This window comes from Juglans regia, chromosome 6 (assembly GCF_001411555.2).
Source record: "Juglans regia cultivar Chandler chromosome 6, Walnut 2.0, whole genome shotgun sequence".
Lineage (NCBI taxonomy): Eukaryota > Viridiplantae > Streptophyta > Magnoliopsida > Fagales > Juglandaceae > Juglans > Juglans regia.
Genome location: NC_049906.1, coordinates 6,368,584 through 6,512,388, shown reverse-complemented (window position 1 = coordinate 6,512,388; position 143,805 = coordinate 6,368,584). Strand labels below are relative to the sequence as shown.

Genomic DNA, 143,805 nt, shown 5'->3' with positions numbered 1-143,805 from the left:
TAACACCCCATATTTTAGTGTATTTTTACTGAATGATTATTTTTATTTATTCAAAAATTTATTCTCTTGTTTTAAAATTGTTGGATTTTTAGTTAGTTTATTTTTTATGATTTTTAATTTTGTGAAAATTATTTTGAAATGCTTTCTTAATATTATTTATTGTTATGCATTTAAATTTCTCTTAATTCTAAATTAACTTATTGTTGGGTTTAATTATTTATTTTCATTTTAATCATTACATTTGAATTATTTTATTTCACTTGCTGTTTTAAAATCGTTTCCGTTGGATTATTTTTGTGACCCAAGATGTGAGGATTGGACCTCATTTCTTTCCCTACATTTTCTCTTTCCTCTTTTCTTTTCTTCTTTTCTTCTTTTCCTTTCTTTCCTTTTTTTCTTTCTCCCATGGCTTCTCCCGAGCGCAACCTCCCTCTCTCCTCTCCCGTTCGTTTTTTCTTCTCCCCCAGCCAGCCACCATGCGCCGACGGTGACCGACACCGCCCCTCCCATCGGCTTCCCCACTAGCCGGCGACCACCTTCTCCATCGCCATCGTTAGCCACCACGAGCCTCTTCAAGCCGCGGCACTTTTTGCGCCACTGCACCGCCGTCGCACCACCATTGGCCACTATTTCTTCACCACATCATCCTCCACCTCCTAGCAACCCAATGGACCCAACCCCAGCTCCGATCCGTCACCGGTGAAGCACAACCAACCTCATTTCCGTTTTAGGCATTTTTGCACTTCAACCACCCTTTGCGCCACCACCCACGGCCAACCACAACCACCACTAGCTTCCCCGACATCCTTAGGCCATACCCTATCAATCTCAGGTCTTCGTTTTCACCCGTTTAAAAGTGGGTCTTTGAGACCCACGACCACAGTGCATTTGGCACTGTTTTGTTGCTGCGTTGCTGCTTCTTGCACCTCCGCGATCCTCCAGAAATTATTATATAGCACTGTAAATATTTTCCAAAGAACTTTCGTGATTTAAATGTATTTTTGAACTAACTCATTATAATGTGATTTGATTGGTTTTGCTAGACTGAATCCAAGGAGTACGGGGGTCGGATGGATTAGTGTAGGAAGTTTGATTGTGATTGGATTGTGTTGGCAATTGTTGGTTGGGATTTGTGTTGTTCATGTACATGCCATAGATGCACGCATGATCATGTCTGTAAAGGAAATTGGGTATTCATATGAAAGGATTTTTGGGTGCGTGTGTATCACGACCCCAAGCCAAGATGGGGCATTCTCTCGGTGAAGCTCCTCTGGTCACTCGGGAGCGTAATATACTGAGTGACGTCCCCTAAATTGTTGCCGGGCGACAATGGGATCGGACGAGATGGTCTCGTGCTGACTCCATGGTCCTTCTGCTGGCGGGACTAGAGGACGCTTGGCCACGTATGCGCTAAGCGCGGAACTGGGCGTCGCTCATTGCATAGAGGATGCTTGGCCACGTACGCGCCGGGTGCGGAACTGGGCATCGCTACGAAGCCAGGGTGTGCGGATGACCCATAGGGGAGATCATGGTGCATACGGTAAAATTGACTGTTTTCTGGAAAAATAGCGTGTGTTGGATTTGTAAATCGTGTGATCATTTTCTAGGAAAATGTGCTACGGATATTTTTAGGCAAACTGGGATTTTGGCGTGTGTTGAAAAATATTTATTTTCGAAAAAAATGATATTTGGGACATAATGCATATTTCATCATATGCATGCATTATTGTTGGTGGCATTAATGCATTTTTATCTCGTGGTTGTTTGGTTTATACTTACCTGCGGTATCTTTTTGGTAACGCAGATTTTGATGCAGATAAAAGTGAGGGTGAGCCTGGAGATTCGGCTCTGCCCGAGGAGTGATTTTGTATCACTTGTTTTATTGAGACTTAAAATATATTTATTTTGAATAACTGTATAACTTTTTAAACCATTTTTATTAATATTTAAATTGTCTTTAAATTCTAGTACTTAGTTGACTTAATTATCTGCTGCGTTTTTATTGTACACTGTTGCATGTACACACACTTGGCACTATCGTTGGGATGCATGACCGTGTTGTCATCATCCTAGCATCTCGATTCCCATGTTTCCTTATATGGGGGTCAGGGGCGCCACAATAATGGGAGAGGCGGTGTCGATCAAGGCGGCGCGCGGCAGTAGTGGGTGGTGAGCAACGAAACAGACGGGGGAGGGGTGCTGCGTGAGGGGGAGAAGAGAGAGAGAAGATAAAATAAATGGGGGGAAAAGAAAAAGAGGAAAAGAAAAAGAGGAGGAAAGAAATAAGGTCCAATCCTCACATCTTGGGTCATAAAAATGATCCAACGAAAAAAATTTCAAAATAGCAAGTTAAATAAAATAATTTAAACGTAGTGATTCAATGAAAATAAATTAATTAAATCCAACAATAAATTAATTTAAAATGAAGAGCAATTTAAATGCATACCAATAATTAAAATTAAGGAAACATATCAAATTAGTTTTCACAAATTAAAAATCCGACAAATTTAAAACAAGAGAATAAAATTTTCAATTAATAAAAATAATCTTTCAAATAAAAATACACTAAAATACGGGGTGTTACATAAGTGATGTGGATGTTCTACTCTACTCACCGGCTTGATAATAGAATAAGTCTTTTCGAATACCACCCTTTCGAAAGTGAGTAAAAAGATTTTTGTTTTAAGTAAGACAAAGCTTCTTATCACTCTATAAGAGAATTTAGTTAAAAATATTGTTTGTTAGACAATTTCCTTTCCAAAACCATAGGTCAATAATAATCATATATCATTGATATACATAATTAACAAGGCAAAATGTTATGATTAACTATAAGATCCCGTACCCGGAGAGTCACCGAGTTAGCTCCTATCACCTAAAGATGACATTCCAACAATAAAAGATACAAATCCAAATAACACAAGAAGCAGCTTTATAACATGTAAAACTCCTTTAATCAAGGTATACATTTTCCCACAAAGACATCCAAGAATTTCTCCAACATAGATAATAAAGAATATTCTCAAAGTCATCAAATCCCAAAATACTACTAAAAGAAAAATAGCAAATATTCTAAATAAGTCTCTCGACTAATCACTTGTACCCTTTGACACTTATTCCTTTATGCTCAACTAATCTCGCTCGTGCTTCCTATTCCTGGTCCCCTGCTAATTCTTAAAATCATCTGAAAAATAATAGAGACAATTGAGTGAGTTATCAACAACTTAGGAAGCAACATACCTATACTATTATGTAAAAACGAGTTAGTTACAAAATGCAGAAACAAACAATTCTAAAAAATATGGTAGTAATATTTTCAAAAGCATTTCATTATAATAATAATAATAACATATACAAAAGAACTTAGGCACGAGGAACTGAACAACATCAAAAACAGAAACAAAAGCCATGTTTGCCCCCATGGCAGGTTTGTGCAATCTACGGATAGGCAAGTAGAACGTAGATTACTTTGTCACCCAAATGGCTTGCACTCAAACAGAGGCCAATACTATTACCCATAACAGGACTAGAGGCCACTATTATCACCCATGGCTGGGTCGGAGGCCATTACTATTACCCGTGGCAGGGTCAAAGGCCACTACAATCACTCGTGGTTGGGCCAAAAGCCACTACTATTACCCGTGGCAAGGCCGGAGGCCATTACTATAATATGCAGTAGAGTCATAACCAAAGCATAACATAATCTTATGCCTCAAGATTTTTCATATACAATATCATATCATAACATTGTACTGAGCATATAATCAGATCAAATATTTCAAACTTCATATTCACATTTTATTTATGCAGTAAAGAAACATGAGTACAAAAATTACTCATTTCTACACTAGTCATGATAAAATTTCAAAATTCAAAATTCAAAATAGAGACTAGTGCAGAAAATAACTGAGGATGTTTTCATAACAGAATATGCAGGTTTTCTATAAAATCAACCGCAGTTAATTTTTGGCAAAGTCTAATATAGGAACACTGCTTACCTGACTTTCACAGAGTAAAATCTAAGACTAGAACGCGGACTGTAGGAAAATCACAACCTAATCCAAAAAGTTATCACTAACATATTAATAACTTATACACGTGACAAAACCAATCAACTAACGAAATTGTAAAACCCAAAACTAAAGCTCAAAGTGATCCCATAAATAGCCCATAAGCAAAATAGTCTATCATGGTGCCTTGGGTTTATAATGTTTCAAGTACAACATTCACAGACTACCTCGCAGAAAGATTAACCCAATCTCCTTGGATTCCCCTAAATCCCATTCCAACATACATCACGTTTACATTCATACTCCTGACACATCAAAATAGCAACTCGAATCTTCCAACATCAACCAAGCCATGAAAATACTCAAACCCCAATTCCAACCTCCAAGATATACAACCCAAATCTACCAGTATTGCCAAACAAAACAGTCATGACAACTACGTGTGATAGCATGAGCAGAGATCGAGTGTACCTTACTCAACTCGAAATGGCGATCGATCAGACTTGAGGGTGTAATGACTTTGTCTATTTGACATTCGGGGTGTACTGTGATATTGAAAACGCATCAAAAACTAAATTCGAGAATAATGAGGAGACACACGGTGTAAGAACAAAATCGGGCAGAGTGGATTAAGGGAAGAGAGTAAACGGGATAGAAAGACGGGCTTACCGACAATGGTGTCGTAGCGCGACAGACGTCGTTGTTGTGATGGAGTCATTATGGTTTGCGGTTTTGTGCACAAAGGAAAACAGTCTTTACATGGGTGGAGGGGTGACAATGTGCTCAGGGTGTGAGGGTGGCAGCATGTGACGCTCAACTGCCTGCTGCACACTGAGTGGGTCCTATTCGGAGACACCGACAGAGAGAGTTAGAGAGAGACAGAGATACAGACAGACGATTGGTGTTAGAGTTCTTATCGATGTGGAGGCAAAACTTTGAGAGGACAAAACAATGTGGGGTTAAGTTCCTATTGTGTAGAGTAGAGGGGTGTGAACATCAACGGCCTAAACGGGCGGCAACGGTTTGGCAACACAGATAGGGAGGGAGAGTCGAGCCAAGGGGGCCGGGGAGGAGGGGGGGGGGACGGTTGGTGGAAAAGGGAAGAAAAGAAAGAAAAAATAGGATTTTTTTTTTTTTTTTTGTGAGGTTCTTAGGCCTTGGCTGAAATTTGGACTTGAGTCTTAACACGGGCTGGGTTATTACACTAACGTTACTAACCATCTCTTTTATCATGATTCTCACACCATCGTATGAGATAGTATTAAATTATTGTTTTTTTTTTTTTGTTATATTTCACTTATGGGTCAATTATTTGATATCGAAAAAAATTAATTGTAAACGATTCTGCATATCAATTTAATATGATTAGTCAGAAAGTAGATTTTATTAAAAACAGTACTAATTTAAATTTAGAATATGAAGACAATAATATTAATACATAAATTTGTATGCAAAATTATTTGTACATAACAAAACTCTTTGATGTCACATGATCAAGATCTGATTTTGAGAGATTTATAATAAAAAGTACGATGGACAGGATTTTTCAAATTTCAATCTCAGTTGAGCCCTTCGTTTTTTTTTTTTTTTTATGGGTAAGTTGAGCCCTTCATTGTCATGGACTCCGAGTTCCTATTCAATCAAAATAGCTTATAAATATATATATTAATATTATTACTATACTTCTTAATTAGAGCCTGCATGCAAAATCTGTGAATGGATTGTATACGGACTGACGTATAATAATGCTGCGTGCATGCATGGTACTTAATTATGCTAGCATGGCATGCCATGTCAGGTTTAATGGGTCAATAATCAATCATTTTAACCGTTGACTAGTCCGATATGGCAGCCCGTGCACAATCCATACACACGCGTCTGGTGACCCTGTGCTTCCCAAGAGGCAAAGCTTCTTAGATTGGATTGAATTAGATAAAGTTAAAAGAATATTTTTTATGAATGTAAGGTAAATTTAATTTTTGATTATTTTATTCACATAAATTTTAATATTAGAATAGTTATTTTTATATTATATAATAATAAAATAATATAAAATAAATTTAATTTTAGTTATTCATATCAAATCTCTGCATTAGATTATATATTTATTCATTATATAATAATGAATAACTAATAATTTTAAAAATATTTAATTTTTTTAATTATTAATTTATTTTATTTTATCATATTTTACTATTCTACCTATTATATATTAATTAATAATTATATTTTTATTAAATTAATATATCACTAATTCAAATTAATATATCAATTGTGATAAAATATGTGATAGAAAGAAATGGAGAGATAAATAATTAATAAAATATGTATTTGATATGTATACAGTAACTTTTAAATTTAAAAAAACTTTTAAAAGTTATTGAAATATGGTTAATTCAATGTGAGTATATTTTGCTCTCTAATAATTAAATACTTATTGAATTTAAGTTTTAACTAATCAATCCAACGAGAGTGCCCTTATATATTGCTATATCTATATCTTGTGGGCATCCGTACGCGGTGGCATTTGCTGGCAGCTTATAACAGCCATTACAATTATATTGTCCTTGATTACGAGCTAAGACTGTTTCTCATCAATCAGCTCGTGAATGCGTCCCTTTTATGCTATTAGATACCCATAACTTTTTTTTACAACTATTTATATAATTATATTTTAAATGAGAGGCTTCTAAAATGATTTATAAAAGCAACATATCTTTATATAATTTATCTCAATTTAAAATATATAAATTATATAGAAGACCGTAAAAAGAGTTAATGTACCGTGTATTAATATTACATGATACACTTACCGTTTTTAGAGTACTACTTTCTCAGATCTTTTATCATTTCTGGTTTTAATATTATTTTCTATATATATAATATAATTGAAGAAAGATAGAGATGATTTATTAATTTAAACAAATTATAATCTGTACCAAGCTAAGCCACTCGTCGTCGAGGGCTGATTTGGTTATACAAAATCAAACTACCTAATCTCATATAATCATTATAATTTTTTTAAATTTTTACATAAAATATAATAAATTTTTTCAATTTTTTCAATTTTTAAAACAAAAATTATATTAAAAAATTATATTATAACAATATATATTTTATTTAACTTTCAACAAAACATATCATCTCATCTGCATAACTAAACGAGGCCTAAACCGGCAAATTACATTCTTTCGGAAAATGTCATTAATAGACTGAACAATGGTTGACGTCGCACTTACTATAATTCCCACATTAATTGTAAATTATAAATGCGGATTATTAATCCGAACCAGGAAAAAAAAAAAAAAAAGGTTGGACGTTAAATTGTTTTTTTTTTTTAAAAAAAAAAAAACAAGCTCTAAACCAGAAAAGAGAAACAAATGGATAGATAGATAGATATATTGCTGAATACGTTACTAGTAATGGAAGAAGAGGAAACGAGGGAAAAAGCGAAACTCCAGCACAAAAGTTATCAGAAATAATATAAGCAGCGTCCTACCTTGCTAGCTAGCTAGCTAAGCACTTGATTTAATTAATGCATGTTATCTTGGATGTTGATTGGGTGTCAAGATGGTTGATGGTGTACTGATCTGAGACAGGTAAAGTTCAAGAAGTGCTCGCGCTCCGGCTGGTACTGCAGCTGCCTGAAACTGGCCATTCCCTGTCACATGCATGCATTTATTTATAATTTTGAATGGAATTTTTAGTACTGATCATAGAAAAAATAAAAGAACTAATGGATCATCAGGTTCGGTAAATTTCTGATAAATGCAGTAATGGCCAGATAATCGTGGAAGATATATAATGATATGCAGTCACATTTCAATCTATCTGCATGTGACTGTTGCCGGCACAAGAAATCTATAGCAGCTGAGAGAGAGAGAGAGAGTTTGGGGTCCATATTGAAGAATCCTATATGTCCTTTTGATTCCGATGATAGAAGCTAGGAACCCAGCTATGCTCATGACGGCATCTTCGTTTCTCTCCTCTTTTCTATATCTTGATATGTATGCATATATATATATATATATATGTATATATACACACACAGAAACGACATATGTATGTATAGTTTATATATATCAGGAGTACTATATATATTTTGAATGTTACTGCATGCAAAATTAAGTACCTGTTTGACAAATTTCACTCCACGGGGACAGGTTGACGTCAATTGCTTGTACAAAATGATCAGGACGTTGCACATTATTGACGTCGACCACGCCAGTTCTTGAGCTGATGTGACAATCAAGATTCATATAATCTTGTCCATGAAGAAGAGCTGGAGGAGCCAGTGGCGCCGGTGCTGGTGCCAAGATTTCAACCTCATTTTGCAACTGACATGATCTGTAAAAAGCAAAAAAAAAAAATAAGTTTTTTGTATATGCAGAGATATTATTGAACAAGTTAAAGTACTAAGATTCTATCATTCTGCTACCAAAATCAAATATAAGCACCTCAGAGGAAGAAGGCCATTCGAATCCAAAAAATTCAGGATCTGGACTTGTGGGTCTCTTTCAGGAAGCCAACCCAGCATACCAGTTGGATTTTCTGGCATGATACCATTTACACTTGCGCTGTTTTGAGGCAGTTGTACCTAATCAAATTAGGAAGAAATTACCGTTTGTTTGGATATAGAAATACTTTCAATCTATCTCATGAGCTTTTTTCATCATTACAATTTTTTTAAATTTTCATACAAAATATAATAAATAATTCAATTTTTTCAAATTCAAAAATAGTAATAATATTAAAAAATAATATTCTAATAATATTTTATTCAACTCATCTAAAATCATCTCATCTTATATCGTAATTGTTATATCCAAATGAGCTATAAGTACTTCACTTTTTTCTTTTTCTCCAAGCTAGTTATTATATAAAATTACGTACTGCGGTATTTTAGTCCATTCTCATTCTAAATTGAAATATCCTTGCAGATAACTTTACATTTGCAACTTTCTTTCTTAATGACATGGTCTATGACAATGATCATCATGACTTAACATACCTCTGAAGTCGGAGGTGCAACAGAAGAATTGCTGTTTTGCTCCAAAACTTGCTGTTGCATTATACGTTTCATAGGATTTAGGATATATGATATAGATCAGGGCTTCAAATTGGAAGAAAAAATTAATAAGTTCCTTGTAGATCTTTTACCTTGCGCATATGCACACGTCTCAAAGTGTCTTTAAGGATTTGCTCTCGATACTCAGCCTCACACAATGATATGATTTCAGAAGGATCTCCTTCAAATACTCTACCAAAATTTAGATATAATTATCAGATGCTAGCTAATTCCCATCACATCCGACTGCAAAGATTAGGGTTTATGTAAACATGCATACCTTAGTCGGTTCTGCATATCTTCCAACTGAGACTTACAGCTTAGGATTTCTTGTTGAACCTCCTGTACGTGTATAGTGATTATTGAGAATAAAGATTGAAAATGACAATCAACAATCTGTTTAATAAAGATCAGCTCTCATGCTTAAAGTACCTCGAGTTTGGAATCAGTACTACTCATTGGGCTGCTTCACAGGACAGAAATAACAAATTATAGTGAATTACTCTATAACTTAAAAAACATTCAGAATAAGTCAAGAGTCAGGGGCTCTGCTGGGAAAAGGGAAAAAGCAAAAAACCTGGCTTCTTGACTGGTTCGAATATCTGCTTCACCCTTCAACTTAAGAAGAGCCCTTTGGAGAAACTGCAAATATACTTTAAAATTAATCATCTTAAGCAAATAATTCAAAAGAAGCCTTAAAACTAGGGTTGTGGCCGCCAACTCGGCCAATTGAAGATTTATATTTAGAGAGTGCTTACCTCTTGGTTTTGAAGTCTTTCGAAATTGCATGGCAACGAAGAAGCGGAACCATCGAATAAATTAAGGAAAAAAGAAAGAAAAACCTCCATTAATTACCACCGACGTAAGAACAAAAGTTGTATTTACTTAAAACTCGAAGAACCCAGATCTGCTTACCTTCCTCGTTCGTGCTCAGGAAGATTAACATACCGTGCCAGAATCTCTTCAATGCTTCAAGAAACCAAAAAAACAGATCGTTTTACTTGAACTGAGTGGACGACTATAATATAATTTAGCTTAGACATAACCAAAAGGTCGACCGAAGGATCCCAGGTTTTTTTATTCTCTATTATATATATAATATATGTACTTGGCGTGTTGCCGTGTCTGTTTGTATCTGTGATATGCAATATTATATAATCCTGAAAGAATCAAATTGCAGAAAGAACCCAAGAACAAACATTGACCAGCTGAGAAAATAAACATCAAGATCACTGATAGAGCTTATAATTAGGTATAAGGTAAACGGTGATATAAGCCATTATCTTAAGCACACCTTTTATTTCCAGCGAAGTGACTGACTCTTCCGGATGGGGAAAACATAATGAGAGCTACATCAACATCACAGAGAACGGAAAGTTCATAAGCTTTCTTGATAAGTCCATTTCTCCTTTTTGAGAAGGTGACCTGCCTATTTGTTGTGTTCTCGATCCTCTTGATCTGAAGCTTCACTCTCCCCATCTGGTCTGTCTCTTGAGGTTCTACTCTCTCTCTCTCTCTCTCTCTCTCCCCTTAGAGGAAGCGTTAAGCTTTATTGCTAGGATGATGAAGGAAAGTATTAAATATTTTAGAGAGGATCAAACCTGTCTCTCTCAAATATATATACCTGGACATATCCAATGGATCCCACATAAACACTTCTAATAACTAACAGAAATGAGGCTAAAAAGTAAGGAGAGCATTGCGAAGAGAAGGAGGGAGGAAGAAAAGAAGAGGCGATAAGTTTTGTCACTGTCAGGCCATTCATAGAAGATGACGAGAGCCAGCGAGGAGAGAGAGAGAAATAACAGAGTGTCTAGAGGTGACCGTAAAGCTTAGACGAGGGATCTGGAAAGCTGGTCGAATAAAAGCTCACACAATTTAATGACAAGTGTTTCGGGGATATTATTATAAGAGTTCCGATACTTATCATCCTTATACGCTGTATATTTAATACTATATTTTTTTATTTTTTTATTTTATAAAAAAAAATTATTTTATTTTTCTTAAACTTATAAAATTTTTCTACTCATTATCTATATATCATATATTTGTGAAAAAAATAAATAAATAAATAAATAAAAATATAATTTTTAAAAATGATTAATAGAATTTCTCTTATAAAACAAAGGTTTCCTCTCCATAAATAACATATCAAGTCTCATTTAATTTGACTCTTTGGGTTTCCGTATCCAAATCGGTTGTACAGCTTTGGGTTAGAGTATTTCTCTTTTAATAATTCTACTTACTAGTTCTTACTTATTAACATCATACTTCATTATATAAGAAAAATAATAATTGATTGTTAAGAACTATAATTACACATTGACGCCACATTAATACATTTTTACTAGTGGTGAATCGGTTTGGTTTGGTCTAGTTTTAGACATACTTTAAAACAGAACCGGTCTAAGTCGGTTTTAGAATTTTAAGAACCGAAACCGACCTGTTAATCTAGGGAATCAAAATTTTTAATTTTTTCAATTTCGATTCATTTCAATTTTATAGGTGTGATTCAGTTTTAGACTTTTTTGTTGGACTGGTTGGTTTTTCTAACCAAAATGAATAATTTTTTTAGCCCAAATATGATAGAGCAAAAATAATTATTTTCAACTCAAAACATCATGCATATAACCAATTAACCAAATAAATGTTAAAAACAATTAGCCAAAATACAGTAATTAGTTTAATTAAAACATGCATTTAATAATACTTCAAAACATTTTTTAAAAAAAATGCACATAACAATATTCTAAAAGCCTAAATCGTGCATATAAAATATAATTAGCCAACATAAACAAAATCTAAAAAAAAAAGTAATACGCTAAAATAGTTGCAAATGCAACCACCAAAGTAAAAGGTCCAACTCCAAAATATATATATAAAAAAAAAATTACAAAATAATTGCTTATCAACTACGTACTTAGCTTAAAAAAATGTACTTATCAGTACAATATATATCTTTTATTTATATCATGCTATATATGCATAAGTATATATGTAACTTAATACGTAAGGATAAATAGAAACATGTTAATAACTTTAGTAGTATTCAAGTTTAAGAGTTATTATAAGTTTATATTAAGGAAGTATAAATAATAAGATTAAGATAATTTCATGTTATATTAATTTTATAATATATATATATATATATATAGATAGATATATTTAAAATATATATTTCGGTTGTATTCAGTCCAATTCGGTCCTCAAATCATGAAAAGTAAGATAGGATCAATTTTTAATCGATTTTTGTTCCCAGGATCCGAAATTGAATGAACAGATTGATTCAGTTCAATTGATTTTTCGATTAATTTTTCTTACAGCCCTAATATTTACCAAATGAATGACAGAGATGGTCATTTTGTAAGACATTTTCAAAAGCACAATTATTAGGATTTTTTCAATAATTACTTGAATATTAATATTGAAGTGCACGAAAATGAAATTGGGGCAAGTTTGGGTCTGCAAAATATTTATGGAAGCTCATGAAATGTTCGATTCTTGTATTTTCAACGTTAGTCTTGAGTGATTTTTTTGGTTTTTTGCTACTTTACTTTTGAGACATTCTAAGATGCCAATTTCAAACAGAGATGATCCTTAACTAGTTTTGGGAATAAGTTCAGACTTAGGTTTGAAGGACCATCCAGATGGAACCACTTGAAAATGAGGTCAAGTCGTCAAGACCACTTATCATTTAGCATTATTAATGGTGGTTTAGGGACTTCAAGCTATTCAAATTATGTGGCAGTACTACTCAAGCAAGAAATGGCATATATAAAGAATATTTGTGGTGCAAATAGCTAGAGGGCTAAAAGAGAGATCAGAAACCAACAAAGAAGAAAGGACATCTTTCAGCTTTACCAATTACCACCTGATCGAGGTTAGATTGTGCAGGCCAGGGTTGTATATATGGGGTCCCAGGTAGCAGCACATAGCTAGCTAGAACGATCGATTACGTAAATGACTTTCAAGAGTCTCTGCATGCACTCACTCCCAGTCTCGGCCCAGGACCCCTGGCTACTTCGCAAGACCGCACGCATCATGAGAGCCTCGATTCACCGTTCTTTCGAGCCATATCATGTGCCACAGGCCCACCTAAAACTTTGTCCATGGCCATCAACATTCGGAAAGGCGTCCATACGTACGAGATATATACATGCATGTAAATCGTCACGTATGTTCGTTTAGCTCCAACTTTAAGTACAAAATTATGTTATATGATTATCCAGTACTAGTACCCTAAAAGCATGTGCCTAATCTGGAGGTTCAAAACTTGACTCCTAGACATAATCTACTCACAACCATATCCGTTCAGGAAGTTAAACAGTACTACTAAAGCGTTAGATTTCTCATAAACATTGACAACATTAATCAACTTCACACATAGTTATAGCCCATCCAATCTATGCTCTAGCATCAACAATATTATTAGTTTCCCTTCCGTATTACTAATTATGACGAGCCTATAACCAGCGCAATGCACGGACTGTTGTGTATGAGGAAGAGAGATATAGAGAGAGATTGGGTTTTAGAGAAATTCGAAACGGTTTATAGGGAGACGAAACAATATAAAGGTTGAAATACTATCTTTGAGTGGAGACTTGAATCGGTTTATATCTTTATATGTAAGAAAAAAAAATGAAATTTAAAAGTTACAGCAGTTCATAATGAAACATTGATTTTAAAAGGATTACCACTCCATAAACATAACACTTCAAGTTTAATGGGTAGAATCAATGTTTTGAATACTATACTAGAAGCCGTACCGGTCAAGGCACTGGAACGAAATATTTCGATACCGGTACCGTTTCGTGTACCGTTTCGGGATAGTCAATATATAAATAAATTATATATATATAAATTATATTACAAAATAATAGTCTATATATAAATAAATTATATATAAATACATATATATATAAATTATAAATAGTCTAGTCTGAATTGAGGGTCAAAAAATAAGCTTGTAATTTGAAAAAATGAAAAAAAAAAAGTTTGAAGGCCGAAATATCGACCGGTACTGGCCGAAATATAGGCCGGTACAGGTTGAAATTGAGGCTGGTACGGCTGGTATTTAGGTTTGTACGAAACATATACAGTACCTGTACCGGCCGGTACGGTACGAAATTGAAAACAGTGGATAGAATACCACATCGGAGTCATATGATTTTGCTTAAAATACAAAATAATATAAATGTTGAATTAGTATTTTTGGGTGGAGTCTTGAATCGGTTTATATCTTTATATGTAACAAAAGAAATAAAACTTAAAAGTTACAATAGTTCATAATAAAACATTGCTTTTAAAATACTTACCACTTCATAAACATAGCACTTCAAATTTAATGGGTAGAATGCCAACGTCAGAATACTAGGACTCTGCTTTTATATATAGTAATAGATAGGAGAAACCTGTAGTAATCGTTTTTAGCGTATTTGTTAATTTAGAGATATGTAAGACTAATTATATATATCATCCGAGTAAAACTTAATTAATTATTATGAAGATTAGTCTTGTGTGATTACCTTTCTTACTTAGAGCACTAGCATTAGTGTAGACAAATTAATGTAAATACAAACTAAGATTTAGCTAATAACCCTACTAAATTGTCTACATTGGAAGAGGCAAATGCATTTGTTTTCTTTTCTTACAAGCTACAATAAATCTACATATTTGAAGGGATACCATTTCCCCATCTATTGAATATTTTATGAGTTATTTGTCTCTCCTCCAAAATATAATTAGGTTGGCAAAAACTAATTTATTTATAAATTAAATTATTAATTAACATATGGTCAGTATAATTACAAAATATAAAAAATAAAAAATTAAGAAAAAAAAATTATTATTATTAAATTAATAATATTATTATTATTATTTTGACTAACATGTGGATAATTCAATGTGAAAATCTCTCTTGAATAGCCAAAAGACAAAACATGTGATTTCAGTCAAATTTTACTTTTATCTTTACCTACACCAATACTAATGCACGATTACATATGACCTTAATATTTTAAGAATACTATGATAATATTGTGTAGATGTTCTAGACCAGAATATTTTATAATTATGTATTTATTGAATCTTCTTTATTGATGCCATGAAGAAAAGTTAGACAAATAACCTTGTATATAATATGCGAGACATATACAAGCCTACTTATTGACTAGCTAGTAAATTATGAAAAAATCTAATGGCAAGCTTACTTAGGCTCCATTTGGATTCAGAAATTGTTTCATCTCATTTCATTTTATCATTACAATTTTTTTAAATTTCCACACAAAATATAATAAAAAATATAACTTTTTCAAATCTCAATTCAACTTTTTCAAATCTCAAAACAATAATAATATTAAAAAATATTATTCTAATAATATTTTTTTTAACTTTCATCTTTCATCTAAAACCATTTCATTTCATTTCTGAATCCAAACCAGTCATCGTGACATATCAAGACAAATATTGACGCGTAAAATGTGGAGGCTTTGCTCATCATCTTGCTAGTAAGTAGTGTTTTGACTTTTATTTATAACTCAATGTAAGAAAAACGAACATTTGTGACGATAATGATTATTTACGACGAAAACATATTCATTTTAACAAGAAATAATCATTTTCACATGAAATAACTGGCCACAAATAAATAATTTTCTTGTAGTGATTGTAATGAGTTCAATAACAATTAGTATTGTATATACAAACCAACTTGTAAATAACAAAATATCATGCCGTAGAATATCTATAGAATATTACCATAATGCTCCTAAAATATTTAAGGTAGCATGCTAATATAAGTAAGGAAAGTAAATATACCCTAAGTAACTAGTAGTCTATACTCCCCACATTCTTGTCTTCCTTTCGAACTTCACACTTCTAAAACCTATATAACCAAGAGCTGATAAATAGATGGCAGTATCGATCCCAAGCACTATCGGCCCCTTACTGACTTTTTGAGGATTTATCTAAAAAAACATTAGTTTGATTTAAAAAATAAAATACAGTTAAATCATGACTTTTTTATTTAGTAATTTGGCAATCATCTTCTTCATTTTTTGTTAGCAAAATGGGTTTGTTAACGCAACAAATTAAAACTTGAATAGTGTCTTTTTCACTAGTAGTAGTAGATCATTGTCGCTTTAATACACGTCCCACTTTCCTCGTTTTCGCTTCTCGGATTTGGAACTGAAAAGTGGGCCGCGGTCCCAAGGAACTTAATGGGCTAAACTAAAATACCCGACAAAAGATTACAAAACTTAATGAATGGTTGTTTTCCGTCGCACAAGTGGCCGTCAAAGTTATTTGTCAAGGGCTTGACAACTGTTGTTTAATAAGACTACGTTTGGATGTTAAGTTTAGTTCAGTTGAATTTAATTTTTTATAAATAGTAATAAGTTAAATAGTAAAAAGAGTTATATGGACTATCTAAACTGAGTTTAAAATGTGTTTTAATATTAAGATGAATTTAGTACTTTTTATGAGAAGTTGAAAAAGATTGTAGATCTCATGTATAAAGATTTGTTAAGTTGAAAAAGATTTTAAATCTCACGTATAAGAAAGTTTTGAATTGAAATGAATTTAACAATTTAAAAATTAGATATTTAAATGTTAGATTTAACTTAAAATTAGTAGCTCAAGTGTGCAACCAAACGGAGCATTAATAAGTTTTGTTTGCAAATTCTCAGAAAGTCCAAAAACCAGACAATAGGCCTAACGTAACTGACACCTAACATTCAAAAGCCAAAAAAATGTAATTCAGTTACCCGCCAATCACATTAACATAGGTAGTTGAACACTTGAACTGTCTGTAGTAAGCATAACTCCTCTAAACCTACTGGTCTTCCTCTCGCGCGTTGTTTAGTTCAATGGACCAGTAGCTCATCCTCTTGTCTCTCTCCCTCCCCACCAAAAAAAGAGCTATCTTTCTCCCAACAAACTTCTCCATTTTGGTTGAGAGTGAGTTTGCAATGTTCAGGCTGGTTATGACGCCGCCTCCGAGGCGGCTTTTTCAGCAGTGGCGGGAGGCGTGGGCTCGACTTCTGGCTCCTCTGACCATCTGGCTATGTGGCATGTAATTTGACATCTTTTTTTTCCGATTGCCTTTCCATCGAACACTTCTTATCTCATAAAGTTGCATTTCTTTTGGGCCTTTTCTTGCAGTTTCGGTGAGCCTGCGATATGGATTTTACGGGGATTGCCGCATGGTGCTTGGCCCCAGCTCTTCACGGTTAATGAAAGCTAGTTCTGTGTTTGTGGAACAAGTTGAAGTCAGAGACGAGGACAAGAAAGGGGCCTTTCTCTATGCTTTCTCCGAGAAGCCTGAACTGAGCTGCCAAGCTAATTGGAATGTCTCAAACTATGTAATTGTTAGATCCTACAGCCGCAAGGTATCAAATGAACCTTTTTCTTTTCTGGGTCTGAGTTTTCCAAGATCAAACTAATATGGGTACATTTCTTGGGAGGTTGGAAATTGAAATGCTCTCTGTTTTGCATGTTTTCTCTCTTACAGGGATTTTCTTTGTGGTTGAACAAGGGTTCGACGGTACGTATGAGATTGGAGGCTCCAACTAGTGCTTTAAACAAACTGGAAGTAATTATGATCAAAGGTTCTTTCAGCTCTAAGAACATTTTCCTCTACATTTCATCTAGAATGTTGAATTAATCATTAAACGTATAATGATTTCACAGGAGAGCAGACATTCAACAGATTATTGCCGAAAGTGACAAGTTTCCCTGATGCCCCTACCCCAAAGGAATCAATCAATGGTAACCAATCTGCTAAATCAAGATAAACTGAAGCCATTTTAGGTTAATCCAGTGTAAAACTCTGCTTAATGGAGACAAGTTTTGGTCTTGATCTTGTTGGTGCTTGAATTATCAAACACCAATGTCCAAGTGGAGATAGATAGGTATTCATTCGAAGAAAAGAAGTTGCATTTTGAGATTTTCTTGGTTTCCTGTTTTCTGTTGCATAATTGTGAGACCCATTAACTGAGAAAATAAAAGGATGTTGGAAAGGAGACAGATTTATGACAGATGAAATGCGTATTTGGCCAGGTAAAGAGGCAGAATTCAGCATTGAGGAAGATGACAGGTACTACCTTGGAATCATAAACACGAACCCTAGAAGCATAATCATGACCATGACTGTGAATGTTTTAGCTAAGATTTATGATACTTCTAAAGCTAAGAGCATGTGTTCCACAACATCGGGTTCGTGTCGGCTCAACCTTCTTTTTCCCGATACTCATTATGTCATACTCACCACACCCAACAATGTGAGAGGTCTCATCACTTTGGTATTCATACAACTTTCTCCAGTGATTACAAAATTTCCCAATAACTAAACCCATATACTCAATGCAGGGGGATCTGGGTGGATGGTACATCGAGCTTTCTTTTGTGGCACGCATGTTAACATACATTGCAATATTAGGTACAACGTCAGAGAAAAAACAAAAGAATGGGAGGAAAAAGATTTCATTGGATAAAGCTTACACTTTTCCAAGAAACTTCAACCTCTTCTCTGGTCTTACTTCTTTATTATTTTGCAGGATTTCTTGTGATTATAGTTTTTCTAATTCTGAAATACCTTGGAGCCTGTGATGGGGAGAATAATACCATCACAGGCGTAGCAGTACCAGAACAGCGGGAAGCAACCGAGACTGACCCTATAATGCCGGTGAAGCCATTGCCATACAAATATGGAACAGGTGAAGAAGGGGAAGATTCAGAAGCATCAAGTAACTCTTCAGAGGAATTATATGATTCAAAATTATGTGTAATTTGTTACGACGAGCAAAGGAACTGTTTCTTTGTTCCTTGTGGACACTGTGCCACCTGCTATGATTGTGCACAAAGGTAAAACATACATGCATTAGTCATTATTTACTCACACACCTCACATCTATAACTTTTTCATAGAGTATGAAGGCATTTTTCACATGGTGTTGAGCTGTTTTTCATAAGATATAGAGTATGGGATGATAAATAGTGACTGATAAGAAGAAATTTTCAAAACATATACATTGATGTGTTTTCAAAGCCTCTAAAGATGGAGATCATTTTGGAGGATTGATTAGATTTTTTTTTTTTTTTTTTTTCTCCAGGATTATGGAAGGGGAGAACAACAAGGTGTGTCCAATATGCAGACGGCTTATTCACAAATTGAGAAGATTATTTTACTCTTAGGCCTTGCTGAATATTTGAGCTTGTGAAGAATTTTTGTAAATGTTTGTGATGAGATTTTTTTTTATGCCTGGTAGATGGAAAGATGAGTTTGATTTTCGTGTGATGAATTCTTATTGATATAAAAGTTTGTTGGCTAGGATTAGATGATTAAGACTTATTTGAATTATTGGATGAATGTAATTTATTTTTATCTTTATCTATGAATATTTAAATTCAAAGATAAATAGATTAATAGATAAATGTTTGTCTTTATCTTTATCTATAAATATTTGAATTTTAAGATAAGTGGTTAAATAGATAAAAGGTTCAAAAGACTTTTGATCAAGATTGAATGTTCGAAAAGATAGTAGATATTAAGTAATCTAGATAGAAGATATCAAGCAGAAAGAATTCCAACTATCAAGAAGTTATCCAGAACAGAAGCTGAACAGAAATTAGTTACTGCAGAAAATAGTTATCGCGACATGTTAGCAATCCGTCAAGAGACACCTTCGCGACAGATTCTATCCGTCAGCAAAATCCTACTGAAACTGGAACTCTTTCCAGATTGTTTATTTAAATGATCCTATTGGTTAGAATCCATAGTGATTCAGATCTACATATTTTCTAGAATATTTTCTAATGCATTGTTTGGTGAGAAAATTACTTGGTAAATTTTCATATTTGTGATCTCTCTTTGAGTGTGATCGTGCTTCGTGCATGTTGGATCGTGTGATTGGATTTCAGCTCCTAGAGTTCTAGGAGGAAAGACAATATTTAAAGATCGCCAGAGGTTCTAGCTGCTACCTCGGTAGAAGACAAACGAGTCATTTTTCTGGACAAGTAAGAGAGTTAAGTTACAAAAGTTTTGCAATTGATAAGTATTTGTAATTGATTTTCAAATAATAAGATTGACTTTCCTGGATTTGGTTGCCCCATAGGGTTTTACATTTAAAGAGTTTTTTAAAGGATTTCATTTCGATACCAATCTTAGTGTTATGCAATTTATTTATTTTATGTTAATGTTTAATTATTAAATTAATTGCATGCTTAAATACTAACTAATTTGTTGAGTGAATTGGTAGATTTTTCCACTACATTACAGGGATACTTGAGTAATTTCAATTATAAAGTGTGCAAAATAGAGAAGAAGTTGTCGCATTAAGTTGCAATGAATTTGAATTGTATCCACTCTGATTTTGCTTTGGAGAATAGAATTATGCAGAGTCCTCTGTTTTGAACGATGCCTTGCCCCTAGCCCCCTAGTATGTCAAAGATATCAGAAGCATATCTTTTTTTTTTTAGAGAGCCGGTAACCACACACATAGCGGTCCTGTCCCAAATTTATTAATATGCCCTCATTTATGGTAGAGGAATAACGTGATTACAAGCGAAACATCTAGGAGATTACAAATAAGCAAATAAAACCATTTCAAATACAAACCAACAAACATAAAGCAGGTAAACAAATTAAACAAGCCTATAATAAGAGCAAGACTAAACATGCATATATAATAAAACAAATAACCTATAAACAAGTCTAAAAAACCACAATCAAAGAACATAAACAAAAAGAGCAACCAACCAAGATAAAATCGACCAAAATTAATGTCTAATAGCCGGCAATATCAGAGGCATCTCTTGCTCATGGTAAACCACGTGACGATCCATCAACAATGTAATAGGCATATTCAATATCTAGAGCTTTGTCTTAAATCAACATAATTTCCTAAATGCAAAACCTACAACATAATAAACTTAGATCTCGTTTGGAAGTTTAGCTGAGTTGAGTTGAGTTCTTTATTAATAGTAATGAGTTGAAATAATGGAGTGAGTTTAGTAGAGCTCACCTAAGATGAGAATATGTGTTTGGATGTTAAGATGAGTTTAGATATATTTATGAAAAATTAAAAAAAGTTGTGGGTCTCTGTGTAAATAGGTGTTGAGTTGAAAATGTTGTAGGTCCCACGTGTAAAGAGGTTTTGAGTTGATATGAGTTTAGTAATTTGAGAGTTAAATGTTTAGATGTTATAATCAGCTTAAAATTAGATTGAATTGAGTTGATATCAATTCAGTCCAAGTTCCAATCGGGGCCTAAGCTCTGATATAAAAAAAAAAAATCTTCTCTTTGTTTACCAACTCTTTCAATTTTTTTTTTTATCTATACGCGTTTTCTTTGTGATATAAAAATTACGTAACTCAATAAACTCACATGTTGATATAATTTCATATGATACATTAGATCTATTTTATAATAAAAATAATTTTACAATCTAACATATTATATCAAGACATATTAGTTGATAAATTTACTTTGTGAATCTCTTTGTGTCTAAAGTTTTTCTCAAATTATATATTATAGACCTTATAAAAATAAGAGAAATTATTTCTATATATTCTAAAAAGACAAGCCTAAGGTTGTGTTTGGATGTTGAAGTGAGTTGAGTTGAGATGATAAAATATTGTTAGAATATTATTTTTTAATATTATTATTATTTTAGGATTTGAAAAAATTGAATTGTTTATTATATTTTATGTTGAGATTTGAAAAAATTATAATGATGAGTTGAGATGAGTTGAGAGGATTTTTGAAACCAAACGAAGCATAAGTTCTTGTAAAAAAGGTAGACTCTACCTAAAAAAATTATTTATTTATCAATGAGATCTATTTCTTTTTACAAATACTTATATAAACTTGTAACTTATATTACTTTAAAAGTAAAATAATACGTTGTAAAAATTAGTAGCTTTGTCTCTGCGATATGGACAAAACATGTGATAGAAGTAATGGAAATAATCCAAGCAGGGTTTGAATAGGATCTAGTGGCAATAGTCCAATCGATGTCAACAAGCTGAAGTGACGTGTTAGTTCACGCCAGGGTGACCCCTCGATAATTTGTCAAATAGTGTACGTCCACCTCGTAATGCTTAGAACTTTCAGCTAGCCCATCGGTCGTACGTGCAAGATAACGATCTCCCGCTTTGGAAATTAAGATGCCATCTTGATGCACTGTTATCATCGCTGCGCCTGCCACTTTGGAAATTTGTAAACAAAAATTTCAAACATTTCACTTAAAAACCCAAACTTTCATAATTATTTGAAATCAAATGACGTATTAACTAGAAGATCATCCAAATGATCCCGCAGCAGCAGAACTAAATAGTTTGATTAGAGCGGTGACGTTTAATAATTATTATATAGGTTTCGGTGTCTCATCATCTTCCACAAACCATCGGTCCAATCCTCGCATGCAGGAGACCATTCAAACAGCGGAACCTTCATCAATTTCAGTGCTAGAGCCATTAATGGCGGTAGTGCCTTTCCCTGTGATGACAGATCAATTTCTTTAATGGTTTCTGAGATTGGCAAAAGCTATCGTCACCACAAACATCCATCGCTACGTTTTGCTTGTATATATACAGCCTGATCCAAGTCCATTGTATTCGAGTATCTTAATTACTAAGTATCCATCCATGGCAATCCCATTCTACTGCTATTTTCTGCTCTTTCTCTTCTTGTTTATCCTGACAAAACATCTGGTTTTGCCAAGCAAAGGACTCCCACCAAGCCCTGCTCTTTCCCTCCCTATTATTGGCCACCTCCATCTCTTTAAGAAACCCCTACACCGATCCTTTGCAAAACTTGCAGAACAATATGGTCCAGTTCTCTTCATTAGGATGGGCTCTCGCCCTGTCCTCCTTGTTTCTTCCCCCACTGCAGCCGAGGAATGCTTCACCAAAAATGACATTGTTTTTGCAAACCGCCCTCGCTTCCTCTCCGGAAAATACCTTGGTTACAACTACACTACCCTTGTTTGGGCCTCCTATGGCCACCACTGGCGTAACTTGAGGCGCATAGCCTCTCTCGAACTTCTGTCATCCAATCGCCTCCAAATGTTCTGTAGCATACGTGTTGACGAGGTTAGATCGTTAATTCACCGGCTTTTTCTGGACTCGGAAGGGGTTGAGTTTCGGACCGTGGACATGAAATCTACGTTTTTTGAGCTTGCACTTAATGTCATGATGAGGTTGATCGCAGGAAAGCGGTATTATGGAGAGAACGTGGAGGAGAAACTGGAGGAAACTAGAAAGTTTAAGAAAATTGCCGTGGAGACCTTTCAGCTCAGTGGGGCAACAAATATAGGAGATTTTCTGCCGGCTTTAAAGTGGGTTGGATCGAGAGGACTGGAGAAAAGGTTGGTGATACTGCAGGGGAAGAGGGATAAGTTCATGCAGGACTTAATTGAAGAACGTCGAAGAACAAGGGGTGATTCTGCACTTGAAAACAGGGGCAAGACCATGATTGACGTCCTATTGTCTCTGCAAGAAGCTGAACCAGAGTATTATACGGATGATATTATCAGAGGCATGATGCAAGTAAGCTTTAACATCTCTCTCTCTCTCTCTCAAAATTCATGTAGCTTGAAAGAAGAAGATCACTTGATTCTAATATATAGTTGCTCAAACACTCACACGGAAGAAAACTTTTTTTGAACGTAATAATGGATGAAAGCCTCCCTGCAAATTATGAAGCAAATTCCAATTTTTGTTTTCCAGGTCTTGTTGACAGCAGGGTCAGACACTTCAGCTGGAGCAATGGAGTGGGCATTGTCACTTCTGCTGAACAACCCAGAGTCCCTTATGAAAGCCCAGGCTGAAATTCACAATCACATTGGACAAAACTGCAGGCTGCTCGAGGAATCAGATTTTACAGAGCTTCCCTATCTCCGCAGCATCATAAACGAGACACTCCGGATGTACCCACCTGCCCCACTTCTTCCCGCCCACGAGTCATCCGAGGAATGCACTGTCGGGGGCTTTCACGTCCCGCGCGGCACAATGCTACTGGTAAATGCGTGGTTCATACAAAATGATCCAAAAATATGGGCAGAGCCTAGAAAATTTAAGCCAGAGAGGTTCCAAGGTCTGGAAGGGGAAAGGAAAGACGGCATGGTGTTCTTGCCGTTTGGAGCAGGAAGAAGAGGTTGTCCTGGGGAGGGCCTTGCGATCCGGATGGTGGGTCTGGCCTTAGGATCACTCATTCAATGCTTTGAGTGGAAAAGAATTGGAAAGGAAATGGTGGACATGACAGAAGGAGCAGGGCTCACTTTGCCAAAAGTGCAGCCCTTACTAGCCATGTGTAGGCCACACCCTGCAATGGAAAATTACTTCTCTAAACTCTGAGAAGACTAGAATCACCTCCAGGCTCCTCCATATGTTCTTTGCTCGCTTCAGTCTCATATTCCTATTTTCTAGCTGTTGCTTTCTGTTTTGGATTTCGAAGTTTAGCTTGCTTCACGACCCATTAAGAAAGTCAGAACAGTGCTGCTGTCAAGGTGTCTTTCAAACCAGCCCAATCTTGGGTTGGCAGCTTACTCCAAAAACTGGCATTTCTAATGCTCTTTAATTTGTTGGTCTTTTTTAATTTTATTTTTTGTGTGTGTACTTCCTGTTTTTTATGTCAGTAAAATAAAAAACAAGAAATTAAAGACAATGGCACTTGTATGGTGGCTTGCACATGAAAGACGTACGCAACTGTCGAAGCTGGGGACACAAATTTCGTTAACTAGTTGGAGGAAAAATACAGAACCCTGTAATTGATAACTACACTTCACCAATAAGAAAATACATGCATTTCTATACACAATAAAACACTGATTGGATGTTAAGCTGAGTTGAGATGAGTTGAGTTCGATCTAAAAAATACAAATTTAAGCATGAGATTTTTATCATATTTTTATTCAAACTCAATCTTGTATCGAAAACAAAGTCGATCCAAAAACGAGATATGATATAGATAAAAGTAATTCTTAATATTTAACTATGTAAGACTACATATATGTTATAAGCATTTTATATAATATATCCATTACAATTATATCTAACTAGTAATTATATTAATTATAATAGTATTCAGCATGGATGTGTGGATGATAAAATGGCCATGATTAAAAGAGTGATGAATATTATTCCTCTTAAATTTGTATTTAATCCTCTGTTTTATTTAATTTTGTAAGGAGCGTAACATGTACAGTCTATTTACGTCCAAAAAGGTGGCCCTTAACATTCCCACAAAGGTGGCAACTGACATATGTCCAAAAAACATGAAGAGTAATGCAACCAATACTTAAAAAGAATAAATCTATCTATAAGCTTATTTATTGACACCAAAATTCCAAACACATCGTTGATATTGAAGCCACATACTACCACATTAGTTTACATAAAAAAAAATGGTGCGCTGTACATGATCAACCTTGTAAATAACTAGCATGATTATTCTAAATTTTTTTTATGGTTTTTGTCAGAGGGTAAAATACATTAGGCTCAAAATAGTTTTCAAAGCCCAATCCAAAAAGAGTCATCATTAGAAAACAAAATAAGAGAGAGGGATAGGAGACAAGAAGGGACAATGATGTGAGGGTGTTAAAGGTAAATGGTGTTAGGAGAAAGTGGAAAAGTGAGAGACGGTTAGACACACAAACTTAACATCCATCACCACTACTAAGGTGCACGCGGAAAGAGATATCAGATAAAATGGGACTTCAAAGGGGGTTCTTCTTCTCCGACTTCATTTTTTTTTTTTTAACCTCACAACAGGGAGACTCTAGGAGAGGAGAGAAATCAGATCTTCATTGTACAGTGAGGACGAGAGACCATGAGAGATTGTAAACAAGTATATTATAGTGAAATCTCCCCCTCAAACCCCCGTGGACGTAAGTCTAGTACCAAACCATGTAAATTTGTGTGTGTATCTCTCTTTATTTTCTTTGAATTTAAATATTTTTCACTGCTATAGATGTACTCATGGATACCGTATAACCACACAGGACTAGCGTCAGGGGCTCCACAACACCGATTGAGGCCCAGCCCACTTCAGCATGTCCAGGAATAGATCTTTCTTCCCTTCCGAGCTGCACCATTTTTTGGAGTTAACAGTAGCGCTGTCTGTGGGATCGAGATTGTTTTTGTATCGGAAGCAGAACAAGGATGATTTCTCGGCGTGCTAAATAATCTTTGAAGGAGCAGATGAAAATCTTCCAGATAAATATTCTCAACTTTTCGAAATTTATTTTTATGGGCAACACTATTGGGGAAATTGGGCGAGTAAACCTTTTCTCCCCAAGTTGGGAATCCCCAGTTACTCGTCGCTTGAATTGCAATTGCTCAGTATTCTTTCAAGGTATTATGCAAAATAGGGGGGAGCATGGGATAGGTCGGGATACACTAGACACGCACGCCGGAAAAGACTAGGAATGCACTGTGCGCCTAAGTGCATAGTGCATTGGTACAACGTAGTGGCTGTGCATGGTGTCAACAGTGCCATGCATGTACCACCTAGGGTGCATGTTATTGTGCATCCAAAGGCTCGCGGCCTCCTGCCGCTAGCCCAAGTGACTCGTTGGCAGTTTCTGGAGACAACCGAAATGACCCTCGTCCACAGGGGAGCTCACTAGCGGTCACCTTGTGGCCTACCGGCATCGTCTATGCCTACGGCAGACGAACACTGTCCCACAGCCACGCATGACTTGGATTCATAGCGAACTCATGGCAAACTGTCGTGAGCCCTTTGTTCCCGTCGGCGATCACTGCTTGAACCACCGGTGTCTTCTGTTGGCTAAGGGGTGGTCTCTGACCACCACAGTTGAACCTAGTCTCCCCTCGACCGAGCACCCAGTGCACGAAACGTGAACTAAACTCCTTGGCCAAGCTCACGGCCGAGGTCTCCCCTTGCCCGTTGAAGGACCCCCACTCGGCAGCCAGCCCCTCCACGGGCAGGGACTCATTGACCACAGCTCCATGACTCCAAGGACTCCACAGCCACAACTACAGGGATTCCACGACCACGACTCTAACATATTCCATGGCTAGAGGACCTCCCCTCGTCGGTCGCACCTCTCCTCTACTCGACGGGCAGGGACCCCACGGCCACAACTCCAGCACACTCCACAACCCTTGACTCCTCGACCACGGCCTTGCACCATGCCAAGGTCACCCTTTGGCCCATCACTCATCACCCACTGCACTACGGCCATGCTGCTAGGTCTCATAGCCCACTGCACTGCGGCCATGCAACTGGGTCTCCTTGCCCAGATTCAGCCGTGCAAACGGCTCGACCAGTGAACATCCCAACTACAACTCGGCTGCATGCAATGCAGGTAGGAGCACATCGGCCACACGCATGGTGGGTAGGAACAGCTTGCCCAGATGCATGGCAGGCACGTGGCCCACCACTTCACTCAGCGGGTAACATCCTGATGAGAACAAGAAGTCACCTAGTGTTCCACTCACCCACAGTACACGACCCGAGAGAAAATGAACATATCTGAAAGACGGACAACTTCCCCAATAACGAGCTAACTTAAAAAAAAAACAAAAAAAAAAAAGAAAGAAAAGAGAGAGAACAAATGACAAACAGCAACGAGCAAAACATAGTCATAGCGACTAAGTATTTTGGTTTGTCTCATTCAAAACTTCTGTAGATTTTATTTTCACTAACATGATTGATCCCTGTAGCATTGAATCTCCATAAACTACTTACCTCCCCACGAGGCACCAAAGGGATGAGTGTAACGCCTAAAGCTGCTCTATCTCTATCGCGGAAGAGTTCGGCTCAGTGTTCGGCTACCCAAAGAAAAGTTCTCCACCAACGAAATCTCCATCAACTACTTATCTCCCTGAGAGGCACCAAAGGGATGAATGTAATGCTTAAGGCTGTTCTATTCCTTTAACAAAGGGGTGTGGATAAGCCTTTGGCTACTTGAAGACAAAATCTCCACCAACAAAATCTTCATCAACTACTTATCTCCCTGTGAAGCACCAAAATGGATGAGTGTAATGCCTAAGACTGCTCTATCCCTCTCACGAATGAGTGTGGGTCAGCCTCCGACTACCCAAAGATGGAATCTCCACCAACGCAATCTTCACCAATGGAATCTTCATCAACTACTTACCTCGACGCGAGGCACCCAAGGAATGAGTATAATGCCTAAGGTTGCTTTATCCCTATCACGGAGGAGTGTGGGTCAGCTTTCGGCTACCTAAAGACAGAATCTCCACCAATGAAATCTCCATCAACTACTTATCTCCCCACGAGGTACCAAAAGGATGAGTGTAATGTCTAAGGCTACTCTATCCCTCTCGCAGAAGAGTGCGAGTCAGCCTTTGGCTACCCGAAGATGGAATCTCTACTGACGGAATCTCCATCAACGAAGGGGTGGACCCCCATCGTTGGAGCAGCTCAGGTTTACAAATTTCGCAGTTGTGATTGGAAAATATTTGTATTAGCAGGTTTGACTTTTGCAGCATCTCCTACTTACCTTTCCTCTAAGGGTTAATAGGCGGGTCCAGTTTTAAGGCAACCCGACTTGCCTCACGGCGAAGTGCAAGATCAGTCTTTCGATTGTTTGGAGTTATTTTTGAGAAAACATCTCCTCCAGCAAGCGCCAAGCCTCCGGTCATCGCCACACTCACAGGTAACGCTTCAGGTTTGCGAATATCACATTCATGATTTGGAAATATTTGCATTAACAAGTTTGACTTTTACAGCATCTCCTACTTACCTTCTCGCTGAGGGTTAACAGGTGGGTCCAGCCTTAAGGCAACTCGACCTACCACACGGTGAAATGTGGGATCAATCTTTCGACTGCTCGATATTTATCTCGGGATAGCATCTCCATGAGCAAATGCCGGGTGTTCCCACACGTGCCATAATTGTTGCTAGCAAGTTACCTTCAGGAATCAGCTTTCAAGGTTAACGTGCCTCCGAGCTCCACAACTGCATTAGGTGGACCCAGAGAGCCAACGGGCTCCTTGACCACTTCGTGCGGGTTACAACAAGCATACTCCAACATTAACCGCAATTCACATCGGAAAAAGAAAGTTCACCATCACCATCGAAAATAAAGACACCGGAAGAAAATATGCCTTTCAACAAAGACTTAGGATGAGTCCAGTCTTACAAACTACTTGACCCTTTTTACCATTTTTATAAAAAGTCAACAGGAGGGAAAGTTCAGGGATTGCCCGACCTCCCATGTGCCTGGAGAGACGAGAAAGGTTAGGGACAGCCCCACCCGACCTCCCAACTGTTCGAATAGGTGGGCAAGTCACTTGACTGCCCGACCAACCTTCGTATGCATCTTATGTGGTCGATCATATCTCCCGCTTACCCCTCCAAGACGTCCTTCTCGATCGCGCTCTAAGCGGTCGAGCCTACCTCCCGCTCACCTCGCCAAGAGAAACTTCGCACTCGCGCTCTGAGCGGTCGAGCCTACCTCCCTCTCACCTCGCCAGGACGGGCTTTGTGCTTGCACTCTAAGTGGTCGAGCCTACCTCCCACTCACCTTGCCAAGGTAGGCTTCGCGCTCGCACTCTACGCAGTCGACCCATCTCCCGCCTAATCTCGTGCTTGAAAATCCTTACTGCTTAACGCAAGAGGAACAAATGACCAAGGACGAGCTCTCTAATTTATTTCTCTATGGACTAGGGCTAATCAATTCGATTGCATATTTTACATTTGGAGATTCTCAAGGTTTGTTTTGGATCAAATTGTCCTTAAGAATCGAGGGCAACTGTGATGGGGTAAAATATACCAGACCCAAAATGATTATCAATGCTCATCCTATCAAAGGACCATCATTAGAAGATAAAATAAGAGAGAGGGAGAGGGGACAAGAAGGGACAAGGGAGTGAGGGTGTTAGGAGAAAAATGGAAAGAGAGAGACAGTTAGACACGCAAAGCAAACATCCATCATCACTACCAAGGAGCACGCGGAAAGAGATGTCAAATAAAATGGTACATCCAGACGACTTCAAAGGTGGTTCTTCTTCTTCTTCGACTTTATTGTTTTTTCAACCTCACAACAAAGAGACTCCAGGAAAGGAGAGAAATTAGATGTCCATTGTATAGTGAGGATAAGAGACCATGAGAGAGTGTAAACAAGCATATTATAGTGAAATCTCCCCTTCCCAAACCCCCGTAGACAGACTTAGTACCGAACCATGTAAATCTGTGTGTCAATCTCTCTTTATTTTCTCTACATTTAAATATTGTTCACCGTCATGAATGTACGCATGGATACCGTACAACCACACCGGATCATCCATCCCAGGGGCTTCACACAATACTGATCGAGACTCAGCCTACTTCAGCGCGTCCAGGAATGGATCTTTCTTCCTTTATGTACTGTGCCATTTTTAGACATTAACATTTTCCAAAGTGAAAGAAATATAAGTTGAATACAACATTGAGATTTTTTACTAAAACGTACTGGTTTGGGATTAGGAAAATTTCTGGAAATGGTTGTGGTATGAGATTCAGATAACATACTTTTAATAAATAATTGTAAATCAGGTAGTTCCTTAGAAGATTAAGATACAACTTGTACTCTTTATTATTATTAATTTTTTATGTTTGGTGTGGTACGTACCAGAGACAGTTTTCTATTTTTTTGTTACTGGCGATCAACAACTCTTTATTTTATTGTGTAAAAGGTTGTGAAAAATGATCGCGTCTATGATTACTATATTTATTATTATAAGGATTTTATTATATATAGAGGGTAAGTGTTTTTTTGCAATCTTCTAACTAATAAGTGCTACAGTCATAAATTTTTTTTATAAAAATAAATTCATAAATTGACATGATTTTATATGAAATATTAAATCTATTCTACAATAAAAATAATTTTATAATTTAATATATCGTATTAAATGATGTTAATTTGTAAATTTATTTTTACCAAATTTCTTTGTAATTAAAACATTTTTCAATTAATATAGGATGATATTTTGTCATAGATCAACGTCAAGATTATTGATGCTATTTTGTTTATATATATATATATATATATATATATATATATATAGCTTAGAAGAAATGTTGGAATATCATTATTAATTTATTAATGTAAGTCTCCCATGGTCTCTACCTTTTAAAACGCGTTATGAACTTTTCAAGCCTTCTCCTTTTCTTATCCTCTTATTGTCATCTACTTATTGATCACTTTATTTTATTTTTTATGAAATTTCATTTGGCAGTTTTCAATTTGTAATTTTTTTTTTCTTTTTGAAAGGAAAATAAGCGTCCTTTTGACATTATGGATGACTATGACTATCAGAAGAAAATTTTATATTTATTTTATTTTTGTCTTTTGACCAAAATGCATTGCCTAACGAGGTTGCAGGGTATATGGGGAATTCCCCAAGTAGAATTATTGCACGAATTTCACAAAAGTTCTCTAGTAACTTGCATAGAAAGTAAGATTTTTCCACCATCACATTCATCGGTAATAAGTTGTCATGCATATTTAAGACATGTTTATTTCCCACAAACAATAATGGTGGATAATAGTTTTACCTACCATTACACTCGTTGGACTTGCTCCTTTTACCACGAGTTTCATAGAATTTAAATTCGCTTTTATAACGAAAATGAAAGATTTTTCATACAAAATATGTCATGGTAAAACACAAGTAATCTCCACAAATTAGAGTAATCATGAAGAATAAAACATTTTGCGGTGAAGTATACGCCACAAGACTCCCACAAACAAATTTGATGTGTAAAAGGTTTTTTTCAAGAAAAACCGGCCTTTCGCCATGAAGTGAAAACACAATATTTCTTGTAGTGTTTTAAAAATATAACTGTAAAGTTTTGAACAGCCACACAGTAAATTAAATACAACTTTTAAATGTTTTACTACGACTTTGAGTTTGGTGTGCTTGAATTCAAAAAATATTATTATATTATAGAATTGTACAATAATTGCATATAAATTATATAGTAAACATTGGAGGCAAATTTTACCCGTTGATTACTTCTATTAATTTGTGAAAAAGCATTTAATTGGTCCATTTTTTCTTCATTGCTTTTAATCATAATCTCTTCGATTCTCTCAATAAACACCAGACCCAAAAAAGGAAAATGGAAGTAGAGTTTTATATTTTCATCATAGCGGGGTACTACTTTTTCTCACAAAAGTAAAAAGTTTCTTATCATATTTCCATTCCTTTCACATTGCAAATTATTTGCTATTAGTATGTTATGTCTACTTTTTTATCTGTTTATATATATACATGCGTTGATCATCGTTTAACTTGCTTTCTAACCACATCCTACCTAATCCCATTATCCCATTAGATTTCTTTATTCGCCTTCTCCACCCACTAAGATTTTCCCTTTCTATTTTGTACTAGACAATCTTTTAATTTGTCACTCAAGGCCATCACATCCACCTCTGTTCTCCACTTGCATGCAGCAAACATTGCAACAGCAAAAATCACATATTCATTTAAAAATATTTATTTAATCACTAACTAAAGAAAATTAAAAAAAATTAAAAAACATTTCGGTAGAGAATTTCGGTATCCTTTGTGGGCAGTGTTTTCCAAGAAAAGAATCCTCCACTCTCTCTCTCTCTCTCTCACTTTCCTCCGTTGGTCGCCTTCTTCTTTTTCTAATTGTTTGGCAACCGCTTCTCCATCATCTTTGTAAGCATGAAACAGCTGAAAGGAAGAGATCTTCGTCATCAGATAAAAAGAAAGAGATGCAGAAAATTAGGATTTTGTTTCTTTTTGTTTGGTTGTACAATGGGGAAAATAATCATATGTAGTAGTATTACAACTCTTATGTTACTGAACGGCAATGCAATAGTACTTGTTCTTCTCTCTTTCTCTTTAAATATTTGCCCAAATCTATGATTTATACTTTTTTTTTTTTTTTGGTTTTGTTTTTTTCTTCAAAAAACCATGTCGAATGAAAAGATCCCTTTGGGAGGAAAGTTCGAGCTTAAATTTGTTGCTTTGAAAAGCAAAATCTATAGCATTCATGTTTTTTGGTCTTTTGCTTTTCTTGTTATTTTATTGTTCTTGGGTATTTTGCTCTTGCATTTCTCTGTGAGTGATGGAGGAGGGAGGGGAGGAATGAGGGAAAGGTTTTCACCCTTATTAGATGAGGGGAGGGGAGTGACTCGTTAAAAAATGAGCAGCTCAAAGCTATCCCAAGTGCAAGAAGATATCGTGTAATAATTAGGCATAAAATTTCAAGATCATCTCTTTGAAAAATGTTGCTTAAATTAAGCTCGTGTAAGATAGTGAAAATATTCACAAAAAAATAAATAAATGTAATGATATGTTCAATTAATGAAAGAGTGCAATGAGAATAAAAAGAGCACTAGTCATGGACCAGACTTATATTTTTGAATTTTTGAGCGTTGCAAGGAAAGAGTAAAAAGCTAAGATGCAAAACAATAAACTAATAACTAAACTAAACTCACTAAAATTAATTAATCAAAAAGCAACATACTAAACTAATTTAATTAATAGCATATTAAACATTAAATTTGAAACTAATTAAATACCAAATTATAAAGCTAGCTAACTAATCTAACATTAACCAACTAATGACGCAACAAAAAATTAAATCTAAATTACCCACCTACTAACCAACAAAAATTGCCAAACTAATTGTAAGACTCAAAATTAACAACTAAATCCAACAAATTGAAATTAAACAATCAAGAAACCAGCTAAGCTAAACAATCTTAATTAATAGAAAATTAATTAACAAAATCAAAATTAATTCAGCCCTAATTAACCCTTAATCAATGTAATGTCTAATAGAACTAACAAAACTAAGCTAGATTAGAAAATAATTGATAAAATACGAGCTGGAAATTGAAAAGTCCTAAAATCAAGATTTTAGGGTTCATCCTTGTTCAAAATCAAGGAAAACAACTAACATCAAAGTAAAACAAGCAGGAAATAGAATACCCAAAATTGAATGGTTCTAAGCCAAAAATCTCAAAAATACACTCTAAAATTTAAACTAAAACTAAATAGAAAGTTAGGGAATGAGAAGAGCAAGTAAGATGGCTGGAGGTGGAGATGTTCGGTAGCGGAGGAAGGCTAGACAGTAACGGTTTGGACCCCTCGAGGAGCTCTTCACATTGGAGGCGCTGCTTCTTTTTTTTTTTTCCCCTACTTGCGTGTTTTTGGTTCCCTAGCTTGCATGTTTTTGTCTCCTAGCATGTGTCCATTCTTTTTCTTCTGCATGCATGTGTTTTTTCTCCCTTCTTAATATCTTATGCTGTGCATTTTGGAGAGGAAAGGTGTTGAGCCTTTCTTTTGTCTTTTTTTCTCTTTAAGCATCGGTGCATGTCTTAGCCTATATAAAAAAGTAGAAACTAGAAGAAATGGAAAGGAAGAATAAAATATTAAAGATGTGTTGTGCATGTGAAGAAATATTGCCCAATTAAATCACAAGTTATAACATTAAGAATAAACCATGCTATCAACCAATTTAAATCATAATTTGGATTTATGCCTCTTATCTATTTTTCCATCTAAAACCAATAATAATGTCATGAAATAATTGAAATATATTGGTTTTAGATGTATAAAATATGTAATAATTCAGTTCAATCACACTCCCCAACTAGTATTTTGCTAATCCTTAAACAAAATAGTGAAAATTAATTGAGATAAATATTGCATAAAGATCAAAATCCAAACAGAAGCAATCAAACACAATTTTGAATTCTCACAAAAGGTGACACATGACTACTTAGCCCTTGGAGCTATATTTACCAAGACTATCTCAACATATAGAATTGGGGCAAATGTCTAAGAACTCAAATGTGTGTGTAACTAAACTAGTTATGTATTCCTCATTACTAGCCAAGATTTGTTCTAGGAGTTTTCAACCTTAAGATTAATCATTGCTGATTCTAACCGCCTCAAGGCCTAAGGGACTAGTAGTTTTCACGTCAACTCTGTTTAAAGGTTGAACACTCAACCCCCAAAGTTTTGAATAACTGTTTCTAGCCTTTACTTAAGAAAGCTCCCTAAGCCGCCTTCATCCTTGTTCTTTCTTTTTTTTTTTTTTTTGAAAATGGCTCGGTAGTCCTACAGTTTACTTCTCATGTGTTAAATGAGTGAACAGTAAATGAGAAACACTACAAGTGTAAGTATGTGCAAAATATCTTTCAAAACTTGCCCTTCGTTCTTTATAAATCTTACCAAGTCTGATCTCAATAAGTATAGCATCCTAGTGTTTCAAGCCACACATCAATAAAATATGATGAATCAGAAATCATGCTCTATGCTTAGACTTGAAAATAATTTTTCACAAAAATAATCCCGCACAACTACTTCACCAAGATGCTCAAATTTCACAAAATGCTAGAAATAAAGTGTGTGTCAATCATTTGTGTATCAGTGCATATCACATTAATGCAAAAATTGTGTTTTTATGTGCACACACTTTTCACCCCCTAACTAGTTAGAGACATGGTCTTCAATAAATCGAACGAAGGAAAACAAAGTGCACATGAATAAGTAAATAAAACAGACAACCTATCATGTGATGTAAAATCAAAGCAAAACAAAAAATATAGATAAAAGACAAAATGAAATTAAAGAAAGCTGTAAAAGGAAAAAAAAAAAGGCTTGAGACATTTTCTATTGACAGTGAAGCTATTGTTATTTTTCGGATTGACAATGTCTATCGCACAGTGAGAATGAACCTCCTTTACAACATAAGATCCACTCCATCGAGATTTTAGCTTCCTGGGAAAAAGATGTAGTCTTGAAGTTTAGAGGACCACTTTCTGATCAAAGACAAGATGTTTGTCATGGATCTTCTTGTCAGATAGTCCTCCATTCACTCCTTTGCCAAGCAGGAATTGTCATAGGCCTCCCTCCTTGCTTCATCAAGCTCCGAAATCTACAATTTTCTTTAATCTTTGGCAGCATCAAGTGAAAAGTTAATTTGCTTAATAGTACATAAAGTACGATACTGAATCTCAATGGGTAAATGACAAGCCTGACCATGAGCCAATCTATAAAGTGACATCCCTAAGTTAGTTTTGAATGTAGCCCTATAAGCCCAAAGAGCATCAAGCAATTTTTCAGACCAATCCTTCCAAGTGGGATAGACTGTTTTTCCGAGAATGAGCTTGATCTCTATATTAGCCAATCCAGTTTTTTTTTTTTTCCTAAATAGCCGGTAACCACTTGCGACGTGGCCCCTTCCAAAGTTTATTAAAAATCCTCACTTTTGGCGGAGGAATACCGTGGTAACATATAAAACATATGGAATACTCAACCAACAAGATTCACTCAAAGCATTAACAATAGCTAATCAAAACTCATCTAACAACTGCGAGACACAATTAGCCTTCACAAAAAACCACAACTCTAAAACAAGCCTAAGCTCCAATAAAGCCACAAACCTACAAAACCAAAAGAGAATAACAACCAAACTAACAAAACATGTCTATTTACGAAAGGATGGGAGACCCCACCTATCCAAATGAAGAATCCCCTTAAGATAAAGAGGTAGCGTATGCCTCTCTTTGTAAAGTATGTTTGTATCCATTTCTCCCTCTCTAGCAAGAAAATCAACCACACTATTGCCTTCCCGATATTGATGAAGCACCATGAAATTCACCCATTCTAACGCCGCCAGTAGATCCTCCCAAAAATCCCAAAGATATCATAAGGAGCATGTACCGTTCTGAAGCCAATCCATAACAATGCGCGAGTCACTTTCAATTATCACATTCAAATATCGAAGTCGTTTGCACAACCAAATTCCTTCCAAGATTGCTTTTAATACCACACTATTATTCGCACCTTGCCCAAAATGACTAGAAAAAGCCACTATCGCTTGCTATGGCAATCTCAAATAACTCCTCTACCTCCTGAATTACCCGGATTGCCCCAACAGCAACCATCACAGTTCACTTTTACCCAACAAGAAGGAGGCTTAACCCATGAGATTAATTTACTTGGCCTTGCTAAAAAAGGAAGATGCGGAAGATTGAGTTCTCGCACAATCTCCATATCAGGCAACGTGAGCTTTTGGAAAGCTCTTGAATGCTCTGCAATAGCACTAACCCAGTACCTAACTTGTCTCCAAACCTGTTCTGCATTATGTTTCACACCCTCCATACGTGCTTTGCATCTTCTCTTCCATAAGCACCAAGTAATCACACACGGCAACACTCCAATTAAAATACCTTTAATAGTTGATTTTTTGGCATAAGAAAACCAGCTGGTGATTCTGTTTTTCCAGGGAATGATTCTGTGAAAAGGGGGTCCCCAACATAACACTAGCCTGATGCCAAATATCTGCAGCATCCTCACCTAATGAGAGAATATGATCAAATATCTTCCTGGCAACTCTGCGCACAACAATCACATGCCGAAACCAGCAGAATTCCTTTTGCCTGGACTCTATCATCTATGGCCAAGTAGCTGAACCATACTTTCCATAAACAAATGGAAATTATTTTAGGCAGTAAAGGATGCCAAAGCCAGTCATTCCACACCAGATTTTCTCCTTTGCTTCTCAGTGTCTCCCATGTTGTTCTTGTGGAGAAATTCCCATCAGGGGTAGGCATCCAAATGCCAACATCCACACCTCTTTTACTAGCGAGTACATTTTGCAAAATTTCCATAGTTTTTTCGACTCCCACCAACTCCAGCAATAGGTCAGAGTTCCAGTTATTGTGCTGCTAGCAATCCCGAATGCATAGTTTCTTATTTGTGATCTCCTCTGTTATCATAGAAAGAGGGCTAGAAGCAAGCCACCTATCAAACCAAAAAGAAGAGTTTCCACCATGCACCAAGGTTTTCACATTATCCATGACTTCTGAAATGATGGCCACCATAGCTCTACAAAATCTTGAGTCATTTGGTCTCTCCTTCCGTGCAAGAACATGATTACTCCTGCAATATTTGGTCCTAAAAAAGTCTGCCCATAAATTGTTAGAGGTAAGCAAATTGAAAGCAAGTTTCATATGGAGAGATTGCTGAACTTACTTAAGATGTCGTATACCCAAACCCCCTTCCGAAATTGGTTTACACACTTTCCCCCAAGAATGTCAATGGACTTTCTTTTTACCTTCCACCTTGCCCCACCAAAAATTAGCCAAAAGAGAATTAATGCGAGAGATAGTGCCAAACGGAACATTCATGACAGACATCAAATGTATGGGCATGCTAGACAGTACATGTCTAAGCTATACCAATCGTCCACCTTGCGAAAGCAATTAAAATTTCCACCCGGCAATTTTGTTTCGGATCTTCTCCACTAGTGGCTCCATAATCTGGGAGCTTAACATGCCTGAAACCAAAGGAGCACCCAAATATGTAACTAGGAACTGACCTTCTGTGAAACCTATGCTTCCCAATAGACCCCGTTTATGAGCTTGGGTGATATGCTTGGACAAGAAAATCACTGATTTGGTCTTACTAATTTTTTGATCCGACCACTTCTCATACGTCTCAAGGACCTTCACCAAATTTTTTATCGACCTCTTTCCACCATTTTGCAAATATAAGGACGTCATCCCCGTATAATAAATGAGATACTAGAGGCTCCCCAAGTGGATGTAAAAATTGCCAATAGTACCATCCTCAAAATTCCTCTGAAGTAACCTTATTAGGACCTCCTCCATAAGGATAAATAAAAAAAGAGAGAGGGAATCACATTGGCGTAAGCCCCTAGCTGATTGAAAAAAACCCTTAGGGGTTCCGTTCATCATTATTGAAAACCATGCAGACTCCACACAATTTTTTATGAGCTTTCAAAAGTGGTCCGAGAACCCAAAAGCCTTCAATACCTCCAAAAGAAAGCTCCAATTAACTCTGTCATAGACCTTAGCCATATCTAGCTTTACCATCACATTGCCACCTGTCCTTTTCTTGTGTAAAGAATGGACCATCTCCTGTCCCAGTGAAATATTTTAAAAAATACTACGGCTCAGAATAAAAGCCCATTGCTCATGTGAAACGCACTTCTCAACAATATCAGTGAGTTTGAAAATAATGATCTTTGAGAATATTTTGTAAGCCACTAAGCGCAAACTAAAGGGACGAAATTTGTCAAAGCTCGAAGGATTATCCACCTTTGGAATTAAAACAATAAACGAGGAAGAATAGAACTTGAAGAAAGGAGTACCCTTGAAAAAATATTTTGCTGCCTTGACTAGATTTTTCTTTACAATATCCCAGCAAGCCATATAAAATTCTGATCCAAAACCATCGGGCTTCGGGCTACTCTCTTTCGGAATAGAGAAAACCGTTCGTTTGACTTCCACCTCCGTCGATTCTGCACACCAGAGGTTATTTTCGACTTCTGAAATTTGTAGATTTATTAACGCCGAGAGTTCACCAGGCTCAGTAATGGATTGCTCCTCAAGAAAATCTTGGAAGAATTTAGCAGCCTCGTCGTGCACCACCTTTGCACCTTCTGAAATCCTATCATCGGTCAACACCATTCTATCTAGGCGGCCCTTCTTACACCTTTGATTTATTACCGAATCAAAGAACTTAGAGTTTTGGTCCCCCTCAGTTAACCATTTTTTCTTAGCAATTTGTCCCAAGCGAGTGACTTCTCTTTTTTCCCACACCTGTAACTCCAACTTCTTAGCCAAAAATTCATCTTCATCATCCATCGAATAGCCTAATTGTAAGCGACTTTCAAGGACATCCATCTGCTACTCAAGAGCTTGTATATTAGCACCCACCCTCCCAAAAACATTTCGATTCCACGCACGTAAAGCAATCTTCATATGCTTCAGATGGACTGCGAGTTTTGAGAGTCCCGAACCCAAATCATTCCTACACCAGGCATCTTTAACACTCAACAAAAAATTATCATGCAAGCACCACATGTTCTAGAAATGAAACAGGGGCGGGCTATACAAAAAGAACGACCTATTCACATATACCACCATAAGACAATGATTAGAAAACTTCCAACTCAGGTATCTGAAATGAGTCGATCCAAAAGAAACCAAAAAAGCAGTATTAATAAGTGCTCTATCAAGCTTTGCCCAGCTGCGTAGTGCCACTTCGTGGCCATTACACCACGACATATGTTGTCCTATGCTTGATAAATCAACCAGCCCACAATGATGTATACAGTCATTAAAATCCGCCATAGATACAAAGGCCATAGATTTCCACCAATCTTTTCCGCATCCATTCGAATTATATTAAAATCACCTAGAACCAACCAAGGAGCATCCAAAACTTGGCTCTTTTCCAAGCTCCTCCATAGCTCTCTTCGTTCCATATAAGAACACTTTGTATAGACAAAAGACACTAGAATCCTTTGTCCGTCCATGCTAAACCAACCTGACACCATTTGTGCCGTAATCGAAATCGCCTCAAAGGCATTTAAATCCTACCAAAAAACCTACAGTTTAACACCCTGACCTTCATTAGAAAGAAAATGATGGTAACTCAAAAAACGGCCTAATGTTGCCATTCGATCCTCAGCCGTGAAAGGCTCTGAGATAGCAAACATATCGACTTTAAACTTCTTAATTAAAATTTCAACCTTCCTCTATACCTGCCCAACCCTCTAATATTCCAGAAAAATATTGTATTAATCATAAATCCAACTTATGGCAATAGGTATGAACTCTCTGAGACTTCCTCAGTTTTTTTTCCTCTATATTCTTTTTGAATATCAATCAGTGCTCTATGTCTGATTCATACACTTTTTCTTTACCCCTTAGCAATGAGACTTCACCTACCTCCCGCTCATAAGAATAACCCACCAACACCTTCCCCTAACTAGAACCTCGCTGACCCTCTTTTGGTTGATTTATATAGTCTGTCCCATTCTCTTTCGCAATCAACAAATCCTCATCACTTTTAGATTCTATGACACTACCAATTTGTTCCAGACTCGTCTTCTGTACCACCATGGTTTTTGTTGCAGAATGACCTTTATAATGAGCAACTGGAATTATTGGGTTGCCAGGGCATATATCTTGGACCTTCGTTGGTAGCTGCGTGATCTCTTTCGCCATCAACAAAGCCTCATCACATGTAATACCGATATCTTCATCGCACCACACTTCCTCACATTCCTCTTCATCATTTTCAGATTCTATGGCACTACCAATTTGTTCCATACTCTTGTATTGTACCACCGTGGTTTTCGTTGCTAAATGCCCTTTCTCATAGGCAACTAGAATTATTGGGCCGTAGGGCATATATCCTGGACCATTGTTGGTAGCTGCATGATCTCTACCTCCTCCTTGCTTTTTCCACGGCTAACCACCACAATCTTGGACAACACTATCTCCCCTACCTGAACGACTTCTTTTTCCCTTTCACCCCCATCATTCACCTCCCCTTCATTCCGCACCACATTATCTATCTACCCCACATTCACAACTTCCTATGTTTCTTTCATACTCTGTTTTTTTGCATCGGAGGAATTCACAACAACCTCCTTTTGCCCCATTTCCTTCCAAACATGATCCACACGCTCCTTTCCTAGTCCTCGCATCCCTTCCTTTTTCCTAATATTGTCCCGTGCTTTCTCACCAGACCGACACACTACCGCTGTATGCCCTTACCAAAAGCATTTCTTACAATAAAAGCCTATCTTCTCGTACTTGATTTTCTGCCAAAGATGTTTCTGACCAACTACCAATGGAAAACCCTCCACCGGTTCATCTTGGGGATCCACTTCCACACAGATTCTCGCCCTGGTAGCCCGTGTTCGATATAATGTCGCATTATCAGATCCAAGGAATCTACCAAACTGAGATGACAAAATCTGCTGACAATCCATATGGTATAAATGTAACGGCAAGCCAGGCATAAATATCCATTGTGGTGCAATAGATGGCTCCTTGTTTACATCAAACTCCACCGACCAATTGAACAAACGGAGTTGGCATCCTGCAACCACCCTTCCTTCCCTCGCCCAAGCATGCAGGTAATCCTTCTCATTCGCCAAATGCAATGACACATACACCTCATCCATAAAATTGATCATTGGTACTTCTGTAAAACCCCAAGTCATGATAATTTATAGCCGCAACACATCAATAGAAGGCCTCTTCAACACAAACTTCAGCACCAAAGAAACCTTCAATTCCTCCACCACCCTATCCATCTCCACATCCAAGAAAACAAATCCTAAAGCCCCATTAATCAATTAAGGTTTTCTCAAAGGCAACCTAAATTTAGCGGTCGATAAGGGCCGTTGAAGGGCTTGAGCGAACGTACGTCCACCCCTGCATGCAGAACCCACTTGTTTTCCACCCCCATCCTCGCCAAATCCATCGCCTAACCCCCCTCCCAGACCCACAATAGCACCCACCCCTCCGGCTGCCACCGGAGGGCCAAATGGCATGACCATGAGGCGCGGCAACGCCCCCACTCTAAACGAAAAAAGCCCTAGCAGAAGAGAGAAAAATCGCCCTCCACGTCAGCCAAAACTACCAAAAACAGCACTTCAACATAGCATGACATGTTATAACCAATTAGCCAATTCAGCTTGACCATTAGTCTGAGGGTGATATGGAGTAGAGACCTTATGGGTCACTCCATATTTCTGCATAAGTTTTTGAAAAGGTTTGTTATAAAAATGTGAACTCCATCACTAACGATTGCCTTGGGCATGCCAAAACATGCAAACAATTCTTTCAAGAAATGAATGACAACCTTATTATCATTTGTTCAGGTACGACTTCTATCCATTTTGAAACATAATCCACAACAACTAAAATGTAGGAATTCCCGAATGAATTTGGGAATGGTCCCATAAAGTCAATCCCCTAACAATCAAATATCTCAAGTGTAAGGATAGGGGAAAGGGGCATCATGTTAGGTGCTGTGATTTTTCCAAGTTTCTGACAAGGCTCACAGGCCTTAGAAAGACTCCACATCTATAAAGATGGTGGGCCAATAGAGTCCACTTTGCAGAATTTTGACAACAGTTTTCTTAAGTGCAAAATGGCCTCCACAGGCCCTAGTATGGCAAAAGCGGAAAAACAGAGGTAAACACATAATCAAGAATACGTCGACGCACCAATTGATCGTCACAATACTTAAAAAGATAAGGAGTGTTGAAGTAAAAAAATCGTACCTCTACAAGGAATTTATGCTTGTCTTAAGTTGTCCAATGCTACAACATATGGTTAGTGACAAGGTAATTCACAATGTCCGCAAACTATGGAGTGTGCGACATTGCAAAAAGATGCTCATAAGAAAAATCGTCATTCAAGGAAGGAGTGGATGTAGACACATTAGGCAACTGCAGTCGTGACAGGTGACCGACTACCACATTATTGACTCCCTTCTTATCCCGAATAGTAATGTCGAATTCTTGGAGCAAAAGAATCTAATGAATCAGCCTTGCTTTGGCATACTTAAGAGTAGATACTTAAAAGCAAAATGGTCAGTAAAAATGATAACAGGGGACCTAATAATGTAAGAACAAAATTTATCTAAGGCAAACACAACAACTAACAACTCCTTCTCAAAGGTCGTATAGTATTTTTGTGCATCATTCAAAGTATGACTTGCATAATAAATGATCGAAGGCTTGTTGTCCACTCTTTGGCCAAGAATGGCACCAAGAGTGAAATCACTAGCATCGGTCATAACCAAGGAGATTGCATAATATGGGCAACTGTTAAGTGTTCTTCATGGTCTCAAAAGCATGCTGGGACTCATCAGTCCAAATAAAAGCAGTATCATTTTCAACAAAGTATACAATGGTTTTGCAATACTACTAAAGCCTTGAATGAAACACCGATAAAAGCCAGCATGGCCAAGAAAAGAATGAATGTCCTTCATTATCTTAGGAATAGGCAGTTGAGATATTGATTCTATCTTGGCCTTGTCAACTTCTATGCCATGTTCAGAAACTAAATGTCCCAATAACAAACCACTAGTAACCATAAACTGACATTTCTCCCAATTTAGCAACAAATTTTTCTTCTCACATCTTTTCAAATTAGTAGCAAGATTTTTCAAACAGACATCAAAAGATTTACCAAAAACAGAAAAGTTATCCATAAAAACTTCACACATGTTATCAAGCATGTCAGAAAAATACTCATCATACAATGCTGAAAAGTAGCAGGTGCATTGCAAAAACCAAATGACATTCTTCTAAAAGCAAAAGTATCAAACGGGCAAGTGAAGGTTGTCTTCTCTTAATTCTCTAGTGCTATGGAAATATGATAATAACCAGAAAACCATCCAAAAAATAGTAAAAAGCATTACCAACTACTTTCTATAAAATCTGATCTAGGATAAGTAATGAGAAATGATCTTTTCGACTAACCAAATTCAACTTTCCATAGTCGATACACATTCTCTAGCCCGTTACCTTCCTAGTCGGAATCAGTTCACCATTAGCATTTTCAATTACGATCAAACCATATCTTTTTTTGGACTACTTGTGTCGGATTTACCCATTTGCTGTCGGAGATAGGATAGATAATGTCTACAGCTAACAATTTCAGCACCTCTTTCTTCACCACCTCCTTCATGATGGGATTCAACCTTTGTTGTGCTTCACGAATTGGTCTCGCATCTCCTTCCAGAAAAATGTTGTAGGTACAGATCGAAGGGTCAACACCCTTGATTTTGTGATAGTCCAGCCTATTGCTCCTCGATGTTGTCTCAGCACTATCAATAATTCAGCTTCCAGCTTAGAGGTAAGTTGAGAAGAAATGACTACCGAAAATGTGCCCTCAACTTGGCAAAAAAATGTACTTCAAGTCCTTGGGACTTCTTCTTCTGATGAATTCATGACTTCCGGTAAATCAAGAGCTTCAAAGACTGGCCAACGCCAACTGCGCATGTAACTCACATCTAATAACTGAGAAGACCCATCTCTCTCTGACAACTACCCCTCTAATTCTATCAACTCTAATGATGAAGGAACTATCTCAACAAGAGCCTCAGACTGCTCAGGAAAGTCATCCTCAAATGCACTCTAGGGATCAAATACCGATAACAGCTCCAAAACGTCAAAATCATATACCATATCAACTACATGCACCTCTAAATCGTTGAATCCACTAGGCATGTTGCAAGCATTGAACACTTTCATCTCCAATGTCATATTTCTGAATATGAGTTTTAGTACTCCATTTCGATAATTGATCAGTGCTTTGGACGTAGCAATGAATGGGAGTCCAAGGATGACAGACGCATGGTAAATAGTGGAGACTAGCTGCTGCATATCAAGAACCACAAAATCCACTGAATAGTAAAATTTGTTCACTTGAACCAGTACATCTTCAACAATACCCCTCGGCATGATAGAGGTATTTTTCAGCTCACCCAATCCTAACTGCTCCCGAAAGCAAATAGAGCTCTCCCAACTAATCTATCAGCCAACTGTAGCATGATAGATGTCTTTTTTAGTTCACCCAATCTCAATTGCTCATATACTGAGAACGGTAGAAAATTCACACTACTCCCCAAATCAAATAGAGCTTTCCCAATGTGTGACTCGCCAATCATATTAGAGATGTTGGGAGAGCTAGGATCTTTGAGTTTCTGAGCAGTCTCGCTCAATATCAATGTACTGACTTGCTCTGCTAGGAAAACATTCTTCTTTAGATTCAACTTAATCTTCATTGTGCACAAGTCCTTCAGAACTTTTGCATATGAAGAAACTTATTGTATGGCATCCAATAAGGGAATGTTAATCTTCACTTGCTTGAAGATTTCCTGAATCTCAATATGGTATTTGTTCTTTTGGCCTGCTGCCAATCTTTGAGGATAGGGAACCAAAAGTCGGTGCCCTCTACTAGTTTTGACCTATGCACTCACAAGCTTCTTTGACTTTGGTCTCACTTCCTCTGGTTATATTTTGGCTTCACCAGTCTCTATTAAATCTTTAGGCATAGGAGCAACTACTTGTCTGTCTATGGTCATCTCAGGTTGGGGAACTTCTTTTCCACTTCTCAAAGTAATAACGTGTAATACCCCGTATTTTTTTTACTATATTGTTCTTTTTAGTGAAGGATTATTTTAATTAATTTAAATATTGTTTGTCTTGTTTTAGAATTTATCAGATTTTCTCGTTGGATTTATTTTATAATTTTTAAGTTGTGAAATTTACTTTGATGTGCTTTCTTGATATTAATCAGTGTTTGTATTTAAATTTACTCTTTGCTTTAATGAATAATTTTATTGTTGGACATTTATTACTTTATTTTATTAATATTGAGTTGCAGTGTTTTTAATTGGCTTTTATTTATTTTTATTGTGCTTTTTCTTTTGTTGGACTTTTCTTTTTTCGGACTAGGCCTATTTAAGTGTCTTTTAGTTTCTTTTGGATCCCAAATCATTTAGCGTACCTTACCCGTGGGCCGAAATGCATGGAATGGACCAGTAAGCCCAGCCCGACGTAACCAGGAAGCAGTTTCACTTCCATATCGTATGCACGTACGTGATCTTCTAAGGTTTTAATCAACTATAAATGCATGTTTTTCTCTCTAAAGAAGTGGCCGCAGCAACCGTGCAGAGCTGCACTCCACCCTGCCGTCAACAACTACACTGACCTTCACCCCGCACCGTGCACTTCTGCAGTGCACCACCCACGGCCAGCACAGGTCAAACTCGACCACGAGCACTAAGATCACGGCAAGTGACCCTTCCACCGAGAGCCACTCCATGAAAGCCAATCACGCGTAGGTCCACCGCACGGAGCCACCCTGCCCAAACCTCAGAACCACCACCGAAGCTCTTCCACACCGCAACCCACACAGCAACCCCACTACACGACAGAAGACGCTGTTTCACTACCACCGAACGACCCCTGTTTTTAATACCCGAAACAGAGCATTTGACATACCGTAACTCCTCCACGCCGGTTGCCTCAGCCTCAAGCATCATCACTGCCCAGCCATCGAGCTCACCACTGTCGACCTCTGCCTAGCCTTTTTTTTGTCTGCTACGCGCCACCTTAGGCTCACGGTAAGCTTCACTCTCTCTCGCGCCGAGCTCTCTCTCCGTCTCTCTCTCTTTTCTACATAAGGTTCCTCTCTCTCTCTCTCTAGATGGTCTCTCTCTCTAACCAGTGTGCTGTCGACGCCCCCACCTCCGTAAGCAACCGCCCAGCTCGCTGCCTCGTGCCCTCTGTCGCGTACGTAGCTGCTGTGTTATTCAAAGAAATTAGTTTTTACGTAAGTGTATTTCATGCTTCTAAGCTAATTTTATTTAATTACTGTTTTGCCCTTTGAACTGCAACTTATGCCAAGTGTTTTAAAATTTTTATCATGTGTTAATAAACTTTTTTTATTATGATTACAGAAAATCATTTAAGTATTTTAACATGTTATTAAGTAAATATTTATTTTAAGAGTAAATAATATTGGTGTAATGTTGTTTTTACACTTTAGATATGATTTAGTCTATTCAAAAATAGTTATGGTTTATTTTAAAATATTTTGGGATAATTATATTATCTAGTATTAAACTTTATAGTTTGTTTTCAATAATAAATAGGTCAACTTTTAAATGTTTTAGTCAAGGTTATTAAATCAATATTGATGATTTTAGAAAGCGATGTTTTATAATTCGAGGTTATGAGATTTTGGGTTTTGAAGAATTAAATAGGTTATTTTAGGAGTTTAGGTTTATATATTGTAATACGTGATTAATTGGAAATTTACGAGAATTACATGGTTATTTTATAGGTAACGCTTAATTATTGTTTGACATCTTTGAGGAAAATTCGGAAAAAGCAAAGAAATCCAGGTAAGTGGGGTTCCTATACTAGACTTTGTATTAAATAAAATGAACTAAGGTCATTTTTTAAAAATGTGCATGTTTTGCTATGAAAAGAAATCTGAAAACAACCTCAGATATTTGTTCTGTATTACTTATGAGATTCTATTTAAGAAAAAAGTATTTTCTGCCATGATTGGTGTAGACATGAGCTTATTTGTGACATTTTGTTTCTGAACTTTCAAAAAAAGAGAGCGAATATGAAATTTTGTGCATAAAATATGTTTTGTGATCTGATTCTGTTATGTTATGAAGATGTTCTGTACTCTGATGTGGCATTTGAAAAACCTTTGGCATGACTTTCTGATTCTGTTCTGACTCTGATTCTGATTCTGATATGGTGATTCTGATTTTGTTTTGCTCTGATATGTGGCCCTGTCACGGGATACAACAGTGACCTATGGCCCTGTCACGGGATATAATAGTGATCTCTGGCCCTGTCACGAGATATAATAGTGACCTCTGGTCCTGTCACGAGATACAATAGTGACCTCTGGCCGTGTCACGGGAGATAATAGTGACCTCTGACCCGCCACGGGATATAATAGTGGTTTTCTGTTCTGAGTGCAATCGCTCTGGTAACACGGTGATTTATGTTCTACTTGGCTTTCCGAGGATGCACAATCCTACCATGGGGGTTAAACATGGTCTCTATTCTGATATGATATGATAAGACGAAGATGTTCAGTCATGTTGTGCCAAATGAGTCTTTGAATATGAAAAGTTGGTTTCTGAATATGAAATATTTGAAAAGTCGCTCTGATTTTCTGATAATATGTATTTTTTTGAGATTTGCATATTGATACTGAAATGTTTTGTTTTTGCATTCTGAACTATGTGAAAATGTTCATGTTTATACACTAGTATATGTCCTCTGCATACTGAGTTGTTGATAACTCACCCCTTATCTTCAATTATTTTTCAGATGATTTTTTAATAGACCAACTAAGGATCAGGATTATGGAGCATCGGTGAGATGATTATTTAAGTATAGTAGATTACTCATAGAAGATTTCTAAGAAGTAGCAGATTTTATTAAGAGACTTTGTAGTATTCTGATGACGTTTTATTTTGGAGTCTATAAATATATTGATTAATTGTGAGTTTTAAGTTAGGGAGTAACTTTTCGATCCCTGCGGGACCGGGGCGTTACATAACGGTATTTGCTATCTCAATAACCTCATCTAAGACATTATGCACTTATTGTGGTTGTTGCTATTATACTTGAAGATTAGGTTGAGGCTGTGCTAGAAATCTCCCTCTCTTTAGAGTGCTCAATGTCATGCTCATCTTATTAATGGTGCCCCGCAATTCATATATGTCTTGAGTGTTCTAATTATTTGTGGTGGTCTGAATCTGCACGAATTGCTGAAGTGTATTGGTCATTTGTACCATATTGTCGTCAAAAGACTTCTTTGGTAGAGTAGATGGTTGAGGCTAAGAACTCTACGAAGCTACATGAGACTTGAAATCCTAGAGGTATTACGAAATGATAGCTCTGAGAAGTCTGATATGGCTGATACTGGTGCTAAGGAACAACCTGATGAAATGGCTGCGGAGAGGTGGCATAGACCAGCTAGGTTGATCATTCATCCATGAGAAATTTGGGTGATTCATCCACCCCGAATTATATGTGTTGGGGAAAGGCTGGTTCGATGCTTTGTTAACTCAGTCCATTCATTGCATATGCTCAGACCCATTTTCCTGAAATACTAGCATAATCGAGCAATCCTGGGTCTTGAGGTTCAAATCAACGCACAAGGATCATGCCTATACTACTTTCATGGCCTTCACTTTTTCCATCTCCATTACTTCCAATCTTCTAGTCAATGCAGCTATTTGATCTTGAACGTCAGTGTCCTCCTTAAACTCATATCTACCTCCACTAGTAATAGCCCTTAGTGGTTGTGTTGTCAATGAAACTTAATCAGTCCGAGTATTCCATTGTTGTGCACTCTCGACATAGAGTCTGAACAAACTGATTGCACTCTGGAGTGAGACCAGTGTAAAAATAGTTCACCAGCCTCCAAGATTTGAAACCATGATGCGGATAGATGTTTACCAAATTCTGAAACATTTCCCAACTAGCTTGTAAAGTTTTGTCAGGTTTCTGATTGAACTAGCCGATTTGCTCTTGCAAAAACTAAGTCATCTAAAAAGAAATTTTTTTTTATAAGAATTCACGCTGCATATCAGACCAACTAGAGATGAAATTATGCCTCAAAGAATTAAACCAAAATTTCTTTTTATCCTTTATTGAGAAAGGAAATAAATGAAGTCTAATAAATTTATCAGTAATAGGTCTATTGATAAAAGTAGTGTAGGCCAACTCAAAGTTCATCAAGTACTGGTAAGGACTCTCAGAATCTATCTCGTGGAACTGATGTATCACTCACATCAAGCCATGCTTAATAGATAAATTAGGTGCATCATCAGGCAAAACAATACGTTGAAGGTGTAGCAAATAATTCTTAAGTGTGTGTGGTGCAGGTGCAGCCATGGATTGTTCAATTTCAGTGTCCTCGCTTGTAGAAGAGACAAAAGAGCTATCTATCTTTGAGTTGTGTATATTACTCTCAATGCTCGATGTAACTCTGAGCAACCTATTTGAACTGTCTTTCACCCAAGACATGAAACTTCAGTCCAAATAGCAAAAGTAAGGTTCAAGCGACTAAGTAGTATGTAATAAGTGAAATGTGAAATCAAAGATAAAGATAGCGAGAAACATTTGAGAAAGAAAAAGAAGAAGAGTTTAAATTTAAGTCAAGCAAACTTCTCCAGAAACGGTACCAAAAACTTGACTAACTAAAAAATGAGCAGCTCAAAGGCTGTCCCAAGTGAAGGAATGTGTCACGTAATAATTAGGAATAAAATTTCTTGATCGTCTCCCTGGGAAAGGTTGCTTAAAATCAAACTCGTGTAAAATGGTGAAAATATTTACAAAGAAAAAATAAAAGTGGTGATATGCGCAATGAATGCAAGAATATAAAGGGAATGAAAACAGCATTGGTCATAGAGCAAACTCATATTTTTGAATTTTTGAGTGTTGCAAGGAAGAGTAAAAGACTAAGATGCAAAACAGTAAACTAATAACTAAACCAATCTCGCTGAAATTAATTAACCAAGAAGCAACTTACTAAACTAATTTAATTCATAGCACATTAAACATTAAATCTGAAACTAATTAATCGTCAAATTAAAAAGCAAGCTAACTAATCTAACATTAACCAACTAATGAGGCAAAACAAAAAATTAAATCTAAATTACCCACCTACTGACCAACAAAAATTTTCAAACTAATTGCAAGACTCAAAATTAACAACTAAATCTAACAAATTGAAATTAAACAATCAAGAAACTAAGCTAAACAATATTAATTAACATAAGATTAATTAGCAAAACTAAAATTAATTAAGCCCTAATTAACTCTTAATCAATCTAATGTTTAATAGAACTAAGAGATTAACAAAACTAAAATAAGAACTAAACTAGATTAGAAAGTAATTGATAAAATACGAGCTAGAAATTAAAAAACCCTAAAATCAAGATTCTAGGGTTCATCATTGTATTTAAATCAATAAATTTTTAAAATCAGTCCATAACAATTGTAATACCTTTTAAACGGAAACTTAAGGGAACGGAAACTTAAGGGAGCAAGGAAAACAACTAACATCAAAGTTAAATAGGCATGAAATAGAATACCCAAAACTGAATGGTTCTAAGCCAAAAATCTCAAAAATACACCACAAAATTCAAACTAAAACTAAATAGAAAGTTAAGGAATGGGAAGAGCAAGTAAGATGGCCGAAGATGGAGACAATAGACAATTGGAGATGGAGACGGCAGGAAGCAGAGGAAGGCTGGACAGTGGCAGTTTGGACCCCTCGAGGAGCTCTTCAAGCTGGCGGCTTTGCTTCTATTTGGTTCCTCCAATGTGCATGTTGTTTTCTCCCAGTGTGCATCCGTTCTTTTTCTCCCGCTTGCGTGTGTTTTTTGTCCCTTCTTAATATCTTATGTTGTGTGTTTTGGAGAGGAGAGATGTTGAGCCTTATTTTATCTTTTTTTCTCTTTAAGCATCAGTGCATGTCTTGTTCTTTATGAAAAAGTAAAAACCAGAAAAAATGAAAATGAAGAATAAAATATCAAAGATGTATTGTGCATATGAAGAAACGTTGCCTAATTAAATCACAAGTTATAAAATTAAGTATAAACCAATAATAATGTCATGAAATAATTGAAATATATTAATTTTAGATGTATAAAATATACAATAATTCAGCTCAATCGGGAAGGGAAGTGGTATGGGTCAATTTCGCTTTTCATTTAATAGCCATGTGGCATGCAGGGAGTATGACACATCAGTCAGTACAATATCTCGGTATCGAGTCTCGATCGTTGTAGCACCCAAGTTTTGAATTTCGTTTCATACCTGTCGGTACAGTTGAAATATGCTGTACTGGCAAGGTAGCTGATATAGAGAATGATATAGTTTCATATCGGTCAAAATTTCGGCCATTTTAGCCCATACCGGCCGATATTTCAGATTTCGGCCGATATACAGATTTCAGCCTTTATTTTTTTTTTCATTTCTTCAAACTGCAAGCTCATTTTTTAATCCCCAATTCAGACTAGTCTGCTTATAATTTATATATATATATATTTATATATAATTTATTCATATATAAACTATTTCGAAACGGTATCGAAAATGATATCGATATCGAAATATCTCATTTCAATACCTCAACCGAAATGATTACCGAAACAATATTCAAAACATTGGTATCACTTTCATTTTCTTAATGAGTTTAGAGGGTCTTTTATCTTACCAAGGATTATTCATTGCAGGTTGATTGTATCTTGTCCAGGAAGTTTCGTTTCCTTTAGTGGGATATTTGGACTGTGTTTAGATGTTAAATTGAGTTAAGTTGAATTGAGATAAAAATTGAAAATTAAATAAAATATTATTTTTTAATATTATTATTAGTTTAGGATTTAAAAAAGTTCAATTATTTGTTATATTTTATGTTAAATTTAAAAAATTATAATAATTAATTAAAATGTTCGGATGAGTTGAAAATCTAAACACATCTTAATTCATTTCAACTCATTATTATAACATTTTTAAATTCTAATGTAAAATATAATAAATAATTTTTTTTAAAAAATTTTAAAATAATAATAATATTTTATTATTCCAACTCATTTTATCACTCAGCCTTAAAATGTGTTGTTAATGCAAGAAATTCTGTTGAACGCATTTAAAGATGGACATACAATGGAAATCGACGTTGTTTCACCAAGTAGGTTATATGAAAGGTCGCAAACTACACTACATTAATTGCGACCACACTACATTTATTGCGACCATCTGTTTGCTCTATTCACCTGTCAAATCAACCTTGTTTGCTGATCACCTTGTCTCTGTTGGACTCCTGAGTCCTGAGCCCGCACGAGTGCTTCGTCTCCCTATGCTCTTTCTTTTCTTTCCACCTCATTTTAATTACTTTTTCCCCCAACATTTTTTATCAAGTAAATCCTCATTTTCAAATACAATTAATTTCAATTGATCATAATAAACTTTTGTGTTCTAAATAATTTAGGGTGTAATTAAATTTTGAGTTGAATTGAGATGATAAAATATTATTAGAATATTATTTATTATTATTATTATTTAAAATTTTAAAAAATTTAAATTATTTATTATATTTTATATTAAAATTTAAAAAAATTGTAATGATGAGTTGAGATGAGTTTAATTTTCAAACGCTTAATGGTGTGCTTCCTAAATCAAATGAGGAAAATCTTAGTCCCATGATAATTGATAGTGAAAAAAATGTGGCTGGTGTTGAAAAATCTGAGCTTTTGTATTCAAATTGTGTGAAAAATGGCTCATGAATTTAGCTTAGGGAAAAGGCAGTAGATGAATTAGTTGAACCGAAGCCTCCAAATGTTTTGGTAGAAGAACTCTATGGTGAGCCTCCAGATGCTTTGGCAGGAGAACTCTCTGGTAAAGTTCCTATCTCTAACTCTTTTGCCATTCTAGCTATAGATTTAAATTTGGATTCCTTTATAGAGCCTCAATTGAAAGAAACTGATGTGTCTAAAGTAATTTTTTCTATTTCTAAGGTTATTAGTGACTCAGCTAAACTTAAAAAGAAAGGAAAAAGAATAACAGGGGTTACAGGAGTTGTTCCAAATACCGAATCAATTTTTTTTTTTTTTTAATGAGCAAATTACTTGTATGGAATATCAGAGGGATTTCTAATAAGAAGACTCTTTTACACCTTAGGCATTTGATTAAGGTGCATAATCTGTGTATAGTGGTTGTGTTGGAGCCAATGGTGGCTTTTAACAAGTCTTTAGATATTGCAAGAAGGTTGGGTTTGTCTCAATCTTTTTCAAATGAGGAGAATGGGGGAAAAGTCTGATTGCTAGCTAAGGAGGGTGTTGAGATTTCTATCCTGTCATAATCGTGGCAATTTATCTATTTTACTCTTGATTTCATGGGTTCAAATGCTTTATTCTCAGTTGGATATGCTTAATGCAGCTCAATTCTTAGAAGAGAGTTGTGGGAATCTCTTTCAAGGTTGGGAATTGTTGTAAACCTATGATGGTCATAGGAGATTTCAATAGCATTAAAAACGATCTAGAGAAGGTTGGGATGTTCTTGTGTCGACTGCAGCTGAAGAAGAATATTTTTAATTTCATTGAGGTAAATTTAGTGTAAGATCTTCCTTACTCTGGCTCTAGATTCACATGGCATTGCAGAAGAGATGGCCATTTTAATTGCGAAAGATTGGATAGAGCTTTAGTTAGTCAATATTGGCAGGCTTCATTTCCGCATGTTGTTTTATCACGCCTAGAAAGATTACATTTAGATCATTGCCCTCTGTTGATTGAAAATAAGGCGTTGAAAAGCTAGCCATCTCTTCTTTTAGATTCCAAAATATGTGGATAATTTACCCAAATTTTCTGGAGCTTGTGTCTCATGTTTGGAATCAGCCTTGTCATAAGACTGGATTAAAAAGGATGGCATTTAAATTGAAAAAGGTCGAAGACAACTTAGAAGAATTGGAATGCTTTAGTTTTTGGTAATATTCTTTAGAAGCTATCTGAGTTAATGGATGGTATACAATTGGCTGAATCGGCATTACAATCATCAAACTCAGAGGCTAATCCAAGTCATTAGCAAAAGTTAGAATCTAAGTATGATCAAATTTTGCTTCAAGAGGAAATGTTTTACAAGCGAAAGTTTAGAATCAATTGGCTAAAAAAAGGGATATAAGTTCGAAATTCTTCCATAAGATGTTTTTACATAAAAGGAGAAAGTCAAGAGTTGTTTCTCAAACCTTGCCTAATGGGATGGTTTCTACCAATCATGGTGATATACTGTCTACTGCAGTTAGCTTTTTTCAAACTCATTTAGCCTAAGAGGCTGTCTCATGTTGCTATGAAATTATCCAAGTTATTCCACACTTAGTTAATGATGATACCAATTTGTACATGTTGTGGCCACCCACTTTAGAAGAAGTTGAAGTTGTTGTTGACTCCATTTCAACTGATTTAGCTCCTGGACCAGATGGGTTCTCATCATTTTTTTCTCTAGTTGTTGGGACATTGTTAGCAATGACGTATGGGATGTTGTACTGTCTTTCTATAGGGAGGTGTCCTCTTCCTAATTCTTTCTAGAATTCATTCATTACATTGATCCCTAAAGTTGATGAGCCGATCACTTAATTGTGTTGATTTTCGGCCAACAAGCTTATGCCAAGTTTCATACAAAATAATTTCCAAGATTCTTGCAACAAGGCTTGGCTCTTTATTACCTAGACTTGTCTCTCCTCGACAAGGAGCTTTTGTTGACGATCGTCTTATTTCTAAAAATATAGCCCTTGCCCAATCACTTACTCCTAGTGCATCTAAAAAAATCTAGAGGATGGAATGTCATTTTAAAAGTCGATATGACAAAGGCCTTTGATCATATTCACAAGCCGTTCTTGGCTCAAGTTCTCCTTGAGCTTGGTTTTAATGCCCTGGTTGTTTCCCTTCTAAAAGCAATATTATAGAGGCTTCATTTTCTCTATTGTTCTTAATGGAACTCATGAGGGACTTTTTCATTCCATCAGAGGGTTGATGCAAGGCAATATGCTCTTACCTCTTCTTTTTATTTTAAGTGAAGAGGCCCTAAGTAAAGGGTTGTCACAAATTCTTCAGGAGTCTTCTGTTATTCCTTACAAGGTGCAAGAGATTGTTCTGTTGTATCTCATATTCTCTTTGCTAATGATCTTTTAATTTTCTTTAATGGATCCAAAAGGAACTTAGTTTTTTTAATGGAGTTTTGTTAATGAACAAGCATCTGGAAGAAAAATTAATCCACAAAAAAAATATTTCTTATGCACAATCATGCATCTCGAGCAGGGAAGCAGATTGTAGCTAGAGCTATTAGTTTCAAGGAAGGTAGTTTCCCTATTACTTACTTGGGAGCTCCTCTTTTTTGTGGTAGATTAAATATAAACTTGTTTGAACCTATCCTTGCTAAGATCGAAAGGAAAGTTGTGGTTGGAAAGCTCGTTTATTATCTGCAGGTAGGAAATCTACTTTGATTAAGTCTGTATTATCTTCTATTCCAGTGCATATTCTTTATGTGATATGCCCTCCCAAAAAGGTGAAGATTCAGTTAAGCAAGATTTTGCATCTTTCTTTCGGGGGGAATGTGAAGGGCATTAAAAAAAAAAAGGGTATCCTGGGCAAAGATAAGTCGACCTGTTGAAAAGACTGGCATGGGCATAAGGAATTTAAATGATTTTTTAAAAGTTTTGCAATGCAAACTTACTTGAAATATGGTAAATTTGACCTCTCTTTGGGCTGTTTATATGAGCCAGAAGTATCTCTCCAATGCTGTGTCTCTAGACCTAAGTTCATCTAGACCATGACACTCATAAATGGAGGTCTATATCTGTTCATTTGCCCTTTATACAATCTGAAAGTCAGTGAAAGCTTAGAAGTGGCTCATTAAATTTTTGGCATGATAACTGGATGGGTGATAGATCCCTTGCATCTTTGGGTTTTTTTGTCTCTACGCCAAAGCTTCGAATAAACGATCTATGTACTGTTGTTGGCAGAATGTTAAGCTTAAAGCGCTACAGAATCCTTCGTTGATGCATCGAATTCTTAGATTCAATGTCAAACTAAGAAGTGGTGATGATGTTCAATTTTGGAATCATACAAATGATGGAAAATGTACTACGAAGTCAGCTTGGGATATTCTTAGAGTTCACCAACCTCAGTTTTCTGCATCAAAGTGTATTTGGAGTAAAATTCTTCCACCAAAGATATCTTGTGGAATAATTGGCATAAGCATGGCTTCAAAATGTAGTTGTGGTTGTGGAGCTGTTGAGCCTAATTTACATGTTTTTTTATAATGATTGTTCCCTTGCTGTATTTGTATGGTCTCATTTTTCCCAGATTTTTGGCATCTCATCCATTATAGCCTTAGGATGGAGAGATAAGTTGCTCACTTTGTCGGTTTTTCATGGTTCAAATCAGCTTCATTTCTATGAATTGTGGTTAGCTAGAAATTTAGCCAAGTATGAAGGTGTGATAAAACATGGCTCATGCATTATTTGAAAAAGTCGTGAAATGGTTGGCAAGAACTTAATCTGATGATTAAACCATTAAAGGGCATATTCAAACATGGTGCTATCTCTACATTAAATATTTTGAGAATCCCTTTAGTGAAGACTAGAACACAAGTCTCATATTGCATGGTTCGTTGGTTAATTAAATCCTCCAACTGGTAGAATAAAAACTCAATATTGATGGAACCTCAAAGGCAACTGGATTTGATGGTTGTGGTGGGATCCTTCATGATTATTATGGTCATTCCATACATGGCTTTTCCATTTATTTGGTGGTTCTGCAGCTAAAGCTGTCCTCTCTTTATGTTACCAGCTAGGTTTTCATGACCTCATTATTGAATTAGATGCTTTGCTGGTAGTTAACTGGTATAAAAGTAAGAAGAGTCCTTGCAGGCATGTGGATCGATCTTTGGGAAGATATCCTTGACATTAACAAATTTCTAATTTTGATGTTTAGTATATATAAAGAATAGGCAATTGGCAGATGGTTTAACTAATCTTGTAGCAATTAATGTATTACTTCGTCTTGTCTTTTTTTTCTACATCATCACTGCCTCAACAACATACTGTATGGAATCTTTGTTACTCATAAATCTAGGTTTGCCAAAATTTAGGTGGAAATAGAAGTTTTACTTTTGGTATTATATAATCTTTTTTTTTTTTTTTGTAAATAGTTACTGCTTTCATTGTTTACATATTGTAAAGCTTAGTATAGGACTTTTTTGAAATCTTGATTAGGGACTTTTGTAAACCCAGATTTGTTTATAATATGATGTTTTTCCATCATACCTGAGGATTATTAATAAAATTGAAATACTGTCTTTTTTTCTGAAAAAAAATACAATTAATTATTTTAAATTTAACAAAAACTATCTTGAGCGTAATATTATCAAAAATTCAAAATTGAGAGAGATGCGCACACACAGAGAAGAAGATGGAGAAAGAAACAAACGGAAGATTGAGAGACTCACCTCCTCGACGAGGTGGCGATGGCACGGCAGCAGGCACAGCTTGGGAAGGGCGGCAGCAAACTCAGATAATAGAGTGAGTATCGAGTAGGGGAAGAGAAAAGAAAATAGGGTGAAAAGAAAAAGAAAAGAGGGGGAAAAAGAAAGAAAGGGGATGCACAAAAGGATTTTATCATGACATTTTGTGGTGATTTGTAAATCGTCGCAAATATAGTCAAAACGTTACCGTTAAACCGATAACTGCCATGTCAGTCTATTGTATTTTTCACCGCAAATAGTTTTTTTTAACAGTGATTCTCTTGCTTTAAACACGGCTACAGTGACAATTCAGCTCTACCGTCCAATTTAAGCTCTCCGCAATTTTATTTGGCTGCATTAACGGCTTTTTCTTGTTGTGAGCTAAGAAAAAAAAACTCTAAGATAAGAAGGAAGCTGCTCATTTTCCACTTTTTATATAAAGTCAAGGTCTCGATATCTTTACCTATTATCTTCATTCCTCACCGCATAATCTATTAATATCCATCAAACCAATCTATATCCTTCATCACCACAATGTTCTTCCAAATTCTTCTCTTCGTAGCCTTTTATGTAATAGCCAAGCACTTGCTTTCCAAGACCCAAAACCTCCCACCAAGCCCTTTCCCCACCCTCCCCATTGTTGGCCATCTCTACCTCCTAAAGAAACCCCTCCACCGCTCTCTAACCAGGTTATCAAACCGGTACGGTCCCATAATTTATCTCAGCCTTGGCTCTCGACCAGTCCTTGTCGTCTCTTCCCCGTGCGCGGCCGAGGAATGTCTCGCCACCAACGACATCAACTTTGCCAACCGCCCTCGCCTGCTGGCCGGGAAACACCTCGGCTACAACTTCACCTCCCTTGCATGGGCCCCCTACGGCGATCACTGGCGAAACCTCCGCCGTATCTCGTCCCTCGAACTTCTCTCTTCCCACCGCCTCCAAACGCTCTCCCGTATACGCACCGACGAGGTTCGTTCGCTCCTTCGCCGGCTCTTGCCTACTAATAATAAGAATCAAAACCAGACTGAAGTCCATGATCTGAAATCAGCCTTCTTTGAGTTGACGCTTAACGTCATGATGAGGATGATTGCTGGGAAGCGGTATTACGGGGGTAGCGCGGCGGAAGCAGAAGAGCATCAAGTCGGCAAGTTTCGGGATATTGTGTCTGAAACATTTCGATTGGGGTCTGTCACAAATGTCGCAGATTTTTTGCCGATGTTGAGCTGGTTTGGGATTAGTAGGATGGAGAAGAGGTTGATTTTATTGCAGGAAAAGAGAGACAGATTTATGCAGAGCTTGATAGAGGAGCATAGAAGAATGGGATGTGATGCTGATGCAGATGCAGAAAAGGGAAAGAAGAAGAAGACCATGATTGGAGTTCTGTTGGATCTGCAAGAATCGGAACCTGAATACTACAAGGACGAGATTATCAGAGGCATCATGCTAGTAAGTATTGATCAGAAGGCAATATACTCGACATGGTTAACGAGATTTTTTTAGTCCAAAACACTGTGAAGGGGTTTGGATCAAAATCCCAACTCAATTTATCACTTTTAATTATTATAATTTTTTTAAATTTTTATATAAAATATAAAAATAATTTAATTTTTTTAAAATTTTAAAATAATTTTTTTAAATTTTTACATTAAATATAATAAATAATTTAATTTTTATTCTATTATTCATAAACCATCTCAATTTTAAATTCAAACCTCTCTTGTAACTGACTCCAAATTAGTCATTTAGATCACTAATTTATTTAATTTCCACACAGTAACAAACGTCACGAAAATATATATAAAAAATAAAGGAAACTGCTACACCCAATCTTCTACCGAAAGGCAAATGTCTTTTTTTTTTTTTACTTTTTTTTTCAATCATTTTTTTAAACATTTTAAATATTTTTAAAAAATATAAAAAAATCATAAATTCATTTAAAAACATTCCTTAATCACTAAATAAAAATAAAAAAAATAAAATACAATTTCGGTAAAAATTTTCGGTAAAACATTTCTGTAGGAATAATATTTTCCATAAGATAAACATCTGACAACCTGAACTCTCTTAGACTTCAAGGGAAAATAAAAGGTTAGTGATTTATTATTCATTTGAAATATTTTATTTTTTTATTATTATTTTTAAGTATTTTTTAATATATTTAACAGATTTAAAAAAATATATAATTTTATTAAGATTCACTTCTTTAATTATTAAGTAAAATTAAAAATTAAAAAACATCAAATATAAAAAAATAATAAATAGATAATACGAAAGTATTAACCTTATACTTATCTGAAATAAAATAGGATTATCACTGTATCAGTATAAGCAAAAGCTGCAAAGTTGTAATGCATCGATAAAAAGGTCGATTTCACATTATTTTTAGCTTCTTTATTTGTAAAGGGCATGAATGACATAGCAATAATATCCATTTAGCTTGGTGTGTGTGGGACATCTCATCATTATATTTCGTATAAATTGATACTGTCTATTTCATGTAAAGATATCTATCTACGCCGTGCAATATCATGATCACTAACAAAAAAGTGCCATCATTACATACATTAGCACAGAATAATTGGGCTTGAAATATGTACATGCATGTACAGGTCCTACTATCAGCTGGAACCGACACTTCGGCCGGCACCATGGAGTGGGCAATGTCACTTTTGCTCAACAACCCAGAAGTTCTGAAGAAGGCGCAGGCAGAAATCGACAATCATGTGGGACTTGATCGCCTGCTTGATGAACCCGATTTGGCTGAGCTTCCATATCTTCGTTGCATTATAAACGAGACACTGCGCATGTATCCAGCAGGGCCATTACTTGTGCCGCACGAGTCATCGGAGGATTGCCAGGTGGGTGGTTTCCACGTCCCTCGTGGCACTACACTACTTGTGAATTTGTGGGGCATACAATATGACCCGTCAATTTGGGAGGACCCCACGAATTTCAAGCCGGAGAGGTTTGAAGGGATGAAAGATCATGAGTTTAAGTTTAGGTTCATGCCTTTTGGATCAGGGAGGAGGGGCTGTCCCGGAGAAGGTTTGGCCATGAGGGTGGTTGGCTCTGCTTTGGGTTCACTGATACAGTGCTTCGAGTGGCAGAGGATTGGTGAGGAAATGGTAGACATGAATGAAGTGGTTGGGCTGACCGTGACAAAGGCTCGACCTTTGCATGCTATTTGTCGTCCACGTCCAGCCATGGTCAACCTTCTTTCTCAACTTTGAACCAATATATAATATATGTAAAATTTTATACACCAAACTACTATTTCACTATTTTTATTCTACCAAATAAGATATGATACATTTACTACAATTGAATGATCATTTAATGGATCCTTCTTTATCTTATTTAATAGGATAAAAGTAGGATGGATAAAAGTAGGATGGAAGTGTAGTATATAACATTACTATTAATATATATAGTGTCCTAAAGAAATATGCGTTGCCTATGCAATATATGTATTGTTTAGTGCAATGAAATACATTTCTTGTTTTTTACAAAGATAAGGGGATGATGTTTGGAGAATAAGATGACATGTGAATAGTAATGAAATGTTTTTTTTTTCTTTACGTCACTTAGTTATTTTGGATTTACTTACACTCAACCGTTTATTGACACATATTACCATGTCAAAGGCATGCATCGTTCCACCTTCGCATCCCTTTACATAGTGTGCGGATTGAGGGACCCATTCATCTCTCCTATCTCCTTTTCATTCACGACATGTCTCTCTTCTTAATTGGGGGATATTCAAACAACGCCTTGTCCTTTAAACCCTTTTTTATCCTCACCATCTCTTGTCGTTCCATTCCTTCTCAAACATTAACTTGCTCTCTGCTACTGTACTCTTCTTAATCCATACCTTCTTCGACCTGCTTTCTCTTTCTCTCCAAGCTCTTCTTTTTCGATGGCTTTCCGCAGGGTTTCCTACTTCGGCGTTCGTGGTTCTCGATCTTCTTGACCCCGCGATTCCTCCAATCATCTCAGAGAACCGGTTCGCACTGTTCCATTGACTTTGAAGGGAACCAATGGTTGGCTACTACATCTCGCATTAACTTGGACTTAGTGAGAAATTGATATGGGGTTCCAGATCTATGGCGATGGATTTGCCGGAGTCTCTCCACGGGATGGTTGACCCTAAGGACTTTGCCGCCTGAGTGGCTTTGTCCTCAACCATGTTCTTGATGGGGCTCCATTTGCCATTTCGTCGTCCTGTCCATGATGTGCTCAACTTTTTGGGACTAGCTCCCTCTCAGCTTTTTACTAACGCTTGGAGGATCTTAATGGCATGTTGTGTAGTGTGACAGCAGGTATTGGAACCCACTAGCAAGGGATACCCTGATCTTATAGCTCGAGGAGTTCCTCTATACCCACAGTGTTAGAAACATAGATGAAAATTTATGCAGTTTCTGATATCGAACTGGTTACTAGGTGGTGCATTTGGAAGGCCGTTATTCCTATACCAAGGCATAGCATAGGAAGTTCTTCTTTGTTTAGGGTAATGGTTGGGAGTTCCCTTCTGGTGAGGCTTGCCATCGAGAATTCCTTATTAGCACGGGGGAGGGTATTGTCCCTGAGGACCGCAACCTTGTTATTATTCTTTCTGACAGTGAGGAAGCTCACCTACATCTGGTTTATGAGTGGGTGGAAGAGAATGACAGCGCCACTTGGTTTGATGTTCTCCTCACTCGCTCCAACATTGACAGGTTTTTGGTTTCAGCGAACTGGGCTCATGTTTTTGGTCACCAATTTTTAGGTGCTCCCTTGCTATATCGAGGGCAAAAGAAGGGATCTTCTGCTCCTTCGAGGCAGGAAGGAAAGAAAACTCGCATAGACAGCAGCCTAATTCGTGGTGAGACTAAATCGTCTGATGAATCAAGCTCCAATAGGGAGAGGCTCGTTCATGCTTCATTGACCCCTAGGGAAGTGGGTCGATTCAACCGGCTTCTCCATTTTCAGACTTACTAGAGGAAGTCATGGACCAAGCTAAGATTGACCTGGCATTTTTGTTAGACACCGAGTCACCTAAATTGGCTGGTCAAGAGGTCGTTCGCCAAACCCCCCTTGCCTTAGGTGGTCAGCATGGGACTCGTTGTTAGGATGAGGAAGATATTGATGTGGTTCTTCATTCTACATTTTTGGGAGCTGCTCTCGCTGTTTCGATGAGTTTTGCAATGAAGCAGACAATCTGTCTTTGACACCCAGTGGAGGTGTTGATGCCTCTAGTGCCTGTGGAGAGGCAGTGCTTGGGTCGAAGGATGGTTATTCTTCGTCATCCATTCCCTCTACTGTTTCTGGTCGCGTAACTCTAGAATTACCTTTTATTCTTCCTACATCATTTCATGACAACCCTTCGAGGGTAGATTTTAACAGAGGTTGTGTATTCATCCCTTCGTCGCCCTTCAGCACCTCTCCCATAAAGGGTGATGTTTCTTCGTCTACATCTTCGAGCGATTTTACGACTGGCGATCATCATTTGGACTCGGTCGAGCAGTTGAGGGAGGATGCCTTTGTAGCTTCGGCCTCCTCTTCTCAACCTCTTCTGATTCCCTCATCATTGCAAGGCTTTGGCAAAATGGGTTGCTTCAGGCCTTTTGTCGAGGGAATGTTTAACTTCTCAAGGTTGCCTAGTTTCTCAAGATCTCATTATGTCGGCCTTACCCCCACAAGCTGATGATATAAGGACGAGTCTTTCGTGCCATGGTGAGTAATCTCCAAGGATTTTTGACCCTGACAAGTTTTATTTTGAGCTTGGCCTCACAAAGCTAAGGGATTATTTGCTAGACCACCCTGGTGCTAACCTGCGAACATTGAATCTGAAGTCCATCAAGGTTTACTGTGTTGCCTATCGGGTTTTTGACTCCTTGGGTAGAGACACCATGTCTAATGCCTTGAGCTCGTCGTGATCCTCGACTCTTTCCTTTCTTTTCCTGTAGTTTGTATTGAAGTTTGAACAATTTGTACTGATTATGACATTTTGGATCATGTTTAATGGTTTATTATTTGTCAACTATTTGTCTGTTTGTTATGCTTGTATGTAGTGTTTAAGCTTTGAGAGTGCGTGGGTTGCTGTTTTGCTTAGTTTACTTCGCCTATTGTTTGTCAGTTTGTTTTGTACGTTGAGTGTGCTAGGAAACTCAGCTTTAATGATTAGGCAGAAGATGGGCTTGACTGGGCTTAGTGGTTTCCTTCTTTGTTTGCTAGGAGCAAGTAGAGACACTCGCTTTGGTGTCTAGGCAGGAGACAGACTCAATCGCACTTAATAGGGGAAGAGCGAAACAATTAAACAAGTTGTTTCCTTTTTTTATTTTGATTGTGATTTTGTCCTAAAGCAAATAGAGCTCTCCCAACTAATCTATCAGCCAACTGTAGCATGATATAAGTCTTTTTCAGCTCACCCAATCTTAGTTGCTCATATTCTGAGAATGGTAGAAAATTCACACTACTCCCAAAATCAAATAGAGCTTTCCCAATGCGTGATTCGCCAATCATAATGGAAATGTTGAGAGAGCTAGGATCTTTGAGCTTCTGAGGAGTCTCGCTCAATATCAACGCACTGACTTGCTCTGCTAGGAAAGCATTCTTCTTTACATTCAGTTTCATCTTCACTGTGCACAAGTCCTTCAAAAATTTTGCATATGAATGAACTTGTTGTATGGCATCCAATAAGGGAATGTTAATCTTCACTTGCTTGAAGATTTCCTGAATCTTAGTATGGTATTTGTTCTTTTGACCTGCTGCCAATCTCTGAAGATAGGGAACCACAAGTCGGTGCCCCTACTAGTTTCGGCCTATGCACTCACAAGCTTCTTTGACTTTGGTCTCACTTCCTCTGGTTATTTTTTGGCTTCACCAGTTTCTATTAAATCTTTAGGCGTAGGAGCAACTACTTGGCTGTCTATGGTCATCTCAATTGGGGAACTTCTTTTCCACTTCTCAAAGTAATAACGGCATTTGCTATCTCAATAACCTCATCTAAGACATTATGCACTTGTTGTGATTGTTGCCGGTATACTTGAAGATTAGGTTGAGGCTGTGCTGGAAATCTCCCTCTCTTTAGAGTGCTCAATGTCATGCTCATCTTATTAATGGTGCCCCGCAATTCATATATGTCTTGAGTGTTCTGATTGTTTATAGTGGTCTGAATCTGAAAGAATTGCTGAAGTGTATTGGCCATTTGTGCCATATTGTTGTCAAAAGACTTCTTTGGTAGAGTATATGGTTGAGGCCAAGAACTCTACGAAGCTACATGAGATTTCAAATCCGAGAGGTATTACGAAATGATAGATCTGAGAAGTCAGATATGGCTGATACTAATGCTAAGGATCAACCTGATGAAATGGCTGCTGAGAAGGTGGCCTAGACCGGCTAGGTTGATCATTCCTCCATGAGAAATTTGGGTGATTCCTCCACCCCGGATTATAAGTGCTGGGGAAAGGCTGGTCGGTGCTCCGTTAACTCAGTCCATTGATTGCATATGCTCAGACCCATTTTCCTGAAATACTGGCATAATCGAGCAATCCTGGATCTTGTGGTTCAAATCAACGCACAAGGATCATGCCAATACTGCTTTCACGGTCTTCACTTTTTCCATCTCCATTACCTAAAATCTTCTAGTCAATGCAGCTATTTGATCTTGAACATCAGTGTCCTCCTTAAACTTATATTTGCCTCCACCAGTAATAGCCCTTAGTGATTGTGTTGTCGACGAAACTTAATCAGTCCGAGTATTCCATTGTTGTGCACTCTCGACATATAGTCTGAACAAAATGCTTGTACTTTAGAGTGAGACCAGTGTAAAAATAGTTCACCAGCCTCCAAGATTCAAAACCATGATGCGGACAGATGTTTACCAAATTCCTAAACATTTCCCAATTGGCCTGTAATGTTTTGTCAGGACTCTGATTGAACTAGCTGATTTGCTCTTGCAAAAACTGAGTCCTCTAAAAAGGAATTTTTTTTTGTAAGAACTCACGTTGCATATCCGACCAACTAGAGATGAAATTAGGCCTCAAAGAATTAAACCAAAATTTCTTTTTATCCTTTACAGAGAAAGGAAATAAATGAAATCTAATAAATTTATCAGTAATGGTTTTATTGATAAAAGTAGTGTAGGCCAACTCAAAGCTCATCAAGTACTGGTAAGGACTCTTAGAATCTATCCTGTGAAACTGATGTATCACTCACATCAAGCCATGCTTAATAGATAAATAGGTGCATCATCAGGCAAAACAATACATGAAGGTGTAGCAAATAATCCTTAAGAGTGCGTGGTGCAGGTGCAGCCATGGATTGTTCAATTTCAGTGTCCTCGCTTGTAAAAGAGACAGAAGAGCTATCTATCTCTGAGTTGTGTATATTACTCTCAATGCTCGATGTAACTCTGAGCAACCTATTTGAACTGTCTCTCACCCAAGACATGAAACATCAGTCTAAATAGCAGAAGTAAGGTTCAAGCAACTAAGTAGTAGGTGACAAGTGAAATGTGAAATCAAAGATAAAGATAGCAAGAAACATTTGAGAAAGAAAAAGAAGAAGAGTTTAAATTTATATCAAGCAAACTTCTTCGGAAATGGTACCAAAAACTTGACTAACTAAAAAATGAGCAGCACAAAGGCTGTCCCAAGTGAATAGGTGTTACGTAATAATTAAGAATAAAATTTTTTGATCGTCTCCCAGGGGAAGGTTGCTTAAAATCAAACTCGTGTAAAATAATAAGAATATTCACAAAAAGAAAATAAAAGTGGTGATATGTGCAATGAATGCAAGAATATAAAGGGAATGAAAAGAGCATTGGTCATAGACCAAACTCATATTTTTGAATTTTTTAGTGTTGCAAGGAAGAGTAAAAGACTAAGATGCAAAACAGTAAACTAATAACTAAACCAAACTCGTTGAAATTAATTAACCAATAAGCAACTTACTAAACTAATTTAATTAATAGCACATTAAACATTAAATCTGAAACTAATTAAATGCCAAATTATAAAGCAAGCTAACTAATCTAACATTAACCAACTAATGAGGCAAAACAAAAAATTAAATCTAAATTACCCACCTACTGACCAACGAAAATTGTCAAACTAATTGCAAGACTCAAAATTAACAACTAAATCTAATAAATTGAAATTAAACAATCAAGAAACTAAGCTAAACAATATTAATTAACATAAAATTAATTAGCAAAACTAAAATTAATTAAGCCCTAATTAACTCTTAATCAATCTAATGTTTAATGGAACTAAGAGATTAACAAAACTAAAATAAGAAGTAAACTAGATTAGAAAGTAATTGATAAAATACGAGTTGGAAATTGAAAAGCCCTAAAATCAAGATTCTAGGGTTCATCCTTGTATTCAAATCAATATATTTTTAAAATCAGTCCATAACAATTGTAATACCTGTTAAACGGAAACTTAAGGGAGCAAAGAAAACAACTAACATCAAAGTTAAATAAGCATGAAATAGAATACCCAAAACTGAATGGTTCTAAGCTAAAAATCTCAAAAATACACCACAAAATTCAAACTAAAACTAAATAGAAAGTTGGGGAATGGGAAGAGCAAGTAAGATGGCTGAAGATGAAGACAATAGGCAACTGGAGATGGAGATGGCATGAAGCATAGGAAGGCTGGACTGTGCCAGTTTGGACCCCTCGAGGAGCTCTTCAAGCTGGAGGCTCTGCTTCTATTTGGTTCCTCCAATGTGCGTGTTTTTTTCTCCCAGCGTTCATCCGTTCTTTTTCTCCCGCGTGCATGTGTTTTTTCTCCCTTCTTAATATCTTATGTTGTGTGTTTTGGAGAGGAGAGATGTTGAGCCTTCTTTTGTCTTTTTTTTTTTCTCTCTTTAAGCATCAGTGCATGTCTTGTTCTTTATGAAAAAGAGAAAGTAGAAAAAATGAAAATGAAGAATAAAATATCAAATATGTATTGTGCATGTGAAGAAACAATGCCTAATTAAATCACAAGTTATAAAATTAAGTATAAACTAATAATAATGTCATAAAATAATTGAAATATATTAGTTTTAGATGTATAAAATATGCAATAATTCAACTCAATCAATGAGGGAAGTGGTATAGGTCAATTTCTCTTTTCATTTAATAGCCATGTGGCATGTAGGGAGTATGACACTTCAGTTAGTACAATATCTCGATATCGAGTCTCGATGGTTGTAGCACCCAGGTTTTGAATTTCATTTCGTACATGTCCATACGGCCGAAATATGCTGTACTGGCAAGGTTGCCGATATAGACAATGATATAGTTTCATACCGGTCAAAATTTTGGCCATTTCAGCCCATACCAGCCGATATTTCAGATTTTGGCCGATATACAAATTTCAGCCTTTACTTTTCTTTTCTTTTTTCATTTCTTCAAACTAAAAGCTCATTTTTTTATCCCCAATTCAGATTAGGCTGCTTATAATTTATATATATATATATAATTTATTCATATATAAATTATTTCGAAACGGTATCCAAAATAATATCGGTACCGAAATATCTCATTTCAATACCTCAACCGAAACGATTACGGAAATAATATTCAAAACATTGGTAGCACTTTCATTTTCTTAATGAGTTTAATTTAGAGGGTCTTTTATCTTACAAGGGATTATTCATTACAGGTTGATTGTATCTTGTCCAGGAAGTTTCGTTTCCTTTGGTGGGATATTTGGGTTGCGTTTAAATGTTAAATTGAGTTAAATTGAATTGAGATAAAAATTGAAAATTGAATAAAATATTGTTAGAATATTATTTTTTAATGTTATTATTAATTTAAGATTTAAAAAAGTTAAATTGTTTGTTATATTTTGTGTTAGAATTTGAAAAGTTATAATAATTAATTAAAATGTTCGGGTGAGTTGGAAACTTAAACAAATTTCAATTCATTTTAATTCATCATTAAAATCTTTTCAAATTTTAACATAAAATATAATAAATAATTTAATTTTTTTAAATTTTAAAATAATAATAATATTAAAAAATAATATTTTATTATTTCAAATCAATTTAGGCCTCGTTTGTTTTCAGAAAACATCTCATCTCATCTCATCTTATCTCACTTCATCATTATAATTTTTTCAAATTTCTATACAAAATAAAATAAACAATTTAACTTTTTAAAATTTTAAAATAAAAATAATATTAAAAAATATATTATAATAATATTTTATTTAATTTTTTAATTTTAATTTTAATTCATCTCATCTCACCTTTAAAAACAAACGAACACTTAATACGCAGCCTTAAAATGTGTTGTTAATTCAAGTTATTCTGTTGAACGCATTTAAAGCTGGACATACAATGGAAATCGATGTTGTTTCACCAAGTAGGTTATATGAAAGGTCGCAAACCGCACTACATTTATTGCGACCACGCTACGTTTATTGCATCCATCTGTTTGCTCTATTCACCTGTCAAATCAACCTTCATCTCATTGTTTGCCGATCACCTTGTCTCTGTTGGACTCCTGAGTCCTGAGCCCTTCGTCTCATCACTTCTTTTGGTGAGCCCTTGCCTGAGGCCTTCATTGGCAAGTGGCCCCCAACATTTTTTATCAAGTAAATCCTCATTTTCAAGTACAATTAATTTCAATTGATCATAATAAACTTTGTATTCTAAATAATTTATGGTGCAGTTGAGTTGAGTTGATAAAATATTATTAGAATATTATTATTATTTATTATTATTATTATTATTATTTAAAAATTTAAAAAAATTAAATTATTTATTATATTTTAATTAAAATTTAAAAAAATTATAAGAATGAGTTGAGATGAGAATGGTGTACTTCCTAAACCAAATGAGGAAAATCTTAGTCCCATGATAATTGATAGTGAAAAAAATGTGGCTGGTGTTGAAAAATCTGAGCTTTTGTATTCAAATTGTGTGAAAAATGGCTCAGGTATTCAGCTTATGGAAAAGGCAGTGGATGAATTAGTTGAATCGAAGCCTCCAAATGTTTTGGTAGAAGAACTCTATGGTGAGCCTCCAGATGCTTTGGCAGAAGAACTTTCTGGTAAAGTTCCTATCTCTAACTCTTTTGCCATTCTAGCTATAGATTTAAATTTGGATTCCTCTATAGAGCCTCAATTGAAAGAAACTGATGTGTCTAAAGTAATTTTTTCTAATTCTGAGGTTATTAGTGACTCAGCTAAACTTAAAAAGAAAGGAAAAAGAATAACAGGGGTTACAGGAATTGTTCCAAATACCGAATCAATTTTTTTTTTTTAAAATGAGCAAATTACTTGTGTGGAATATCAGAGGGATTTCTAATAAGAAGACTCTTTTGCACCTTAAGCATTTGATTAAGGTGCATAATCTGTGTATAGTGGTTGTGTTTAACAAGTCTTTAGATATTGCAAGAAGGTTGGGTTTGTCTCAATCTTTTTCAAATGAGGAGAATGGGGGAAAAGTCTGATTGTTAGCTAAGGAGGGTGTTGAGATTTCTATCCTGTCATAATCATTGCAATTTATCTATTTTACTCTTGATTTCATGGGTTCAAATGCTTTATTCTCAGTTGGATATGCTAAATGCAGCTCTATTCTTAGAAGAGAGTTGTGGGAATCTCTTTCAAGGTTGGGAATTGTTGCAAACCTATGATGGTCATAGGAGATTTCAATAGCATTAAAAACGATCTAGAGAAGGTTGGGGTGTTCCTGTGTTGACTGCAGCTAAAGAAGAATTTTTTTAATTTCATTGAGGTAAATTTATTGTAAGATCTTCCTTACTCTGGCTGTAGATTCACATGGGGCATTTTAATTGGGAAAGATTGGATAGAGCTTTAGTTAGTCAATATTGGCTGGCTTCTTTTCCGCATGTTGTTTTATCACACCTGGAAAGATTACATTTAGATCATTGCCCACTGTTGATTGAAAATAAGGGGTTGAAAAGCTAGCCATTCTCTTCTTTTAGATTCCAAAATATGTGGATAATTTACCCAAATTTTCTGGAGCTTCTGTCTCATGTTTGGAATCAGCCTTGTCATAAGACTGGATTAAATAGGATGGCATTTAAATTGAAAAAGGTCGAAGACAACTTTGAAGAATTGGAATGCTTCAGTTTTTGGTGATATTCTTTAGAAGCTATCTGAGTTAATGGATGGTATACAATTGGCTGAATCGGCATTACAAGCATCAAACTCAGAGGCTAATCTAAGTCATTTGCAAAAGTTAGAATCTAAGTATGATCAAATTTTGCTTCAAGAGGAAATGTTTTACAAGCAAAAGTCTAGAATCAATTGGCTAAAAAAAGGGATAGAAGTTCGAAATTCTTCCATAAGATGTTTTTACATAAAAGGAGAAAGTCGAGAGTTGTTTCTCAAACCTCGCCTAATGGGATGGTTTCTACCAATCATGGTGGTATACTGTCTGCTGCAGTTAGCTTTTTTCAAACTCATTTAGCCTAAGAGGCCGTCTCTTGTTGCTATGAAATTATCCAAGTTATTCCACACTTAGTTAATGATGATACCAATTTGTACATGTTGTGGCCACCCACTTTAGAAGAAGTACAAGTTGTTGTTGACTCCATTCCAACAGATTTAGCTCCTGGACCAGATGGATTCTCATCATTTTTTTCTCTAGTTGTTGGGACATTGTTAGCAATGACTTATGGGATGTTGTACTGTCTTTCTATAGGGGGGTCTCCTCTTCCTAATTCTTTCTAGCATTCATTCATTACATTTATCCCTAAAGTTGATGAGCCGATCACTTAATTGTGTTGATTTTCGGCCAACAAGCTTATGCCAAGTTTCATACAAAATAATTTCCAAGATTCTTGCAACAAGGCTTGGCTCTTTATTACCTAGACTTGTCTCTCCTCGACAAGGAGCTTTTGTTGACGATCGGCTTATTTCTAAAAATATAGCCCTTGCCCAATCACTTACTCCTAGTGCATCTAAAATAATCTAGAGGATGGAATGTCATTTTAAAAGTCGATATGACAAAGGCCTTTGATCATATTCACAAGCCGTTCTTGTCTCAAGTTTTCCTTGAGTTTGGTTTTAATGCCCTGGTGGTTTCTCTTTTAAAAGCAATATTATAGAGGCTTCATTTTGTCTATTGTTCTTAATGGAACTCATGAGGGACTTTTTCATTCCATCAGAGGGTTGATGCAAGGCAATATGCTCTTACCTCTTCTTTTTATTTTAAGTGAAGAGGCCCTAAGTAAAGGGTTATCACAAATTCTTCAGGAGTCTTCTGTTATTCCTTACAAGGTGCAAGAGATTGTTCTATTGTATCTCATATTCTCTTTGCTAATGATCTTTTAATTTTCTTTAATGGATCCAAAAGGAACTTAGTTTTTTTAATGGATTTTTGTTAATGAACAAGCATCTGGAAGAAAAATTAATCCACAAAAAAAATATTTCTTATGCACAATCATGCATCTCGAGCAGGGAAGCAGATTGTAGCTAGAGCTATTAGTTTCAAGGAAGGTAGTTTCCCTATTACTTACTTGGGAGCTCCTCTTTTTTGTGGTAGATTAAATATAAACTTGTTTGAAGCTATCCTTACTAAGATCGAAAGGAAAGTTGTGGTTGGAAAGCTCGTTTATTATCTGCAGGTAGGAAATCTACTTTGATTAAGTCTGTATTATCTTCTATTCCAGTGCATATTCTTTATGTTATATGCCCTCCCAAAAAGGTGAAGATTCAGTTAAGCAAGATTTTGCATCTTTCTTTCGGGGGGAATGAGAAGGCCATTAAAAAAAAAAAAAAGGGTATCCTGGGCAAAGATAAGTTGACCTGTTGAAAAGACTGGCATGGGCATAAGGAATTTAAATGATTTTTTAAAAGCTTTGCAATGCAAACTTACTTGAAATATGGTAAATTTGACCTCTCTTTGGGCTGTTTATATGAGCCAGAAGTATCTCTCCAATGCTGTGTCTCTAGACCTAAGTTCATCTAGACCATGACACTCATAAATGGAGGTCTATATCTGTTCATTTGCCCTTTATACAATCTGAAAGTCAGTGAAAGCTTAGAAGTGGCTCATTAAATTTTTGGCATGATAACTGGATGGGTAATAGATTCCTTGCATCTTTGGGTTTTTTTTGTCTCTATGCCAAAGCTTCGAATAAACGATCTATGTACTGTTGTTGGCAGAATGTTAAGCTTAAAGCGCTACAGAATCCTTCGTTGATGCATCGAATTCTTAGATTCAATGTCAAACTAAGAAGTGGTGATGATGTTCAATTTTGGAATCATACAAATGATGGAAAATGTACTACGAAGTCAGCTTGGGATATTCTTAGAGTTCACCAACCTCAGTTTTCTGCATCAAAGTGTATTTGGAGTAAAATTCTTCCACCAAAGATATCTTGTGGAATAATTGGCATAAGCATGGCTTCAAAATGTAGTTGTGGTTGTGAAGCTGTTGAGTCTAATTTACATGTTTTTTTATAATGATTGTTCCCTTGCTGTATTTGTATGGTCTCATTTTTCCCAGATTTTTGGCATCTCATCCATTATAGCCTTAGGATGGAGAGATAAGTTGCTCACTTTGTCGGTTTTTCATGGTTCAAATCAGCTTCATTTCTATGAATTGTGGTTAGCTAGAAATTTAGCCAAGTATGAAGGTGTGATAAAACATGGCTCATGCATTATTTGAAAAAGTCGTGAAATGGTTGGCAAGAACTTAATCTGATGATTAAACCATTAAAGGGCATATTCAAACATGGTGCTATCTCTACATTAAATATTTTGAGAATCCCTTTACTGAAGACTAGAACACAAGTCTCATATTGCATGGTTCGTTGGTTAATTAAATCCTCCAACTGGTAGAATAAAAACTCAATATTGATGGAGCGTCAAAGCGCAACTGGATTTGATGGTTGTGGTGGGATCCTTCATGATTATTATGGTCATTCCATACATGGCTTTTCCATTTATTTGGTGGTTCTGCAGCTAAAGCTGTCCTCTCTTTATGTAACCAGCTAGGTTTTTATGACCTCATTATTGAATTAGATGCTTTGCTAGTAGTTATCCTCCTTGCAGGTATGTGGATCTTTGGGAAGATATCCTTGACATTAACAAATTTCTAATTTTGATGTTTAGTATATTTAAAGAATTGGCAATTGGCAGATGGTTTAACTAATCTTGTAGCAATTCATGTGTTACTCATAAATCTAGGTTTGCCAAAATTTAGGTGGAAATAGAAGTTTTACTTTTGGTATTATATAATCTTTTTTTTTTTTTTTTTTTGTAAGTAGTTACTGCTTTCATTGTTTACATATTGTAAAGCTTAGTATAGGACTTTTTTGAAATTGACTAGGGACTTTTGTAAACCTAGATTTGTTTATAATATTATATTCTTTCGTCATATGTAAGGATTATTAATAAAATTAGGATACTATCTTCTTTTTTGAAAAAAATACAATTAACTATTTTAAATTTAACAAAAACTATCTTGAGCGTAATATTATCAAAAATTCAAAATTGAGAGAGGTGCGCACACACAGAGAAGAAGATAGAGAAAGAAACAAACGGAGGATTGAGAGACACACCTCCTCGATAAGGTGGCGATGGCACGGCAGTGGGAACGGCTTGGGAAGTGCGGCAGCAAACTCAGAGAATAGAGAGTGAGTATCGAGCCGGGGGAAAAGAAAAGAAAAAAGGGGGAGAAGGAAAAGAAAAAAGAGAGAAAAAAAAAAGAAGAAAAGAGATACGCAAAAGGGTTTTATCATGACATTTTACGGCGATTTGTAAATCGCCGCAAATATAGCCAAAACGTCACTTTCAAAGACCGATAACGTGTTATGTGAGTCTATTGTATTTGTGACGACCAATTTTCATCCCAAATAATTTTTTTAGTAGTGATTTTTTACTCTCCACAAGAAAAATATGGCTACAGTGATAATTCTGCTCTGCCGTCCAATTTTAGCTCTCCGCAATTTTATTTGGCTGCATTGACGGCTTTTTCTTGTAATGATCTAAGAAAAAAAGGCTCTGATAAGAAGGAAGCTGCTAATTTTCCTCATTTTATATAAAGTCAAGGTCTAGATATCTTACCTATTATCTCCATTCCTCACCACAATGTTCTTCCAAATTCTTCTCTTCGTAGCCTTTTATGTAATAGCCAAGCACTTTCTTTCCAAGACCCAAAACCTCCCACCAAGCCCTTTCCCCACCCTCCCCATTGTTGGCCATCTCTACCTCCTAAAGAAACCCCTCCACCGCTCTCTAACCAGGTTATCAAACCGGTACGGTCCCATAATTCATCTCAGCCTTGGCTCTCGACCAGTCCTTGTCGTCTCTTCCCCGTGCGCGGCCGAGGAATGTCTCGCCACCAACGACATCAACTTTGCCAACCGCCCTCGCCTGCTGGCCGGGAAACACCTCGGCTACAACTTCACCTCCCTTGTATGGGCCCCCTACGGCGATCACTGGCGAAACCTCCGCCGTATCGCGTCCCTCGAACTTCTCTCTTCCCACCGCCTCCAAACGCTCTCCCGTATACGCACCGACGAGGTTCGTTCGCTCCTTCGCCGGCTCTTGCCTACTAATAATAAGAATCAAAACCAGACTGAAGTCCATGATCTGAAATCAGCCTTCTTTGAGTTGACGCTTAACGTCATGATGAGGATGATTGCTGGGAAGCGGTATTACGGGGGTAGCGCGGCGGAAGCAGAAGAAGATCAAGTCGGCAAGTTTCGGGATATTGTGTCTGAAACATTTCGGTTGGGGCCTGTCACAAATGTCGCAGATTTTTTGCCTATGTTGAGCTGGTTTGGGATTAGTAGGATGGAGAAGAGGTTGATTTTATTGCAGGAAAAGAGAGACAGATTTATGCAGAGCTTGATAGAGGAGCATAGAAGAATGGGATGTGATGCTGATGCGGATGCAGAAAAGGGTAAGAAGAAGAAGACCATGATTGGAGTTCTGTTGGATCTGCAAGAATCGGAACCTGAATACTACAAGGACGAGATTATCAGAGGCATCATGCTGGTAAGTATTGATCAGAAGGCAATATACTCGGCATGGTTAACGAGATTTTTTTAGTCCAAAACACTACGGAGGGGTTTGATTCAAATTTCACTTCAATTTATCCATTTTATCGTTATAATTTTTAAATTTTTATATAAAATATAATAAATAATTTAATTTTTTTAAATTTTAAAATAATTTTTCTAAATTTTTACATCAAATATAATAAATAATTTAATTTTTATTTTATTATTTATAAACAATCTTAACTCATTTCTAAATTCAAAACCTCTCTTATTAACTGACTACAAATTAGTCATTTAGATCACTAATTTATTTAATTTCCACAGTAACAAATGTCACGAAAACATATATATATAAGATAAACAGCTGACAACCTAAACTCTCTTGGACTTCAAGGGAAAATAAAAGGTTGGTGATAAGGATATTTTCTTATTACTTATTTATTATTCATTTGAAATATTTTATTTTTTTATTATTATTTTTAAATATTTTTTTAATATATTTAACAGAATTAAAAAAATATATAATTTTATTAAGATTCACTTCTTTAACTATTAAGTAAAATAAAAAATTAAAAAAATCAAATATAAAAAAATAATAAATAGATAATACGAAGGTATATATTAACCTTATAATTATCTGAAATAAAATTGGATTATCACTGTATCAGTATGCTAAAGCAAACTAAATGTATTTGCACAGAAAGTGTTTGAATAAAGTTCTAGATGAACTTTCTCACAGAGAATTCTCTTTTCATTTAATTGAATCCGTTTTCCTCACATACCTTACAATATATTCAAGGTCAGTATATATAGACCTTTCTGTAACAGATTTTGCAGTGTATTACCGTACATCATTTGACACCTGACTAGGCTAGTTTATTACAAGGAAATTCTTCAGATGTATTCTCAACTATTCTAGAAGAGTCTTTGGAGGCACACAATTCTGCTGCCTTAATACAGTATAAGCAAAAGCTGCAAAGTTCTAATCCATCGATAGAAAGGTCGATTTCACATTATTTTTAGCTTCTTTCTTTGTAAAGGTCATGAATGACATAGCAAGAAGAGATAGATATCCACCACTGATCAGCTGGGAGAAAATTAACAGTTCAGACAATTGGACAAACGATTGTTTTTGACATTTTATGCCTCGATTTGACTATCAACGTAGAAGAAATACATGTGATCAAGTATAAGTCAAGACAGTTACCAACTATAAGTTGACAAAACATAAAAATACAAGTTCCATACCACAAAATATCTCGGCTTAAATGTATACATGACTGGTGTCTCTTTTCTTTTCTGAAAGAAATAATATCCATTTAGCTTGGTGTGTGTGGGACATCTCATCATTATATTTCGTATAAATTGATACTGTCTATTTCATGTAAAGATATCTATCTACGCCGTGCAATATCATGATCACTAACAAAAAAGTGCCATCATTACATACATTAGCACAGAATAATTGGGCTTGAAATATGTACATGCATGTACAGGTCCTACTATCAGCTGGAACCGACACTTCGGCCGGCACCATGGAGTGGGCAATGTCACTTTTGCTCAACAACCCAGAAGTTCTGAAGAAGGCGCAGGCAGAAATCGACAATCATGTGGGACTTGATCGCCTGCTTGATGAACCCGATTTGGCTGAGCTTCCATATCTTCGTTGCATTATAAACGAAACACTGCGCATGTATCCAGCAACAGGGCCATTACTTGTGCCGCACGAGTCATCGGAGGATTGCCAGGTGGGTGGTTTCCACGTCCCTCGTGGCACTACACTACTTGTGAATTTGTGGGGCATACAATATGACCCGTCAATTTGGGAGGACCCCACGAATTTCAAGCCGGAGAGGTTTGAAGGGATGAAAGATCATGAGTTTAAGTTTAGGTTCATGCCTTTTGGATCGGGGAGGAGGGGCTGTCCCGGAGAAGGTTTGGCCATGAGGGTGGTTGGCTCTGCTTTGGGTTCACTGATACAGTGCTTCGAGTGGCAGAGGATTGGTGAGGAAATGGTAGACATGAATGAAGTGGTCGGGCTGACCTTGACAAAGGCTCGACCTTTGCATGCTATTTGTCGTCCACGTCCAGCCATGGTCAACCTTCTTTCTCAACTTTGAACCAATATATAATATATGTAAAATTTTATACACATGACTACTATCTCACTACTTTCATTCTATCAAATAAGATATGATACATTTACTACTATTGAATGATCATTTATTAGATCCTTATTTATCTTACTTAGTAGGATAAAAGTACGATGAAAGTGTAGTGTATAACATTACTATTAATATATATATATATATATATGTACTGTCCTAAAGAAATATGCATTGCCTATGCAATATATGTATTGTTTAGTGCTATGAAATACATTTATTGTTTTTTACAAAGATAAGGGGATGATGTTTAGGAAATGAGATGACATGTGAATAGTAATGAAATGTTTTTTTTTTTCTTTACGTCACTTAGTTATTCTGGATTTACTTCCACTCGCAACCGTTTATTGACACATATGACCATGTCAAGGGCATGCATCGTTCCACCTTCGCATCTCTTCACATAGTGTGCGGATTGAGGGACCCATTCATCTTTCCTATCTCCTTTTCATTCTCGACATGTCTCTCTTCTTAATTGGGGGATATTCAAACAACTCCTTGTCCTTTAAACCCTTTTTTTTCCTCACCATCTCTTGTCGTTCCATTCCTTCTCAAACATTAACTTGCTCTCTGCTACTGTACTCTTCTTAATCCATACCTTCTTCGACCTACTTTCTCTTTCTCTCCAAGCTCTTCCTTTTCGATGGCTTTCTGCAAGGTTTCCTGCTTCGGCGTTCGTGGTTCTCGATCTTCCTAACCCCACAATTCCTCCAATCATCTCAGAGAACCAGTTCGCACTGTTCCCTTGACTTTGAAGGGTACCAGTGGTTGGCTACTACATCTCGCATTGACTTGGACTTAGTGAGAAATTGATACAGGGTTCCAGATCTGTGGCGATGGATTTGTCGGAGTCTCTCCACGGAATGGTTGACCCTAAGGACTTTGCCGCCTGAGTGGCTTTGTCCTCAACCATGTTCTTGATAGGGCTCCATTTGCCATTTCGTCGTCCTGTCCATGATGTGCTCAACTTTTTGGGACTAGCTCCCTCTTGGCTTTTTCCTAATGCCTGGAGGATCTTAATGGCATGTTGTGTAGCGTGACAGTAGGTATTGGAACCCACTAGCAAGGAATACCCTGATCTTATAGCTCGAGGAGTTCCTCTATACCCACGGTGTTAGAAACATAGATGGAGATTTATGCAGTTTCTGATATCGAACTGGTTACTAGGTGGTGCATTTGGAAGGCCGTTATTCCTATACCAAGGCGTAGCATAAGAAGTTCTTCTTTGTCTTGGGTAATGGTTGGGAGTTCCCTTCTGGTGAGGCTTGCCATCTACAATTCCTTATTTGCACGGGGGAGGGTATTGTCCCTGAGGACCGCAACCTTGCTATTATTCTTTCTGACAGTGAGGAAGCTCACCTACATCTGGTTTATGAGTGGGTGGAAGAAAATGACAGTGTCACTTGGTCTGATGTTCTCCTCACTCGCTCCAACATCGACAGGTTTTTGGTTTCAGCGAACTGGGCTCATGTTTTTGGTCACCAATTTTTAGGTGCTCCATTGTTATCTCGAGGGCAAAAGAAGGGATCTTCTGCTCCTTCGAGGCAGGAAGGAAAGAAAACTCGCATAGACAGTAGCCCAATTCGTGGTGAGACTAAATCGTCCGATGAATCAAGCTCTAATAGGGAGAGGTTCATTCATGCTTCATTGAACCCTAGGGAAATGGGTTGATTCACCCAACTTCTCCATTTTCAGACTACTAGAGGAAGTCATGGACCAAGTTAAGATTGACCTGGCATTTTTGTTAGACACCGAGTCACCTAAATGGCTGGTGAAGAGGCTGTTCGCCAAACCCCCCTTGCCTTAGGTGGTTAGGATGGGACTCGTTGTTAGGATGAGGAAGATATTGATGTGGTTCTTCATTCTACATTTTTGGGAGCTGCTCTCGCAGTTTCGATGAGTTTTGTAGTGAAGCAGACAATCTGTCTTTGACACCCAGTGAAGGTGTTGACGCCTCTAGTGCCTGTGGAGAGGCAGTGCTTGAGTCGAAGGATGGTTCTTCTTCGTCATCCATTCCCTCTACTGTTTCTGGTTGCGTAACTCCAGAATTACCTTTTATTCTTCCTACATCATTTCATGACAACCCTTCGAGGGTAGATTTTAGCAGAGGTTGTGTATTCATCCCTTCGTCGCTCTTCAGCACCTCTCCCATGAGGGGTGATGTTTCTTCATCTACATCTTCGAGCGATTTTCCGACTGGCGATCATCATTTGGACTCAGTCGAGCAGTTGAGGGAGGATGCCTTTGTAGCTTCGGCCTCCTCTTCTCAACCTCTTCTGATTCCCTCATCATTGCAAGGCTTTGGAAAAATGGGTTGCTTCAGGCCTTTTGCTGAGAGAATGTTCATGTTTACATACTAGTATATGTTTTCTACTTACTGAGTTATTGATAACTCACTCATTATCTCCATACTATTTTTTAAATAATTTAAATATTTTAGCTAAGGATCAAGATTAGGGAGCATGGGTGAAATGATTTAAACTTGGTGGATTAAACATAAAAGATTTCTATGATTTTTGGAGAATTTTATTGAGTAATTTTGTCGTGTTTTAATGACCTGGTATTTTGGAAGGTTAATTATATTTAGGTAGTTAGTTTGAAACAATAATTTTATATGTCATTGAGAATTTGGAGTTTACATCTGTAAGGTGAGATATGATTTTAAGTGACACAAAGTAACTCTCCGACCCATCCGAGATCGGGGCATTACATTGTGGGCTTGGGGATGTCCGAGGGAAGAGTATATGGCCTCAATCCCAAGTTTGACGCACCAACTCCGGTAGTGGTCAAAATCGAACTAGCGACCGTTATCCAAAATGATGCTTCATGGTATCCCAAACAGGCATATGATAGCCCTCCATAGGAATCTAGTGACATTATTCTTTGTGAAGGCCACGAGGGCTTCAACTTCTGCCCATTTTGTGAAGTAATCAATGACGACGATTATGAATCTTGCTCCTCCCTTGTCCGGGTGCATGGGACCGACCAGGTTGACACTCCATTGGATGAACGCCCACAGCGATGTAACTGATGTTTAGTTCTTCAAGAAAACAGTTTGGTACTAGCGCGTGCTACTAGCATTGGGTACATTTCTTGGCAAACTCTTTAGCGTTCTTGAGGGCACGCAGCCAATAATATCCTACTCTCATAACTTTAGCCGCCAAAACTCTTCCTCCTAAGTGATTCCCATATACCTTCCCATACACTTTTGCTTGGACGTACTTATCATCTTTCCTTGAGATGCATCTTAGATGGGGTGTGGAGAAACCTCATTTGTATAACACTCCATTTATCAGGGCGAAACAAGCAGCTTTGTTCCTCATTTTCCTCGCTTCTCTTTATCACCTAGAAGTTCCTCGGTAGATAGGAACTTGGCTATGTCATCTGCCCATTCCAGGGTTCCTATTTTCATCTTCAAGATATCGAGTCTGACGGTTGGGGTTCCTATCGTTCAAATGGTCACCTTCCATGATAGGTCTGTCTCATCCATACCTGATGTGGCCTGTGCTAGTCTGTCAACCTTTCAATTGTCGATACGGCTAATTTGGACATAACTGAAGCGGTCGTGCCATTGTATACCTACAATAGGTATCTCTTAAGTTTCTCACCCTTTGCCAGGTTTTCTCTTGTTATTTGGTTGACTACCACTTGGGAGTCTGCCTTCATGTCGATTTCTTTGGCACCTAGAGCTTCCGCTACGGCGAGTCCTGTCAATATTATTTCATATTTTGCCTTGTTGGCGGTGGTTTTGAATTTGAGCCATAATGCATAATACATTTCCTTGTTGTCTGCCACTATGTATATGTCTACTCTCACTAGCACGACAGGACGAGCCATGGACATAAACTTGTGTCAAGGTTTCCCAATAGGGGATCTTTGTATTTCTTCGGAGAAGTTGGTGAGTTTGGCTATGAAGTCAGCCAATACCTGACCCTTTATCACCGTCTGAGGAAGGTAGTTGATGTCAAATTTGCTCAGCTCGATTGACCAACTTACTAAGCAGGATGAGGTGTCCGATAGCTGCAGTATTGTTTTAGGGGCGTCGCTATTAAAACTCTTATGGGATGCACTTGGAAATGTGGTCTTAGCTGGCGAGCAACTACCACTAATGCAAATGCCACCATTTCTGTTATGGGATATTTGGTCTTGTCATCTCTTAGAGCACAACTCATGTAGTAAATTGGGTTTTGCGCCTTTTCTTCCTCCCGAACTAGGGCTGCGGACATGGCTTTCGGTGTAAACAACATATACAAACTCAGGGCCTCCCCTCGGTTGGTTTGGCTCAAGAGAGGGGGCCTTGATAAATATTCTTTGAATTGGGCGAACACCTTCTTGCACTCACTGTCCTAGTCACAGGTCTTTTGCAAGACTCAAAAGAATGGTAGGCACCTGTCTGTAGATCTGGACACGAACTTGTTGAGCACCAATATCCTCCATATTCACTTTTGTGCCTCATTCATGTTCTTTAGTGGCTTCATATGGACAACCGCATAGATTTTCTCAGGGTTGGCCATAATCCCTCTTCAGACACCATGAAACCTAGGAACTTGTCTGACCGTACTTTGAACGCACACTTTGTCGGGTTGAGTTTTATTTTGTATCGTCATGGTATGTTGAAAGCTTTTGGCAAATCTACCACATGTTATCCTGGTTCCTTGCTCTTGACGAGCAAGTCATCGACTTAAACTTCCATATTCATCCCGATCTGTTCTTTAAACATTCGATTTACCAACCTCTGGTATGTCACTCTGGCATTTTTCAAGCTGAAAGACATTACTTGGTAGCAGTATAAACCTCAGTCGGTTATAAAGACCCATTTTTCTTGGTCCTCTCGGCTTATCCGGATCTGTTATACATAGAGTAGGCATCTATGAAGTTTAGCATACAGTGCCCTACTGTGGAATCCTTAATTAAGTCAATTTGGGAAAACTATCATTTGGGCAGGATTTATTCAGGTCGATGAAGTCGACACATCCTCCACTTTCCATTGGGTTTCTTTACAAGAATCACACTTAAAAGCCACTTTGGGTAGTTGGTCTCCCTGATGAGCCCTACAACCAAGAGGCAATTGACTTCTTCTGTAATCGCCGCATACTTCTTTGTACTAAAACTTCTCTTTTGCTTGACCTTCCTTGCTTTCGAGCTTAGGTATATGCAATGTTCGATCACTTCCGTATCAATACCAGGCATGTCCTTTTGGCTCAAGGCGAAGACGTACCTATGTTTAGCGAGCAACTACTTCTACTGTTACCTAACTTTGCCCTCTACCTCAGTTCCGATCCTCACCATGGCTTATGGGTGAGCTTGATCTAAGGTGATCAACTCAAAGGGTTCATTCACCTCACCTTGCTTCAGGTTTGTTTCGTCTCAGGTGTCGACTTCATGTTCAATGAGCTCAGGAGGTGGGGGTGGTGACTGTTAAGAAGCCTAATATTATATAACAAAAAATTTGGGATCCATATTAATAAGTTTATTATTTATGGTAAACTTAGTTTTAATTTTAATTTTGGAGAGGCCACAATGTTGAAAGTAGATAATATATAGAAATTAGATAAAATTTTGAGACTTTAAGAAAAAAAAAATTGGAGAGATACATTTCTAGGTATATTGAGATTTTAAAAATTTTTATAGATCTTATAGAGATTATAAATTGGGGGGATTAGAAAGAAAAGGAAGGGGAAAACCGAAACCTAAGTCCAAAAGGTGCGTTGCACTCTTTTTGGTTTTTTTCCTTTTAACGGGCTAGATTTACCTTTAGGGCTTAGGTTGGACCGGGTCATTACAGATTCAAACCTCACTCTTGATGCCAATATGTTGGTATATGAAATTAGATACATAAATTTTTGTTTAAGAAAAATTTTGTCTAACACATGAAAGATGTATCATTCAAAGAAGAGAAAATACCTCTAAAACTTAGATTCCAAGAGAGAGATGGAAAATTTTGTGGGACTCCCCTCTAGCCCACCTAGAACCTTCCATCTTTAATCTCTTACATTAATTAACACTTAAATGACTCCATAAAAACATTACACTTGTTCAACATTAAGCCAACTACATAAACATGCAAGAAAACTATCTTGAGCGTTATGGTAATAAAAATCCAAAACTGATAGCAAAGAAAAAGTAGAATATATATAAGAAGGAAGCTGCTTATTTTCCCATTATCTTCATTCCTCACCACACAAACACATTCTAACCTTCACAGGATCCATCGGCACAATCTATGTCCTTCATCACGGCCATCATGTTCTTCCAAATCCTTCTTTTTGTAGCCTTTTATGTAATAGCCAAGCACTTGCTTTCCAAGACCCAAAACCTCCCACCAAGCCCTTTCCCGGCCCTCCCCATTGTTGGCCATCTCTACCTCCTAAAGAAACCCCTCCACCGCTCTCTAACCAGGCTATCAAACCGGTACGGTCCCATAATTCATCTCACCTTTGGCTCTCGAAGAGTCCTCGTCGTCTCTTCCCCGTGCGCGACTGAGGAATGCCTCGCCACCAACGACATCATCTTTGCCAACCGCCCTCACCTGATGACCGGGAAACACCTCGGCTACAACTTCACCTCCCTTGCATGGGCACCATACGGCGACCACTGGCGAAACCTCCGCCGTATCTCTTCCCTCCAACTTCTCTCCTCCTACCGCCTCCAAACGCTCTCCCGTATACGCACCGACGAGGTTCGTTCGCTCCTTCGCCGGCTATTGCCTACTAATAATAATAATCAAAACCAGACTGAAGTCCATTATCTGAAATCATCTTTCATTGAGCTGACACTTAACGTCATGATGAGGATGATTGCTGGGAAGCGGTATTACGGGGATAGCGCGCCGGAAGCAGACGAAGATCAAGTCTGCAAGTTTCGGGATATTGTGTCTGAAACATTTCGGTTGGGGTCTTTGACAAATGTCGCAGATTTCTTGCCGATGTTAAGGTGGTTTGGGATTAGTGGGATGGAGAAGAGGTTGATTTTGTTGCAGGAAAAGAGAGACAGGTTCATGCAGAGCTTGATAGAGGAGCATAAAAGAATGGGATGTGATGCAGATGCAGAAAAGGATAAGAAGAAGAAGAAGACGATGATTGGAGTTCTGTTGGATCTGCAAGAATCGGAACCTGAATACTACAAGGACGAGATTATCAGAGGCATCATGCTGGTAAGTATTGAGATGATCTAGTTTTGCAAAGGATCACCAAAATTTTCATGCATTAAAAGATTTTTTTTAATCCAAACCACTATAATTGAAGACAGATCGAGTCATTTTAGATCACTAATTTATTTAATTTTTACAGTAAGAAATGTCCCAAAAACATAAAAGATAGGGATCTGACAACCTGAACCTCTGTTGCAGTTATATTGTTTTGGATTAAAAAATTTAAAAAAAAAAATTTAAAAAAAAAATACTGAACCTCTGTTGGGACTTCATGTGAGAATAAAGAAAAAATCTATTTTTTATCTATTTTTTCATTATCCTCTCATATGATGTGACATTAGATAATAGGTTCATAAGTAAAATATAATAAATAATTTTTAATCATCTAATGCCACATCATAAGATGATAGGAGGATGATAAAAATTAAGATGATGAGTAGCATTACTCGAAAATAAAATAGGATTATCATTGTACCAGTGAGCATAAGACATCAGCAAAAGCTGAGAATTTGGGGTCTAAAATGGAACAGCAACAGCATAATTCTGTGCTAATGGAAAATGTGGTAACTGAACTGATGTTGGTCTTTGTATGGAATCAACATAGAAGAAATATATGTGATCATGTGTAAGTCAAGATTGTTACCTTCTATAAGACGATAAAACATAATAATACAAGTTCCATACCACAAAACATCTCGGTTTAAATGTATACATCGGTGTCTCTTTTCTCTTTTTGAAAGAGATAATATCCATTTAGTGCTGTGTGTGGGACATTTGATCATTATATTCTCGTATAAATGCATACTGTCTATTTCATGTAAAGATATTTATCTACGCCGTGCAATATGATCACTAACAAAAAAGTGCCATCATTACACATTAACACAACATAATTATGCTTGAAATATGTACATGTACAGGTCCTATTATCAGCTGGAACCGACACTTCGGCCGGCACCATGGAGTGGGCAATGTCACTTTTGCTCAACAACCCAGAAGTTCTGAAGAAGGCGCAGGCAGAAATCGACAATCGAGTGGGACACGATCGCCTGGTTGATGAATCCGATTTGGCTAAGCTTCCATATCTTCGTTGCATTATAAACGAAACACTGCGCATGTATCCAGCAGCGCCATTACTTGTGCCGCACGAGTCATCGGAGGATTGCCAGGTGGGTGGTTTCCACGTCCCTCGTGGCACTACACTACTTGTGAATTTGTGGGGCATACAATATGACCCGTCAATTTGGGAGGACCCCACGAATTTCAAGCCGGAGAGGTTTGAAGGGATGAAAGATCATGAGTTTAAGTTTAGGTTCATGCCTTTTGGATCAGGGAGGAGGGGCTGTCCCGGAGAAGGTTTGGCCATGAGGGTGGTTGGCTCTGCTTTGGGTGCACTGATACAGTGCTTCGAGTGGCAGAGGATTGACGAGGAAATGGTAGACATGAGTGAAGTGGTTGGGCTGACCTTGACCAAGGCTCGACCATTGCATGCTATTTGTCGACCACGTCCAGCCATGGTCAACCTTCTTTCTCAACTTTGAACCAATAAATATATAGATGTGTGTTGTTGTGCTATATACATATAAAGCAGCCCTAAAGAAATGTGCACATTGCCCTTGCGATATATATGTTGTTGTGCTTTGAAATACATTTCTTCCTTTGAAGTACATTGGTCTTAGGCCTAGTTTGTTTTCGTAAATAAGATAAATTGAGTTAAATTGAGATTAAAGTTTAAAATTAAATAAAATATTATTAGAAAATATTTTTTTAATATTATTTTTATTTTAAAATTTGAAAAAGTTGAATTATTTATGTTATTTTATGTGGAAGTTTAGAAAAATTATAATGATTAAATGAGATGAAATGAGTTAAGATGAATTCTAAAAACAAATGAGGCCTTAGTTACCTAGACAGTGGAATATTGTTGGACTGGGTCCTCCTAATGGGCGTAATGCTCCAAAAACATCTGAAACCAAAGAAAGGTTCTACAAAAATAGATGCATTTGAACAAAACGATCTGTGGATTTCAACATATGCAGCCAAAAATAATCTTGATCAGTTGGATCAGTTTCATGGAGTTTCATTGTTTTTAACATGTAAAGTAATATACTAAAGGAGAATATTTATTAGATGAGCCAGAACGGAAAAGGACTCGGTTTCACGTCCAAAACACGACCTTATTAAAACGTTTTGGCAATGGCATATAGACTTTCTCGATGCTTGAAAACTGCATCAGGAAACACTACTATATTATTATGTCATGCGTCGAGAACATGTAGGTAAATGTTACATTGTTATTCTCCATTTACATTCATTAACCTCTAACTGTTACAGAATAGTTGAAGTAGAAGTATATGATGGAAAAACACCTGAGTGATAGTGAAACAATAACTTTGTTTATGTGTATTTGAACTGGAACTAAATCCCAATAAACAACCAAAATTTCTTATTATCTCAATTCTCCTAAAAGCACATTCCCTGAGGTTCCATATCTCATCAAAGAAACCACATCTCAAATTCAGTATCAATGTGGAAAACATCAGCTACAGAGGACCCGGAAAGGCTCCGTTCTCCCTTTGCTCATTCCATCTGTCGATCTGACATGCATAAAGCATACAACAGTTTTCATAAGCAATACACAACCAAGTCACCCCGCGAAACAAGAAATGAGATCAAATTATACCCAAAAGTAGAATTTACAATCTATCAAACACCATGATATATCAGCCAACCAATGTATTAGAATACTATTGTCAGTTTGTAATTGGTAGCTGCAAACTCTAAAAAGAAAGCAATGACTTACATCAATCATTATTTAGTGAGCACGTCTAATTTCAGGGGTGTAACCAAGCATACGTCAATGATTATTTATAATTGGGGTAGAGCCAAGCATACGTCAGTGATGATTTACAATGGCCAAACTGAACCTAGTTCTACACATGCTGGCTGCCCACAAACCCAACCTCCTCTGTTCAAAAGGGGGTAGAGCCAAGCATACGTAAATGATGATTTACAATGGCCAAACTGAACCTAGTTCTACACATGCTGGCTGCCCACAAACCAAAACCTTCAGTTGGTGGTCAGTCAAGTATCAGTGTGAGAGAGATGGATAGTCTGCGAATCTGGGTGGTGTCTGACCAGAGTTAATGGAGGCCTGGTATGAAGTGAGGGCAATGTCGCAGGGAGGAAAGAAACCAAGGGGAGATTGGAATCTATGGTTTCTAATTTCTCTGTTAGGGACTAGGGGTAAAAATTAGAAATAAATTCTTTTTTAACATATAAATGCATGGTTTTCAGATTGGGGTCGGTGAACCAACCCTTGAAACTGAGCCCCAAACCAATATATTTAGTTTTGCAGAAATATGGGTTTAACAACCAAATTTGGTTGTTTTGTTCAGGTGGAGAAATTCCGGCCCAAATCTGAATACCCCTAGTAATTTGTGATGATATTCCACTTTATACAGTGTAACTAGATACTAGAGGCTTTTATCAGCAGCAACTTTTTCCAACTATTTCAAGTCAGAAGCAGCATACTCACTCTTGAAGCGGTAGTTTTTCATCAGTGCATGGTGTCAACCATACAAAGTCCAGCTTGTCAAAAGCCGAGCTTTCAGGCAAGAGGTGTTTAGTTCATACCAATCTAGGTGTATCCCCTGCTCTCCCAGGCCTGCGCCCCCAATTTGTATCACTTTTAGCTTTGCACTCAAAATTTCTCAATGGTTGCAAGAGTAATGAAGCATCATCAACAGAGATTGAGTGCATGAGGGCCACAATTCGATTGGATTAAGGCACAAAACGTGTAAAACCAGTGAATAAATAAAACCTAAAGCAGTTTATCTATCTGAACATTTAGAACAAACTTAAAGATGATTGATGAGAAAAGATAAAATTGTACTCTTGTAAACATGCAAAAGCATTGAAGATACATACCCATTCACCTGGGCAAAGAGAACGATAATATTTTGCAAACTTATCACACTCTGGGGCACCTTCCCCTTTTGCAGCTACGCACCTACAGCAGATCAAAATAATAAAGATAAATTACCAAAAAAAGATTTTAAAAATGATCTGAAGAAATTATAGAACAAGTTTGCCTTACCGATGATACTCAACGTATCGAGTAAAGCAATGCCTTGTTTGATTTGTAGTTGGGAAGCGAAAATCTGCAGGGGCTGTCTCAAGCTGTATAACCACAATTCTTAAGTTAACAAAAATGAAACATAAGATGCAAATATTGAATGAATGATGCAGTTAGGTAGCAATATAAATAATTTATAGTTTAATGGTCTTCGCATAGTAACCTTAATCTCTGCTGTCTCTTCAGCAGCATCTTGATCGCCAGTTTTCTCCTCTTCAGAATTTTCACCACTTGCTTCATTAGCAGCTTCACCACCATCTTCAACAGCAGTAGAGTTGGCTTCAGTGCTCTCTCCAGAATCAGGGGTTGCTTCACTGCTTGCTCCAGTGGCAACCAAGGTAACTTCAGTATTTTCTTCTGCAGTAGCAGGTGAATCCTCAGCTTTCTCGGTGGAAACTTCCTCAGCTTCAGCAGCTACTGGGTTCTCAACCTCTTTTACTTCCACAGATTTAGTAACCGCATTAGGTTTCTTCTCCTCCTCCAATGAGTATTGCTGTAAATCAAATCATGTGGCAGAAAGGTTACCATTCTAATTAAGTAATAAGTGCACCCAAAATCTTACTACAACCAAACTGAAATTTATACATTCTCCTATGATTCAACCAGGTAACTGTCTTCAAGGTTTCTTAACAGGTGATGTTGTCCCTATGAAGGAAGCGAGCATCGACACCTAATGAGTTTATCCCTAGAGTGGCCACCTGATGTGGCACCACTTATTTAGCATTAAAAAATAAGTTACTTACTTTTTAAGCATGAATTAGGGAGACTTTCTTCCAAAAAGAAATAAAAGTAGCTATAGAATGTTACCGAGTTCTCCGGCAAAAATAATATTAGGAAAGAAAAATAAAAGCTCTCATTATAATTGGGAGGTCGTAATACAAAAAAAAAGGCTAATTCTTAGAGAATATCACAATGTCCTTATATAAGAAAATATGTCATTACACTTTGAACAAAGTTTTTGCTATATGATGGAGCACCCATGCGTATCTCCCCTGATATCTCAATGTCTATCAAGGTGCAAAGAACATTATATAATCTCCAATAATTTTGTTCGAAGTATATCATCTCTAATAAACGATAAGTAATTACGCAATCACGGGTTTCAGTATACTTGAACGAAAATAAATTCTAAAACTTTGGGAGAAAAAAAACTAATTTTAAGCGTTCACTAAATCGAAAATCTGAAACAACAATTACGTGGCTTCCATGTGGAAAGCGGCTTCGTCAATGCTCATAATTGAGAACATAGGCTCCATCGTTCACAAACAAACAAACAAAGCCCGCAAACCAAAATCATGTTTTCATCAATCAATTTAGTTACTGAAAAGAAAAACAGAATTTGCATAACGAACACTAAAATCAAGTCCTCAGTCACATATGGCCTACTTTTCTGATCGTTTCCCACAAACACGAGAATCGACCCAGAAAATCAGAACCCAATGCACAAAAGCGAAGATCTAATTGCGATCGGACGCAAAATCCACCCAACAGATCGACTGTTGACATTCTACCGTTTGTTCAAACGAAACTGGAGCATTAGGTACTTGGGGAAAAATGAATAAATAAATAAATAAATAAAAGAAAACTAGAAGATTACCTCAGACAGAGATGGAATTTTGTCGCTTTGGGCCTCCGCCATTTTGATGGAGAGAGCGATGTACCACCACGTACAGCTGTGGTCAGGTCAGAGGCCGCCGACCTGAAACAGATTGGCGAAGGAGGAAAAGGGAGTGTGTCCGTGTGGTTGGGTGGGTGTGGGTTCTGAAAGTAACACTGGGCAGCCAACTGCGTTTGGCCACGTTTCCATTTTGTGCTAGACTTTATTCGGCACCAACTTTTGTCTTTGATAAAAATTTGCATGAAAAATAAATAATAATAATAATAAATAGAACAAAAAAAAAATAGAAGAAAAGAGGAAATTCAACTATGGGAAAATAAGATTTTTTGAGTTTTAATATATACAAGTTTGATTCGTGAAACTCAATATACTTATAAAATATTAAAATATTAAAATACTTTTTCATCATCGTAACCCACTTCGGTATATTAAATATGTAAAAAAATAAATTTACAAATAATTTTCTTTATTTTCTTCGGACTTAATCTTCATAACTTGTAGACAATATTTAAGCAACTGATTATATATCTAATTTATATTTAATTATCATTGATTAGTTAAAAAAAAGACAGGTTGTGGAATAATTGAGCTGAAATTGACATTAAATATACATTAAAAGAAAATTATTGTGAAGGAGGCTTATAAAAGTAGGGTCTATGTAAGGTGTAATGACTCTTTAGCGCATTAAAAAAATAAAAATTTTATGTATAGTTATTTTTTGCGTATTTCTTTATACATTTTATTAATGTGATTGGCTGCATCACTTTTTAAAAAAAATTTAAAATAACTGTTTTGACGAATCACATTAGTAAAATACGTAAGAAGTATATAAAAGTGAATGTATATAGTATAATTCTAAGCAAAGTTTTCTCAAGACAATAACCATAATAATATGGATCCCTAAGAACTAGGGATAGTGCCATTTGGCAACTTAAACATTAGAACAATCACTTGCAGCCAGCATACTTATTTTGAGACTTTGTTACAATGTATCTAAGAACTATACTAATAAGAAAAATGATACTTGCAGTTGTGAGTGTGTAAACACCGTGCAGTCATTTTGAAAAAAATAAATAAATATAGGATCTACATGAAAGAAATTAATTTTTTAATAGTGGATCCATTTCTTTTTCAAAATGACTATACGGCATTTACGTATTTTACGACTATATATAAAATTACTCTATTAATAATTATAGGGATAAGAAAGATCCTCCGAGATAAAACATGGAGAATCTAAAATGAAATACACGTATTGAAGCGACACATGTAATATATATGTATTGTATTTATTAATTATTATAAGTGTTGGATATAAATATGCTTTATGGAGAAGGAAAGAGCCACCGACGATGAATAGAGGAACGTACTGGCATAGTGGGTAAGGAAGGAATATATGGTTGCTAAAGGTTGCGGTCGCGTGGGATTCATTAGATGGAGATCGACCAATGAGTGAAGTTACATCATACGAACCATATGAGTTCAGTAATAGAGTCAACTACTTGTATCCTTTTAACATAGAGATCAATCTATAAAGATCTTTCAAAATAAAATTGGGAAATTAGAAGTGTCAAATCGTGTTAACGGATCGTGTTCGTATCGTGTCAAAACATATATATTATACTATATGGATCAACTCGAATATGACCCGTTAATCTTATTGTGTCAAAATTTCAAATCCTAACATGACCTATTAACATAACAAGTTGACACGACACGACACGATCTGTTAGTGAATACTACGAAATAAGTTAACACGACACGACTTGATCTGTTTCAATCCGTTTATGTAAAAGGTTGAACATATATGAAATTAACCTGTTTGACCTGATTAAATTTAACTTAATTTCATATAAATGTTAAAATCACAATATCTATAAAAATATATATATATAACTAATTGTAAGTCTAAAATTACAATCCAAACAATAAAAATATCAAAATTAAAATCTCAACAATTTTATTTTTATGTATAAGGGTATAATTGTAACTTTAACTTTCTTAATAGGTCATAACAGATTGACCCGTTATCAATCCATTAAGCAATCGTGTTTTAACGGGTCAATTCATTTTGACCCGGATCTGTTAAGATTAAATTCAAACCTGCTATTATCGTGTTATGTTTATGTTAGATTAACGAGTCGTGTCACATATTGTCACAGAAAAAACCTTACGAAGGAGAGACACATCTTCAAACAACACGTGTAATATGCAAAGAGTATAAGAAAGAGTACGAAATGCAATCATATTTGTTCTAGAATCTTGAATATCTAAAGATAAAATGGTTCATTATTGAAGTTAGGTGTTGTTTGACTCCCCATCTTCATACAGTTAAAGTTGCTTGGTTGGTACTACTAATCATAAAACAATTACATATTTGCTTTATATGCATAGGTGAGATTGCAACATCCAACTCTCTAAATTGATTGTATAGTGTGGAATCCATTAGGAGCCAAAATCAGTTAATAATTTTTTCTCCCACCTAGATCCATGCCGTATACCAATTTTGACCGCACAGCTCATAACGACACCGTTTCTTCTGATTTTCCGGTTGACGGCGCAAATTGGAAAAAAAAAAACAAATAAACATTCCGTCGTGTGGCTGCGCTGTGTCCGCTTGGACATCATTCTTCTCACCCCGCCTTAGCTTCTTCTTCATTGGATCTTCGAATCATCTCTCTCTCTCTCTCTCTTTGTGATTCTATTGATTGAAATCCAATCTCGAGTTATCGATCTGCTTCGTATCCATTATTTTTTCCTTTTTTGATAATGGCTTCGAGTTTTGATCGGTGGGAGAAGGATCCCTTCTTCTCTGCCGCCGAGGAAGTTCAAGAGTCAGCCGACAGGTACCCATTAATTCAATTTATCAAATATTTGCAATTTCTCTTTTGGGTTCTTTTTTTCAGGATTTGCAGTCTCTATTTTGTCCTAAATTTTTTATATTATTTGTTTGGTAGCGAAGAAAAAAAGTTCGGAAACGATAATTAAGAATGAAAGTTTCAGTTATGCTACATTGTTTTGGCTGAGCCATTTCTTCTATTGTGCCCTGATTATACGTAAAATTTAGAGCTTGGGTTGTCCTCGTATTGTATATATCTGGGTCTTTGTTTAATCAAACACAGGCAGAAAACCATGCTTCCAATTCACTTTCAATGTTAAATGCGGAGTTTGGGATTGGTTATATTCATATTTTGTAATTTTTGTTTCTATTGTTGTGAAGGATGGAATCTACGTATAGAACATGGATTCACGCGGAGAAAGACGATTCTAGCATGTGGGACTCCGAAGAACTCCGCCGTGATCTTCACACTGCCCTTGGCACTACCAAATGGCAGGTAATTCCGACCTTCTGACTGTGCCTGCATCCGCACGCATACTCAGCTGACGTAAATTGGATATTTGATTGATTGGGGTTGTACTCATATATCTACTCGTATCAGTAGAGCGAATATCTGATTGAAACTTTTGTGAGGGCAATGCAGTTAGAAGAGTTTGAACGGGCTGTGCAGTCTAGTTACGTGAAGAGCTCAAGTGACGATACAAGAGGCAGGCACCATGAATTTGTTATCGCCATTGAAGACCAGATTTCAAAAATCGATAACTCGTTGCAGGTATCCACTCTTTCAGAGGGCAAGGCATCATTGCCTTGGATGCGCTTCGACGAAGGAGAACGCAATGAACTGGCATCGTTTCTTTTGGGATCCTCAACATCTGAAGACAAAACTCCTGGGAAGAGTAATCGAAAGGATTTTGAGAATCCACAAGTGACAGATAAAGGTTCAACGCCCGATTGTTCAGAGAACTCCCGTCATTCTGCTGAGTGCATGGAGGTTAGCGAAGGTAAGTCACATGGACACAGGAGGACCGCTAGTGCTAGTGCTGACATTGGTGCTTGGAAGATTGTCGTTCCTGATGATGGACAGCAGCAGAATTATTTAAAAGAGCAGACTGGGTTGCCTGTACGTAAGATACCCAGTTTGTCAGTATTCCCAAGTTCCATGGAATCTGCATCCAAGTTGAAGTGGTCAAAGAATGGTTTTAGGAAGTGGAAGGCAATGGATCGCCAACAAGAAGCTGATACTGCATTTTTGCAATCTCCTCAGTTGCCTAAGGTGTGTGTTCAATGACTTCAATATGTTTCTGAGGTTAAGACTTTTTTCAAAAAACTTGCTGCTTGATTTCTCTTTTCTGATAAGTAATATAAGATTTTATTGAAGCTAATAAATAGGCATAGCCCAAGTATACAAGAAGTATACAAACAGGAAACACCTAATTACAAGTTAGGAGCTGGCAAGTGATACAATAAAATCATGTAAGCTGGTTCCATTAAAAACACTGGCTGAGGCCCAAAGAAATAAAGTATGGAAGAAGAAACTTTTAAGCTCATCCAGAGAACATTCCTTATCTTCAAAGCTTCAACCATTCCTTTCAATGCACAGACAATACATAATACATAAAGGAATCATTCTCCATACATTCGCAATATGGCAATTGCCCCTAATTCTTTGCCAACAAGCAAACAAATCTACCACCCACTTAGGCATCACCAATGCAATTCCAGTTGATTTCTATATCTGCCTTGTTGTATTCATAATTATGTTATTTTCTTTTTCATAAAGGGCATTAATGCATACTATGAAAGAAGTAAGAGTTGCCTCGATGGTTGCAATGATTGTTATGATAAGCAACTTTATGGATGGTATGGAGCTATTCAGAGACAGCTTCAAAGGTCTCAGTACCAAATGCAGTATAGCCGACCTGTTCAAGTGACTTTTTGGATTGCTCTTCTCCTATGCTTGCTTTGTAAGTTTTCCTGAAATCCTCCCAAATTATTTGTTCATATTTTGATTGATTTCATCTCACTCGGATATCAAAAGCTGTGTGCAAAGTTTTGGACAAGAGTCCTTCTACAGAGCACCCCATCTGACAACTAATTTGATAACCATCAACAATTTTTTTTTTTCACTTGTTTTTCAAATTTTGGCGTTTTTTTAAATGAAAATTAAAATGTTTCAAAGTTATCATTGAAGAATTCTTTTAAAAAAAATATTTTTTTTATTCAAATGTTGTCTTTTTTAATTGAAAATTAAAAAGTTTGAAGTTTTTCATTGAAGAAAATTTTTAAAAATAAATAAATAAATGAGGGAAAAACTATTGTTGGCTGTTAAATGGGATGCAAGTATATACATACATACATATATATATATATAAGGGGCACAAGTATCATTTTTCAATGGAGAAAATGAATTGCTAAACGTGATTGCTGAGAATCTTGCTTGAGTACGTGCACTACTAAACAAGCAAATGGAGAAATGAAAGTGATAATGGAGTGGTAAAACATACAGCAAGGGTGACAGAGTGAATATTAGCACTAAACTACCAATAACATTTTCAAGAATTTAACAAATTTTTCGATGTGGAAAAACTAGTGGAACATATGTTGTATTTGGAACAATATTTTGTTCCAAATACAATGCAATCACTAGGAAAATTTTTGTGTCATGGTCTAGGAAAAATTGTCATCTAGCAGCCACTACAATTACTCATTAAGGGCCTATCACGGTACTTACTTTTTCAGTCATTTTATGCCCTTGCAATAACTCTTTGCTGTTCATGAACCTTATGAAAAATGGACTAGATGGAGAATTTTTCCACAAGAGCAGTATACAGAAGCAGAAACTTTTTATGCTCCATGTAATATGCTTGATACTTCTACCCCCAGTTCTTTCAGTGTTCTGTTGTATACTGCCCAACTATAATTTGTTTCAGCTGTTATCATGTTAACTGACTCGTTTCTGAGACATGCTAATGTATTTATAAGTTCACACTCTAGCAGGTATAAATGTTAGTATTCCAGCAATTACATTCTTTTGGGGTCATGAGGCTCCAAATTATTGCTGAAGAATAAAATGATGCTTGCTTCCATAATGAAGAATTAATGCCTCGAAATGTACATTCCAATCTTAAAGCATTTTGATTTCTCCCTTAAAATTTATGTTGCTGGTTTGTCATTAAAGCACTCTCCACGGAATATTTTGGAGATTGAAAACTTTCTGTGCATCCATCTTTCTCAGTCTGTCTCCTCAATTAAATCATTCTCCCAGATTTTCTTTTTTCATTTGTTAATTAATTGATCATAAAGAAATGTCAAATGGAAGTTAAGTTGCCTCAAGAGTTTCCCCTCTGCATAAGATATTAATCTGGGTCAAAAAGTGTGTACCTGTGGCATCCTCACATTTTTTTCATCGATTCAATATTTTAATTCTCCATTTGATTCTGCATCCAACTTCGTATGAAGCTTTTATCTGGAAGTCTTCTTTTTTTTTTTTTTTTTTTTTTTGGGGGGGGGGGGGGTGTTGTTGTTCTTGCTTCCCTTTATGGATGCTTATCTTTCTTTTTCCTCTCTGCAGTTTTAGTGTCATGTGCGGTGTAGAAGGATCTACTATTGTTCTTCATCTGGCATTTTGTTGTTGGAGAGGCAGTATTCGGATCAGAGGATCTCAGGTAATGGCAATGCAACATGTTTAGGCTGTTGCTGGATTTGTTGAATCGTGGTTCGTTATTCTTTCATACACCATATTTAAGTCTTAAACTTGCCGGTCCTGGGTGATTACTGCAGAGGGAACGATCCAAGAACTTTGTAGAAACGCCATCTCCCTCCTTTGTTTTTTGCATTTCCTTTTTTCCTTTTCTTTCCAATTTTGATTTCTTTGATGAAGGACAAACTCAGTTTGTATATCATAAGAGGCAAGGAGCGATGTGAAAGAAAGATTGCATAGGGTTGTAATTCAAAACATGTTTTACCTATCAGCTACTTGAAGTTGTAAAAAATACACAAATATTTTAGCAGAGTTGCATTTCTGTTAATCTCTTCCATGTTTATCCTTTGTCTTGTTTTATCTGCAATGGCTGTAAAAGGAAAAGAAATATGGGGACGTGTATGAAACCAGAGCATGATACATCCTTAAACGAGGTAAATATGTTCGGCTGAACATGAAACTCGAGTGTTAAGCACCTTTGCCCTTGTTTTTTTTTTATCCTAACCAAGCTTTATTCATGAAAAATAAACCGCAGCAACGTTACAAAAGAAAGTTAATAATAAAAGAATAATTCTATTTAGAAGTCTTTACACCACACACCATCCACGTAACATACTTTGTCTGAGTGGATCTTTCCAACTATGAAAAACTATTAGACATTGAGGAATACAACAAAGGGAATGCTTTAATATGTCCAGTTGAAAGTTGTCTATTGCTCAATATTATGCTCACAACGATTTTTAGATTGATGAGTTTTTTGCACTTCCCATTCATCAAAGGAATGTAACAGATATTCTGTCTCTTATGATAGACTAGATGTCGTTTGGATTCAAATATGAGCTGAGATGGGTTATGAATAATAGTGAGATGAGTTGTGAATAGTAGTGAGATTTGTGAGTTAAAATTGCTGAATAGTAGTGAATAATAGTAAGATGAGTTGAGATGAATTGAGATGGACTGTGAATACAAACAAGGACCAATCTGTTCTTTGGTTGAGCAATTGCTTGTATTGCCAGCTTTGAGTCTGGTTCAATGAGAATTGTTTTCAAATTTCTATACACTGTGTCCTGGTTTGCCATTAACGCTGTTGTGGCTACTCCAATTATTGGATTGATACTAATCTTGTGTGAATAAAAAGTGGCGTGCCAATGTCAAATCTACAAACCAATGCTATTGTCCTTCCATTACCTCAAACTATCACATCAAATGAGAGTGAAGATAAACCTTAAAAAAGATGATATTCCAATTTTATTGATATCTAAAGGATCAGACTCAATTCAAACTCAAGATGAAGATGAGGTCAGAGACAAACAGAATGAAGATTAAGGATAAGAAGCTGAAAACAGAAATCAAATCAAACTCAATCTAATCTCTTGTATATTTTGGATATAGTTAATGATGGGATTCTTGTAACAAACTCTGATGTATAATCTATATAAATATTTCTGGAACTCCTCAAAATATTCATTGAGGAAATTTATTCCAAAACATACGGTTCCTAAAATAAAAAAATCCCAAAATCAAGCTCTTACAAAAAATATAAGATTTACTATACATCAGCTATTATTCACTCTCACACTCCACCCCTATTGTTTTTTTAAGGGCGTGTGGGTGTTTTTCATAGGATATAAAGGTATTTTTTATAGGATATAGGTGTATTTTTTATAAGGTGTAGGATGTGGGGTGGTGAATAGTAGTTGATGAAAAAAAAAATTCAAAATGATATACACCTAACAAAAACTAGTACAATCAGACCATGCTAAAAGTTTAAGAATAATGATATCCACACAATATATTTCACAACACATGTTATAAAATAATAATATTTTTATAAAATAATGTTAGTTTTATAAGGTATTTTACAAAAATAATATTCCTTTTAAAATATTATTGTGTAAAGTGTTGTGAAAAATGACTGTGTTTATCATTTTTCAAAGTTTAATGTGGAAAGGAATGTTTATTTTTGTGTTCCAAACATAGGTTTAAGCGACGTGTGCGAGGATTTGCTGCCGGCTGCAGATGGAGTACATAATTGCTTGATGATTAAGTAGGTATATACCCCTTACTTCGCAGTTGAGAAGCGGAACACGAACGGATTTCTGCTATTCTGGCTTCTTATTGAGTGTGGCGAAATCAATGTTTATGATAAAGCCAACGAAGTTTCTATAGCGTTTGTAGAAGGGGAAGGCTCCGCAGCGGACTCTTCAACACAAAAAAGTTAACAAATTCATCTTATTTTTCATCTTTGCCTTTACTAGCCATGAATATCCCCCAAACAGGAATCGAAGATATTCAGGTTGGTCCAATAAATTCTGCCAATATAGATCACTGATAACAAACCCCACAACATAAATTGTTGTGGTTTAACAAATTAGACAAGATGATAATCTAAATTGTGATCTGGGCTGCTGTGGTGAGGCATCTGAAACAGAAATAGGAACCGGCAACCAACAAGGGTACGAAGAACTCAAGAACAGTTGCATACTTTGGTGTGCTGTCGTCCTTGATTACGAAAGCACTCATCTCCTTGCTTTTGGCTTCCTTGTACCCAACTTCCTTGGAGTCTCCATCTTGGACTGTGCATCCTTCCAGAACACCCACTTGGTATTTTAGGAGCAACTTTTGAGCTGCCTTGCTGTGTCCAATAACCTCGAAGTCCTTGCTGGCATCCTTCCCTGCCGCCTCTATCAGCACCTCTTCTCCTCCTGGATGCTCCTCCATGAACTTCGTCACGTCCAAAACCTGATCATGAAAAACAGTCAAATTCACATCACTCCGAGTGATTCACTCGACCCAGAACATGACACACACAGAGAGAGAAGGATTTACTCTGCCATTGATGACCAACCAGGAATCTTTCTTTGATTTGTGCTGAGCAACCTGGGAGAGGGTGAAAACTCTAGTGGCCATAGTTTTTACTGGGCTTTGAAAGAGTGCGTGTATATGGTGTGCTGATCAAGTGAGGTAATTGGTGTGTTGGTTTTGCAGGAACTGAGTGCAGAATTTGTAGGAGAAGAAAGATAAGGGAGCGGGGGGGATGGGGGTTAGGCACTGAGCACGCGAACAACCACCCGTTGTGATGGATACCATAACAAACACGTTTTGGAGTAGACGAAGTTGACCCTCAGATGGTGCAAATAACTCCGATCAGGAAGAACATTGATTGTGGAGTTAGCTGAGCCTAATGCTGGTCCTCCCCACATTAAATGTGTTGGCCCAAACAAAATTCTCTTTAAATATTTATTTGATGAATAATTCTATATACAATTGTAAAAATGTTGTATAATCGTTTTGAAAAATAGTGAAGTCTACTATTAAAAAATAAATTTTTCTCATGTGGATCTTATGTTTTATTCAATTTTTTTAAAACAATTACGCGATAATTATACAATTTACGATTACAAGTATCTTTTATCTTATTTGAGGGACTCGATATGGAAAAGAAATGCTACAGATAATAGAGCACACTTATGTCATTTCTTTTCCTTTTACACTTCATTTTAATCAAGTTGAGATAATTTTGCTATACTAATCAATGTATCTTGGAAAGGAGAGGTGCCACTGAAACCGTGGTCGTTATCCATGCACACACAAAGATGTTTGACTCCTATCCCGTTGTGTTGATGCAGTATTATCCATCAACTATTGATTTTATTATTTTTAAAATACGAGTGGATATAATAGTTGACAGACAATATCACAACAATACATTATGTTGTTGGAAATGAGATTTAGAGTGTAGCATACAACAATTTGAACACAACCATTTGGTAAGTTGCTAACCGTGGTTTGCAATATTAATCTTAAACTTCCAAAACAAACACCTTCAAATCCTGTCACTACTGCCAGTTGCCATATACCACTCATCAATTTATAATTATTAAGGTTGCGTTTGGATGTTGAGGTGAGTTAAACTCTTTATGAATAGTAATGAATTGAGATAGTGAAGTGAGTTTTATAAGATCCATCTAAGATGAATTTATATATATTTATAAAAGTTAAAAAAGATTGTGAATCTCGCATTTAAAGAAGTGTTGAATTGAAAAAAATTGTAAATCCTACATATAAATAAGTTTTGAGTTGAAATAAATTTAATAATTTAAGAGTTTAATGTTTAAATGTTAAACTCAACTTAAAATTAGACTGAATTGAATTGATTTCAACTGAATCTATCAACCAAATCGGCCAGACAACTTAAGAATAATTAAAAAATAGATAACGCAACACAATCTTGTGTACATTGTTGTTTTTTGACACCTAGAGGATGAAATATATAAGTTCTCTAGATCTTGTGGATTTTGTGAAAGGTTAAAAACAGATGAGAGTCATCATAGTGGTTGCCGAGTAGTGCTTTCTTTCATCCCCTTTTATTTAATTGTAATTGGTTCAACGTTTTCTTTCTACAGTACCAATATTGTGGGCACAAAAGCTCTACATTGCACAAAAATTGACAACTCTTAGTGGCAGATTTGCAATGAGCGGCATTCTACATTGAGTTCATGGCCACTGCGTTGAAGAGATGTCGAAATGAAAAGCTATTGTGAAGTACGAGTTTCTTGGGTGAGTTGTGATAAATCTTTGAATGCATCATCACTTTGATCCTTTTTGTTGAATTCCATACCCTGGAACATGACCCTTGATGATCGATACTGACTGCCAAAGGCAGTGCCAAAGCCCCATCCAAGGCCTAATCCAATCCCACAGCCTCCACCTTTAAAACAAAATTCCAAGGTTATGGGTGTTTTTGATATAAAGATGATACATTCTGTTACATGATATAACTATTATAGATCAACCAAGTATTTTGCTTTCAATCAAGAGGGTGCTAGTTGTATACCTGCACCCAGGCCCAAGATGTTCAGAGGCATGCCTGTAGCATAGAATTATCAAACATCAGCAAATCAGCTGGTTGGTAACAGAAACATAAATAATCAAGGAATTACAGAAAGAGTTCAATCATTTCATTATAAAGTAAAAGTTGATTTGGAAACATGACAGAATATGACATGACAAACACCATTAGCATTGTCATACAGGTACCTGAAACCTGAAAAATAACATCATTCTAAAATCATGAGATGTGGAAATAAAACCATTCTAAAATCTAGGATTCTAAATATTTGTCCAAGCCAAACGTCAACAACCTATTGATTATTGCGCTTCGAATTTCTGACTGATTATTGCCTATACTATATATGACATGCATGGTCAAAAGAGATGCTGACGGTCAATGAGCTTGCAGCCACTACTTTTTTTTAATGGGTAATGAACTTGCAGCCCCTTGTTTTCATATATGTCAAACTTTACGCTTTTCCACCAGGTTAACTAAGAGTACTAACTGAAGAACTATATTATTATACCTTGCAAAATCTAACTAATTGTGAAAAACCAGTAATTAGCTTTTCTGTCATTCATTGTCCACTTGTCAACAAGCACAAATGGATTCCATTACCATTACCTATCCCTGAACCTCTGCTACTAAGCGGCCCAGGCATCCTATCTCTATAGGACTATCCATCAGAAGTTTATTTTTTGGAACTAATTCGAATATTTTGCATGACAGTAAGGCTTTTCTCCTTCATTAATTTGACATTTGAGAAATGGGTTATGCTGATGTCATTTTTGGCATTATATTCTTAGACATGATTGCCTTACAGGGTCACATCACAACTACTTAGACAAAATACTTAAAAGATTTGATCATTTTGATTGATTTAAAGGTGCACTTGGGTAAAAACCTCGGCAATGAAATTTCTCCTGCTGTATTTGAAGGTTATATTGTAACAAAAAATTATCAATGTTTGGATGAAATGAACCCACTAATAGATATGTTTTCACACTAGCAAGAGCTGTCATTGGAAATCCTATGGCAAGACTTGTATAGCTAGATCAACCTCTGAATCTATGTTGCCTCAGAGAAGGCTGGATCTGAAACTGAATGGCCGACTTTGTTAGTAGATTTGCCTTTTTGTACTAAACAAGTCCCACATGTTTGAACTAATTATGATTGCCAAGCTGATATAACTCTCTAATGGGAAAATCCAGACACAAAAGATTGAGGCATAACATTGTCAGACAGCTTATTGAGAATGGATAATTGATGATGGACGATGTAAGGTCAGAGAGAAGTCTGGCTCATTCTCTTACCGAGCCATTGGCTGGGAAGCTAATGGATGACACATTGAGGAAGATAAGATTGAAATTCAATTGTTCTGATCATAAATTCCATAAAGGAGGTTACATGGAGAAAATGACATCACATGACATCTTATTAGATATTCTCACCCTAGTTTAGTTTATCCATTCATTTGAAGAAAGCAATGAAGAGTGCATCCCTATAGAGTAGTGTTAATGAGAGAGGTTGAACTATTAAGTTCTTGAAAAGGGGCCATAGGCTCTATTTTGGGATGGGTATTAACGGCAACACACTCCTGATGAATGCCACCGTGCTCATGAAACCCAAGAGGCACATAGCCTATAACGCACCAATCCATTATAGAACAACCTTGATTAAAGAAAGCCACGCAGGTGATAGCTGTTGTCAACTTACATAATCGAATTTGGTAAGCAAGTGTAATGCCATTTCAGTAACTTCCTACCGATTTATCCGAATGCATGGCTAAAACCCATGCCATCTTGATATATAATTGTTTCAGTTCCTTCCAATTCTAGTGTTTGAAACATGAGTGGGGAATGTTGTGTTTGAGTGTTATTTGGCCAAGACTAAGTTTACTCATCTCTTACACCCCGAAACACTCTGCCCTTTGCATTGTCTAGCAACCAACACTCACACAGTTTCACTTCCACCCAAAAAAAAAAAAAAAAATGAAGCTTTACTTTGTCAAGGAACGATGATTGAGGGGAGGTTGGTGTTCCAAAGAATCTAGTGGAGCTTACGGTGTGAGTTTATGGAAATTTATTAGAAAAGGATGGGATTCCTTCTCCAATAATTTCAGATTGAAGGTGGGAGATGGAAAGAGGATACTCTTTTGGCATGATCTGTGGTGTGGGGATACTGCTCTCAAGCTGGAATTTCCTGCCCTTTTCAGAATTGCAAGGGATCAAAATGCAGATGTTTGTGATTCTTACTGCAGCAGTAATAATAAGGTTGAATGGAATGTTATTTTTAAAAGGGATGTTAATGATTGGGAAGTGGATGAAGTTAAGGCATTGCTGGTCAAACTTTACAGCTCAAAGTTGGTGCTAGAAAGAGAGGATAGCATGGTGTGGATTCCTGCTGGAAATGCTAAGTTTTCAGTTTCATCTTATTACAGAATTTTGTCAAGCCATAGTAGTTGTGTATTCCCTTGGAAAAGTATTTGGAAAGTGAAAGTTCCTTCCAAGGTTGCTTTTTTCTGTTGGGTGGCTTCTTTGGGCAAAGTGTTGACAACTGATAATCTTAGAAGGAGAGGATTGTTTATTGCTAATTGGTGTGTTATGTGCAAAATGGATGGAGAATCAGTAAATCATCTTTTTCTTCACTGTGAAGTGACCAGATTCTTGTGGAATGAGGCTTCGAGCCGGACAGGTTTACATTGGGTAATGCCCAGAGAAGTGGTGGATTTATTGGTAGGGTGGAAGGGTTTGAAGGGCTGTAAGAACAAAATTTCGGATCTGTGTTTGTTGAACAACAAGAAATACCGTATAGTCAAACTATTTTTGCACAATGAAAAAGACAAAAAATCCAAAACACCGAAATATGAAATAAAGGTTCTCAATTGAACAAATTATCTCAAGCACGTGGACATGAAAGGGACAAAACACAGACCTCCGAAACCCCAGCCAACTCCGAAACCACAACCGATGCCGAAACCTGAAGAAAAAAATTTCAGAGACCATTGTAAAGTTAGTAACAGACCATTGAGGAAAAAAAAAAAGGAAAGAAGAAGACGAAGAAGAAGACAGAGAATCGGATTCTGAGAAATGTCTCAGCTTGAATAATCGTATGCATAAGGTATAGCAGGCCGTACCAATTCCGACACCAGCTCCATTGAAATCTGTAAGCACCATACTACTGCTTTATGCGGCCGAATAAGCTCTCTTATCAAGTTAGGCCCGTACAAAGAAACTAGACAACCTTATATGGGGGGTTTTCTTCTGTTATTCAATTTTCTACATTTGGACCGAAATTCAATTATGTATAAAATAACGAATTTTACTACTCATAATTCTCACCCAATATATAATATTTTTTATTATTATTTTTTATTTTATTCTTCTTAAACTAATTAAATTCTTCTACTCATCATTCATACACGGTACACCACAAATTTGATAAAAAAAATTAAAAATTAAAAAATTATATGTAGTATATAATGTGAAGATGATTAGTAGATTTTTTCTAAAATAAATCTACTTGCATATCAGCTGCTATGTAAAACAGGGTGTACATTTCACTCATATAATTTTAAAATGTGCAAAGTTTTGCGCATTTTTTTTTTAAAAAAAAAAAGGTAAATGTGTAAGCCACATAAATAAATATTTTTAATAGTAGATCACATTTTTTTTTAAATAGTGCACGACTTTATACACTCTAAAATTGTATATAATATTATAGGTGGGACTACTCTGCTGCCCCCCACCTTTACCGCTAGGCATACCGCCCAGTTATTTTTTTTCTTTTTTTTTTACATTTTTTTAATACATTTAAATATTTTTAAAAAATAAAAAAATATATCAATATATTTAAAATCATTTTCTTAATCACTAAGTAAAAAAAAAAAGTCAAGTGATTACTTTGAGCGGTCAAAGTGAGATGTAAAGTAGTATTTTCCTAATATTATTCTATAAAATATTAGTGATAGATTGCAATGGTTGAAGTTAAGATCAACTTGTAGGCATTCCTCAAAAGGGCCAGCCTAAGGTTTCTAGGGTAGCCGTGAGAGATTGTCCTAGATGGGGTTGTGCACCAATTCTTGGTCAATTGTTGCAATTGAAGATGGCTTCTGTCTCTTATTCCATAGACTTGGATGAGAGTGTGTCAACTCTGGATTTTAGGGAAAATTGTAAGATAAGTGAGAATGGAGGAACAATTCGATCACATCTTCGCAAGCGTTTATGGAGTATGTAGATCTTTACTGACCTATGGGGCCCCCACTCCTATTATGGAGGGGTGAAGATGGTCATATCTTAAAGATTTGAGGTCTAAACATATGATGGAGCTGCACGTGTGGCAATTGGAGCTCCGGCAACGAATGGCACTTCAGGCCCACTTGCCACTTTGGATGGCGCATGAGACACACTCCCTCACTGTTTTAATCACCTTTTACTCCTTGTAAATCGTCAATCTGATGGTGCAGCGCATGTAGTTTGAAGGTGGCCAAAAGACGATAAACAAGCTATTTCTTATTCCAAAAGAGAAAAAAACACACAAAATTATTACATCCATGACTTCTAAGCCATTGAGAAGGAAGGAGGAGGGAAGGAAAGAGCATTGAGCTCCTTCCCCACTCATACGCTCTTCTTTTGTGAATTTAGAGAGAGATTTAAACAACTTTCTGCTTAGAGATGGAGTCTAAGGGGAGGTTTGGGAGATAGATGGAAAATTTTGTATTTTGTTTTAAAATTTAAAATATTATATTTTAATATTATTATTATTTTAGAATTTGAAAAAGATGTATTGAGATTTGAAAAAATTAAATTGTTTATTATATTTTGTATAGATATTTTAAAAAAATGTAATGATGAAATAAGATGAAATGAGAATTTTATGTTTTGTCTTGTACTCCAAACCTGCCCATTTCTCAATCCATTCCCCAAAAAGTTTATAGATATAAAATCAACCGATCGAAACAAAACAAACAACCAAAGAAAAATCAAATTAGCAAAATTAAAAGTTGTTTTGTGGTTAAAGAATTCAGACTTTATATTAGAAGACCAAACCAACAAAGTCTTCCATTGCCAAAAGAAAGAGGGGGAGAAAAAGTGAGTAAAGCTGGTTGAGGAGAAATCAAAAGAAAAGAGAAAAATTATATATTTTAAAATTTACCCTTTAAAGACTCTTTTTATAGATTTTTTTTATAGAATATAAAAATGATTTATTTAATTGAATTCTCCCCCAATTCGGCCTTGTTCTAAAAACGTCTATCCTTGCTCTAGTCCAACTCCAAACCGAATCAAATTACATTTTTTTTCTCCTCGAAAATACTTCTTGGGCGTATGCCAAACCAAACATAAGCTTTGTTTGCATGTTCTTATTTATAAACTCAACGTACAACCACAACACTCTCTTACCTATTTTAAAACAAAAACGATCTTTAAAAAAAAAAAAAAAAAAAACGATCTTTTTTGCGTAGAAGTGCTCACCAAAAAAGAAAGAAAAACATAAAATAAAAGGACTAACGTCGTGTCCAAACTCCAAAGACATTCACAAGTCACAACCTTCAAGGTACAATATTGTGGCCTTTCATCTTATCAACCCAAGTGATTAAAGAAGTCTTGGAGTTCCTGAACCCCAAGAATCCATGCTCCTTGCTCTTATTCATACTGTCCAACGCACCCTCCACACACAGGAACAAGTCTGCAAACCACCACACCCCAACCTCCTCCAACTTCGTGGGTTGCAGATGATTCTTCCTCACAATCTCCTCCCACACTGGTCCCTTGTCCTTCATCATCTCCACCAAGCTAACTTTCTCACCCTCCTCAAATCCATACTTCTCAATCCCAAATCTCTCCGCCAACACCTTCCAAAGATGCTTCCACTTGAACACGTCCCCATTGTTGCAGTTAAACGCTTCGTTCCTTGCATTCGGGTCTACTGTTGCCCATATATGCTGCTCTGCAATAAGATCAGCATCTGAAGCCACTGAGTACCCTTCCCAGCTCGCTTTGTTTCCAGGGAACTTCAAAGGAAGCCCCTCGTGCTTGCATATTGCTGCGTATACACAAAGTGTGCCTATTATGTTCATCATGCTATATGGGGAAAATCCGGATATTATGTTGGGTCGGTGGATGGACCAAGTCAAGCCTTCCTTCTTCTTCGCCTCTTCAAACAAAATATCTTCCTGGGTGTAGTAGAAATTCGGCACGTTCAGTCGGGGCAAGTCCTCCGTGAAAGGTGGCTCGTGGGGCTGGATCTTGCCAAACGCCTCGAAGGGTCCAATGTAGTGTTTGGCGCCCGTCTGGAGGCAGATGTGGCGGAGTTTCGGAGCGTTCGGAATCAGAGCACGGAGCACGTTGCGGAACATAGCGCCGTTGACCTCGCAGTTCTCGGCCTCGGTTTGTCGGCTAGCCCAAGTGACGTAGAAGATGTGGGTGACATCTGCTAATTGGGAAAGCTTAGCTTCGGTTTCCTCTGAGTTCGAGACGTCGCACTGGATGTAATGGACTGGATGCTTCGCATTCCACTTGGGACGAGGACGACGCGCCACGCCATAGACCTTCCACGGGCCTCCCGGAGTGTCAGGGAGAGGGAGGATTTCGGCGAGGCTGTTGCCCACGATTCCAGTCACACCGATCACCAGGCCCACACTTTGGTAGCTTCCTGGTGGTAGTACTGCTTCTTCGGCTTCATTTATCTTCTGCAAAAAACAATAAAAGCTGGTTAATTTGCAAAGAAACAGCAAGTGGGTGTATTATATTGAGAATTTAAGCATTGGGGAATAAAAAAAAGATTTTGCCTTTGTAGCACCAACAGCTCTAGCCCACAGCCAGGTGATCATGATTATGAGAATATGGGAGAGGAAGAAACAAAAGGATAAAAACTGAAGGAAGAAGAGAGTGGTGTTGGAAGAAAAAGTCCTGCTACTCCCCGACTCCTAGTCGACCCTTAATCCAAATTCCTAAAGCTTTCTTTTATAGTGCTTAATTATGCTGGAGCACTCTGCTTTAACTTGTATATATATGGAACAAAAAGCAGAAAATCTGTTCTCAAAGATGACCCCAGCCATGACATCATTTTGGCTTTCTGGGTGGTTAGAACAGTTTGGTACTTGTCATGGAAAAAGTTTCATATATATACACGATGGATTCGAAACCAAGATGCTAAGAGCATTGCCCTAGCCATTGTCAAGTTTAAAATTTAGCTAGAATTTTAAATTTTGACTATAAGATTAAATTTTAGTTAGATGAATCTACATTAGATTAGTCATTTTAAAGTTAAAATAATAATATAATATTATATATTTTAATAATTTTTTTCAATTTTTTTTTTAAATTTTACAAATACACTTAATATATTAATTAATAATTCAATAGAGTAGCAATTAATTAATAATATATTTTTAATTTTTAAGTACACCTTAAATATATATCTTAATTAATAGAGTAGCAATGATTATATATATATAAACTCGATCATGGTTTATAAATCTTGGAAAGAGCTTGCAACAGATTTACTTGCAGCCTCAAATGCAAGATATAATTTGCAGTACGAAGAAATAGTCGGTTCGATTGAGGAGATGTTATTTTAGAATAAAATAATTATTTGGCGATGAATAGGAGCTCGTTATGTTTGGAGAAAATGATGGATTTCTTGTAGATGAAAACTTGAACTTTTCTATCTTACCAAGTCCAATGCAGCGGGCTTAAAGAAGATCTAAGTCCATAATTTGATTTTTTTTGGAGTTTTAGCGAGGCTGATGCTAATGCTTAGCTAGCTGTCTGTTTAATGCAGGAGCTCTCTGCTCTAACTTACGACTTTACGAGGAACAAAGAGCAGAAATTTCCGAAGATAAAGTCTACAAAGATGACCCCAGCCATGACATCATTGTAAGAGGATGAACTAGTTTTGGATTCTTGGATTTTGTAAAAGACAAAGTTGGATAAGATCAAGTTGATAAACTGCGCATATACAGCTGTCTGTATTGCTTGACATAAGTGATCAAGCCCCGGCAGTCCTATCAAGTTGAATATTGATCTCTTTTACCTGTTTCCTCAAATTTTTCTTATCATTACGTTTTTGTTAAGGGTGCGGCTACTATTATCATCAACGTCTTTGTTAAAAGAAAAGTACTTTTATCAAAAATAAATTATTTTCATTTATAGGACTCTCATATTTTTTATTTTTTATTTTTTTTTTCCTTTATTTATAAGACTAAAAATAATTTTTTTAGAAGAGTTCTTTTGACTGGCTATTGAACCTTTTGAGGTCCATCTCTCTGTCTCTTTATGATTTTGTGAATAAATAGAATCAACTTTTTGTTAACGCCTTTAATCTGCAAAATGTACTCTTCAAATTGCTCAATTTACGCACTGCATTATGGCGAATAGGTATTTCAAGCAAAAGCGCAGCTCATATTTACCATTTTTTTAGCACAAACTCTTTTACCCTTTTTTTTGCAGATATATCCTACAATCATTGTGGTTGGTGCACTGGCAATCTTCAAGCAAAATTAAGGTCCAATTTTCAAAATATAAAAGCAAAATTTTCAAGCATAAACATGTACGTAGATCCATTTTCAAGCACAGATATATGTAATTTGGAAGCTAGCTGTATATTTTACTACAATAAACTGGATTCCTGTTTGAAGGAACATTCTTAATTATTAGCATGTGTTTGAAATTAGGAGCCGGTATGGTCTTAATGAATTGAAAGTGGGGCTCCAATTTTGGAATGGTTTGTTTGGAGTCCTACATTAGGACACATCGCAAGTGGTTGAATTACTAATTATTATCTTGTTCATGGAAGGCTCTTTGTGAGCACCTGAGAAACATAAAGATTTATGTCCATCTCCTTCACAAGTGGCTGTCAAAGATGAAGGTTAATAGACTTGGTGCCATTCTTGTCTGATGCATGGCATCATTTTCTACAGTGAATGATTAAGATATTACTATTGATTTGTGCGAGTCAAAAGTTCTTGGAGGAGTAATCATTATTGTAAACATAGAGAAAATAATTGCAGTCTAAATTTTCTTACAAAGCAAGTTTTTTCAGGTGAATTGATCAACATACTAACAAATAAATTCCTTCTAGATTTTGCAGGTGGCTGCAATGGCTTTGTAACACCTCGTATTTTAGTGTATTTTAATAAATGAATTATTTTTATTGATTCAGAATTTATTCTCTTATTTTAAAATTATTGGATTTTTAATTAGACTATTTTTATGATTTTTAGTTTACGAAAATTATTTTTTTTGAAGTGCTTTCTTTAAATTAATTATTGTTATGTGTTTAAATTTTTTCTCGAATTAAATTAACTTATTGTTGGGTTTAATTATTTATTTTCAATTTAATCACTGTGTTTGAATTATTTTATTTCACTTGCAGTTTTAAAATCGTTTCCGTTGAATCATTTTTATGACCCAAGATGTGAGGTTTGGACCTCATTTCTTTTCCCTCTATTTTTCTTTTCTTCTTTTCTTTTTTTTTTCTTTTCTTTTTCTCCTCCTGGTCTTCCTCCCCGCGCGCGAGTTCTTCTCTCTCTCTCTCTCTCTCTCTCTCTCTCTCTCGCCGTGCAGCCGTTCCTCACCCAGCCAGCTACCGTCGCGCCGCCGTGCGCGACACCGCCCGGCTGACTAGCTCCCCCACCGGCCGGCGACCTCACCCCCCAAATCCCAGCCCCTACCTCGCCGCCGGTAGCCCGCACGCACCCCACAAAGCCGCGGCGTTCTTTGTGCTCGCGCGCCGCCGTCGCGCCACCACCGGCCACCATCTCTTCCCCACTTCATCCCCAACCTCCCAGCTACCCAATGGACCCAACCCCGGCTCCGATCCATCACCGGTGAAGCCCCACCAAGTCCATTTCCGATTTGTGCATTTTTGGCCTAAAACACCCCTTGCGCCGCCATCCACGGCAAACCACCACCACCATTTGCTTCACCGACCTCTCTAGGCCCTACCATATCAATTTTGGGTCTTGGTTTGTCTCCGTTGAAAAGTGAGTTTTTGAGACCCACGGCCACAGTGTATTTTACACTGTTACGTTGCTGAGCCGCCACTTCTTGCAGTTTCTTGATCATTCGGAAATTATTATATAGCAATGTAAGTATTTTTCAAAGAATTCTCGTGAATTTAATGTATTTCTGCACTAGCACATTACATTGTATTTAATTGCTATTGGTTTTGCCGGACTGAGTCCGAGGAGTAACGGGGTTGATTGGATTGGGTGATGGAGTTGTTAGTATGATTGGTTTAGACTATGAGATTTGTTGGCTGTTCGGGTTTAAATATTGGTGTTTTGGGTATGACGTGGGTTGTGGTGGATATTGGTGATTTTATGAAGTAATGATATATTTTGGGATTATGAAGGTTTTAAGTTTTGAGAAATTTAAAATAGGTTATTTAAGAAGCTTAGGCTTAAATATCGACATATGTGATCTATTGGAAACTTACAGAAATTACGTGATTATTTTTATAGGTGACGATTTATAGTCGACTCGACATTTTTGAGGAAATTTTTGGAAAAGTTAAGTCGTCCAGGTAAGCGGGGTTCCTATGCTAGATTGGCATAAAAAGAAATGAACTGAGGTTGGTTTGTAAAAATGTGCATGTTGTTTTAAAAAGAAAAAGTGAAAAATAACCTCAGTATATGTTTTGCATTCCCTCATGAGATACATATGAAAGAGAAAAGAAATGTTTTTGACATGAAATGTGTAGACATGAGCAATATTTGACATGTTTCTGAAATATACAAAAGAGCGAATATGATATCATTGACATTTTTATGCATGTGATATGAAATGATATGGATCTGTTTTTGATCAAATAGAAATGATATGAATATGTTTCGCACGTGTTTTGATATGATATGGATATGATAAAACTTTGGCATACTTATCTGTTCTGAATATGGTTCTGATATGATGATACTGTTCACGTGATATGGTTGGTACCACCATGATATGATATGAGTGCACCCACTTTGGAAACAAAGTGGTCTTTTTACGTGTTCTTTCCTGTGTGCACACTCGGGGCTCCGAGATTGAAAAAGGGGAAGTTCACCACATGATACTGCCTGGTTTGGCCACCGGGGATAGCACAACCCTACCACGGGGGTTAAACATGGTATATGATATGATATGATAAGATGAATATGTTCAGTTATGTTATGCCAAAGTGTTTTTGAATATGAAATGGATCCTCAAATATGAATTGTTGACTTGAGTATGAAATGTTGAAAAGTCGCTCTGATTTTCTGATAACACGTTTTCTGAGATCTGCATATAAAAATAAAATGTTTTGTTTCTGCATATTGAACTTTCTGAAAAGGCTCATGTTTACATGCTAGTATATGTTCTCTGCTTACTGAGTTGTTGATAACTCACCCCTTATCTCCACAATATTTTCAGATGATTTGAATGTTTCAGTTGAGGATCAAAGATATGGAGCATGGGTGAGAAGAGTTAAGAATGATGGTTTAAGCATAGAAGGTTTATATGGGTATTGATAGTTTTCATTCAGTAAACTTGTTGTGTTCTGATGTTGTGATTTTTCGGGAGATTAATGTTTATATTAAGACTTTGTCTTGTCTTAGAATCGTTATTCTGGAGTAAGTGATGTAAATATATGAGTATTTTGTGCGATAGAGAAAAATTAGAGTAAGTACTATGTGGAAGAAAAATGATTTTTAAGTGACATGAGTTAACTCTCCGGACTCTCGGGTACGGGGCGTTACAGGCTTGCTCCACTTCAAGCAATGCATTTGCAAAGAACTTGGCAAGAAAGTCTGGGTCAGGGATGATATCTTTTGCAACCAAATTTAAAAGCATCATAATGATCATGATATCTATTCGAGCTGCAATATGAGAAGTAGCAGCCAATCCACGAATATAATGTAAATGGAAACAAACCATCTTTAAGAAAATATTATATTGCACTTTACATATCAAATTACATATCTGGTTTACCCCCTTTACAGACAAGAAAATATTACACTTCCAAAAATATTACACTTCAAGAAAATAATCCTTCGTGTATACTGAAAGCATAAGTCCTCTGCACGCCCATATCTGATTTCACAAACATATATACGCATAATGCACGCCCGTATCTAGTTTATACCTGTGCCAACAATTCAAAAGTCAAATAACTAATCTTAACACTAACTAACATCTTGAAAAAATCAAATAAAATGTTATTATTTATACATGTACCAACAAAGGAAAAATAAAATGCTAACTAAACATAAGACATTCTAATTGAACATATTTTCACTAGCTGGTGAAAATCTAGATATGCTAGAAGATACATTTTAATCACCAAAAATAAAAGCAAATGAAGCGTTTAGATCTAAAGATTAGACGACTCTCTTCTAGGGATGAAAAGTATAAATTCATTACCATGGGGGCCACATCCAAATGAGGCCTTAGAGAAGTTGGAAATGAAGAATACGAATATCTTGGTTTATTTTTTCAGCCTATATAGTTTTTCAAGTCCAATTTTTTCAAGACCATAGCTATGGCTTAATCACATTCAGATTTATTTTATTTCATAAATCAATTTTAAAATGGATAAAGTTAACTAATTTTGTTGGTGAAATGATGTTTCTTTGGCCAAATAGCAGACCTTAGCAAGCAGAACATGTCTACAGGGGGCTGGCATCTTGGTAACTAAATCTTGATTAGATTTAATATTTAATTAACTACACAATTTCAATTGTTATCAACAAGCAAAAAACCAGTGAATGGAATACAACATGAGCAAACTAAAAACCAGTGAATGGTATATAACATCAATAACCCAAAAACTAAAATCAGGAACCAAAAAACACAGTCGATGCGTTGTGTGGCATGGTATATGAAATTTATGCGTGCTGTGGACAGTTGATGCCATTCTCGGATGACAAAATACCCAAAAAGTCAACAACCAAAAAACCCACAAAACACAAATCAAACAAACACAAAATCACAGATCCATTAAATACAAAAACACACAATATGAGTAATGCTAGAAATGGAGAGATACTAGGAGACGAAAATATAAAAATAAAAACCATTTTTCTTTCATTTCTTACCCTTGTTGGCGGAGCTAGACGCCGCTGGAAGTAGACGACGGATGGTGATGATTTCAGCAGCAAGAATGAAAGCGGAGGGGTGAAGCCGGAGGTTGAGTAGATTATTTAAAAAAAAAAATGAAACCATTTTTGAATTTTTGTTAATCTTGTCAGTGGAGCCACACGGTACCGGAAGTAGATGAAGGACAGTGATGACAGCAAGAATGCGGGCGGAGGAGTGAGCTCGGCGTAAGGAAAAAGAGCTGGGGGTGGGGGGTGAGAATGCGGGGGAGAGCAATTTTTTTTTTTTTGGGAGGGGGGGAACGTAATTGAATTGAATTTGGATCCCTCCACAAATCAAAACGTATGTTTCATGTTTTTTAAAAAAAAAAATTAAATGCCACATAGGCTTGGCGTGCGGAGGTTGAGAAACAGTAGGAGGTTGTATAGAAGAACTCTTTTTTAAATGAGAAATAATATTATTTAAAATTATTCAATTCGTAATTATCGTACAATTTTTTTAAAAAAATAAAAAAATATAAAATTTATATAAAAGAAATTAATTTTTAAATAATAAATTCATTTATTTTTTAAAACATTACAAAATATTTACGAACTTATGAATGTACTAGTATTGACATAATTGGGTTGTTCTTATCCTTATTCCGACCTTTTCCAAAGTACTTTTTATTTCTTCGTTTTCTCGATAACAACTCGACATGTGGAAGTATGAAATTATATAAATAATTAAATTTATTTATTTATTTTTATCTTTTTTAAATAAATAATAATTTCACATTATATTAGCTAAAATTTGAGTAGGATTTTGCTATCCCAATTTCGAAATTGACATTAACATTTCAGTGTAAAAGTATGGAATATTTTGTTCTACGAAAGAAACATACCTCTTTCCATAATTGATACCTATTGAAATATCTGCATACATCCAATTAACATGGAAATTAAACCATCTGATTAAAATTTTACTTGGAAGCATAATATGAAATTAATATATCATATTTTACAATGAACTCGCTATTTCAATTGACATCCCATAAAAAAAAAAAAAAAATTGTTTTATTTTTATTTTCAGATACAAAAATCATAAAGTGAGCGTGTGAGAATGCTAAATAAACAAGATTTCTTGACAAGTCGCTCGAGATCTATTCAGTCAAACTCCAATTCGAATCAATTAATTTATTAAATGGGCCGTTTATGAATATAAAATTATAATCAATTATTAGCATCCAATGGTGATTGCTCAAGAAGAGAAGAATCGAGAAGCAGAGGAAAAAAATGTGGTGAAAATAAGGAAGATTGAGATGACACTAGAAGGCTTTAGAAGATTTCATTCTGTTTTGCATAGCTCACTATTTCTAGTATAGGATAGAATATTCTTTCTGTAAATGATTTTTTTTGTAACAGGTGGCTCTTTTCCTTTTCTTACACGTAGCATTGTAAATGATATAAATTGAAAAGTTTGTGATTCAATAAAGCAACACGCAAATTCTCAACTACTCTTACTTTGCCAAAACTCCACGTTAGATATCCACCAAGTCACAAGCTTGAGGGCAATAACAGATACACACCAACTGTAGTTGGAGTTTCTTAATTTATATTAGGGGTGAAAATCAACGTCATCGGCGTGGTTTTTAAGCAAAACAAATGCTGACCGACTTCTGGAAAAATGAGTGAGGCGTCGATCGTAACCGGTCGATGGCAAGGAGGACACCGATCGAGGCAGTTCTCTGCCAGTTCTCAATCGACGTCGGTTCTTTAACGGTTATACTGAGAGAATTATAAAAGAGAATAAGAGAGGGAGAGATGCATAGGAGAGAGAGAGAGAGAGAGAGAGAGAGAGAGAGAGAGAGAGAGAGAGAGAGAGAGAGAGAGAGAGAGAGAGAGTTATAGAGGAGAGTTAGGGAAGAAGGAGATCAGGGAAGAAGAATAATCTTAATGAAACGACGTCGTTCCACTTAAGTTTAAGTGGAACGACGTCGTTTAAGACTTTTTTTTTTTTTCTTACGTCCTTAATAAAACGACGCCGTTTAGTTTAATGCCAAACGGCGTCGTTCCACTTAAACTTAAGTGGAACAGCGCTGTTTTGATAAGGTTATATTAAAAAAAAAAAGATTTTATTATATCGGTCGGTTCAGCAGTTCGGTCTAGCTTCAAACCGAGACCAAACCGCTGAACGTCGGTTTCTTGAAATTTCCACCGCACGCCGACCGGTTCTCCACCAGTTCCGACCGGTTCCTGACACGGCCGGTCGGTTCGCGTCGATGGCGGCCGGTGCTGTCGGTTTCTGTACAGCCCTAATTTATATGGATGCGGCTTTTGCACTAAATGATGTTTTTGGATCCATCATTGTATCTTTAGGCATGTTTCTCCGTATTGGTGAACAGTATGTCAAAAGGTTTTTTCAAAAGCTCTCGAGGTTTGCTACAAGGAGATCCTTTTTCTCCTTTTCTCTTTGTTTTTGTGATGGAAGCTTTCAACAAGATCATTTCAGGGGCGGTAGAGGGAGGTTTCATTTCAGAATTCTAAGTGGGAGAGGCAAGTTTAGGTTCGCTTAACATATCTCACCTATTATTTGCTGATGATACACTAATTTTTTGTGAGGTCAAACATGAGCAAATTCGAGCATTCAGGGCTCTATTATTATGTTTTGAAGCCGTGTCAGGGTTGAAGGTGAAAGAGGTAGTGCCAGTGGGGTATGTACCCAATGTGGAGAGTCTGGCGTCCATCTTGAAGTGCAAGATATCTCATTTGCCCATGAAATATCTCGGCCTTCCGTTGGGCACGGCGTTCAAATTGAAATCTATATGGGATGATGTGTTAAAAAGAATGGAGAGGAAATTAGCTGGTTCGAAGCGGATGTACTTATCCAAAGGGGGCTGGGTAACTCTCATAAAAAGCACTCTCTAACTTACTAACATATTTTCTCTCATTATTTCCGCTCCCCGCCAAGGTGGCTCATCGCATGGAGAAACTTCAACGTGATTTCCTTTGGGGAGGGATCAAGGATGAGTTTAAATTTCACTAATTTCACTTAGTGAAATGGGCCACAATTTGCTCCCTCATCAAAGAAGGAGGCTTGGCTATACAGAATTTGAAATCTTTCAACTAAGCCTCACTTGGCAAATGGTTATGGAGATATCACCAAAAACGGAAGGCCTTGTGGCGAACCATTATTGCCTTAAAGCACGGAGAATCATGGGGAGGGTGGTGTTCTAATGAGGTGAGTAGACCTCATGGAGTTGGGCTTTGGAAACATATTAGAAGAGGGTGGGACATTTATGCAGCACATACTTGCTTCAAAGTCGGCAACGGAGTGAAGGTAAAATTTTGGCATGACTTATGGTGCGTGATCGGGCACTCAAGGATGTCTTTCCACAAGTTTATAGCTTAACAAGAAGGAAAGAAGCATCAATAGTAGATTTAGTTATCTTTTCCAATGACCATTCCAAATGGAACCTCACTTTCAATAGAGATGCACAAGATTGGGAGATGGATGATTTTTCGGCCTTTTTTGACCTTGTGTACTCCATTCGTGTGTCGGAGGAAGTTGAAGATAAGATATATTGGCGACCCTCTAAGAAGGGAGTTTCTACGGCCCGCTCTTTCTATCATACCTTGAACATGCACAACTCAGCCCCGTTCTCATGGAAGAGCATTTTGAAGACAAATGCACCTCTAAATGTAGCTTTTTTTGTATGGACAGCCACTTTGGGAAAGATTCTTACTATAGATAACCTAAGGAAATGTGGCATTATAGCTATGAATTGGTGTCACATGTGTAAGAAGAGCGGTGAGTCTGCTGACTATCTATTACTACATTGTGAGATCGCCATGACCTTGTGGACCAAAGTCTTAGTACGATAGGATATGTGATTTTTTAGCCTCTTGGATAGGTATTAAGGGCAACTCTCAAATTGCATCCATATGGAAGATGTTACCTATTTGTCTATGGTGGTGCATTTGGAAGGAGCAAAACGCAAGATGCTTTGAAGATCAAGAGAGATCAATGGAAGAGCTTAGAATTTTGTTTTTCAATATTTTACTTCATTGGTCGATTGTAATTGATTTTCATGGCAGGTCTTTTCATGATTTCCTTCTATCTCTAAACTAGACATAAACTTGCTCATGTATATGTCCCGTATACTTGGGCATTTTTGTCTCTCTTTTGAGCAATAAAAATTTGTTTACCGATAAAAAAAAAATAAATAAATATAAAGACATTTTGGCAAACTCAGGCACCATAGGATCAACACCAACCAAAATACCCATTGATCAAAATGTCAAATTAGCCAAGGATGAAGGGGAGATGCTTCCTATACGGCACTATTAGAGGCTCCAGACGCTAGTTAGTTCAGTTTGAGTAGTCTCCTAGTAGCTTCCTCTGTCCCTATTAGCCGTTCAGATGCAGAAGAAGCAAGGAACAACGAGAAAAAGAAATGCAATAGCTAAATGATAATGAGCAATATCGATTAACCATAAACTTTGCATTTGCGGATGAAATCCCCCGAGAAGGGTTAGAATGGCAGTTCATGTGTCTTGGGAGGTACCAAAAAAATGACTACCCGAATCAAGCATTTGTGCATAAAGATTCCAATGACATGTAGAAAACCCTTCTATCTACAGGAGGTTAATTGGACGCCTGCTATATCTAACTGTAAAAAGACCAGATATCTCTTACTCAATCTAGTTATTGAGTCAATATATGGATAAGCCTAGAGCACCACATCTCCATGCAACACACAAAGTATTGAGATATATTAAGAAAGCACCAGGGCAGGGCCTATTTTACTCATCTACATCTGAGCTCTAGCTAAAAGGTTATTCAGATTCAGATTGGGGGGTCTGTCCAGATACTAGAAGATCTGTGACAGATTATTGTGTGTTCATAAGTTCATCACGAGTATCCTGGAAGTCAAAGATGCAAAATGTGATCTCAAAATCATCTTTTTCAGCCGAATATAGAGCATTGGCAAATGTTTGTTGTGAATTCACTTGGCTCGAGTACTTGTTCAAAGATTTATAGATTGAACATAGTCAGGCAGCTATCTTGTATTGCGATAACAAATTTGTCATCTACATTGCCACTAATTTTGTTTTCCATGAAATGACTAAGCATATAGAGATTGATTGTCATCTTATTCCAGATAAGATACAAAGTGGGTGCATTGTTACTGAGTATATGCACACTGGTTCTCAAGTCGTAGATATTTTGACTAACGTTTTAAATTCTTCAAGTTTTGATTTCCTTATGGCCAAGATGAGAGTAGCAGACATCTACTCTCCATCTTGCGGAAGGCGGTTAAATAATTAAATTCAAATTGATCAGTTGGCAAATGATCCGTCAGTATAATCACCAGCTCAAGCCACATCAGCATCCAATGGTGATTGTTCAAGAAGAGAAGAATCTGGAAGCGAAGGAAAGAAACGTGGTGAAAATAAGGAAGATTGAGATGACACCATAAGGCTATAGAAGATTGCAATCTGTTTTGCACAGCTTACCATTTCTGTTATATGATAAAATGTTCTTTCTGTAAAGGATTGTTTTTTGTAACCTGTGGCTTATTTCCTTTTCTTACACGTAGCATTGTAAATGATATAAATTGAAAAGTTTGTGAATCAATGAACTATTACGCAAATTCTCAACTACTCTTACTCTGTCAAAATTTTTTTTTTTTTTTTTTTTATAGGAGGCCATTCTGAGACACCCGCCGGACAAGAAAATTCCCCACCCTCTCTAACCATTGTCACCGCACCAAGATAGGCGCACGAGTCCTACACATTGGCATAGATTCTGGTGTCTCCTGGAGTTGGCTAAAACCGTGATATGTCAATTTTCACCTTTATCTTACTGATTTTCATTAATATACTGCCAGCAATAAACTTATAAGTTTATAAACGAGTAAAAAACTCAAATTGTTGGTGCCTGATGATCACCCCCTTCTTTGGTCAATTGGCAGTCTCTTTCTTCCACAATTAACGAGCTCTACCTATTTTACTTTTTCCCTAGTGTGAGAGACTGAGAGCCACATGTATTTCTTTGGAAGAGTGTGGAGTTTTGACGACATATAACACAATGGAGTTAAGATTTTTTCTAGCCTTTTTATTAGAAGAGTTATCCTACTTTGCCACAAGATAGTGAAGATGAGGAAATGGATCTCCCCAATAGCCATTTTAGAACAAAATGCAGCCACATCAATCACCTTGGCCCCCAGTCATGGGATTACAATCGATTGTACAAAAATCGCCACTCTGTGCAGCTCCCCCCATTGGCAGGGTAGGGAACTTTGATTTGTTCTTAGTGCCTATTTCTTTTTATTTTTCTCTAGTGCTGCATTTGTTGTGAAAGGAAACGATGTTTGACTACATTGTACAAAAGCACCACTCTTTCTGATGCCATTGCAGGAAACTCCACAAACATGAGAGTTCCTGAACCCCAAGAATCCACGAACATAGACTGACCTTCTTCCTTCGAGGAGCACAATCAACAGCAATTTACTCCATGATATATACCGTCTTCTCGTCCATGCTTATTGCAAAACACAAGCAAAAAATTCGATTCGGAACAGCACCAGTCACCAGATAACCCAAAAAAAAAAGCATTCACTTTTTAAGGCACAATCTTGTAGCATTTCATCTTGTCTATCCAAGAAATGAACGAATTCTTGGAGTTCCTGAACCCCAAGAATCCATGCTCCTTACTCTTATTCATGCTATCCAAAAGTCTCTCCTTACCCAGAATCACGTCCGCAAACCACCACACCCCAACCTCCTCTAACTTTGTCGGTTGCAGTTGATTCTCCCTCACAATCTCGTCCCACACTGGACCTTCGTCCTTCATCATCTCCACCAGGCTCAGTTTCTCACCCTCTTCGAATCCGTAATCCTCAATCCCGAATTGCTCAGCCAACACTTTCCAGAAATGCTTCCACTTGAACACGTCCCCATTGTTGCAGTTAAATGCTTCGTTCCTCGCATACGGGTCCACCGCCGACCATATCTGCTGCTCTGCAATAAGATCCGCATCGGAAGCCACCACGTAAGAGTCCCAGGCAGCTTTGGTGCCAGGGAATCTCAAGGGAAGCCCCTTGTGCTTGCATATAGCGGCGTACACGCATAGCGTGCCAATGATGTTCATCAAGCTATACGGCGAGAACCCGAATATGACGTTGGGTCTGTGAACGGACCAAGTCAAGCCCTCCTTTTTCTCGGCCTCCTCGAACAGCACATCTTCAAGAGTGTAATAGAAATTCGGTGTGTCCAAGCGGGGTAAATCCTCCGTGAATGGAAGCTCGTGGGGTTGGATCTTGCCGTACGACTCGAAGGGCCCCACGTAGTGCTTGGTCCCCGTCTGAAGACAGATGTGGCGGAGATTCGGCGCGTTCGGGATCACCGCACGGAGCACGTTGCGGAACATGGCGCCGTTGGCCTCGCAGTTCTCAGCCTCGGTGGGTCGGTTGGTCCAGGTGACGTAGAAGATGTGAGTGACATCTGTCAGTGGCGAGAGCTTGGCGTTGGTATCGGCCGGGTCCGAGATGTCGCACTGGATGTACTCCACAGGATGGTCGGCGTTCCAGCTGGGGCGCGGCCTGCGAGCCACACCGTAGACCTTCCATGGCCCACCTGGGGTATCTGATAATGGCAGAATTTCAGCTAGGCTATTGCCCACGATGCCAGTCACGCCGATCACCAGGCCAGTACTCTGGGAACTCGGTGGTTGTTCATCTTCCTCAAATTTCTTCTGCAAAACCCATCAAACAAATCAGCCAAAACAACCTCAAAAACACAAAAATAGAGAGCCGGATAAACATAGAAAAAAGTTTTGCTATTTTCAGGGAGTGTTCGATCGTTCTTACCTTGGCAGCACCAATAGCTCCAGCCCACCACCAGCTCATTTTCTGAGTTGAGAGATCGACGGGGAAATGGAGGTGGATAATTATAAGGTGAATCAATTGCAGCTAACGCCTAAAGGTAGGGGTCAGTGTGGATCCAAAATTCTTAAATAAAGGGGCTGTGACTCTGTGAGTGTTATTTGGGAGGTCGATCTCGCGTCTGCAGACTGGGCTTCTTCCCAGCTCAGCATCAACCGAACTTTGGGAAAGTTGAAAGGGCAGAAAAGGATAAGGATAAAGCTGGAGCTCCCGCTGGGTCTCCCGCTGGAATTTTAATGTATTTTATTATGTGTATTTTTTAATTTTTTTTGTATATATATTTTTAATGATTTTAAATATTTTTAAAAAGTAAAAAAATTTATAATATTATTAAATAATATTTACTTAATCACGAAGTAAAATATAAATATTTTTTTATGATTTTTTATTTTATTTCATGATTAAGAAAGTATTTTTTAATAATTTTTTTTTACTTCTTGATTAAGAAAGTATTTTTAATGACGTTTTAAATTTATTTTATTTTTAAAAAAATATGAAAAAATATTATATAAAAAATAACTTAAAAAAAATACATACAATATATGTCTATACAATATATGCCTACATCACCCAACAACAGCCCCAATCGGGACTGTAGCACGATCTAATGGATAAACAGATGACCCAACACGAGCTATGACATCTAATGGACAGGTGCGTGCGTAGCTGGATGCTTTAGCCATTAATATTGATTTATCTATATTTATTAAAAAAAAAAAATCATAATTGACATTAATAGTTTTGATACAATCAGCAGCACACTCAATATCTATTAATTCATGCTCCAGAATCACAATTTTCATTGTCAGTTGGTCAGGAACACCATTTATAGTTCGAATTTTTCAGTGTTAATGGTCAGTAAGTTTTTTATATCTAAAATAAGACAGTGAGACTTTCAGCATTAGGCGTCTTCAATAGAATTGCTTCAACTGCCTGACTTGAATCACTCTAAAAGAACATGTAATCCAATCCAACATCTTTACAAAACACGACGGCCATAAATAGGCCCCTGCAATTGCTGGATCAACAAAATAGGCATCATAGCTTCTGTAATTGCCAATCTTGTCATGTTCATTTCTGATGGTCACGTCCAAGTTAACTTTAACCTAGTTGGGTGGAGGAGCTTTCCAATAAAGTGCAACATGGTAATTCTTGTCACTTGTTACTTTTATAGTGCATTTCTAAAATCCTAAAAAACTTTGACAGCTTGCCCATAAACTAAAGAGGTGATTGGAAATAGCCATCATGGATGAAAATATTTCTTCAAAACAGTATAAATGGAGCCAAGATAGCAAAGAATATAAAATCCTGGTTTATCAACCTATTGGACATATATTCAAACACATTGAAAAAATCAGTTGCTGTAATGATAGCCTTTTGAATTGCTCATGAGCTTAACAACCACACATCCCTTACTGATGGACATGCCTATAAGATATGATCTGGTGTCTCATCTTCAATAAAACAGATAGGGCATATATTTTCAAAAATCACATATCTTTTGTACAGATTGATTGTAGTAGGCAAGGCATCAGTGCATGCACGCCACAGAAACATCCTAACAGTATTTATTGTTTGCAATGACCATAGCCTCTTCCATAAACTTTCATGTGCCCCTTGATTAGAAGATTCTCTATTAGACCATGTTAAGAGTTGCCTATGCAAGTGGCAAGCACTCCTAACAGAAAAGAAGCCATGCACTAGCAGTTCCCCTCCATATCCTTGTCTGCAACAGGCATCGTACATACAGATATTTTTAGCATATCCTTGATGTCTACTTCATTAAAGATAGCATGAATTAATTCCAAGTTAACCACCCTGTATGAGAGTCAATTAATTTGCCAACTACAACATTATCATTAAGCTCAGACATTGGAGATTGGTCTTTGCAAGAGTAATCACTATTCAACCACCTATCCTTCCAAATTTTGATATGAGTGCCATCACCCGCTCTCAATATAAGGCCTTCATTTAATAAGGGGATGGGCTGAAATATGCTCCTCCATATGTAAGATGGCTAGGAACCTAACTTAGCCTGCAGAAAGGTTTTGTCTGAAAAATATTTTGCCTTACATATCATGCTTGGAAGGGAATTAGGATACATAATAAATCTCCAAGCTTGCTTGGCCAAAAGATTAAGATTAAAGCTATGCAAATCTCAAAAACCAAGTCCCCCACATGCTTTACTAGCACTCATTAACTCCCAACTTCTCTAATGAATTTTGGACTGGTTTTCCTGATGACTTCACCAGAAGTTTGCAAAAAGAGAGTGAAACTGTCTACAAAGAGACTTTGGCAACAAGAATACACTCAAGTTGTAGGTTGGCGCTGCTTGCAACACAGCTTTGATAAGAACTTATTTCCCAGCTTCTGAGAGAAACTTATTCTTCCAATTGCTAAGCCTTTTGCCCACCCTCTCCATTATACCTTTGAAAGCACTTAGTCTTGATTTACCAATCAGTAATGGAAGGCTAGGATACTTATCTAGATTAGGAGAAGCTTGTAATCCTGCCAACTCCATTGTGTACTTTTTCGTTGTTGCCTAGGTGTTTCAAATGAAAAGCAAAGAAGTCTTTTCTCTGTTGAGTTGTTGTCTAGATGCAACTTCATAGACACTAAGAATCTGGTTTAACGTGGCCAATTCTTGTGTGTTACCTTGACAATATAGGAGACTATCATCTGCAAAAAAAAAAAAAAAAAAAACGGATGGTTCATTTTGATCCTGCCCCTAGCAATTGGTACTCCAATAATGATTCTTTATTGTTCTGCAGCATGTAGTTGAGAATTCAAAGCTTCAGCATATAGTATAAAAATGTAAGGTGACAAATGACAACCTTGCCTCAAACCCCTTTGTAGTTTAAAGCTTTGTTGAGGAATGTCATTCAACAAAACATAAAAAGAAAAGGTAGTGATACAATTCAAGATCAAATCAATCCATTTTGCCGCAAAACCCAACTTCGACATCACAGCTCATATAAAAGTCCATTCCATCCTATCATAGGCCTTATATCCAATTTCATAGCCATATACTCCTTGTTACCATTGAGCTGAGTATGCATAGTGTAAAGAGTTTCATAACTAGCCAATATGTTATTTATAATTAGTCTACCAGGGACAAAAGCACATTGGTTTGGTGAAATAAGTGAAGGCAAAATTAATTTCAATTTGTTAGTGATCATCTTTGTAATGATTTTGTATAAAACATTACATAGACTAATCGGTCTATATTCAGATACACACCTTGGATTTTTAGATTTTGGAACCAAAACCAAATATGTGAAGTTGATGGTTTCAATGTTAGCATTGGAGTTTAAGAACGATAGAACAACATAACAAACCTCACTGTCAAACACTGACCAATGATCTTGATAAAAGCAAGCCCCATATCTATCTAGACCAGGTGCTTTGTAGAGTCCCATTTGAAAAACAACAACTCTGACTTCTTCCTCAGTGAACTCTTGAACTATAGCTTCATTCATGTCTGCAGTTACCTTTGGAGTCAGATCTTTTTAAACAATCATCAATCTGAGAAGGTTGACTAGAGGTAAATAAAGACTGATAGAATTGTGTAAAAGCACTACCTATCCTAACAAAAGTAGTGTGCAGGACTCTATGTTCATCATCCACCTATATTATCTTATTTCTCTTCTGTCTTTGACTTGCACACAGATGGAAGAACTTTGAGTGTCTATCCCCATTTTGTAGCCAATGTACTTGCCCTCTGTTTCCATTTCAAGTGTAAGTTTTCTTGAATACTACTGGTATCTTGGAGTTGCTTATTACTTCAATTGATGATGTTGTCAGATTAGTCTAAATAGCCTCTAACTGTGAGTTTCTATTTCATTGCTTGATAAAAAACTGGAGGTTTACATCGAACCCATCTTTTTAAAGATTTCATACAGCAACCAAGTTTTGTTTAAAGAGTAGTAAGGCTATCAAAAGAGCAACCTGCGCAGCCAAGCATCTTTAACAACCTCTGCATAATCCTCATAAGAAGACCAACTAGCTTCATACTTACTTAATCTATAGGTAGAACCTGAAGAGCTATGTCTTTGTTCCACAGACATTAAGATAGAATAATGATCAGAGGTTTGAAGTCAGTACCTTGATATCCCCATCCCAAATTCATCACACCATTTAGTTGAGGCCACAACTCTATCAAGCTTTTCTCTAGTAAAAGAGTCATCTGTTCTATTATTGGACCAAGTAAATTTCCCTTGAGAGAATCCCAAGTCATGAAGCTGACAATCATACAAGACATAGTTGAACATAGTTATATGCTTATCACTCCTTCTAGCACCACCATCCTTCTCACTATGAAATAAGATTTTGTTGTAGTCACCAAGGCAAAGCAACATCTAAGATTTCAAAGAATGAAGATGGCGCAAAATATTATAACCTTCAACTGTCTTCTCAGTGATAGGATGTCCATAAAAGCAAGTGAGCATCCATGAAAATTTTGGGTTTATAAGTTCTGCACACTTTCAAAAAAAAAAAAAAATTATGGCTTATTATTAAAAATAATTTTTTTTATGTAAATTTCAAATTTGTTCTTTTCTCAATAAGAATGCAGGATACTTACATATTCTAAGGCTATACAAATTATTAAAAAAGAAAAAAGTCTACCAGAAATAATTATGAGAGTGAGAGGGAGAGGCAAAAATTTATATAGAAAAGAACTATACAATAATGAGTTTGGTACTATAACACAAATGCATTTTTCATTTCTTTTACATAATTTGATGGAGAGTTTTTTTTAAAAATTGTATAAATATTTTATTTTACACATGCACAAATTTAAATGCCTCGATAGAGATTCTTACATTTCTTTCTTTTAAGATCTAAATGAGAGAAAAAAAAGAGAGTATATAAACGATAAGATCTTTAAAACTTTGCCGTGTAAATATTTAGTAGTATCTAACATTAAATAAACATGATAAAATTTATTTATTTTTTCTCTTTTAAGTCTAAAATTTAGACTGAAAATTAAAAAAAAAATGTTGATTACAATAAAGATTTAACACATCTGGAGGTTTGGATTGAACATGAAGCTGGCATGATTTGCAAATCATGTGATGCATTAATTTGTAGATCTCCTACTTTTGTGTTATGCATTAGTAATCTACTTGATTAATTAATTAATTAATTATCTAACCAGCCTTCAATATTTTAAAGCAGATATCCATCTGACTTGAGGTAATTTGTCATAAGATGTTTATGTTTTTTTCTTAAAGGAGCAGCCAGCTCCTTTTTTTTTTTTTTTTTGGTTCTTTTCTTCTCATTGGGGATGGAGGTGATTAGCTAATTAATCACCCTCTTAATTCAAGATCGTGGCCAATAATTTGAATTTGACACGTCCATTTTTAGTGCATAAAACTAAGCATTCATTGCCATCCATACAACCTGTTGGATTACATCTCGAAAAGATTCCCACCAAATGGATATGTCATCCATATGCCAAGCATGGTCTAGCTATTCTGTGAGCAGCTTCGTTCTCCATGCGTCCAACATGCTAGATTTTGTAGTTTCTAAATCTCTGCATTAGCTATTTTGTTGTAATGAATCATCTTCTGCTTGCGGCTGTGTCACCATGAGCAGGGAATCGCTTTCCATAATGAGATCTATAATGAATGCAAAGTTGTAAACCTCGAAACATTGCATGTAACTCAATTTTTGTTGGATCATTGACTTCAATTTAATTCTTTCTCCCAGCCATAATAACCTCCCCATTATATATCATCTCTCAAGATAATGCCCACCCGTGGTCTATGTTGATCTTGAAACATGGCCCCATCTACATTGAGCTTCGATACTCCTTGTGGTGGCCTTCCCAACAGCAAAGCGATCGATCCTTCTTTCTTCATCTGGATTTCAATTCCTTATGAATCTTTAACAGAGACAAAGCATGTTCCACTACCTAGTTTGGTGTTAGTGACTTGCACTCATTTACCATTTGATTCCTTCTATACCAAAAGCACAATGCCATTGTCAGAAAGTTTTTGAGCTCTTCCTTTCAACCATCTTCTCTATTTGAGTAACTATCTCAATAAATTCTTTATTACTTCTAGTGACATGTAGGGAGGGTAAGTCATTTCTCCAACTTTCTTTTAGAAAAGAGGGAGGTTAGAGGCAGGTGCGGTGCTTAGAGGTGATTTACACCTCCAATAGACTTGTAACACGTAAGATTTCTAACACGTGAAAAATAAAAGTGATTGTAGGGAACCATATCACTTAATCTCCTCCCATCTTTCTTTCTCTTCCTCAAGTCTGAGTTTCGCCTCTCTCACTCTCCTCAAGTCAACGGTGTGATTTTCATCCCTCTCTTTCTCTTGTATCTTGTTAAATGTTCAGACCTACATATACTAATTAACTAGAAACATTGCCAACATTCATAGAAAAAAAATACAAAGTACCATCAAACTCACATTCAGTATTTTGCTAAAATCAACATTTCCAGGCACCCCCGGCATGCTACCAGGGAAACCTCCAGGCATCCCTCCTAAGAAGCCTCCGGACATCCCCCTTGAAAAGCTTGGCATACCTTCAGGTTTCTTACTGGAAGATGACTATTCTTGCTTCTCGCCTTCTCGTATGCAGCCTTGAACAAAATGTGCAAGAAAGTTCTTAGTCTTATAGCAAAATGATAGTGGATAATTTTGGTAGGAGCCACCCAAAACAGGTTACTTGGGTTTCAGCACACCGATGACTTCTTTCCCACTCAATCTTTCTTTCCTCTCTTTCCTTGTGCAACCTTCATACTTTTGATGATGTTCCTCAATCCTATGCACATTTGGTCCCACCTCAAAAATTTCAAGGAAAGGGAGAGAGAGAGAGGGGGGGACAAAAATTTCTTCAATTGGCTTGAGGAGAGAGATATAGAGGGCAATATGGGAGGTGTATGGGAGGGACTTACCTACAGTAATTCTTCTTTTTTTCCCTTGGTGGAAAGCATATGTGTCGCAATATTATTGGATGGTGTAAATTTTCACTTAACACCACATCCGATTTGAAGTTTTTCCCTTTAGGAAAGGGCAGAAAAAGAGAGCATGTGTTGGATCCTCAATTTCCCCACTGCAGAATTGGCAACCCTCATTCGTAAAAAATCTTTCTTTTCTTCAGATTGTGTTTTATTGGCAGGCCACCTTTACATGCACTTCAGGCAAATACTTTAGTTTTGTTAGGAATCTGCAACTTCCATAGTTCCTTCCACACCCTTTGCTATCTTCTTGCATTTGAACACTTCATTTCCTAGTTTTCCTTTCCCATCTCTTTGAATAATCTGTAGATACTTTTCACACTATATTTACCATCCTTCTATGGTTTCCATATCAATTTATCTTCATTATCCCCGTGCTCAGACCAATCTTTAGAACTTCTACTGTAGCTTGTGGTGGGAAAAACCTTCTAACTTTTTTCAAGTCCCGCCACTTGGTATTATGATCTATAAGGTGATCAACAATTTCATCTTTGCTAAGATTCTCTGCATCAATCAAATTGTAAGTCAATTGCTTGATTCCTGGAATCCAATACTCAATCTATAGGTTTCTCATTTCCAACCCTCCAAATGTAGCCTTGTTTTAGCCTTTTCTTTGCCTCCCAAATGCCTCTCAATGCATAAAAGGGTGTTGCCACAGTTTGGAATCTAGGAAATGATCATGAGGGAAGTATCTGGCTTTTTTGTAAACTTTGTGTAAGAGTGTTGACTCATCTTGCATTATCCTCCAACCTTGTTTTGCCAAAAGAACCATATTGAAGACTTTAAGATCTTTGAAGCTCATTCATCCTTCTGATTTTGAAGCACACATTTTCTCCCAACTAATCCAATAGATCTTTTTCCTTTGTCCCCACCAAAATCTAGTCATTAGCTTTTCTACTTTAGTGCAAAGGGTTCTTGGCAACTTGAAGCAGCTCATTGAGTAGGTAGGTATGGACATTGCGACTGCCTTGATGAGTATCTGATTTCCTCCTTGCGTGAACATTATGTCCTTTCAATTATGTAGTTTCTGCCAGATTTGATGTTTGATGTCAGAAAATGGCTCATCTTTTGCTTGTTCTTCCACTTGAGGCAGGCCAAAATAATTCTAATATTGTTGAGGTCTTTGAACTCCCCAAAAAGATAGAAGTTCTTCCTGCTGCACATCAATTACATTCTTGCTAAACACCATGGATGTGTTCTCTTGATTAACTCTTTGAACTGAGGCACTTTCATATTTCTCTAGTAGTTGTAGTACCTTAACATTTTCTTGCATTGTAGCCTTACAAAATAGCATACTATCATCTACAAACAACACACAGTCATCTGCAATTCACGATAGTTTTGGATTCATATCTCTATGTGTATTAGAGAAATGCTTGGTATATACAAACAATAGTTTACAAAAAAAAGGTTTGCACGCTGATGGTTTAATGTAATATTTGAGATTTAAATTTTTATTGTAAAATGGGTTTGATGTAGTGCATTAATGATTGATTTTGAGGCTCTTCTTCTGGGTTTTTTTTTTTTTTTTTGCATCTAATGCATTAATCATCCCTCTTGGAATTTGTTCTGTTTGTCTCTTTGCAATTGATCAATTTGCTTAAGGTGTTCATTGCCACACCATCGATCGCCCTGATCTTTCTTAGTCACACCCAGATATATTCATCATTACCTTTGCTTTGGTTGGCTTCCTCTGACATAACTCGACTCAAAGTGTCACAACCCTGCCCCGAGAAGGGCGGGATCGTAGCGTACATACTTGTCCTTTTTCTTTTTCCTTATTTTCTTTTCTACTAATACACAATCAACATGAATATGATACACGTGTACTCTAAGTTTCTAATTTAATAAAAGGAAACACCTGATAGGCATTCTATTCAAATATTCACCCATAAGAAACTTTCAGAGTCCGTCTCAACATAAAACGTCTATACATAAACATAACCCATCATCCATATAAGGTCAAATAGAATGTTCGATCATAAACATAACTCATCATCCATAAACATAACTGTTCTAGTTAGGAAAGGACTCCATCCCTACCATACATACAACATCCATAAGCATAACCCATCATCCATGCAAAGTCGAACCAATAGGGAAGACACTAAGCGTCCGTCTCTCTCTATAGTAATGCCTTGCTCCCCAGCCCCTTCGTCATTACCTGGACGTTTAAAACATTTAAAACAAAAGTGAGTCGAATACTCAGCAAGTAGTACACCATACTGTTAACTTATTAATCACATAATCTTTTCTTTTGAAAACATGCATACATAAACATGTGCTAATCGTGACAACCCTCATTTGTAAATAGTTTAAGCAATGAGCCATTCATGCATAGACATTTTAAAAAATAACTATGCTTTCATGTATAACATTTTAAGAAATAACCATGCTTTCATGTTTCACTTTCTTTTGGCCAGTACATAATATTATGTCCCGTGTATTAAGGTTAGCAGTATTCATTTGGACCTAGATTTCGCCCGTGGCTATAGATTGGGAATCCCTTTCAGTCAGGGGGCAGCACTGAGTGCACTACCAGTACTATTTATCTGACATTGCAATATGCCCATTCCCTTGGTTCCCTTTTCATTCATATGGCCATTACGTATTTTCATACATTAAAACATTAATTCATTCAGTCATTTCTTTCTTTCATTCATGTCTTTCTTTTAAGTCCTTTTCATTTAACAATTCATTCATGGAAGAACATCATTTAAACGCATGAGCTTAAACATCATCTTTCATGGCATCCATAAAATATAAGTTCGTAGGGACATTTTAAAATACTTTTTTCTCGTCATTTAAAGCATCAATTTATAGGGGCATTTTAAAACATTTTATTCGCGTCATTTAAAGCATCGCTTAAAACATAATGCATGAGACATTCATTTCCTTTCCTTTGCAATCAAAACATTTTCATCATCTTTTTTTATCCGATGCACATGCATTTTTATGAACAAGATACATTTCCATGCTATACCTCATATAGGAATAATCAATAAGTTTATTGTGAGAGCATGTATGAAAATCTCATGATTTAGAACCTACGTGCATGTATTACCTTATACATATACACACACTTATAATCGATAGGGTGCTTAACAGAGGCTATCAAGAAAGGGCTTGTACATAATATATATATTTACTCTTTCTTTATAAGAACATTTGAAAAGAGAGAGAGACATTCTTTCATAAAGAGAACTTGGTGTAAGAAGCATGATCATAGTTACTTACCTGCGGGCTTTTCTAATGGATTACTTTGAACTTGAGAGTAAACCCCTATTCAATGGAATGAAATAGACACATTAACATCCATCTTACTTTAAGCCTTACTAACCGACACTCTTACACGCTCACTTTAATTCCAATTTGGAATTAAAGTGTTTTTCTTAACCCATTTAGCTATCCACCATACATGACACTAGGCCAAAATATTAAAATGCTCATTCCAAACATTTTAAAGAAACTCTTGAAAATAAATAACATGCTTGCTATCCTTTTAAAGACCATTGTTTTCTACATGAAGGATAGATGGAAATCATAGGTTAGAAATGCATAGATGGTAGAAATTTATTTAAAAATGGAAAGGAACCAAGAATTGCTACAAGTCTAAAACTTTGTAATATCATATGCAAGGTAAATCCAACAAAAGGGTCAATGCTCGCAAGAGCTTTGATTTTGTCACTTGTTTTCCAATGGTTTTTCATACTAAAATTTATCTTTGGTTGAACAAAAGGTGTGACTGAACAAAGGGAATGAAATGGGCTAGTTTAAGCCCCAAGACAGAATGCATAGCAAACAAATTCTGCAACACTTGGACAGCTAATAGCCTTAGTACATCCATGCTTTTAAACATCCCTTACTTGAGCAAAATCTCAACTACATAATTAAACAATACAAAAGTTGTAGAAAACTTAAGAAAAACATCACATTTTTCTAAAAACATAGCATAAATAATGGATACAACACTCGGCAACTCAGAATTTCCAAAGCAAGCTTACTAGCTTAATTAAAATTCTTAGTGGCTTACTTAAGCCTTAAACCTTGAGGAAAGTATGTCTAAAATTTATAAACATTAACTCCATTAATTTAACATATAAGGACAAGACTTAACATAATTAAAACATGGCTTAAACTTGATAAAATGCAAGGAAGGACTACAACAAAGTGCCTTGCATAACACACGGCTGGAAACAAAAACAGATCATAACACATAAGAGCTATCATTGCTCTACTCTGTTACCACCCAATTAGAACAAATATTAGAGGAAACAAAAGATAAATCAGTCTAGAACTCTCATAGAACAATCGGCCAACATAGAAAATTTGAAAACACCAAATACATGGCACAAGTTTTCTTAGCACAGTTTCAATCCTCAAGAAATCTTGAGGATAGAGCATTACCTAACTTGGCTTTCCTTTCAAGACATGGAAACAAGCAACAAACAAGAAATTGAGAGGAAATATGGAGATTCACGGCTATGAAAATTGTCCTCCCTGAAGAAGTTTTGGTTGGATCTTAAGCTTGGGAAATGGAAGAAATTGGCTTGAAAAAAGAAGAGGAAATCGTTCAGGCTAGAGGAAACTGAGAGGGTCTTTCATGTGAATGAAGGGTCTCACTTAGGGCTTGAGAAATTTTCTCTCTTAGCTTGCTTTAGAACCGACGGGTGCAAGGGAAGGAAAAGGAATTCAATAGCTTGCTTAGGAAGCCTACGGGTTCAAGGGAGAAAAATGTCACTTGGTTTAGTCAAAACCTATCCCATAAGCTGGGGAGATGGACGGTGGAAATTGAGTGTGGGGAGATATTTTCCTCACCCACCCATCCTATGGTGGAGAGAGCTTGGGCCATTTCTTAAATAAATGAAAATTAGAGGGCTTGAGAGAAAATATTGTAAGGTCTTAAAATAATACCATTGCTTTATTTTAATAAATCATATTTTAAAATAAAGAATACTCATTTTAAAATAAAATAATTAAAAATAATAAAAATCTTTACATCAAAATATTTAACTTAAAGAATTAATAAAATGACATAAAGACCTACGTAGTAGGACTCGAGTATTACACATTGTGCTCGCCTTCTATCCATAATGGCTTATGTCATCAGTTTCGTGTAAACAAGATGACAGAAAATTCAAGTAAAATAAGAAATCAATCACACAATACAAAGATTTATGTAGTTCGGCAACATGCCTACATCTACAGAGCTGCATAGGATCTTATTATCTTGACGAATGACAAAATATACTTTGAGGCGAAAATGCACTATTCCAGACGGCCATACTATTCATCATAAACATATATATAGGGTTGTATGATGGAAACTCTAATTTCACAATCACTGGATTATTCACTAGAGCAAATTGTCAAGTAAGCTCCGAGCAAACTCCCTGTCCGATGTTTGCTCGAGCGAGTGTTGAGCAACCACTTTGCCCAAACTTCGCTCGAGCGAACATGGAATGAACTTTTTATTTGAAAATTCTTAAGTCACAAACCAGACCCCATGAGGCTTGACCATGTTCGCTTCAATTTAGGCCTATCGGCCCAAGCCTACACTCTAGCACAAGTCTTATTGAAAATCTACCAAAAAATCGTAACAAATCATTGTCGGGTCGTCAAATCATGCCACCACAAGAATAAACCAGGTTTTACAAACCGAACAACCAATGGCCTAACCCAATTTCTAACAATTACTAAACCATTTCATTGAAATGTTAAAGGTAACATGTAATGTGCTTTATGAGCATAATCCTAGCTTGCCGAGTGTATACTTTATTCTTGCATGTTTACGTTTTGGAACTAAGTTGTCACGTACACTAGTTTGTTACATTGTCAAGTCAATGAGCATTAATTCATATAGGAGAAGAACATAAGCATGGAAGATAAGAGATCACAATACTCTATTATACGATTTATCCATTTGTGAGCTAATGACATGCTTGATGTTCATGATTAATTAATTAGATTACACTATAAAAGAAAATCGTGAGGATTTCTCTAATGAAGAAAATCTAAATAGTGAGGAAATAACTCTGATCACAAGGAAATTAAAAAAGTTCATGTTTAAAAAAAGACTAGTGGAAAGCAAAAACAAGGTAATGAATTTTTTGCTAAGAAGAATGAGTCTGAAAATTGGAATATAGATAAATTTGAGAAAAATGACAAAGTGAAGTGTTATGAATGTTCTGGTTATGATTATATAAGAATTGAATGTCCAAATTTCAAGAAAAGTAAAAGAAAAGCATTGAAAGTCACACTTAGTAACAGTTCAGAATCTGAAAGTTCAATCTCATCAAGAACTAAGTGTACAAGAAGCATATAATGATTTATGTGAAGAAGTAATCAAGCTAAAAAAAACTCAACAAGAAGCTCTACAATAAACAAACTACTCTTGTGAATGAGAAAAAAATCTTTCTGAGGCACTAAGAATTTCAGATATTGAAGTATCAAGATTAAATAATCAAAAGGCTGTACTAGAAAGAGAATTGGAAAATTTTCAGGAGTGCAAACACAAAATTGATACTTTAGAAGAAATGTTGAGCTTTCAGAAGCCGAGTAATGATAGAACTGGCCTAGGGTATACGACTTCCAAAGGCAAAGAAAAACAAGCCTCATCATCCGCTGTCACTTCATCTAAAGGTATTGTTTTTGTTAACGGAAGAAAAGATATGAATGATGTACCTAAGTCAGTTTATTCAAAAAATCTACATGGAAAATCAACCACAAAAATGCTGAAAAAAGGTAAGTATGAATGTAAATTTCTTCCTACTTGTCATAATTGTGGAGTTGTTGACCATATAAGAGCACTCTCATTGGATTAGCTAAAAACTAAATCCAATGAGAATTTAACTATTGAACCATAAAATATATCATATTGAAATATAGCTACAGTAACTTCTAAAGTTATTTTCAAATTTGAAAGACATTGTTTATTCATCCAATTGATTTTATATCATTTGTTTCTCTCTCCCGATGTCTCCATTAATGTCTTTCTAGTTTCTATTTTTAATCCATAATTTAATTAGAATATGATTACTAATTAATATATAATATTATGAATAGTAAAATATAATAAAATAAAATAATTTCATTATTAAAAAAATTAAAATTTTTTTGAAATTGATATATTAATTTGAGTTAGTGATATATTAATTTAATAACAATATGATTATTAATTAATATATAATAGGTAGAATAGTAAAATATGATAAAATAAAATAAATTAATAATTAAAAAAATTAAATATTTTTGAAATTATTAGTTATTCATTAATATATACAATAAATAAATATATAATCTAATGTGGAGATTTGATGTAAATAATTAAAATCAAATTCATCTTATATTATTTTGTTATTATATAATGAAAAAATAGATATTCTAATGTAGAGATTTATGTGAATGAAATAGCTAAAAGTCAAATTTCTCTTACATTCATAAAAAAATGTCATTTAACTTTAGCTAATCCAATAAGAGTGCTCTAAGTTCAGATTGCTTTAACTTGTACAAAGTGCAGAAAAGTGAAGGTGAAAGAAAGTCAAAAATGAAAGGAAAACGTCTAGAGAATCAAGTTGATAATACGAGTCAACAAATCAACTTCATAAATCTCAAACTTGATGAACTAGCATAATTTTGTCTCCAAAATAAAGAAAAGATCATACAAAGCGGTAAAAATGAAAACAATAAGGCAAAACTCAAGGCGAAGTGGGTGATTAAAGATGTTGTGTGCCTTTTTGGTCACACAGCACTTCGATCAATGGAGAATTGCCCAGGTACATGGACAACACTTGCTCAAGACACATGTTTGGAGATAAAGCACTATTCAAGAAGGTTAAACCAACCTATGAAGGCACCGTAACTTTTGAAGATGGTAGCAAGGCTATAGTAGAAGGGAAATAGAGTATTTAAATACCTGGATTACCTATTCCACATAATATTTTATTTGTTAATGGTCTTAAAGCTAATTTACTCAGCATTAATCAGTTTTGTGATGATAATCTTTCTGTACAGTTTTTAAAAGATGAATGCAATATTTATAACCAAGCTGGAGAGTGGATCTTAAAGAACACTAGAACTTCAGATAATTGCTATGGAGTTTCCCCAACATCAAGGTTGAGCTGTCACAGTCTTACTTGATGAAGCTGAGTTGTGGTATTAACGTCTTGGGCATATTAATTTGAAAGATCTATTAAAAATTTCAGAAAGAGAAGTTGTATTAGGGCTGCCCAATGCTATTAAAGCCAATAAAATAGTGTGTTGAACATGTTAAGAGGGAAAGCAAACTAGAGCTCAACACAAGAAAACTTCTCATATTCTTACCTCTCTGCCACTTGAGCTATTGCATATTGACTTGATGAGTCCAACACAAACCGAAAGTCTTGGTGGAAAGTAGTATATCATGGTGATTGTGGATGATTTTTCAAGATATACATGGACCATCCTCTTGAGGGAAAAATCTGAAGTTTTTAACCTTGCTAAGAAGCTATTCAAGAAATTACAAATAGAAAAGGAAGTTTTTATCTTTAAAATATGTAGTGATCATGGTAGAGAATTTGAGAATACTAATTTCATTTCTTTTTGTGATGACCAGGGTATACATTAGGAGTTTTCTGCACCTATCACTCCTCAACAAAATGAAGTGGTAGCAAAGAAAGATAGAGCGATTTAAGAAATGGCCCGAACTATGTTGAGCAACAAAAGATGGCAGTATATTTTTGGGGAGAGGCTGCAAACACAATAAGTCACATTCTGAATTAAGTGGTCCTAAGACCCGGCACCAAACATACGCCTTATGACTTGTGAAAAAATAAAAAAACTCACGATAAAGTATTTTAGAGTCTTTGGCAGCAAATGTTACATCTTGAGAGATCGAGAAAACACCCAAAAATTTGAAAGCAAGAGTGATGAAGGAGTGTTTATTGGTTAATTTTCAAATAACAAGGCCTATAGATCAGTTTACAATCTACGTACAAAATCTGTTATGGAATCGGTTAATGTGGCTGTGGATGGCATATTGTTTGAGACTACCATAAGGGAACTTGAAAATATGAAGAAGTTGGTGCAAGCTATTGAAGAGGACTCACAAGTGCAAAATGAAGAAGATCACATAGAGAAAATACCTCAAAACTACCGCCTTCGCAAGGCAAATAACCCTCTTCAAGGGTTATTCAAAATCATCCAAGGGAGAATATTCTTGGTGAGCTAGATGAAGGCGTGAATCTTAGAAAAATAGTACTAAATCAAGTTTCTTTTGTATGTTATTTGTCACAGGTTGAACTCAAGAAAGTTGAGAAAGTATTAAATGATGAAAGTTGGGTTAACACCATGCATGAAGAACTCCATCAATTCACTAGAAATGATATATGGGAGTTAGTTCCTACACCAAAACATTACAACATTACTGGGACTAAGTGGATCTTTAAAAATTAGTCCGATGAGCATGGCACCATTGTGAGAAATAAATTAAGACTGGTTGCACAAGGGTACACACAAGTGGAGGTGATTGACTTTGATGAAACATTTGCCCTTGTGGCTCGGTTGGAATCTATCTATATTCTGCTTGCTCTTGCTTGTCATCTAGACTTCAAACTGTATCAAATAGATGTCAAGACTCAAGAGTGCAATCTTAAATAGAGTATTACAAGAAGATGTATACGTTGAACAACCTAAAGGTTTTCTTAATCACCTCTATCCTGATATGTGTATAGGTTAAAAAAAAACTTTCTATGGACTACAACAAACACCTCGTGCATGGTATGAAAAATTGACAACATATTTACTTGATTATGGTTTCACTAGAGGACAAGCCGATAGGACTCATTTCATAAAAAGATCAGGTAAGCATCTTTTATTTGCTCAAATCTATGTTGATGATATTGTTTTTGGAATAACACTTTGAGTCTCTTGCATATGATTTTGCAAATGAAATGAAGTCTGGATTTGAGATGAGCATGATTGGTGAATTAAACTTTTTCCTGGGTATTCAAGTAAAACAAAGTAAAGAATGAATTTTTTATCTCATAATCGAAGTATGCTAGAGATCTTGTTAAAAAGTTTGGAATGGAAGGAAAAAGAAATGATCGCACTCCCATGAGCACATCAGTAACAATCAGCACATATTCTACAAGTAAAAATATTGATCCTACTCTTTACAGAAGCATGATAGAAAGTCTATTATATATCACAGGAAATAGACCTGATATCCGTTTTAGTGTTGGTGTGTGTGCTAGATTTCAAGCTAATCCTAAAGAATCTCATCTTACAGCAATAAAAAGAATCATAAAATATCTAAATATCACTGTTGATTATGGGATATGGTATTCTAAAGATACTAACCTAATACTAGTTGGTTATTAAGATGTTGATTAGGCTGAAAATGCTGATGATAAGAAAAGTACTATTGGTAGATGTTTTTATGTAGGTGGGAATCTTGTAGCTTAGATGAGCAAAAAGCAAAACTCGATTTCCTTATCTACTGCTGAAGTTGAATATATAGTTGCAGGGAGTTGCTATACACAACTACTATGGATGAAAAAGATGCTTGAAGACTATGATTTTTCTCAAGATACTATGACTATTTATTGTGATAATTTGATTTCTATTAGTATTTCAAAAAATCATGCTCAACACTCTAGAACCAAGCACATTGGCATTAGACATCATTTTATTTGAGACCTAGTCGAGTCTAAGATAGTATCTTTGGAACATGTAGCTACTGAACATCAATTGGCTAACTTGTTTATTAAACCTTTAGATGGTCTAAGGTTTGAGTTTGTAAGGAAAGTCATTGGTATGTGTGATATCAAGTGAGAGGCATTTCATTTTATTAGTCTAAGACATGCATTCTATTTTTCTGCTTTTAATTTATATTTCTACTTTCTATGTTTTTATAAAAAGAAATAAATAGATTTGCTTGTGAGAAGTTCTAAGTTACTTTTCGGCAGTGCATGGTTGATATGTCAAAGTTTTGAGCTCATGTGTTCTCATAAAATAAATTCTTGAACTTATGCATCTCTTTACTTTGTGCCTTTTACTTTGTGCATACTACGCCTATCGGTCATCTTGATAAAATTCATTTACAAGCATTGTAAGGAACTTATATGTATGAGAATTATAATTAAGTTCCATATTTATTATTGAGATACTCAGCATAGAGGGAGTCTATGCCTTGAATTGACTAATACTAGTTGAACCTAGTACAATAATAAATGGATATCTCCTTACCAAACAAAAATAGTTGATCCATATAAAAAAATTCAATGTTGAATCATTACGGAAAAAGACAAACAACCTACACAGATCTGTCTCTTAATTCCTTATAGAAAGAATCACTGCTCAAATTATTATGGAAAAGAAGAGCAACAAAAATGGACATAAAAAAAGGAGTTGTGTAAACTAGTATTTGGAGGAGATACTCATATATCTAGACCCTAGCATAAACTTTGACTTTTGAGGTAAGTGACAGTCTCTTGGGAGCATCAATAAGAAGAAAATACTCATGAATAATATTCTCAAAAATATATTGAAGAGAAAAAGAAATAAAAAGTTACTTTTCTATTTAACTTTGCTCACTCACACACTCACATGAATTTTGACATTGATAATGTTATGAGGTGTGAATATCCACAGTGATTGTTGCAAATAAAAGGGTGTACTCAGCAAAAGTCCAAAAAAAATGCTCCAAGAATTGCTGCGGCCTTCTTGAAAACTCTTCTTGAGTTTTCAACTTCTGAAAGGTTTTGCTTCTGATTTCATGTAAGGCTGTATTGCAGCTACTGAAGACGTTGGCCGACGGTTTGTGGACTTAGTCTCGGTGGTCCCTCAGCCTCTTCCTGAGTTGGCTGTGTCTCACCATGCGCCAAAAACCAAGGATGGAGAACTCTTCTTTCAGTTCTCCAAGGAGGAGATATTTCGTTTGGCAGAACCTTTCAGGTTCTCGATAGTACTGAAGTTCCTCCTCAATCGGCCGTCTTTGGATGCTATCAGAAGCTTCATTCGAAATCGATGGAGCCTGGAAGGTACTCCAGTCGTTTCAACCATGAGGCGTCCGAGACATGTTTTTGTACGTATGGCTTCGGAGGAGGATTGCATGAAAGCACTATCAAGGGAGGTTTGCGATATGGACGGTATACTATATCGTGCCTTTCACTGGACACCAAATTTTAAGGAGGAGGAAGAACCATCAATTGTTTCGGTTTGGATTGTTTTACCAGGTTTGCCTCCTAACTTTTATCATGAATCTTTGCTTAAAATCTTGACAGCTCCTATAGGTAGATTTATTAGGAGTGATAATCCTACACGTTGTGCGACTCGCACTGATGGTGCGCGTATCTGTGTGGAGATGGATGCTGCCATTGAACCTATTTCTCATTTTTGGATTGGAACGCCGGGGTTGGGTTCCAGTCGAAAGCAAGAGATTGTATATGAAACTCTGCCCGCATTCTGTTCTAAATGTAAAATGCAGGGGCACAACGTGCGTACTTTTCGGGCTGGGAAAAAAAGACCAGAAAATAAAATTTGGGTTCGGCAACAACAAAAAGATGGTGATCAAGAACCAGATATGGAAGAGCCTAAAGAACCAGTATTGGAAGAGCCTAAAGAACCAGTTATGGAGGAATCTGGGGTGGAAGACCAAACAAAGTTGGTTCAGGGGTCCAAGGTTTTAGCATTACCAATAGTTAATGCAGAACAAGAAGATGCAGAGTATGTTAATTCGGATGTTAATTTGGTATTAGGGGCCTCTGCATCTGCTTTGTTGATGGAAGAGTTGGTAGTGGAAATAGAACATGGGGAGGCAGTTAATACGGAGAGTTCTACAGAGGTGAGGCAAAATAAGGTTATGTTGCAAACGGCTGTAGTGATGTGAGAGGCAGAGGAGGCTACGGAAACAGAGCTTACGGTGGAGGTGGAAACAGTGCATACGGAGGAGGCCCAGAGGAAAGATGATGCGTTTTGTTTGAAAGAGGGGTCATTACCG

General features: G+C 36.4%; 11 protein-coding genes and 1 long non-coding RNA gene across 15 annotated transcripts; 6 read left to right on the top strand and 6 right to left on the bottom strand.

Moving 5' to 3' along the window:
• Window positions 1-7,419: 7,419 nt before the first annotated feature.
• On the bottom strand, window positions 7,420-10,709 carry LOC109001131 (agamous-like MADS-box protein AGL66). 2 transcript variants are annotated; one of them, XM_018978275.2, is made up of 11 exons: window positions 10,373-10,709; window positions 9,994-10,047; window positions 9,837-9,852; window positions 9,656-9,720; window positions 9,511-9,544; window positions 9,359-9,420; window positions 9,171-9,270; window positions 9,022-9,072; window positions 8,468-8,607; window positions 8,143-8,357; window positions 7,420-7,671 (listed from the first exon to the last, which is right to left on the bottom strand). In XM_018978275.2, exons 1-11 carry the CDS (start codon window positions 10,555-10,557, stop codon window positions 7,553-7,555), a joined length of 1,041 nt encoding a protein of 346 aa, XP_018833820.2. In that variant the 5' UTR covers window positions 10,558-10,709; the 3' UTR covers window positions 7,420-7,552. The 2 variants fall into 2 exon arrangements, with proteins under 2 accessions (XP_018833820.2, XP_018833821.2); XM_018978276.2 differs by having other exon boundaries at window positions 9,511-9,541.
• Window positions 10,710-16,966: 6,257 nt separating this feature from the next.
• On the top strand, window positions 16,967-19,465 carry LOC109001173 (E3 ubiquitin-protein ligase APD1-like). Of its 2 annotated transcripts, none has more exons than XM_018978349.2 (8): window positions 16,967-17,145; window positions 17,239-17,465; window positions 17,588-17,684; window positions 17,767-17,844; window positions 18,136-18,356; window positions 18,445-18,514; window positions 18,633-18,939; window positions 19,188-19,465. In XM_018978349.2, exons 1-8 carry the CDS (start codon window positions 17,046-17,048, stop codon window positions 19,267-19,269), a joined length of 1,182 nt encoding a protein of 393 aa, XP_018833894.1. In that variant the 5' UTR covers window positions 16,967-17,045; the 3' UTR covers window positions 19,270-19,465. The 2 variants fall into 2 exon arrangements, with proteins under 2 accessions (XP_018833894.1, XP_018833895.1); XM_018978350.2 differs by having other exon boundaries at window positions 16,968-17,149.
• Window positions 19,466-22,377: 2,912 nt separating this feature from the next.
• On the top strand, window positions 22,378-24,659 carry LOC109001174 (cytochrome P450 81Q32-like). The gene is made up of 2 exons (XM_018978351.2): window positions 22,378-23,625; window positions 23,806-24,659. The coding sequence occupies exons 1-2, from the start codon at window positions 22,723-22,725 to the stop codon at window positions 24,430-24,432; spliced, it is 1,530 nt and encodes a 509-aa protein (XP_018833896.2). The 5' UTR covers window positions 22,378-22,722; the 3' UTR covers window positions 24,433-24,659.
• A 34,273-nt stretch (window positions 24,660-58,932) lies between these two features.
• Window positions 58,933-61,799, top strand: LOC109001175 (cytochrome P450 81Q32-like). Its single transcript, XM_018978352.2, has 2 exons — window positions 58,933-59,902; window positions 61,066-61,799. The coding sequence occupies exons 1-2, from the start codon at window positions 58,991-58,993 to the stop codon at window positions 61,684-61,686; spliced, it is 1,533 nt and encodes a 510-aa protein (XP_018833897.2). The 5' UTR covers window positions 58,933-58,990; the 3' UTR covers window positions 61,687-61,799.
• Window positions 61,800-75,453: 13,654 nt separating this feature from the next.
• Window positions 75,454-78,797, top strand: LOC109001177 (cytochrome P450 81Q32-like). The gene is made up of 2 exons (XM_018978354.2): window positions 75,454-76,413; window positions 77,915-78,797. Exons 1-2 carry the CDS (start codon window positions 75,502-75,504, stop codon window positions 78,536-78,538), a joined length of 1,536 nt encoding a protein of 511 aa, XP_018833899.2. The 5' UTR covers window positions 75,454-75,501; the 3' UTR covers window positions 78,539-78,797.
• A 5,942-nt stretch (window positions 78,798-84,739) lies between these two features.
• Window positions 84,740-87,400, top strand: LOC109001176 (cytochrome P450 81Q32-like). Its single transcript, XM_018978353.2, has 2 exons — window positions 84,740-85,736; window positions 86,654-87,400. Exons 1-2 carry the CDS (start codon window positions 84,807-84,809, stop codon window positions 87,272-87,274), a joined length of 1,551 nt encoding a protein of 516 aa, XP_018833898.2. The 5' UTR covers window positions 84,740-84,806; the 3' UTR covers window positions 87,275-87,400.
• Window positions 87,401-87,950: 550 nt separating this feature from the next.
• On the bottom strand, window positions 87,951-91,675 carry LOC109001179 (cytochrome c oxidase subunit 6b-1-like). Its single transcript, XM_018978357.2, has 5 exons — window positions 91,469-91,675; window positions 90,035-90,364; window positions 89,833-89,915; window positions 89,664-89,745; window positions 87,951-88,330 (listed from the first exon to the last, which is right to left on the bottom strand). Exons 1-5 carry the CDS (start codon window positions 91,508-91,510, stop codon window positions 88,277-88,279), a joined length of 591 nt encoding a protein of 196 aa, XP_018833902.1. The 5' UTR covers window positions 91,511-91,675; the 3' UTR covers window positions 87,951-88,276.
• Window positions 91,676-93,851: 2,176 nt separating this feature from the next.
• Window positions 93,852-98,356, top strand: LOC109001178. Of its 2 annotated transcripts, XR_001997841.2 has the most exons (6): window positions 94,018-94,335; window positions 94,710-94,824; window positions 94,972-95,601; window positions 96,109-96,292; window positions 97,900-97,993; window positions 98,109-98,356. XR_001997841.2 is itself a non-coding variant. In XM_018978355.2 (5 exons), exons 1-5 carry the CDS (start codon window positions 94,259-94,261, stop codon window positions 97,920-97,922), a joined length of 1,029 nt encoding a protein of 342 aa, XP_018833900.1. In that variant the 5' UTR covers window positions 93,852-94,258; the 3' UTR covers window positions 97,923-98,356. The 2 variants fall into 2 exon arrangements, 1 of the variants encoding a protein (XP_018833900.1); XM_018978355.2 differs by having other exon boundaries at window positions 93,852-94,335; window positions 97,900-98,356.
• A 1,875-nt stretch (window positions 98,357-100,231) lies between these two features.
• Window positions 100,232-106,129, bottom strand: LOC109001180 (cytochrome b5). The gene is made up of 6 exons (XM_018978358.2): window positions 105,999-106,129; window positions 105,797-105,841; window positions 102,866-102,898; window positions 102,587-102,739; window positions 100,858-100,913; window positions 100,232-100,770 (listed from the first exon to the last, which is right to left on the bottom strand). Exons 1-6 carry the CDS (start codon window positions 106,036-106,038, stop codon window positions 100,417-100,419), a joined length of 681 nt encoding a protein of 226 aa, XP_018833903.1. The 5' UTR covers window positions 106,039-106,129; the 3' UTR covers window positions 100,232-100,416.
• Window positions 106,130-108,153: 2,024 nt separating this feature from the next.
• Window positions 108,154-109,959, bottom strand: LOC109001182 (3-oxo-Delta(4,5)-steroid 5-beta-reductase-like). Its single transcript, XM_018978359.2, has 2 exons — window positions 109,650-109,959; window positions 108,154-109,550 (listed from the first exon to the last, which is right to left on the bottom strand). The coding sequence occupies exons 1-2, from the start codon at window positions 109,689-109,691 to the stop codon at window positions 108,411-108,413; spliced, it is 1,182 nt and encodes a 393-aa protein (XP_018833904.1). The 5' UTR covers window positions 109,692-109,959; the 3' UTR covers window positions 108,154-108,410.
• A 12,024-nt stretch (window positions 109,960-121,983) lies between these two features.
• On the bottom strand, window positions 121,984-124,050 carry LOC109001183 (3-oxo-Delta(4,5)-steroid 5-beta-reductase-like). Its single transcript, XM_018978360.2, has 2 exons — window positions 123,776-124,050; window positions 121,984-123,660 (listed from the first exon to the last, which is right to left on the bottom strand). The coding sequence occupies exons 1-2, from the start codon at window positions 123,812-123,814 to the stop codon at window positions 122,530-122,532; spliced, it is 1,170 nt and encodes a 389-aa protein (XP_018833905.2). The 5' UTR covers window positions 123,815-124,050; the 3' UTR covers window positions 121,984-122,529.
• An 8,874-nt stretch (window positions 124,051-132,924) lies between these two features.
• On the bottom strand, window positions 132,925-135,455 carry LOC109001137. The gene is made up of 3 exons (XR_001997838.2): window positions 135,234-135,455; window positions 134,064-134,108; window positions 132,925-132,990 (listed from the first exon to the last, which is right to left on the bottom strand). It is a non-coding gene; the product is annotated as an uncharacterized LOC109001137 (long non-coding RNA).
• Window positions 135,456-143,805: the final 8,350 nt, after the last annotated feature.

Bases quoted from the DNA above. Each gene is read 5' to 3' on its own strand.
- LOC109001131 (XM_018978275.2), bottom strand. From the start codon at position 10,557: ATGGGGAGAGTGAAGCTTCAGATCAAGAGGATCGAGAACACAACAAAT. The intron at 9,545-9,655 runs GTTTTTTGCTTT...TGTCCTGTGAAG, and splicing joins CGAACCAGTCAAGAAGCCAG to CAGCCCAATGAGTAGTACTG. The intron at 8,358-8,467 runs GTGCTTATATTT...TGCTTTTTACAG, and splicing joins AATGGCCTTCTTCCTCTGAG to ATCATGTCAGTTGCAAAATG.
- LOC109001173 (XM_018978349.2), top strand. From the start codon at position 17,046: ATGTTCAGGCTGGTTATGACGCCGCCTCCGAGGCGGCTTTTTCAGCAG. The intron at 17,685-17,766 runs GTTCTTTCAGCT...ATGATTTCACAG, and splicing joins GGAAGTAATTATGATCAAAG to GAGAGCAGACATTCAACAGA. The intron at 18,357-18,444 runs GTGAGAGGTCTC...TACTCAATGCAG, and splicing joins TACTCACCACACCCAACAAT to GGGGATCTGGGTGGATGGTA.
- LOC109001174 (XM_018978351.2), top strand. From the start codon at position 22,723: ATGGCAATCCCATTCTACTGCTATTTTCTGCTCTTTCTCTTCTTGTTT. The intron at 23,626-23,805 runs GTAAGCTTTAAC...TTTGTTTTCCAG, and splicing joins TTATCAGAGGCATGATGCAA to GTCTTGTTGACAGCAGGGTC.
- LOC109001175 (XM_018978352.2), top strand. From the start codon at position 58,991: ATGTTCTTCCAAATTCTTCTCTTCGTAGCCTTTTATGTAATAGCCAAG. The intron at 59,903-61,065 runs GTAAGTATTGAT...ATGCATGTACAG, and splicing joins TTATCAGAGGCATCATGCTA to GTCCTACTATCAGCTGGAAC.
- LOC109001177 (XM_018978354.2), top strand. From the start codon at position 75,502: ATGTTCTTCCAAATTCTTCTCTTCGTAGCCTTTTATGTAATAGCCAAG. The intron at 76,414-77,914 runs GTAAGTATTGAT...ATGCATGTACAG, and splicing joins TTATCAGAGGCATCATGCTG to GTCCTACTATCAGCTGGAAC.
- LOC109001176 (XM_018978353.2), top strand. From the start codon at position 84,807: ATGTCCTTCATCACGGCCATCATGTTCTTCCAAATCCTTCTTTTTGTA. The intron at 85,737-86,653 runs GTAAGTATTGAG...GTACATGTACAG, and splicing joins TTATCAGAGGCATCATGCTG to GTCCTATTATCAGCTGGAAC.
- LOC109001179 (XM_018978357.2), bottom strand. From the start codon at position 91,510: ATGGCGGAGGCCCAAAGCGACAAAATTCCATCTCTGTCTGAG. The intron at 90,365-91,468 runs GTAATCTTCTAG...TTTGATTTACAG, and splicing joins AAATTCCATCTCTGTCTGAG to CAATACTCATTGGAGGAGGA. The intron at 88,331-89,663 runs GTATGTATCTTC...TATGCATGTCAG, and splicing joins CTCTTTGCCCAGGTGAATGG to ATCGACAGATGGAATGAGCA.
- LOC109001178 (XM_018978355.2), top strand. From the start codon at position 94,259: ATGGCTTCGAGTTTTGATCGGTGGGAGAAGGATCCCTTCTTCTCTGCC. The intron at 94,336-94,709 runs GTACCCATTAAT...ATTGTTGTGAAG, and splicing joins GTTCAAGAGTCAGCCGACAG to GATGGAATCTACGTATAGAA. The intron at 94,825-94,971 runs GTAATTCCGACC...AGGGCAATGCAG, and splicing joins TTGGCACTACCAAATGGCAG to TTAGAAGAGTTTGAACGGGC.
- LOC109001180 (XM_018978358.2), bottom strand. From the start codon at position 106,038: ATGGTGCTTACAGATTTCAATGGAGCTGGTGTCGGAATTG. The intron at 102,740-102,865 runs GTATACAACTAG...TTTGTTTTAAAG, and splicing joins CATCTTGGGCCTGGGTGCAG to GTGGAGGCTGTGGGATTGGA. The intron at 100,914-102,586 runs AAGAAACTCGTA...TTTTCACCCTCT, and splicing joins AGATTTATCACAACTCACCC to CCCAGGTTGCTCAGCACAAA.
- LOC109001182 (XM_018978359.2), bottom strand. From the start codon at position 109,691: ATGATCACCTGGCTGTGGGCTAGAGCTGTTGGTGCTACAAAG. The intron at 109,551-109,649 runs GCAAAATCTTTT...TGTTTTTTGCAG, and splicing joins GAGCTGTTGGTGCTACAAAG to AAGATAAATGAAGCCGAAGA.
- LOC109001183 (XM_018978360.2), bottom strand. From the start codon at position 123,814: ATGAGCTGGTGGTGGGCTGGAGCTATTGGTGCTGCCAAG. The intron at 123,661-123,775 runs GTAAGAACGATC...TGGGTTTTGCAG, and splicing joins GAGCTATTGGTGCTGCCAAG to AAGAAATTTGAGGAAGATGA.